This window comes from Ischnura elegans, chromosome 5, assembly GCF_921293095.1.
Source record: "Ischnura elegans chromosome 5, ioIscEleg1.1, whole genome shotgun sequence".
NCBI lineage: Eukaryota > Metazoa > Arthropoda > Insecta > Odonata > Coenagrionidae > Ischnura > Ischnura elegans.
Genome location: NC_060250.1, coordinates 48564475 through 48708653, shown reverse-complemented (window position 1 = coordinate 48708653; position 144179 = coordinate 48564475). Strand labels below are relative to the sequence as shown.

General features: G+C 38.9%; 1 protein-coding gene across 3 annotated transcripts; it reads left to right on the top strand.

The window, feature by feature from the left end:
- Positions 1 to 79183: 79183 nt before the first annotated feature.
- LOC124158852 (RING finger protein nhl-1) lies at positions 79184 to 141754 on the top strand. Of its 3 annotated transcripts, XM_046534227.1 has the most exons (9): positions 79184 to 79291; positions 83020 to 83183; positions 123067 to 123352; positions 123874 to 124287; positions 126283 to 127446; positions 127671 to 129709; positions 132852 to 132915; positions 137854 to 138083; positions 141387 to 141754. In XM_046534227.1, the coding sequence occupies exons 3-9, from the start codon at positions 123218 to 123220 to the stop codon at positions 141508 to 141510; spliced, it is 4170 nt and encodes a 1389-aa protein (XP_046390183.1). In that variant the 5' UTR covers positions 79184 to 79291; positions 83020 to 83183; positions 123067 to 123217; the 3' UTR covers positions 141511 to 141754. The 3 variants fall into 3 exon arrangements, with proteins under 3 accessions (XP_046390183.1, XP_046390185.1, XP_046390184.1); XM_046534229.1 differs by lacking the exon at positions 132852 to 132915 and having other exon boundaries at positions 141387 to 141521; XM_046534228.1 differs by lacking the exons at positions 79184 to 79291; positions 83020 to 83183 and adding an exon at positions 108541 to 108855.
- The last annotated feature ends 2425 nt before the right edge of the window (positions 141755 to 144179 follow it).

Sequence of the window (144179 nt, the reverse complement as noted above, 5' to 3'; positions counted from 1 at the left end):
ACTAAGTTATAATAAGATATCATATTAATAGATGGAACCATTTTCCATCCCATTGAAATATTCCAATAGCATCATCAGGTGCTTAGAATTGAAAATTTTCAAGTAAATTGAAAAACGCTGTTCCGTTGGATATTTTGTCTTGCTTGTATTCCTGCATTTATATAGCGACGAATTAACATAGCAATTGACATCCCGTTCTTTAATTGCCAGCCATTTTTTTATATTGCTGAATTATTTGAGATTCCTGCCTCGAAAACATTTTCATAATTGTGTCCCCTTTTTTCGATTTCTGCCCACTGTGTTACGATACAAAATCGACTGTCTGGTAAAAAAAATCCGTCCTTTTGCCTCGTTAAGATTACGATTGTCCGAACGAACTATTGTCAGGACATGCATTCACACAAGCAGTGAATATCATCTATTTAAGCTTAAATATCTTTGACTCTTACATCACATCTCATGGGGAGCGTGGATGATATTCCGACACCAGCGGATCGTAACTCCTTGCCGTTCCACGCACCTACTCATACCACAACGACTGCGACCTTCGACGGCGAAGTCACGAAATCAAATGAAAGGACCTGTAGTTCCCAAATTGGCCGATGGTTGCGACATCGGCTGCTTATGCACAAAGCGTGGGGTTATGAACGCGTAGATTCAACGTTCACGTGCGTCATCACTAACATTTTAGAGGTCTTGCCAAAGCTTTCCGCCGGAATGCATGCCAGTAATTTCTAAAAAGCTCTTCCTACATATAGCTAAGAATACCAGAATGAATATTTCTCGCAACTGCAAAATATTTTCATTTGTTTCCGGAAAAAAATATATGTTCATTAATTTTTAACTCCGACTTGAATGAAAATGATTGTCAAAACATGAAAAGAGATACACATATACATTATCAATTTTTAAGAATATTTTGAACGAATAAAATAAACTACTCTCATCTTACCAGCGTTTCGCACTTTTTCTAACAATTTTTTCACTCTATTGTTACCCATTATATGGTAACAGCTTTTTATTTATGTAAGTTTTAATATTCATTTAAGGTTAACTGTATTTTAAATTATTTAGCAGTTGTAGATATTTAAAAAAAAAATGAAAAATATTTTTACCGTTGATTAATTACTAAACACTAAAAAAATATTTACCAAGTGTCAATGAAATTGCCATCGTTATAAACATAAAATCTATTTATATATAGCGATATTTTTCATTCTCTGGTGCCAATTACGTATTATGCGGAAGGGAGTCTCTTCATCATCATCACTGGTCAACAGTCCTAACATTAATTTGACGCAGCTCTCCACTTAACTTAATTCTCCTATCAGCTAATCTTTTCACACCTACGCATTTCTTTCTTTCGTATTCCTCTTTACTTGTTTCATACGTTTCACACGATCGATCCATTCGATCCTCATCAATCTTCTGTAGCACCACATTTTGAAGGCCTCTACCCTTGATTTTCTGCTGCTTTCATTGCCCATGCATCACTTCTGTAGAGAAGCATACTCCAAATTTAGGTTCTGAGGAGAGTTTAAAATCTAAAAATGCATAATTTTATAGCCACCCCAACAGAATTTCCCAAATTTACGGTTCTTCTACTAAAAACCTGTGTGTACTTTGTCGTATCTGCGACCATTTAGCTAGTTTAGCGCATGGGCAAGGGTATCTACTTAGGTAACTTGAACACCGAGCGGCATCGCAGTACGGTTGGACAGGCAGTAAGGGAAAAACTATTAGAAATACCTATAATATTAAGCATGTATAGATGTTATGCTTAGTCTATCTCAGTTGTACATGTAAATCTTGCGTACTTTTTTTCATCAAATACGATAGAATAAGTGGTAATAACCTTTCACGTTCAGTTTCTTCTTCAGCATTATCGCTGCGAACACCAATACGAGTTCTATGATGGTTAATATTCCATTGTATTTTATGTAAATGTTACAGCCATCCACTTATTAATTGAACCGTCTTGTTAAAGAGCCGACAATGTTTTTTTTACTTTTTAGTACATTATGACTCCGCAATTTTAAATGCATCATAAAATGCGGAAACTAAAAAGCATTCCAAAAGCTTTAGACTGAGCACCAAATTATTCCTTCAGTGCACAAATCCCCAAATTACAGGATTAAGTAAACTTTTACTTTATTTTCCTAAAATGTGCTAATTGTTGTTAACAGGGTTTCTGAAATAAATTATTCAATTCTTTATCGATTTCCGGGTTTATAAAAATATATGCCTTTACATTTTAGACCATTAAAGTACCAATTTTCAATAATTCATTTTTTAAAGGGAGCACTTGATAACAAAGAATAATTATCCCTTTGGAATCTCAAATAAAACCATCTCGAAGTATTTTTATTGGGTAAACTATGGTTAGGTTTTCAAGAGTTCAAGGATAGAACGATTTCATAAATCACATAAAATAAATGTTAAAATATTGAATAACCATTTTTTACTCTATTATATTGATAAAATATTAAAAAATACATACGAAAATACATCTTAGAGATTAGTCGACGGATAGATGAGTTTTTTTCATATGGAATGAGACTCTAGGACAAGCCAAAATGAGCATTGCTTGTCATTACTTGAAATTGAAGGTATATTGCTTCCAACACGGCATAAAGATGGAATTTTCTTTTTAGTAAAAAATCTCAAAGGTTCAGAGGAACGACTTTCGAAGTGATTACAGGAAGCATTTCAAAATTTGCCATTGATGTTCAACACCATAATTAATCCAGACTCACGCTTTCATGAACTATGTGTTTTCCTTGAAAAGCTTCCTATTTCTTCGGCTTTTGGGCATTTTGCGAGCATCGCGTGTGTCCTTGAAGTTCTCCATATCATTTTTGATCCTGGGAAAGATAATTTGGTTTCGAAATGAGATTCCGTTTGTCATTAAAAAGGACGACCAAACAGAAATTGGCGCAATTTTTTGGAGGTGGATTCTGCTCAAAATTACGTTCGAAATAGGTTTGAGGAAGCTGCTGATAACACCTCTCGAAGAAACTAATTTACGTGATAACTCATGCGTATGAACTTTACATAGTTTTGGCCTTTGACATAATTTTTATTCGTGCTATTAACTGTCGACTTCCTTCTATTACTACTACTGCGAGTAATAACTGTAGAATACTACAGCTTAATCTGAAAAGGAAAAAAAATTAATTTCGTAATTTAAATGACTTCTTGATCAGTTGCTTCTTAAAAATTACTCAATCATAGCACATTAACACTGCAACTCAAATTCTCAATTGTGATATGCCAGAAATGTAATGGTAAAGGTAAATGAGTATTATCAAGAAAAGCATATAATTTTTATAAAGTCAGCATCTATCGCACCAGATATAACCACCACATATAACCAGATATAACCTCACCACATAGGTACACCAATATATTGACTATATACAGCTCCAGAAACTTTGATTTCAAAAAAATGAATATTGACTAATACACAGTACCAGAGGAATATAATAGATTGTTATGAAAAGTGATGCTATCCCCACTTGTTTTTACCCAACTATATAAAATAAATTATCTCCTTGATGTGCTACAAGACTGCAATTACATCGTAAGTTCAAATTCCTGCCAATTGATTCAAGGTTCATGAACTTTCCCATGTTATTGAAGAATGTCTATTGTTTTTTCTCCTTCAGTAAGGAAGTCATTTAAGCACTGGAAGCGCCCAACAACAGGAAAAAATATCAGGATTAACCAAAACCAAATGAAAAGAAGTTTGTCATAGTTTTACAAAATTTCTCGGTAAAACTGTTTAAAAAAAACATTTACTGTTAATTCAGAGTCTTGGAGTCTTACAGGTCATGATTCATTTTAAATGCAAATTTTTGTCAACGTTTTGGCATATTTATACACGTCCGTCAGGGCTTTCTTGGCAATGAATTGAAATATTTGATTTTAAACAAATCAAATTCATTGCTAAATAAACGCCCTGATTGAGGTGTATAAATATACCGAAATTTTGTCAAAAAATAGTATACAAAATACTTCAAGACCTATACTCCAAGTCACTGAATAAACATTAAGTACAGAGGTCAAGAGCAAGTAAAAGTACTCAAAAACATTTACCACTCTCTTCACGTTTGATATGTAAAATTTTCAAATCGCTAAAATAATTCTTCGGCTTACTGAATTACTGAACTAGGATATTTTAATTTCTAAATTGGGAAATTTATCGGGTAAAGGGTTTCAAGAAATACCCCTGAATAAACCTACCGGTTTATCGACCAGAAGTTTCGTGAGCATCGAAACATTGCAGAAAATGTACCAAATATACCGGTAAACAAATACATATACCGTACATTTATGGAATGTGGAAAAAAGCCCTTATGAAGTCTCATGAAAGAAAAATCCCTTCCTCATGAAAGGATTCATAAGGTCATCCTCATCCCTTGAAAGAAGGTACTCTTTGTATCGAAATATCGGGGAAAATATATCGAATATACTGGTAAGCAAACATATGACACATATTTCTCTAAGATGAAAGAAAAGGTACCCATGAGGCTCCTATCGCCCACTGGCGAAAAAAAATTAACACAACAACCTCAGAGAAAAACGTTCGGCGTGCATCGGAATATCGGAGATAATATACCGAATATGGGGTTAAACCGATATATACCGTATTTTTCTACGAGATGAAAGACAAGGTCTCCCATTACTTTCTCAGCAATCACTGACAAAAAATGCACACAAGTGCATAAAAGAAAAAGGTTGCGTGTGTTTCGGAATATCGGAGAAATGAGACGGAGACGTTCATAATCCTGGCGGTTTGCGAAGAAGGACACGAGTGTCAACCGATAATCAGGTCATTCAAGTAGACCGTCGCGTCGGTTCACAATCTCTGATTTGATGGCTTGACTCCCGCGTTTTTCGACTCTTTGCTCACACGAAATGCCGTCTATGGCAGCGAGCTGTAGTACAGCGTAGAAAACTGGCTGAGAGCACAGGTGGCCATCATCTATGACGAAATTATTGGAAACTTACCGCCATATTACGAAAAATGTATAAGTTGGCTCTGCGGTTTTGTAGAAAAAAATTGGAAAGTGTAGCAAAATCTTTCAAATAACATTTTTAATCCTCACTACAGCTTAAATATAATGACCTTCCGTACCGAATATATACAGGTAAATCGTTATATACGGTTAACGATTATCTGCTATCCCAACTATAAATATTTCGAAATAGTTGTTAAATTTTTCAAGAGAAATTTCACTGTAGTTTAAATTTTATGACTTTTCGGACCTTGAAAAAATAATAACCCTTGCATATCGAATATAGCCGTAAACCGATGTAAAGCTTACACGATCATCTACTCTCCCAACTTGAATATTTCTAACGTCGACACACACTTATATACAGACCATATTTAATGGCCTCAGATTTTTCCACCGAATAATGAGTGGCCGATTTAATCCCGATCATGTTCTTCCGATGTTCTTACTCCATATCCCTTCTCAGAAACTGTGGAACTCTTCCATCAAACTCACCAACGTTTATCCGTGACCGCAAAAATCCCTTATCTAACGGCTACCTCTTACATGCAATTCCCTCACCTTTTGCTTTTTAGCAATCCTTCAAAACTTAAATTTGAAGTTGGGAAAGCGGATACTCGTGTACCGTATATATCGATTTGAATGATGATAGGTATATTCGGTACGCAAGGGTTATTATTTTTTCAACGTACGAAATGTCATAAAATTTAAGCTACAGTGAGGATTAAAAATGTTTCATTTGAAAAATGTTGCTACACCTTCTAAAATTTTTTCTACAAGAATTTCGTTGACATAATTTCATGCATTTCACCATTCACATCCTCTATCAACAGACTTCCTCTCTAAACTTCGACCCTTCTTTTTTCCTTTTCCATCCATATTTTCCACTAAGGTTGAGGCTTTTATCTCAATTGTTAAATTGCATAGTTCCTCGTGTACAAGTTGTTTTGTGTGTGAGATGTTGTTTTGTTTAATTATTTTGTGCTAGTTTCAGTTATTTAAAAAATTCAATGCAATTCAATGTAAAATTCCATTCTTCTCGACTGTTTTTGAGTTCATGGCAAATAAATAAATTCCTATGAGATGAAAGAATAGGTTCGTATGAGACTCCCATCCCCCACGGGAAAAAAAAACAAAAGCATAATCTACCGGCTACCTCTTACCTAAAATTCCCTCAACACCTCCTTTCGTGGATATAACATCATCCATTTCAACATTGGCAATCGCTATAAGCAGACTTCCTCTCTGATCTCCCCCTTCTCTTTTCCTCTTTCCTCTTTACTTACCACTGCGGAAGAGTTGTGTTACTATGTGTGATATGCTTTTTTGTTTTTTATGTTGGTTTAAATTTTTCAAACCCAATGTAAATTATTATCTTCGGGACTGAAGTGGCCCTTCAATTCAAGCGGGCCTTCAAATTCAAGTGGATCTACTCTTCTGATGAACTTTCTCATTACTAACTTGGTCGATCCATGTATTCAACGGTGTTTGGCGAGACGTTGTGGAACATATTGCAGTTATAAATGAAAGTGAAAAAACTTTGTGAATGTCCACAGTATTTATTCAAGTACGACGCGTTTCAGCGACTCATTGCTATCATCAGATACAAATGCACTCGTGTGACGCAAAATATATAGGTCAAACAGGCCGCAATTTCAAAGTACGGGCAGCAGAACATAGAAGATGTCATGAAAAGAAAGACACTAAGTCCCAGGTAGCCGGTCATCTCATCAACGAGGGCCATTCGTGCAATTTCAACCCAAAAATATTGGCCTTCGAGAATAAAGGACGTCGGCTCGACGCACTTGAGCAGTGGGAGATCACCAGAAGGAAGAAACGCAAAGTAAATCTCATGAACGACATTGAGTTCCTTAGTCATTCCTCGCTGTTTGCCCTGGCCCCGCTAAAACCTTCTTCCGAACCACTCCATTCCCCAATCCTTTACCCCCCAACCCCTCTCCCACTTCCACCAACTCATAACCATACTTTCCGCAAGTAAATATATAAGACTTCTTGACGTAAACCATGCATTTGTACCTGATGATAGCGATGTTTCGCTGAAACACGTCGCACTTGAATAAATACTGTGGACATTCACAAAGTTTTTTCACTTTCATTTATTGGTCGATCCATTTGATTCTCAACATTCTTCTTTAGCGCCACATTTCGAAGGCCTCTACCCATGATTTCTCCGCTGCTGTCATTGCCAATGCAACACTTCCGTAGAGAAGTATACTATAAATATACATGAATTCATGACCATTAAAAAAATGAATAACGTTCTATAAAATTGCTCAAGCTATGGCCTATAAAGGTTTTCCGTCTTCTTATCAAGTTTTTAACGAGACTTCTCTTCTCTCCTACTCTTCTTGGGAATCCCTCAATACTTACTCCGTCGAACCATTTAATCCTTCACATTTCGAAGGCCTCTATCCTTGATTTCTCCTCTGCTATCATGGTCTATGCCTCAAATTGAAATAGAGAAACATATTCCAAATGTACGAGAGTAAGTAAATTATTATTCGCAATGTAGTTATAAAAATTTTCCATGCATAATACTACAATATTGCCCACGAATTTTACACAAAATTCGTATGCAGAATTGGGACTAATTTTCAGACCACTTCGTCAATAGTTTTCGTCTGTCTAAGAGAATCAGTTTACGTGAACTCTCAATGCTTTCTTACTTGTGGCGTTAAACGGTCATCCAGCTTCTCCATCGTACGTAACACTTGTGCGAGCACACAAAACGGATCACTCAACGTTGCTCTCCTTTGGTGCAAATATAAATAGGAGCAGCCACGATTAACAGCACGACAGCGATAACGAAACTAACCTAACAGCTTGAAACTTGCAAAGACACAACAACAAACAAACGAAGCATGCGCCATCAACGTAAAACGACAGCACTACCAAAATAAACAAAGATATAACTAAATTGCGTATTATGATTTACTTTCCGTCGTATGTTCTGCAACATTCATGGAAAATAAACAAAATAGATAACTTTATACAAGACGACAGAAAATATCCGTGTGAGACTCCCATCGCCCACTGGAGAAAAACATAAACATAAAAGTCTCTCTCTCTCTCTCCTTCCGTTTCTCTTTCTTTCTCTTGGTGGTGGCGCGCCGGCGAGTTCTCACACAACATCCATCTCCTCCAACAATCCATCCCCTCCACATCCTCCACTCCTTAACCCTCCTCCTCCGGTTTCTGTTCCCGTCGGCGGAACGTGGAAAAAAATTGTAGGAAGGAGTGAAATAGGGTGGGGTTGGAAATGAGAAGAAAAAAACACCACCAAAAGACGCGAACGAACGCACATTCTCATTTTCAAGTTGCGTTTCTTTTTTTTGCTCCAAATCAGAAGAGACGCCGCTACTCAATCATAAAAAAAGAAAGAATCTCAAGCCTTCATCTGGCGCCTTCATGGATAATCACGTCTGATCCCACGAGGTACAGGAATGTTCATAATTTAGCAGCTTCCCAACAGCAAGAGAGCTAGCATGTTAATATGATGAAAGCATGAACGAAGCATTTTTCAAACTGTAAATCGTCCATTTTTCAAATTTCCATGAACGCTAACGTGAGACGCGAGCCGTTAACGGGAATCGGTAAAAATATGGCGGAAGGGAAAGCTTATGGAAGGGACACAACCGCCGTTTACGGAGAGTACGTAAACGCGAGAGATGGGCAACTTTCATCTCTTCCCGCGTCCCGTGCACGGAAAGCCAATCACAGCGATACAGAATTGTTGGCGCCCATTGCTGAATATAGCAGTTGTTGTCGTGCAACGTGAGCTGAAGAGAAGTCAGTAAAGGGAAGCCATTATTTAATTTAATTTACGTGCATACTATCCTCGTCGATTTCGAACATTCTTCAAAACTCTTCCTACGCACAAACGAAAAGACTGAAGACCACAAACAAAACCACTGCGCGGGCGTTAGTCAATTTTCTTTCCGGCCACGGGAACGTCAATTGTGACCGCACGGTGACGTTCCCCGTCTCACGTTCTCCCGGATCCCGTATACCGTCTCACGTTAGCGTTGATTGTGTCCCAGCCTTTAGGACGCAGGCAAGCGCGACGGGCCGCAGTAGACGACACGCGATCACGCAGACCTCGAGGCGCTCTCTAACAGAGAATTTGAATTTTCTATAAACTGCATCAAATATTTTCAAAAACTTAGAATAAACTAGGAATAATACTTTTCAATTCAATAGAATTAATATGAGCCATTTTATTATTTTCTGTCTTCCATATTTTACGAAGGTATGACGTCTAACGCGAAGACGCTTTCCTTTAAATGGTACACCGTTGCAATATAAAGCGCGAGGTATTTTCGTTTTGTAATCAAATGAAGAAGATTCGCCAAATTTAGTCACAATCCGTCACCTCGAGGACCAACTTTGGCAACTATGGTCAAATTAGGGTAAAATGACCGAGCTATATTTCATTCCAATAATGAAACTGATTAATGAGAAAAGGTTGGTACATTTGAAGATGAACTGAGATAAAACAAAACAGATGGATATAGATTATAAAACCCGGATATAAAGGATCGATTACATTAAATCCGCACCAACTAGGCGAGCATGACAACAACGCAATGGCATGTATTATATATGACTTGTATGGCCGAGGGACTGTCCTGAGACTAAGGTTACGTAGGAATAATTGAACATTTTTACAATGGAGAAAAAAATTAGAACTGAAGGAAAGGAAGTGACAATAACTGTTAAAAGATCGCGTCACAGTGATTGAACAGACAAATTTGCAACTGCAAGAGTTACCGAAGGAGAATTGTTTGACGTATATCAGGAAAGATAAGCGAAGCGATTCTGACCAAATAAACACGTTCTTCACAAATCGGAAAGGCTAGTATGAATGTGCCACCATGATTTAACTTTGTTTGATAGATAATCAGGTTTAGCCCTGTCTTGATCTGAAACCAGAGAGAAGTCACGAATTGAGGTAAAAGAATTTTGGGGCGGACATTGGCTACGAATATTTAGTCTTTTTTTCAGAAAATGTAGAAATACTCGTTTACTGAAACGCTGACGTCAATCCTATTAGAAATTCACTCCAAATTTAGGATATCGGTTGCGAGGAAAAAGAAATAAACCACGCCATTCTCCAATCGTTTCCGGTTGCATATCCAAGAAACAAAAACGAAACTTTATTCGTCACAAAAGGAAACAAAACATAATCATAACTCGTACACAATAATGACACTGCATTAGCATGAATCCAAAAGCAATTGAGATCGCATATCCAACACCTCCCCTCGATCACAATTAATTTACAATACAAAAAAAGGAACACTTCACTGACATAAACAAAAAAAACAAATTAATCAGAATGCAATTCTCTTAATCCTAATTTGGGAATTACTTCCTTTATCCTTGGCCCAGTTAAAACTTTGGTTAGGATATCAGCTAAATTATCCCTAGATGAGCAATAAACAAATTCCACATCTCCCTGTTCCACAGCATCTTTCAAAAACATACAATCCTTATGTGCATGCTTGGTTCTTTCAGATACCATTTCACGTTTTGTCTGACTAATAGCACCAGTATTGTCAGCAAAAATCCTACATGGCTTAGGCAAAAACCTATCTTGTCCGATCTCTACAAGCAAACTAGTCAGCCAAATGATCTCCTTGGTTACCTCTATCATGGCCATTGACTCTGCTTCCACTGTGGACAAAGCTACTCTAGCTTGTTTCGAAGTTTTCCAACTTACAGCACCACCCGCCAGGATTACAACATAACCACTGAAAGATCTTCTATCGATTCTATTGTTGGCCCAATCAGCATCAACATATACTTCAATAGGTTTATTTTTCTGGGAATAGTGCAATGCCAAGCGCTCAGTATACTTCAAGTACCTAAACAAATGCTTAACATCACACCAGTTCTCATTTGTTGGGTTACTGTTATGCTGACTCAGTTTACAAACCGAAAACATGATGTCTGGTCTAGTGGAGTTTCCCAAATACAAAAGGCTACCAATTCCCTTTCTGTAAGTTGTTGGGTCAACCTGAATTTTCTTTTCATTTGGAAGGCCCAACTTATCATGGTCATTCACCACAAGGGGAGTTTTAAGCCCCTTTGCATCTGCCATTCCGAAATGTTCAAGAACACTCTTGGCATAAATTTCTTGATCTAGGTAAACATTCTTTCTGTCACAATAAGTTACTCTGAGAGACAAGAAATTACAAACCTTTCCCAAATCTCTAACTTCCAACATCTTTGACAATTTCTTGGCTAGCCATTCCACTTTCATTTTGGTGCCCCATATCCCAAGATCATCAACATAAACCACCAAATACAAATCCTTTTCACAATGATAATATAAACATGGATCATTTTCTGATCTTAGCATACCACAGGATTTTAATTTGTCATCCAAAAATTTGTACCAATTTCTAGCAGACTGGTGAAGCCCATACATGCTTTTGTTGAGCTTGTACACATAATCAGCTCTTTCAATATTCACAAAACCCTTTGGCTGCTCCACATAAACCATTTCCTTAATGTTACTGTTGAGAAATGCACACCTCACATCTATATGTTTAGAGTACCATTCATTTTCTACTCCTAAAGCAATTAACAATCTCACTAACTTACGTCTAACAACTGGACAGTGGGATTCAAAATAATCGGTACCATATTCTTGATGGTATCCTTGCGCAACCAATCTGGCTTTGTATCTTTCAATCTTCCCATTAGCATCTCTTTTAACCTTTAGTACCCATTTGGTTCCTATTACCTTTTGATCTACTGGGCGATCAACAAGTTCCCATACATTATTGCATGTTAAGTTTTTCATCTCCTCTGACATAGCTTCATGCCATTTAGATTTGTTCTCACCACTCTTCATAATCTAATGGATCATTAATTTCTGGGATATCAAAGGTATGACTATGAACTGCACGACAATATGAACATGGCCTAGTGGCCTTTGGTATTCTATCTGACCTTCGTGGCACAACCAACTGATCATCTCCCAGGTTTAGCATAGGATGAGGGGGCTCAACCTCTGCGATTGACTCTACTTCCGACATTTCATCAGAAGCTTGACTGTCACTTTCTCCTAGACTGCTATCAATTCCAAGTTGAAACCTGTTTTCAACAATTTCTGCCTCCTCCCCTGAATTCATATACCTCCCGACTAATTGATCATTACCAGACTGTTTCCTAGCTTTGCCCTCTGACCATTCACATGTCTTTGACAGCATAGGAAAAACATTTTCTTCAAACTCTACATCTCGCGATTCAATAACACATTGATCGTCCATTACCCATACTCTATAAGTTTTTGTATTACTTGAGTAACCTAAAAACACACCTAACTTAGCTCTGGGATAGAGTTTATTTTTACTTCTGCAATGTACAAATGATTTGCAGCCAAAAATTCTCATCCTTTGCAACTCATCAATGGGCAACTTCCTTCCAGTCCACAATTCATAAGGCACTTTCCCACCAATAGCTTTGGAAGTACACCGGTTTTTAATAAAACAGGCTGTACTGATTGCTTCAGCCCAAAATTCCATAGGTAAACCTGACCCTATTAACATACAGCGTGCTAAACAAAGCAATTGTTGATTTAACCGCTCTGATACACCATTTTGTTGAGGTGTAAATGGTTGAGTCAGCCTTCTCTTAATACCTTCCCTTTCAAGAAACAGTTCAAACTCTTTGCTAATATATTCACCACCATTATCTGATTGGAAAGCCTTCAACTTACAATTCAACTGTTTTTCAGCAAAATCCTTGAATCTTTGAAAACAACCCAATACTTCAAATTTATTCTTAATTATATTAACCACAGAATACCTACTGAAATCATCTGTAAAGGTTATAAAATACCTGCCTCCACCAATACTTTCTGGATTAACATAGCAAACATCAGAAAACACCAAATCGAGCGGATGCTCTGACATACCATCCCTTTTACAAAATGGCCTTCTTTTCATCTTTCCAATGACACATACATCACATTTTTCATCTTTACCTTTTGGGATAATCGCAGCATCTGGCAGTGACTTAGAATGCCCAAACCTCTTATGCCATGTCTCACGACACACAGCTACTCTAGATTTGGCTGCAACCAGCTCTTCCTCTGCATCACTTTCACTATTATCATTGGTACCACACCATGAACATTGGACTTCATACATACCACCATTTGCAATACCTTTCAGGAAAACATCTCCATTATGGATAACATTCAAACAACCCTTTTCCATCACAGCCTTACAACCTTTCTTGTCAAACTGCCTCAACGACATCAAATTGTCCTGCAAATCAGGTACATACAACACTCTCTCCAATTTCACACACCACCCTCCATTTTCATCACTCAATTTTAACTCAGCACTTCCCTTTCCACAAATTTTTAACCCATACCCATTGGCCACATCAACTATTCCCTTTGTATTACCATCAAAATTGGTGAGAACTTCCCTATGAGGGGTCATGTGCTCACTTGCACCGGAATCCAAAAACCACTTCATCACTTTCTTTTCATTCCCTCTATCTGTCACCATCAAGGCTTTTACTTTGACCAAACTAGTTTTTGCCAGTTCTATTTCACCATTTTCCTTCTCTTCTACTGACGCTTTAGCTTCCCTAATTTTCGGATTGGTCTTCGAACAGTTTGTGCCTTTCTTTTGAACGTGTGGGCAATAACTAGCAATATGCCCAATCTCTCGACACACAAAACACACCACAGTACCTTTGCCTTTAGCTTCTAGCGCACGAGGGCAAAATTTCGATATGTGACCTGGTTGCTTACAAATAAAGCAGATTTGAGATTCCGTCCGCGAACTGTCATGTTTCTTTGACCAAAACGTACCCTTTGGTGGCTCTCTCCTTAGCCCTTTCAATGCCTTCGGGTGAATATCATCGCACCGATCTTCTCTTTTCAGTCGTTTTTCCTCCGTTTCCATCTTGGATATCACTTCTTCCATGGTTAACACGGCATTGTTCGTGGTGATTGATCGCACGAATATTTCATATCTGTCCCTTGGGAGACCCCTTAACAAAAATATGGCCAAGGTATGATCATTAAACGTCACACCAGCCTTCCCTACCTTCCGACTCAAGTCTATCACTTTCGCCACATATTCCCTCATTGTCATATCATCTCCCTTTCTAATTGTAGCTAGTTCCTCCAAAAACTCGATCTGATTATACACGTCGAATTTTTCGTGCATATTCTGTAAAACTTTCCATGCCTTCTTAGCTGTCACGCACTCCCCAATATAATCAACGTATCTATCACTCACCGATAAAAGAATGTGAGCAAGGGCAGAATGGTTCTTCTTCCTCTGAGCACTATCGAGTCCGGCCTCGGAATCTTCCGTGGAGAAGCCAGGATCAACGGCATTCCAACAACCTTTGTGCATTAGAAATGCCTTGCTTTTTACCGACCAAGCGAAATAATTTTCGTCCGTCAGCATAACTCCTTTCTCTAAATACCTATTTTCCTCCATTTTTACTCAAAAAGGTATTCACTCCAAAAAATTTGCATCACTGGGCACCATAACCTATTAGAAATTCACTCCAAATTTAGGATATCGGTTGCGAGGAAAAAGAAATAAACCACGCCATTCTCCAATCGTTTCCGGTTGCATATCCAAGAAACAAAAACGAAACTTTATTCGTCACAAAAGGAAACAAAACATAATCATAACTCGTACACAATAATGACACTGCATTAGCATGAATCCAAAAGCAATTGAGATCGCATATCCAACAAATCCTAGTGTATAACTCATTTAATAACTCAATTATCATGAGATACTGAACATGATTACCAAAATATAAAAGTACGCCATATTATGCAACGAATTATCATTTTATCACTTTCTAAGTTTCTTACCAAGTTTCGTACTATTCCAATTTATGAATTCCTGATACCACTTACTTGGCTTTCCAATTTAAAATGTTAACTACCCTTGTGTATTTCTCCATACTGGCGCATATCAATGAGAAGAATATCTGTTTCAAGAGGGAAATAAACAATTCCTTAAATATAGCAATTTACTTTTTGCGAGGAGCGGAGTCTTTAGAAATTGCTAACTCATCCAAGATCGTGCATCTGTTGGTTTCTCAAGCGCTGGACAGCAAGGATACAACCAGCGTCCAGCTGAACCTCGCGGTAAAAATAATTTCGCCAACCGTTCACGTGCTTTCTGGTCTCTCTTCACGCATTGAAGGACACAGCTAAATACGATGCATCTTTTCCGCCCCGACATCTCGTGACGTATTTCTCGTATTAAAAATTTAGTTATCATCATTAAATTTTCATAGAAATTAGATTATAATAGCCTAAAAACGTATCTGTATCTTCAAATTGAGACATTCTCCTTTATAATAAATATAACAAATAACAATCGGTTTTGGAATCGCATTAATGACTGCTTTGGTCTTGAATCGGATTTGACTTTGTTCTTTTTTTGTTGTTCACTATGCTTCCACAAAAGTAGCTAACGACACTACGATTGAGGTATTTCCTCGATTGACTTCTCCTTCACCTCAACAGGTGATGTTTTGCATTTTTAGTAAGTACTTTATTATGTACTGCTTTAAAACTTAGGCATTCATCTTAAATTATTTACGGCATATTGACTTCACACTTAAATGAACCTTACTTATGAAACAGAAGCATAGAGGGCCTTCTCCAAAATGAGCAATATACTCAAAGCAGGGAATATAAGCGTTGAAGTAAGAAAGCAATTCATTAGGACTTACATTTGGAGCATATTTATTTACGGTTGTGAAGCATGAGTGATGACGGCATCAGAGAAATAAAGATTGCAAGTTTTCAAAAATGTTTCAATATGAGAATGAAGGAGATCAAATGGATCGATTGCGTAATTAATGTGGAATATTGTGAAATATGGGAGATAGGTTTCTTGAAATCTTGGAAAATGAGACGGAACAACTTAATCGGTCATTTCATGAGTTACATAGTCGAGAGACGAAAATAATCGTTGTTGAAAAACAGGTGGACGGGAAGAACGGGAGAGGAAGGCTTCGTGCGAGATACATATAGCAGGTTATGAACAATTAAATTTCAAGGAAGAATTATGCAAATAATGAATAACACGATCATTTTTTCCGTCCTTTTAGAGGGCCAGCTCCAGCGATCGCTCCAGTGATAGCGGAAAAATATGACCGTTTCATGCGATCATTTTCCGCGATGGGTCGCGGGATGGAAATCCAATCCAAACAATTCCAAAACTCAGCTCGTCCCTTTTTCCGTCATTGAAATCATCGCTGGCACCGTCCTTAGCCAATCATAACGCACGGCCTCTAACAGTTGTTATAACGCCACGCTTGGCTATTAATTGAATGACAGTTGTAATTACGTAAAGTGACGGAATAAGCGACGGTAGGAATGAACGTGTGATTCAGAAAATGATGAGTTTAGCGGTCAATCCTCTGGCTCCTGATAACCTATCACTGGAGCTATCATTCTGGGGGCCGGAAAAAAAAATGATCGTACGATTCAGGCTTAAGTGCTAAGAAGACAAGCTGATTGGCGGATTGAGTGGAGAGCTCCGTCAAACCAATCTTTTATTATTAATAATGATTTTCTCTCATGCAAATTTCTCATATTGGCGGTACTGGAAAATTTTAAGAATGGATCATAATAGTATCAATATATTCTGTAATTTTCAAGATGATAGGAAAACTTTAAGTAAGTGATAAACCAATAAAAATGCAAGCAATCAACTGTCGAGGGAAAGTCATGCGATCTCCTCTGTGAAAAATTTATTTTGTGCCGAATATATATTTAAAAATATGGTTTTGTTAGCCACTTTTGTGGAAATAAGCAAAGTGAATGTATTATATGAGATGAGAGACAATGCTTTGGCTCAGATTGAAAATCTGATTGAGAACGTTTTCGCTAGCGTTAAAATCAACATAACCCAACTTCGAGTGAGTTGATGACGTACGATAGTGATCTTTTACGATAAGCCGCGAACTAACTCCAACGGAAGAGACATCTAGCGGTCAGCACTGCGTTTATGACTTCGGTTCTATTGTTATTATTGGAAATTCACTCTAAAATTGGAAAGGGAACACTGGTCCATTACACTTGTTGTGTTATCTGTCGTCTTTGTGCGTTTCATACGGACAATCAACCACGCTGAGGAGGTAGTAAACAACACACCAGAAGCTGGTCTTATACCGGAAATATAAGGCGGGGAAAAAATTGGAGATCGTCGTATTATTGGAAATTCAATGATCATTTTTTTACTCCGGCAATAAGCTCTGCTGGAACGTCTCCTGGGTTGGAGGTGGTTACTAAATTTTTATATCACATCGTTTTCCCACAAAAACTTTAATTGACTTTTGGTAATTCCGAAAACGCACTGTTGACTCCAAAATAGAGGTGCTTTTGGGGAAATGAATTCTTAGGAGTGTATTTGATTCCGTTTGAGTGGCGCACCCTCTTAGCAACGGGCTGCGTCCTTCTGTTTCCTTCTTCAGGTAAGACGTTTCTGCAATGCGCATGCGCGAACTTTGATGGATGACCTCTCGGGGGCTGACTAGGCCGTTTCTTTCGCCCCCGCGGAAGGGGGCAAACCGCCCGCCCCCAAGGGCCGAACAAGGTGGCCCATTACTCGGCCTATTCCCAGGGGTGGATATTTCAGCTGCTTATGTGTTTCGCTTCTGCCCCTGATGGCATTTATAAGCCCCTGAGCCTCTTTGCTGGAATCATTAATCCCTTCCCTAAGTGGGAGACATCTGCAAAGCCTTACAGAGTGACCGCCCAGAGATGCTGCAAACGAAATCAACAAGCCTACTTTAATAATATAACCAAATTTTCCCACGCATTTTTTCCGATTAAGATTGGTATGATTATGCACGATCACGATACCACACGATTGTTACCGCGCAGATCTATTGAACCTAATTTTTCCCATTATTTGGTACGCCTAGTTTCTTGTCCAATCCGTCTATTCTGTAGCCAACGCCCACCACCAGCACCGAAATCCTAAACTTCATATTCTTTTCTCTAATCAGCTTCTCAAATGGTTCACTTGATATGTCGGTGGAAATGCTCAAGTCAGTTCTATTGCGCTTTTCTTCCACAGCTATCGAAAGCTATTAAAATGAAAATGAGATGGGTTTTTGGCACTACAAAATCGTCTTGAAGATGCATCATTTCACTGGAGACACCTAAATATTCGGTAAAAAATATTTTATTTAAGGGGTAAGGAATTTAAATCTTTTAAAAATTGCATAGCAACTAGTCACCATACTCAGTGATTCAGCCTGTAGGTTGATCATCAATATACTAACTCGCAAGCCACTTCAATAGGCCCGTTGCGTGAGGTGATAGGACACCAGCAGTTGATAAAAACAAGTAGAAAATAAGGTGCTGGATGGGGATATTTGCACACGCTTAACTTTATGTTTTTTCATCATTCTTTCTCAACATCTAAACCTTTACACCGCACACAGAGCTATTCCTCAAACATAACTCTTCATAGCTCTCTTCCTCGAATCTATACTCAAAGGCCAACATCGTGATTCGCTGAGAAGTAGGACTTAGTAGCCGTCAACCATTAAATAAACTATCTCTGTAATGTTTGCATTACGCTCTTTAGATGTTTATTTCTAAGAAATAAAACAACTTGATGAATAAAATTATCTGATAATAACCTTGGTTAGTTATAGTTATAATTTCATTAATTTTATAGCCGTTGTTTATTAATTTATAACCGTTGCTAATAGATTTATAACTTTTGGTTATTACTTTCTAAGAGTTCTATATTTTTAGCCATAAGGGCAGCATACTTTTAGCTCTCTATTCAAGTATATTGGTGTAATGATCTGTGTTTGCATAGAGCGCTTGGTGAGAGAAAACAGCAGCTGCATGAACGTATACATATTATATTTATTATTGTACATTCATTAATATCATATATAATTTGCATGCGAGGAACCTATGCTTAAATGATGTTGATTGGTCATCCCATGCCACACTCCCTGGAGGTACCTTTCAGGGTAATAAATTAATGTAGAAGAATCGTCACGCCGGCGCGCCTCTCCGAATTCCCATTGAGTCTGACACCATGATTCAGCGGACTTGAAAATGAATTTTTCCAGATGGTAGATATTATGTGGGCGGGTTGTTTCATGGGTCGACTGGTATAGAAGTGCTCTTGAGAGAGGTTTGCTTCCTCACTGAACGCGTGAACGCCATTCGTCTGCACGCGACTCAAAAGGGAGGGGGAGACGTTTTGTCGCATCGTCGGTTTCCCTTTCGACGGAGTTTTGACCTTTGAGACCTGGTGCTGGCGGCGGGTGCTGAATCTCAAATGGACGGGTAGAGTGAGAAACGAAGTGGTGTACTCAAGAATTCGAGAATCATATCACCGATGGCGGCGCTGAAGGCGCTGATGTAATTTTCCAATACATGAAAAAGAGGATGCATAAAGGTTTCTCGGGTTTTCCACCGATTGAACTTCTCCATGACTCCCTACGTTTCGAGCAGCGACTTGCTTTTCATCCTCTGAATGCCGTTCTTCAAAATTTGACACGTATGTATTCTAAACTTAAATATTTATCCTCTTGGCACGAACCCTTTTGCTGGGGTTTGCGTGTACATGACGTTTTTGGTCTACTCACGTACGGACAAACATAACGAACAACGTTGTGGATCGGGGTATCACCTAAAACCGTGCGCGGCAAAAAAAAAAATTCTGCACCTGATACGCCGGGAAAACCTAAGGTCATAAAAGATTATGTCTGTTTGTCTGACCGCTTTGTATTTCCATACTGCTGCACGGATTGCAAATCACAGTTAGTACGTAGGTGTATCTCAGGCTTCCAAAATCCATAGTGTTACTTCTGGTTGTGTCCGACGAGTCCTTTTCGTCGTTTTTGTTTGTTACGTCACGTCATACAACTGCTATGGCTGGACATCCTGCCTGGTTGACACACCTATTGATACGTTCAAAGGGAAACATAACTCATAGGATTCCAAACTTAATTATTTATCCTCTTGGTAAAAACCTTTTTGCTGGGGTTTCCCTCCACATGACGCGTTTGGTCTACGCATGTGCGAACACACATAACGATCAAAGTTGTGGAGCGGGGTATGAGCTGATACCGTGCGCGGCATACGGAAATTATTTTTTCCATTGTTTTCTGTAATACATGTATATCAGCATCATACCTGCTTTGATCCTTTACCTAAAAACCCTTCCATGTGACCATCAATTCCAAATTTCCCACTTTCCTGAGCACTATCCTTCCCGAGCAACGCCGGGTGGCCAGCTAGTTTAGGCTTAGTGGTGTAATGATAACATTGGTTAAATAAGGTGAATCGTCGAGCTACTGCGAAAAATAAGGTAGAAAATGTCTTAAAAAGGTTTTCTTGGTTTTGAGGAGGTATTTAGATACCTGGGGGCATCAAAAATATCAATAAAGAATTAGCAAGTAATTAATTATAGCTAAAATATCCGCTACTAGCTCACGGCGATTACTCGAAGGGTTCCTAATGAACATAAATGCGTGACTCCAAGAAAAGCACTATTCTGAACAGGGTAGAAAAGAAAAAGTGCAATACGTTGATTCCCTTAAACGCCTAAAACCTAAAAACCACCGTCACAGTAAATAACGAATTGTAGCAATTAATGGCAACTAAAAGGCATTATACATAAATATTAATGCATAAAATGTACATCTTAAGACGCTATAATAGCTTAATACCAACAAAATAGCAATAGAAATCAGAAAATATCCAACAATAGCAATGATTTGTCAACGTGGTTTCCAAGGGTAACTGTTTGGTATCCCCGGAACTCTACCTCCGTATTCGACCGATAGTTGGCGTCTCAATTGTCTGGATTCTCGAGACGAGAGGAGAGGTAACGAAAAGAAATGTGACTACGTAGGTTTCCGCGGTGTCGAGGTTCCAATGTCTCCATTCTTCCAGGGCTACCGCGTCGGTTCTTGATTTAAGATAACAGTTTCGAAGCAGGTCGAAGATGTCTTGATGATTCGTCTTCGACCTGAAGACGCTGGCAGCCTTGCCGGCGAAACTGTTGTCTTAAACCAACAAACGGCGCGGTACCACCGGAAGAATGGAGACGTTGGAACGAAAAGGAATTGTGGAAAACCATATACCAGAGAAGGACCTGGTGGATAAGCCACGTCACAAGACATAAAAAAGCTATAAATAGGCACAATAGAGGGACATATCGATGGCTAAGTTATAATAACACCTATCTCAAAAATAGCAACTTTTCAGAAGAGCAGAAAAACGATTATTTTTTCAAATTGTACGCTGAAATTAAAAAGCAAAAATTCATAAAACTGAAAAAGAAGCATAAATTTGCCAACAAAGAGTTGCTTTTTGCTTGAATTTTATTTTTTTAATGTTATTACACTTTGTTTGAGATACCTGAGTCAAACCAGCCGAATTTTGAGATACGTGTTGTTAGAACTTAGCCATCGACATACCTCACGGGTTTTAGGCAGGGGGTGACCAATAGGGTGCCTCGTTTTACCACTTTTTTTTAGGAGCGAATCGTAATACCCGGCAAAAGTTGCGTACCCGGGTGGGTATTACAGATATGATTTTTTTTCAAAATCGGTTAATATCTTCTGTTCGCCATTTTGTCTTGAAATTTCGAAATTTTCAACGAAAAACTTTAAAAATGTAAATAATTTAAATTTGGTTTCAGCATGCACTCATTTTTTCCAATGGTGTATAACATTGGCCTTTCCTTGATATTTTAGACCTAATACGTCAGCTCTATTCCTTTTAATTATCGAGAAAATGACATTTTATCGTGTCCCCGAAAGCAGTTTTTGTGGGTAGGCAACCCGCGACACGCATTGTCATTCTACGCTATGCATGCGATAAATGACGCAAAATAGGGATTTTTTCAGTCAAAAACGTGTAAATGATGTCTGAAGTTGTCAAGGGTAGTCACTAGGGTGAGTGTATGCTCTTTTATGCCATCTTCGACTATATTGACCATATTTTCGTGTAAGAAGATATCACTGAAGTTTCTGTCAAGGTATGTGCCGTTCAGAAAAAAGCGTCTATTTTAGTAGTTACGTAAACCAGAGTACTTCAACTTATCTCACGCTACATGATGAAAACAATATGGCAAATTAAATCCTATAGAGTAAAACGGTATTTCAGAAAACATAGGAAGACTTGTAAAAGTCTTTTACTAAGGAGGCGACGAAACTATTTGATATAGGTAGCCTTCTGCAAATGTGCCAACTTTCCCAATTGTGTCTGTCACAAGAAAAAAATGTTTCTATCCTAGAGTACCAGTTCCTAATGGAACAGCGAGGTCCAAGAATAATCCGAATTGGAACTATTGACATCCCTACGTCAAAAAATGCAAGAAAGGGCTGAACGTAATAATATAAATGAGCGGCTTAAACTCAAATCATCTGAATCAACGGCTGTCGTATTTGAATGGTTGTAAAATACTTTGAGGATACTCAAGTTGATGAGGAAAACCATGACGAGTGGTGCGCTAAGGATGTGTCATTTACCAAACCAAGAGAAAGAAAGTCCATAGTCGAATTAGACTTGACTAACAATAAGACTGCCATAATTCACCAGAGATATAGCGTAAGTGGGGGAGGGGGCTGCAGCACACATTACATCCACTGTACTTAACGCAGCTTTAAAAGCTGGAATTATAGTTCAAGACCAATATAGCGACATAACGTTAAGCAATATAGTTCTTGGGTATGACGGGACGAACACCAATGCGGGTTGGAAGGGTGGTTTCCTGCGAAAATTGGAAGAAATGTCGGGAAAACCTATGCACTGGGCTATTTCCCATCTGCTTTTCATTGAGTTGCCGTTTCAACCTCTCTCCGCCCACATTGACCGCGCTTTTTCCACCCCGCATTAATACACAGCTAACATACCTAGTTTCAAAACTGCCTGAATGTGAAAAGCTCCTAGTTGTGTCATTTCATCTCCTAAGTTGTGACTTGCCAAACGACAGCCCAGAAGAAATCTGAAACCTTAATAAGGAACTGAAGTACTTAGTCAAGATACCCCAAGCCATTGCGTCTGGAATATGTCCAGAAGGGCTAGTCACTATGATTCCTGGGAAACTAAATAGAGCCCGTTGGTTGACCACAGCTAACACAGTTCTTAGGCTATACATTTAGACTAAGAAACCTACCAATAAATTCTTCGAAATAGTAACATTTATATAAAAGGTCTACGTAGTGATGCAATGTAGGATCAGGACTCAATATTCGTTCACCGATGATGATCGTCACGTCTGTGAGACCATTCATAGATATAGATACTTGCCAAGGAAGTACCAAGCAGTAGTTTATTCATCCATCCAAACAAAAGTTTTTCCCGCTTTCCCAGAAAATATTCTTCTCGTAGTAATAAGTGATCGTCGACTGACTGTCCAACAGAAGGCACAAAATAAAATTCTTAGAGCTATAGATCACGAAGTAGGTAATTTAAACCATGGCATCAGATGCAAAAGTGTTCCCCATTTGAATTTTGAAGCCATGGATTATGGAGAAATGATTCATTGGGAAAGCACCGATGTTTCTACTATCGTGCTACCAGTTGTGAGGAATATATCAAATGAAGAAATCGTTGAAAAACTGTCACTTCCTGAAAACAATTCGCCAGAATAGTCATTCGCCGTATATCTCCACCACACAGTGGCAGTGGAACGGACAGTGAAGCTAGTGTCCGAAACTGCTTCCCATGCATGCGGCAATAACGCCAAGGATGACGTTATCAGATCCACTTTGATTTCACGGCAAGTTCTGCCAAAATTTCAATCGAAATCTCAATTTTTCATAATATTTCCGGACGGTGACGATTCAGAACAAACAAACTGGTCTGGATAACGTTGGTTGGTTGGGTAGAGGACGCGGAGGAGCCCAAGGTGCAGCCACCTCCACGTGATGGGCTCTGGGTCGCATGGCTAGATTCTCTGGATAGGTGAGCGAGGAGCTCTACATTTGCTAGATGATACTAAAATAAATCTCTTTTATCAATGCAGGGGAGGTGAATTTGACCCTTGAGGGACATAAAACCGTCACAGTGAATCCCGAATGATAATTTCCATCTTCAGTGATATCTTCTTACACGAAAATATGGTCAATATAGTCGGCGATGGCATAAAAGAGCATACATTCATCCCAGTGACTACCCTTGACAACTTCAGACATCATTTACACGTTTTTGACTGAAAAACATCCCTATTTCGCGTCATTTATCGCATACATAACGTAGAATGACAATGCGTGTTGCGGGTTGCCTACCCACAAAACTGCTTTCGGGGACACGATAAAATGTCATTTTCTCGATAATTAAAAGGAATAGAGCTGACGTATTTGGTCTAAAATATCAAGGAAAGGCCAATGTTATACACCATTGGAAAAAATGAGTGCTTGCTGAAACCAAATTTAAATTATTTACATTTTTAAAGTTTTTCGTTGAAAATTTCGAAATTTCAAGACAAAATGGCGAACAGAAGATATTAACCGATTTTGAAAAAAAATCATATCTGTAATACCCACCCGGGTACGCAACTTTTGCCGGGTATTACGATTCGCTCCTAAAAAAAAGTGGCAAAACGAGGCACCCTAGTGACCAATCACCAGCGTACATCATCAAATAGATTCCTCACCAGCACACTTTCTGGCCATTTTAATTGTATAATGTTAGAATTAGCCCTTACACACTCATGGCGGTAATGTGAGCTTCCACCAAGCGTACATCGCTCCATACGGCTCGAATTTAGTAGAAGTAGAATAAAATAAACTTACTTGAAAAACTTAAATTTTATAACTGTTATTAATGTTAGAATTAGCCCTTACACACTCATGGCGGTAATGTGAGCTTCCACCAAGCGTACATCGCTCCATATAGCTCGAATTTAGTAGAAGTAGAATAAAATAAACTTACTTGAAAAACTTAAATTTTATAACTGTTATTAATTCGTAAAAGTACATCCATTCTAGGGTAGGATCAAACCAAGGTCTGACCACGAAGAAGTTAAGGTTAAGCATTATTCAATTATGATAAGACGTAGGGAAAAAATACTAAGGAAATACTTACAATAAGAACAAAAATACAAATGGAATAAGACGTTGCCGGGACAAATTTTATGAACTGAGAAACTGTTGCTCTCCCAGAGAGTGCGAGGAAAGAGCGACATCTTAAATCTCTCTGTTCTTCAGTCTATTTCCTTTATCTCCTTCTCGGGATCCCTACTGGCGTAGTAAAAGTGGATTGCATCAAGCTTGCTCAGGGCTGGGAGATTTGTAAATAGCACCTCAGGACACTTGGCAAGAATATTTTAATTTTTATCGACGCTGGATACAGCGGATGCAAATGCAAAGACTGTGTCCGTGGGACGTCTAGGGATTGCACAACGCCAGGCACTCACGGGGGCGGATGGGGGCTAATTATTAATTATAGCGAAACGCAGCGTGCCCAAGGAAAACTTCTCGACAGTCGGAGCAAGGAGTACTCCACGCCTCTCACGAGGAACGTCATTACCAAGGCAACAGATGATGGGGCCGTCACACTAATAAGCAGGTCACCACATGACGCTCTAAAGGCGACACCACACCGGAAGTGCCCGAGAAGAAGATGAGGAAGGGAGGGAGAGCGGCAGAAGCACTGAACTCAAAACGATTGAATGTTATGCACCGCGCGCGGAAGCAGTTAGAGCCAGCACTTCGATCCTTTAAATTTCATAAGCCAGTCATTACTGTAAGTTACTGTCAATACACTGACGTGAGCACGGTAATAGTCCTGTGACCTTATACTGACTTAAATAACATATCTACCCCGTCAATTCTCTATCAGAGGGAGCCAGGGATAATTAAGTCGCGGCTATTCACCTAGTTGATAAATGATCAATTAGTGTCACCAATTCGTTAAAATCTTATTCATTACCTTCGATTCATAAATATTGTAAAGGAATGTAATTAAACGTAAATGTAATGCACCACAGACACATCATGATATTTCAAAGAGATGAATGATACCATACATTTGGCCCGCGGAGGCGAATTCCAAGGGAGGATGGCATACATAAACATACCCAACGAAACATACCATTTCTCATAGTAAATAGAATTAATTTTCCATTATTTTTGACGTTATCAGCAGAAAATAAATTGCGTGATATAATTAAATGGGGAGCCATTCATCTTATATAAGTTTGCATTTAGAGTATTTTATTTAATCTCAAAAATCTTCAAATACTATTTCTATGTGAACTACTAGACGCCTTATGAAAATTGGCAGACATACAAGCTGATTGCAGAGAGGTCATTTACGTAAAGCGAGTGTTAAAGTTTTCCTTTGGTTCTTCGTACACCCAAATGGCTGCCAACAGGAGAAAGAGAATGTTTCCTAATAATTTATAGTCCAGGTAGCAATCGCATCACTTTAAGAGTAGAGTTTTTTTTAATTCCGAAGTTACGTGATTTCCCATTTAATTTAATGGAGCGCTATTCCAGAGATCCTTATCAAGATGGCCAAATGCGCAATTTCTTGGCTTCACATCAGCATTAGATTGTTTAAAGTTCAGTGGACGGTGGGCATGCGCTCGGTCGATTAAATCGCAAATGACTCGCCTTTTGAGGCGATTACTAAAAATGAGGACATTTAGGGGTCCTCCCCACTTACTCGGCGGAAAACTTCGCTACGGACAATCACGATTCCCATTGGCCACGGTGTGATTAAATTTTCCAGTATATGGTAAGGGAAGGATATGTTTTTACCGTCATTACTATGCATTGTTCATTTTAGCGTTGAAATAGTGGAGTAATTGGATGAAAGCTAACGTGTCTCCTTAGTTTTTATAACATACTTTCTCATGCAGTTTGGATTAAAATATCCCGTAGTGGCTACAAAAATCTGTCCTTTATCGTCCGATGAAAACATTGTGCATTACTTCATACATGAATAAAAAGCTACTTTATTGCCTCGTACAATCCGGTATTATTTACGAATCTATATCTACATAGGACCCTAAGAGCTACCATTAGGGTGTTTGGCGAGGAGTGAATAATCACCAAAACGCAAGTTACCTACAATAGGCTGATGCAATCGTAACGTCACATATCAATAGTCATCTTAGATCATATATTTCGTGTATTGCCTATTATTTTAGATTTTCGCGTTTAAAATGTCGACTCTGGGGCTTGCAAATTTAAATTTATAACAGAAGATAACTTACGCGCTTGCTGCACCAAGTACGAAAAACTGACGAACTAAAAGGCTGTTGATATACCTTGCCTGTTCCTTGTACTTTTTGTTGGATGAAAGAGAATTTACTCAGCATATTCACTTAGAAGTAATCATGCATAACATAGTTCTTGTAGTTGAAGATACTCCGATGCTCCGATGCTCCGAAATACGTAGTTTTTTGAATGAAAACAAATCCGCCTCAAGAACATCACTGAGTTCGCATTGTATCACGTTAAAAACTTCTTGGCGTTCTGCATTTATGCTTGTAATCTCAATAATAATAATATATGCGGCTCCTATTTCCATTGATAAATCAGCTTGGGCCAATGTGGGTAATCATGAGACCGTGCAATAGCCTTGCCTATCAATGTCGTCTGCTCTGGTCGTAAAAATACATTTCATATCCCAACAGTTTACATCAGGCTCAGAATTGATTTTTAAGTTTATTCACTAGTATGATCCTGTTATCTATCGATTACTCAGCTTTTAAATGCGAAATTTCTCGGGAGATGTGGTTCTGTTCAGAGGCAAGCTTTTAAGTGGTTGAATTTTGACTTGATTCTACGGGTCTAATGGAAGTTTTGGATTTTTACAATTCAGAAAGTCCGTAGAGCTTCGGGACCACCGCGTTCATTGAAATTTCTATCAATTTTTCGTTCCCTTTTAAGATTGAGGTGCTAGAGTTTGTCAAAAAGTTCAAATAAAAAAAAACATGCAAAAAAACAAACACAGCTGGAAAATAAAAATTCGAAATCCTCCTTTGAAAACCATTTTTCCCACCTCTGACCTTCCCAAACTCATCTCGGAGGAAAATTTTATTCCGAATTCTCCTCTGGATGATTTTGCTAAACAACCAATACAACCCACAACAAACTACCAAAAGGCCTTCCCCCAACAGGAAGAGGAATGAGAAAACATGGGAAGATGCTAAACTCATCTTTCCACCGCGCGTTATCTCCCGCGTTTTCAAAGAGTGGTAGTGCTAATGCCGCGAGAGAAATGCATAGACTTGGAGATTGTTTGGTGCTTCACTGAATGCCGCCTTTTTCACGTTCTGTTTCCTCATCACCGCGCGCCTTCACAAACATACTTTCTCATTCGTCGACGACTCTTATCGTGGTGTTGGAGAATTTAAAATTGCTTACGATTTCGGAGCGAGCAGAGGTCCCTTCAACTGTTTGCCAGCAAACGGTTAGATAAATGCATCATTCACTTCGTATATTACACACAGCTTTACGCGGTACAATCTCGACAGGTTTCAACACTCATCATAATCACTGGTAAACAATCCTATTAGATTGGTTTGACACAACCTTCCACATCAAAACTCCTCTCTGGTAATCTTTTCACATCTACGCATTCCTCCTCCTTCACGTCGTTTTTACCAGTTCCATACATTTTGTCCGAGGTCTTCATTTTCCGTTCTTGCAATTCACGTGTCCCTCAACGATTATCTTCATCAAGCAATCATATCTCTAGATATGGCCTATATGGTTGGTTCCTCTTCTTATCAATTTTTTCATGAGGCTTCTCTTCTCTCCTACTCTTCTTAGGACTTCCTCATTACTAACTCGATAGATCCATTTTATCCTCATCATTCTTCTGTAGCACCTCCTTTCGTATGCATATACCTTTGATTTCTCCGCTTTTGCCGTTGTCCATTCATCACTTCTGTACAGAAGCATACTACAAATTTAAGTTCTGATAAAATTTGTCCTTACTTCTATATTTAAGTTTCCTGCTGTGAGTATATCTTTCTATTAGTGGAATGCTCCCTATGCCTGGGCTATTCTGCTGATACATTCTTTCTTTCTTTTCCGGTCGCTAGTTAACCTTCTTCCCAAATTACAGAATTCATCCACCTATACCAGATTTTTTTTCTACGCGTCACTATTAAGGGGATATACAATTTTTTGTCTCGTGGAGAGTCGTATGTTTAAGAAGGTAGGGAAAGGATGAGTGGAGAGAGAAGAGGGTTGTTGAGGAGGAGAAAGAGTACGGTATGGAAGTCAAAGGTGAGCTTACGGGTGGACGAGACCAAATATTTTCTGGGAGGGTAGAAGGGGACTTGGTATAGAGAAAAATGGTATTATCGAGTCGTTTGCCGAATAATGGTATTATCAAGTCATTAGCCAATTTTTTTTCACATACCTTTGCACCCATTCGGGTGACTGCGCACCACAAAGTCACTTGTTTCACGCAGTGCTTTTAAATTCGTCGTCGCTGAATATCAACCAATTAGGGTGAGTGACGTAATAGGCTACCACGTCTGAGCGGCAATCGGGAGATCTGTGTTCATATCCCGGCTAAGCCAAATATTTATTCATGGCGAGCATATTAGGTATTTAACATTTTACACATGTTTGTCTAGCAGATTGGCATACTTCATCATATAAATATTCCCAACAGAATCAAAGTTAGAACCTTTGTCAACAACATGTAAAAAATCCCCTTAAAAAAATCAGAAACACGATTAAAATTTAATTGACGGTTAAAAAATGCAGATATGTTGTTGGTATATATGCCATTGATAAAGTATTTTGAATGTTCTGCTATCCTAGCTTCTAGGTGATCATGCTTTGCGGAGTTAGTCACGGTTCAGTCCGGCGGTTACGCAGGCATTGGCGATGTGATTACGTTGAGGAGGGCATTTAAATCTGTTTTCAAAAATGCCTCCAGTGTGGTAATGAGTACAGAGCGATCCGATAATTCTCAATATTTGCAATCGAGTTATTCCACTGGCGAGGAATGATACTGAAAAGTCATGAGTTTGATAAATAATATCTTCAATTACATAAATTTCGGCATGAGTCCTAATTATACCTTACTTTCCCATGAAATCCGGATCGTTCTGCCATCGGCGACGCTAGAGACGACTTAAAGACCACCATTTAAATGCGCGGTGGTTGTCAGCAGATTTAGTATCCTAATTTAGATTACCCTATAGAAATATCCATAGACATAAGCGGGTTATGGGGGGGGGCACGGGGGTAAGTGCCCCCCTCCCCCCAGACGCTTACAAAATAGACAAGATTTTTAATGTTCGTTTTATTTTGTGTATCATGGAGTCTCAATCATTTAATTTAATTTTAATAACTTTCATATCAAAATAAAGAGAATATTTTCTGCAGTAACTGCTGTATTTTGTTTTTCATTTCAAATATCAAATGACCTGTCAGACCCTTGTTCCCCCCTCCCTAGAAAGTCCTGGATCCGCCCCTGTCCATAGATATGGTATAAATTACCATAGTAAAAGAATATATAAGAATAAAAAAATCTGGATAGCATAGTAGTCTCCGCAATGGTCCGGAAAGCCAGATGTTCCAAGTTCGATTATTACTCAAATGGATCATGTTTTCATACCAAATTATGTGAATTTTACGCGTTGAGGCCGGTATAAAGAAGAAATTAGCAAACTTTAACCGTAGGGAGCCCTTAGTATAAGATCCCAGCACCCAAACGTCAATGACGGCATTCATAGAAAAAAATGAGCGTGGAATCTGGTTGGATAAACACGAAAATTAACGTAAAAGTTTGAACCGCGCATTGTCGTAGTCATTTTTTTCCCAAACAGTTTTTATCATTTTTTTGCTTTGATAGCCCAAACTGCGTATCATGGGTGAAGAAATTTCGGAATTAAAAACAACACTTATTTAACATGGAATTTAGAGTTAATCTCCGGAAAAGTCTTCGGTGCGACTGGGAAACAACTCATTTTCAAGATCGTGTGTGCGGCAGATTAATATTAGTACAGCAGAAAAATGATAGATGGAGTTAAGTACCCTATTACATTCGATTTTCTCCCCCAAAGCTGTGAGGTTAATTTTTCGTTTAGTTCTTAATTTAAATTTATTGCTAATTATTTCCATAAGCTGGGCTTTAGGCTTTAAATAAACACACCGAGCACATATATTGTTGTCTCATGCCATTAATGTCCAATGGCACCATTTGGACCTTGCCTTGGGGAAAATATTATCTAACTTAAAAAATTTTGAAAACTGAGTCATTTCATTGTAATTTTGAGAAATTATCTTGTATTTGATAACAATACTATACGAATAAAACCAGCTCCTGAGGCGTCCATTTTAAGAATAAAACATCCATCAATCACATCACGTAGCAGCTATGACAACACTCTTTACTCTCTCTCTCGTAAGAGTAATCTCTCGCGGAAAAATCGTTAATTCGTGAAACGCTATCCCGCGAAAGACAACGGTAACATTTTATTCCAAGTGGCACAACAGAAGTACGAGTTGAAAAGAGTCATTTCGGAACCCTTTGGTCTTCAAGCCTTGCTCAGAGGGAGGGAAGTCGTATAGGTTAAAATATTATCATGGGAGAGTAGGGGGTGTATTTACGCAAGGGATAAACTTAAATGGAATCAAATATAAATCACAACTCCCATTAGCCGTCAGCGACAGGGTCTCAAGCAAGTTAATGGATCGCACAAAACCTTGTGTTTGATTATAACCTTGCTTGGATGTACTAATAGTCAGCTGTGAATCCAGGATAGGGACAATAGGGTGGCTAGCGGGCTCTCCTCTCATATAATTCATTCGACAACTGAATAAAATTACAAATTTATCTAGTGTAAATTGGATACCCAAGAGGGAGTTATAGCCCTCCCTAGACACTCCCTGGATCCACCATTGTTTATAGTTGTATGAATTTCTAAATGTTGGCAACTTTACCTATGTATGGAAATATATTCGTGTTTAAGTCTTAGGTGGCTTGGAGCAATGGATTCTGGATGGGAGCTCATATCGCCAACATGAATGTATTGATTATTAAAATATTCTATGAGTTAAGGCAAACTTTCATGGAGCATTATGATACTACCCCAACCGTCCCCACTTCCATCTTGGACTTGAATCTTCAAATCACACTACGGCCTCATTTTGTCTATAAGATCGTTGGCAGATCGTCTTACACGCAACAATCAGTGGAGTGATGGGGTGTATCTTGGGCGACCACCCAGATGCCCTGAGCCATTTTCATATTTCTTTTTAAAGTCATCGACCTTATGAATAAATTGCAGGTATAAATTTCCTATTTTCGATGCTGCCTAACTTAGTATTTATTCTTAATTTACAAAATATTTTTGCATCTTATTCTTTCTAATTGATCATCCAGTAGAACTTCAACATGGATAATGACATAAGTTGTCAACGCACATTAAAAAACACAATAATACAAATCTTATCAGTGTGAGATAGCGAAATTATCACGCTGCTTTCATTTTAAACTCATTTTCTAGAATATAGTCCACAATAGAAATGATAAATTAGCCGTGAGCTGATGCGAGTTTTTGCGTTCGAGATAACATATGGCAGTATCATACTGCTCTAGGATTACGGTGTCAGTAGCAAAGTGTTTTTTTTTACGGGGCAAATAATTAATTGGGCATACTATTTGATGCATGTGATACTAGATTAAGCCTTAACCAGCGAGAACAGGATTAAGTTTGCTTGCCACGGGAAAGTGTCGCCCATTAATTTCCGCGGAGCATTTACACTTGTCTCGGATTAAGGAGTGTTATGTAGCGTAAGGAGAAGAGGGTCTCATCCTGAAAGAGATGCTCTGGAGGGATTATTCGCATTGCGTATGAAAGCTAAAATATTTACGGCGCTGTCAGCGTTAAGCATAAGGCTGAAAAACTTTAAACTTTTCAGGAATCACACCAGCTTAGTTGATGACTGTTTATGGAGAAATAAACGTGTCACCATGAATTTGTTTCCTATGAGAGCTAAGGACCCTAATATTAGTGCATGAATTCATAGTTGGTTAAGCTATGTGATTAGTTACTTTCGGTCATTATCCCAAGTAGTAAATAGCATAAACAATTATAATAGATCCTGAAATTATTGGCAAGGGAAAGTACCGATAAAATTGTCACCAATAGATGGCGTTTGATTATATCAGAGTGAAATAAAATTACATTTTAATATGCGTTTTTAGTTAAGTATCCAATGGGCCTTAAATTTCGACATATTTTCGATAAAAGGTATTTGAATAACTCTTACAATAATGCTACCCGCGATACAATAACACCGCAATAAAGTTACAATGTAGTCCCACCCGCATTTACTTAGAGCCTTCTACTTCATTGCTAGGCTCGAGTATGGCTACATTGTAATTGTCGTGTCGTGCGTTTCATAAATCTAGGAGTTTTACCTGTTCTTTCTATCGATAATATCTCCTCAACTAAGACCTTTTGGACACTTTAGCAATTGCATTTTCTATCACACCACGAAGTTTGAACGCGATCTGCTGGTGACTCTAGGATACCTTCCCTTAGGAGTAGGTGATATTGTAGTGACTCAGTCCCATTTAAAATCAGTGATTATAATTAGAATAGTGAACATCCATTCCTGTTATTTAAAAAACTTTTAAATTTTTATCCACAGATTTTTTGAACGTTAACTTTTGTTACCCTTATTATTATTAAATTATTCTACCGATTAAGGTAGGTTTCCATGGAGTGTTTACGAAGAATTCCGGGAGCATCCCCTTAAATCTTGAACTTCCCTCTTCAGTGCACAATAAGACCTACTATTAATAGACCTACTAGTAATACCTACTAGTAATACCATTCTATCTAAAAATCCTATTCTTTTCCTTCCCCTCCCTCGTTTACCTAACATTCTTCCCTCTAACACTGTTTTCAACATCCCATCCCCGCTAAGTACTCGCTCCATCCATACCTTCTGCCTTCTCCGTATCTCATCTAAAAGCTGCCTATCCTCACCCACCATGTCCAGCACTTCGTCGTTCCTCCTCCTCTCTGTCCACTTCACCTTCTCCATTCTTCGCCACACCCACATCTCGAATGCCTCGAGTCTTCTCTCGTCCTCCTTCCTAAGAGTCCACGTTTCTGCACCGTAAAGCGCTACACTCCAGATCAGACTCTTTACTAACCTTTTCTTTAAATTCTTACATAGTGAACCTCCCAGAAGCTCCTTTCTGTTCATGAACGCCTCCTTTGCTAATGCAATTCTCTTCCTAACAACTGTATCCGTTTTCCTCTAATGTGCTGCCTAAATAGTTGAACTGCTCAACCTGCTCAAGTTTTTCACCACCCACCTTTATCGTAAGTCTGACATTCCTAGCTCGTGAGGCTGTACAAAACCGCATAACCTTGGTCTTCTTATGATTAATCCTCATCCCATATTCCTCGCAACGCTCGTGTAACGCATCCACTAGAGCCTGAAGCCCCCTCGCTGGCTGGTTAATCAACGCCTGATCATCAGCGAATCTCACTGATTTTAACATCATTCCTCCCACTTTTACTCCAGCATCTAACTCATCCCACGCTTCCCTTACCATCTCTTCAGCGTACACGTTAAAGAGCAGCGGCGATAGAGGACAGCCTTGCCTCACTCCGCGGCCCATTCTTGCCCACCCCGATTCACCGTCCGCTACCCTCACTTGCGCAGTCTGCGCTATATACTGATTACGTATCAGTCGCCTATCCCTCCAATCTACACCTATTTTCTTTAGAATATCCATTAACTTTACCCACTTCACTCTATCAAATTCTTTCTTAAGATCCACAAAGCAAGCATACACGTCCTGGTCATATTTTATGTTCCTCTCCACCAGAGACCTCATTATCGCTATTGCGTCACGAGTTGACTTCCCTTTTCTAAAACCAAACTGATCATCGCCCAAATACTCGTTTGCCCTCGCCTCCATTCGTCTGTTAAATATCCTCAGTACCACATTCGCCGCGTGAGATATTAGGCTAATAGTCCTATAGTCCCCGCATTTCAAAGCTTTCTTCTTTTTCGGTAGCGGAATTAGTACCGTCTTCACGAAATCTTCTCGCCAACACCCATCCTCATAGATCCTGCGAACTAGCTCGAAAAACCTTTTCTTACTATCCCTCCCTAGATTCTTCAGCAGCTCACAAGGGATATTTTCCACGCCTACTGCTCTCCTGGCCTTCATATCACGGAGTGCTTTCTCTATTTCCGAATCTAATATCCCCGGCCCAAGATTATTCTCCTCCACCTCACCTTCTTCCTCTAAAGTCAATCTCTCTGGTCTGTTCCTCCCTTCATAGAGATCCTCCACGTGTTCTTTCCATCTACCCTGTACCTCTTCTCGCTCGGTTATCATCCTTCCATCTTTAGCCTTAATTTTTGGCATGGTTTGCCTTCTTTTGCCGTCCGATAACGACTTAACTTTGGCATATAACGCGCCTACCTCTCCTTCCTTCTGAAACTTTTCCATTTCCTCACACTGTCTTTTCCACCAAGCCTCCCTTGCTGTCTTAGTTTCACGCCGTAATCGATTATTAATTTATCTATACATTCTTTTGCCCTGTTCTGTGTCCACGTTCTTCCACTTCCTCCTCTCCTCCATTTCCCTTATCATTTTCTCTGTCATCCACGGTTTCTTTATCCTTCTACTGTCCACGTAACCAATTGACTTCTCAGCCGCTTTGACTATTCCAGTTTTAATATTATCCCAACTTTCCTCAACATTTTTTGTACATTCAATCTCCCGGGTGCTCTTTTCAACAAGTTTCTGATACTCTCTCCTCATACTCCTCTTCAGATTTCTTCATTCCATTTTTTCGCCTTCCTAACTTTCATAAGTCTTTTGAATGTGACGTTGCATTTCATAAGTACTAAATTTGGTCTGAATCCTCATCCGCTGGAGGGAAGCTGCGCGAGTTTTTCACACTATTTCTAAACCTCTGCCTTACCATGATGTAGTCTATCTGATATCTCCCAATGTCCCCAGGACTTTTCCATGTGTACCTTCGCCCTTTGTGATGATTAAACCAAGTATTTGTAATGAATAACTTCTCCTACAAAATTCGGTTGCTTTCTCTCCCCTGTCGTTCCGAATTCCTAATCAAAATTCTCCTACTTCGTTTCCATCCCTCCCTTCCCCGACTGAATCGTTCCAGTCCCCCATTACTACCAGATTTTTCTTACCTGGTGTTTCTCTAATTATTTCTTCGAGCTGTTCGTACACCTCATCTACTTCTTCTTGCTCTATGCCTACCACACGCTAACCCATCTACCCGTTTAGTACTAAAGCTACCCCTCGTTGACTTTCCTCCCCACCACTATATATAACCCTGTACCCGTCACTCCAGTAGTCCCCACTGCCCTTCCACCTAACTTCGGATAGACCCAAGATATCTATCTTCCCTTTCTGCATTTCCCTTTTTATATTCTCTAGTTTACCCGCCCTCATCATTGTCCTCACATTCCACGTCCCTACATTCATCGATGTATTTTTCTTCTCCATCCTTTTGGTCTTCTTGTCCTGCTCCTCGGATGCTGCTGTTGATGCTGACAAAGATGATGATGATATGATGATATGCCTCTGCAAGGATTTCGCATGATACGGACCCCGAGGACCTTGCCGACCTCGTTGCCACCTACGGCACCCGCCCTTAAGAGCTGGGTCTCGCGATTACATCCGAGGCTAGTTTGATCTAACTCCATGTTTTCAGGGAAGAGATAGTTGGTAGGGTTTCCCACTTCCATTCCAACAGTGTTTTTTACGTGACACCATCACGTGGACTACCTTTCGTCTGGCTCCTACCCTTCGACCTATCTGGCATGGGTGGCCCTACCGGGAATAATAGCAATTAATGCCGCCAGCGCAGCTCTAGGGGTCATAGGAACGCGCAAGCCTTTCCACCGCGACAAGGTTGTAGCCCAAGGGAAAGGTTGTTACCCTTATTGGATGATAAAATGGATGATGGAAAATGAATGTATCGAATAACGAAAAGGAAGAAATTTGACTTATTAAACGAAAATTAATTTTTTAGCCACTCCCCTATCTTCGATGTAACCCCCTAACTGCTATGTAATCCCACTTTCTTCCCCAAAACTTTTTTTACCATGCGACATGACGCAAGTCCGGAACTTTTGGTCGTCTGAATGACGTAATGTACATAACTCTGTTTCAGTGCCTCCCCCTCCTCCCACCACATTATTTCTTCTGATCCTTCCCCCAACCACTACTTTTGTTGATATAATGATTTTTTTAATGATGACTGTGTAGCAATCGAAACACGTATTTTAAGCAGTTAAAATAAAATTAGAGACAAATAGATATATTTTTTTACCGTTGTCGATCCCGGATCTCTCAAATATATACCAGGCATTATGTACTGCTCCTCTGAGGCTATGGATGGTCCTTCCGTGGCTGGCGGTTGTAAAGGAAAACAACCTCGCCATCTGTAGGAGTGACAAAGGTAATGGAGTAGCGGTCACGAATTAGGGACACTGCATTCGTAGTTTTGAATACTTTCTATCCCAAACAAAGTGTTAAATTCCCTTGAAAGACCCTACCAGCCGCATTTAACACGTGAGTAAAGACAACTCTTCATAGATCGTTCCACAAAACCATCCAAGGAGAAATTGGAATAAAATTTTCCACCAAGTAGTAGTACCAGAAGCTGTGCATGGTGCAGTCATAATTATAATATCATAAAAGGAAATTTGCCGTGGAATAATAAAGTCAGTTGAAATATTTCAATGTCTTATTTAGTTAATATCAATAACTCCCGCCACACTATAGTATATGTATGTCATACGAGAGCAACCTGTAGGCTTTAAATTCAGCTGGAGGCTACTTTATTGACAGTGGAGCTCAGAATTTCCATCTGTATTTGTGGAGATGGTTGAGGAGAAATAGCTTCGATGAAGCTGCTTTCAAAGTGAAGCTTCATGATGCTAGTAAACGTTTCTCAATCTGGGTGCGCTGCGATTAAGCGGTTTTTGGGGACTTCAAAAGAGGCATTATTGAGTCATTTCACTCTCGGATGAGTCCTATTCAAACTTCCAATATCGCTTAAACGTTTTCCGTTGTCATGGAATGCATTTCTAACTACCAAATGAGGAACTCACTTAAAACTCGTGCTCCTGGGACTGGCAATCCCATAATGGAATGTTGCTATCTCTTCTTTCGAGTTCTACAACCGTTTTGAAAATTTTCCTCGGCCTAAAATGTTGACTGATTGCTCTCCTTCCGTATGTCTTTCGAGCATTAAGGATTTTTCCTGGTCGAGGTAGAACCATGAATATTTCAACTGAGGATTCTCCTATCTTCCATTAGATGCTAACAATTGACTTACCTTGTGGCCTTGGGACAAGAGGACACCCTTTATTTTCCTTAAAAGAGTTCAGCTCTTCAGCAATAGCTCTTTCCCATTCAAGAATTTGTATAAAAACAAAAAACCTTACCTTCCAGTAACATAAAAAGGATAACATTTACTAAAATACAAATAATTAATAAAATTCCTTCTAAATATCATACAATAAAATCATATAAAAGTAGTATTTGTGAATGCTAATAGATTTTATATCTACAGAATTTTTCAATATAATAGTCATTCCTAATCATTATGTCATGATATTCCTTCGCATTGTTAACATCATTCATAACTGCTAGATGCATAAGCATATTATGATAATCCTTCCTTATTCCTTCCCTTCTCGAATACATTTCTACAGCCTGAATATCATATAAAAAATAACCACAATTGAATCAACAGTTAACACCGATTTATGCTGTAGCTCTTTATACAGTTTGCTTATTTATTTGACTTTCTGATATCATGGCACAATAGTTAGTGAGAGTTATTTTGTAAAATAAATCAAAGAACCTTCAAACATATAGGTATTTCCTGTATGAAAGTTCTAACTAGTACTCTTCACTCTTAATTCGCTCAAAGCTTTCAATGAATCTAACTATGCATAATTTATGCGTAGTTAATGTATTTTGAATTATGATATTAAACAGCACGTTTTGCTGAAATTAACAATTGGTTTTCAAGACAAATAATATCTGTGAATTGAACAAAGCACTTCATTGTCAATAAAAACCTCTTAAAGGCGAAGAAAATTTGAACAAGTTTTACTGAATTCCAATGATAACCAAACGTACAAAAAATATTTGGTGACCTACATTCAAAACTAACAAGCTATATTGAAGCCTCTCCTCTTGCATAGCAGACAAGTGGTTGGACAATGTGTCTTTCGACATGAAAAAATTTTAAAGTGAGATAAACTGCAGTCCACTTCCTGAGCGTTGCGTTGGAATATGCAATATATTGCATGCAATGAGGTTGTCGTATTTTTACTCTATGGACAAATCCTTCCTCTATCTTAGCTAGCAGATTATAAGGCGCTGATAAACACGTTGTATGAGAAAGTGAGGTAAATTTAAAATATTGAAAATTAAAGGCCGTTCACTCAGACTTACAGAAACGAAATTAATGAAAATGATTCAGCCGATGGAAGGGAAAGATGAATTATGATAGGAAAACTATCTCCTCCGTCCAACCATTCACTCGTAATAATACAATAAGATAACGCAAGTTTTTCCAATCACTTTTCAAGGGTCGGTGACCTCATTAGAGTTTCGGTTCATGCACCTATTCGGGAAGTGCCTTTCATCGAGGCAAGTGAACGCTCACGTGGTGAAAACAATAATCAACCACTCGCGGTCCATATACGAGATCGAGGAGTAGATGAGAAGCGCCGAAACGCTCGTCATGATTCTGTGACGTCATCAACTTATCTGCGGAAAGGTTTAGGCAGTCGTATGTTTTCCTCTAGAATAAATCGATTTATCGAAAAATGGAAAAAATATGGTTCTGTTTATTTTTCAAACTTTGTCACAATCTACAGTAAAATGAAATTGGATAACGATCCCATTATTGCCATCAATGATATGTCTTCTGTGGGAAATATATAATACTAGATAGGGACGCAGCCAGCGAGAGCTTTGAGTGCTTCAGCTCCCCTACCCCCAGAAATGTTTTCCCCTCCTTGTGGTGACTACTCCTAATGCATCCCTTAAGGAGATAACCAGCCCAGGGATATTTATACTCTGACTTTTTCTTATTACCATACCTATCAAAAATTTTGGACCGAGATCAGGGTACGATGTGTTTCCAAAATCCTATATTTTTTACCACTGCTCCCAACGCCATGAACATTAATATTTTTCGAAAAATCAGAGGGATTTCGGAAACAAACGCCAACAGGAACTAACCCGTTTCGGAAAAAATATAATAAATATAACTAGAAGTTTTAGCACCATGCAAATGGAATTCTTGGCTAATTTACTCAAATTTATAATTTTGCGATTCGTGGGCATTGACAAAAAATGACCAGTACACGCAACCCGCATACCATTCAATCCCGGACGCAAATTTACGTGGCTAATACATGTAATATCAACATGCGTTGACAAGTTTTTCCGAGTATTTTCTATGCGCTTCAAGAAAATAGGGTGGCACCCAAGAGATCGTGAGATGAGAGCGCCTTTGAATGCATGCGGCGTCCTCTCGCAGTACTAGATGAAAAAGTGGCGCTGCCACCGGCCGCTCCCCGAAACGTTCCATGGCCTTGGCGCTCATTGATCCCGCTTTTGAATCGAGTCGGAGAGGTAAAGCAGTTAACTGATAGGCGAGGCGACTGAAGAACATAGACAACTTCGAATGCAATGAGCTTCATAGAAATTCCCTTCGCAATTCCCAGGGATAAATTAATGTACTGCTTCGTACTCTTTATTTCGCATTTTGGATTACAGCAAGCATGTGGGATCCGGCGCAGAAAGATTCAATCTGTGATATTAAAAGAATGCAAAGGAAAGCTACGCAATTCGACAGAAACTAATATCGAACAGAGAGCACACCCTTTGTTCGATAGTGGTATGATTGAAATTTTCATCATCTTAACCTTAATCGGCGATGTAACTGACGTAAAATTTTGACAGATTTTTGAAATGTTATAGATTTAATTTTCTCTCTTTTCCGTACAAAAAACTCATGAAATTGGCACTACAAATACAAGGTAGGCCATTCCAATGACCAATATGACCATGCGTAGGAAGGTTCATCCTACGCATGACGTCATTGGAGTACAGTTCACGAAGGGTAAATCTAATTACAGCTGTGTATACAAACATAGAAGTAAGACATAACTTTATCAAATGTTAGAAATGGAGCATATTCCTGATAATTGCAAGGCTTGGACTTAAACAGCTGCGGAAAAGTTAAGAGTGGCCCAGGGGAAGAGGGGGCCGGATTTTGGCCTCATCTGGGCGAGGTAAAATAAAACCAAAGTAAGTAAGTAGGTGGAAGCATTCGAAATGTGGTGCTACCGAAGAGCGATGAAGAAAAACATAATCGAGCGAGCTAGTAATGAGGAAGTGCTGTGAAGAGTAGGGGAAAGGAGAAAAAAATCTCTTTGAAGAAGTCAAGACAACTTGGTCGGCCACATCATTAGACGTGATGGCCTGAAGAAGACGATCGTCGAAGTATGGGAAGGGCAAAATACCACCCAGAATGATTTACATAGACCAGGTCCATTGCGCTCCATAGACATACTGCGGTCCATTTTTTTCTATTCAAATAGTCTGGTTCAAATTAAATTTTAGAAGAAAAGGAATAATTGACAGGACTCATTGGTGTTTTTAACAGCACCATTGGTGTTTCATTTTGCTGTTTAAACTATACTTCGACTGACTGCAATATTATGCTATAGGTTCAATTAGATTGTTTATTATTTAAAAGTTATCCATGTGTGGCATCTCTTGAAACGTTGCCCTTGCATAATCTCCTTATATAACCTAGTGATTTTAAGTTCAATATTGGCCTTGGATCTGATACTTGCACCAGGCCTGTTGAGCCAGCCTTGGCGTTGGAAAGCTAAGGGTTGAAGGATATAGAAGAGAATACATAACTAATAAATTTCTAGTGGACAGCAGAATGGAGACCTCAAATCAATCTCACGATTGTTTACTGATGCTATTGATGCAATATTTGCAGTTCTTGAGGACATGGTCAAGATTTTCAACTTAGGCAGAGAAGGTGCATACAAACTGGCTTATCCAGAGGTAGAAACATTAGACTCGGACAAAAGTTAGGTAATATTTGGCGTTCACTCATAGCATTTTAATAGTAACGCAATCATTCCTCAATGATTCTATAATTATAAATAAAATTCCTCAATAAATTACAATAATAACGCCAAAAGTGGGTTAAAAACAGTTTACTCACACGACTATAAGTGTACAGACTTTCAGCGAAAATATTGAAGAAATGCCACCTCTAAATCAAACAATAAATACACTTAAGCTATGCATTAAAAATTCAATATATCTAATAATTTAACAAGAATTTAAATATTAAGCAATGAAAGACTGTGGAACCACAAACCTCACAGTTAACAAATAAGAATTAGGACGATTCCGATATTCACTGTAAACGTATCATTTTACAATATTGTGTAATTTACGAAGAAAGTTCCGGATTTTTAGTACAAGGAGAAATCTCACAATGGAGAAATAAAGGGCTCTTGAGATAAAGTTTCATTTCTGCATTCATCTAACCCCGAATCGAGTCGAGGCTAACACGGTATGAACATGTTCATATTATACAAATATTGTGATTTTCTTCGCACACATTCTACGACTGTATTCAAAGTGGCTTTTACTATTAGATATCAATCTAAAATAATGTAGAATAACTTTGACTTCTCCACAAGTTCCATTACTAGTGTAGATCGAGGGAAATTAATATAAACCCTCTCTTTGCTTGTAAAAGCAAACAACACTCCTTGGCTACCAAATGCTTGGTTGATGCACACGTATAGATAAAAAATTGTAAATACACCCCAAACGATTGATTGAAGGCTTCACGGACGATTTATTACGAATAGACTCTTTTTTTTGTGTTTTCGCCGTATTTTTGTATCACTTCCCCTGGATTTTACCCTCCCACCCTGGAGGCTTTCTGAGAGTGAAACAGTTTTATGAGTGTACCCGTTGTAGCATCCAGTAATAGTAAGGGAAACGTCAGTGTAAGCCATACAAATAAAACCGGAAAACACCCAAAAAATGAAGTTTATACACACTCAAAAGATGTCATCACCGGAAGCGCAACGACCTACCAAGTATTATTAGTACTATACACATAGTACTATACACATAGATATTAAAAATAGTCCTGATAATATCATGAACATATTCAGATCATATTGAACGATTAAAGCCGAAGTACACGTTTAACCAAAAGGTGTAACATAAAAATGGCATACTTGAGCACTGCTGTCTAGAGTGAAATTTCTCTTTACCTAAAGCATAAACAAATACATAAAGGCACCATAACTCTTAAAGAACTAAAATAGCATTTCCTCAGCCTTAGCAATAATCTCACTAAATAGTAAATACCTACTAACTTACGTATTTTGTGTGGGCATTTGACATTATCCTTATCTTGAAATCAAAAGTATAGTCATAATATATATGTAGAAATATGACTTCTTGCTAGTGGCATTCCTCATAACATAAGACTACGATGAACGAAAAAAATTTAATTAAATTTATTGTACATTGAAAGGTTACTGTAATCTGGTTGCACATTAATGTGTAAATGGGCAAACGTGAATATATACTGATATTTTTTTAAAGAACATGAGGTTGCACCCAATATGGTTGAGTGTTAAATATTTTAGTGAACATTTTATTAGAGTTACGACAGTCTTTAGAATTTTCTGAGTTTTTCGTATTCAGCATGAAAAAGATATAAGTAAAAGGATATGAAGTAGTTGAATATGCGACCAAAAATACCGAAAGTAATATTTTTGTGGCAATACGGGAAACAAATTACCATGGATATCCAAAATTTATTAACATTGTCAATATTTGCCATCCCTCGGTTTATATCAAACAAAATTATCGCGAGAACCGTTTATTAATGCGGGAAAAATGCGGGAAGTAGTGACCTCTGTGGAGAACTGGCAAGAAAGAAATTGACGACAACAATAAATTAACCATTGGCTTTCACATTATGCAGGTCACAGGGTCCACAGAAATCAGCAATTGGATTTACTCGAAATATCGGATGCCGCATCAGAACCACAGCTCCCTAAATAAACCTTAAATTTTGGTAATTACGAAAGCAATCAAAACTTTAGTCGCTTTAATAACTAATTGAAATTTAATTACAAATGCGATCTCTCTCAATGAAATTTTATTTGATTAATGCTAACCGGGGCCATATGAGACCTTATCCCGCCAACCTAATTCTTTGTGATCCTAGAGTGGTAATTGGATTTTATTAAACTTAATTTTTTAAATATTCCATTGGAATCGATAGAGTTTTGAAAAACTCCGTCTGAAATTAAATGAGCGAACGGTTTTGTGACGTTTTGCAAATGTTTTGGAACCGAACAACGTCACTGCAGTTTTTATCAAGAAGAAAAGAAACATTAAGCAGTAGATAGAACAACTCAATCTATTCCCGTCCAGAAAACTTGCGATAGTGAAGATATTTAGGTACATTATTCCAATTGTCGTCTTTCGTAACCCAATGAAATATTTTGGGGATACACTAACTTATTTCTCCAGAATAACCCGTAGTCATTTAGTTACCATAACGAGTTCTGAATCTAACGTCGTTCAATTTCTATGAGTGACCTTCTACCTAGAAAAATTCTTCTAACCTAGAAAGGATGAATCTTCAGAGCAAGCATATTTTAGGATGTAGGAGAGTTTTAAAAAAATTATGCAATGCCAATTCCTGTGTACTTTTGCGATACTTGCATGTAATTTACTGACAGAGGGCGTCCATATTGAAAGTCTCTTTCCCACCCATATCTTTCCATCGGTAGGCATATTTATATCAGCTTCAAAAATATAGGAATGAGTGGATTCCGCTATTGCAAACTTCAACATGTTTGCGACAATTCGAAAGCAAAAAGAAGTTCGGATTTCCTTCTTGAGTCTCATAAGCTCAGAATTTAAGGATGTAGTCATATGGCTATTATTGAAGGAAATGAGTTGATTTGTCATACCTTGAGGACTATAGCCTAATGAAGTAAACGTTCTTGGGACGAGAGGATGGCAATTACGGAAAAAAGAAGACCTCGGATGATATAAACACATAAAGATGGATGCGAAAGAGAAAAAATACCTTGCTTTGGTGTGAAAAAGATCAAATGGTAAAAGAATTTAAGTGTACAGCTACGTCAAACCAATCTTAGGATTGTAGGCCTGTGAGACTTGCGATACAGTATCTGCAGCTGAAGGGGAAATCAGTACCCTGGCAATAGAGCGGGGTATTCACAAAATTCCATATACTTATACCATTTTAAATGGAAAGAATAAATTTTAATTAAGAGGAAATTTAATTAAGAAATGCGGAAAATTGAGTGAGCACAAATTCATTGCCGTCATCAAAACAGGGATATGAGTAATTGGAATTAATATTGATTATAACGATATGAAATAATAGTGTAAATTTAACTCAAATTTGATTAATTCTCGAAAATCAATTTCCGTTGTCAAATCAACATCAATTACCTGTCTATACTTTCCAAATTTAATAGAGTTGGGATAATCCTTATTGTTATGACTCTCTTCCTTGACAATCCATAATGAAATGATAATTTATGCATACCAATGTACATTTATTTGAATTTTTGACTTGATCAGAATTAAGAAAAACAGTGCCCGCAGAAAGTGTATATATTGGGAAATATGTTGAGATAACATAATACATGATAGATCTCTTCATTTGGAAGCCCAAACTAATATCTAGCTTAGCAATAATGGGATACATTTTTATTGTGACATGTATTCCTCCACAGAGTAATGAAATTTGGCTTTAAAAATTTTATCTGTTATGTTTTACTTACCGTTTCTTTTTTAATCTTTCTTTTGTGATTTTTTGGGGCTTAGTTTGATGATTAAAATACTTAGCCTAGCCTAGCCTACGTTTCATTTTATTTACAAAGCATCTTTAGCTGACATTACTATCATTACATGCAATGGTTGTTACCGAGCTCTTCAGGATATTTAATGTTGACCTGTAAAAATGAGAGAAGTTGTAAATTTTAAATAATCTATCGATAAATTGTGCCCATCGAGAGCATATGGTAGATGAGTTTTGATTGGGTACCATTTTAAAGTAATATTTCAAACTAATGTCGTGTTTAATATGCTACTTTAACGTGCTGTGTAGCTGAATTTGTTGTCTCTATAAATCATCCTTGAGGATGTTTTATAGAGACAGCAAACATTTTGGCCACGCAAATATTTGGTTATTATTTAAGCAAACAATCAAGATCTTCACAAAGGAGATGCAAAATATATATCGTAGATACTGCGAGCCAAATAATGAACATCAAAATCAATTATTTGCTTTTTTTCTACCCATTTGACGGAAGTAAAGCGGGAAAATCAACTGAGTCGTAAATATTCCACTTAATACTAAAATTCTTTCCCGGGAATCAGACTCCAAATTTGTTAACAACCCAATTCTTTTTGTTGGTTGAGGCTTGATGACATATTCAATTTACCACAGATTTTTACTTGATAAACCACGAACAACCCGTCCAGTTTTGGAGCATGACATATTCCGCTAACCCACCAACAGTTGAAATTCACACAGTGGTTAATTATTCACTTTGCCCTGGGTCGAACCAGCGAAATCTGGTCTGCTCATAGACTCAGCTGTTATATGGTGATAGGCGCAAGTTGGATTAAATTTAAAGCGGATTGGGACATTCGCGGCAAGACCGAGGCCAATGAGGGGTTTTTCGCTGCAAACATCCTATATTATATGCATTTCACTCTCTAAATCCATTTTTTTTTGTTCATGGAACAGCAATCCTAAGATTGGTGCATTGCAGCCATTCATTTCTCCCTTTCCCAAGACAGAAATTCCACTAGATTTATGAGTAGCACCCGTTGAAAATTTTTCAAATAATAATCGAAATAAGCATAAATTATAAATTTTATTTCATAAAACATGACTTATACGATACAATTTATTCATAAAAGGCTGCCAGTACTCTAAACGGCAGCAATGCATACGCTTGGTAAGTATCATTATATTTACGTCCAAAAAAAGCAAAAACAAGAAATATATCGTAAAAAATGGTAAGACGGTCCGCGGAGGAATAATAATTAGAAATGAGCTAGAGCTACATGAGGATATGATTAAATTTTCTAATGTTGGATACAGTCGTTAAGATAGAGAGTCTAAGTCTTAAACCAGTCAACGGTGTCGGAGATTTATCATGCATAAGAATTTATTTTTGCAAAATATTAAGAAAAGTTTGTTTATTTATGGTAATAATTAGAGACAGAAAAAATGAACAAATTATTGTGAACGTTTATCATTGTTTATAGCTCTCCAGTGTCGTGAATTTTCAACTTTCAATTTTTAACCTAATAGCTTTTTCTTACACCACTTATTTTAAATTAAGCGGCCATCAGTAAAAGCCATTAGTCTACAAACCCTAAATAAGCATACCACAAAGTGAAAGGAGAACTAATAAATTTTGATCGTGTATCTTATTGTTATATCACACACGTAATCAGATATGCTCCTATTCACATTTCACTATCGAGGCAGTTGTTCCTAATATCAACGTGGACTAATAGCGTCACACCGCCAATTTGTTTACCCCAGGAACACGTTTCAAACCCGCCAGCTCACACCTTGAATATACAGAGAGCAAATGGGATGCAACGTAGAATGACAATCTGTGAACTTGACACAATGCAAAGAAAACCGTCCCGATTCGTTTAAAACTGCTACGAGAGAGTAGAAAACATTGCACGGCTTTTAGACGAATTTAGGTGGAAGCCAAGAGATACTCGAAGGCAAGGCGCTAGGCTTATATTTATTTAGATCAATTAAGATCATCTTTCAGAGCGATTCGGAGAACATCGCCTTGTAAAGCTTTGAACGTAGGTTTTCGCAGCGAGGGGCATCGTTGATAATGGCTTCCGGGTGCAGCTGCGTGTTGCGCTTTGTCGTGCAAGCTTTCGCGACCGTTGCAGGACGCATCATCAGGCGATGAATGATGATGCGTCTTTCATCGCCTGATGATGCGTCCTGCAACGGTCGCGAAAGCTTGCACGACAAAGCGCAACACGCAGCTGCACCCGGAAGCCATTATCAACGATCGCCTTGTAAACCTCACTATTATTCTAGTTGCAACAGATATGATGTATGGAGAGATATGATGTATGGAGAGATATATCGCCGAATGGGTAGGTATTAGAATTCGTTTTTCCTTCGAACAATAAAGGGCATCAATAAACTCATGGTTGGACACGCTCATCTCTCTTACATTACTTATTTTGTTTTTTTCCATAAGTGGCATCTAATGAATCATACGAGTAAAGCGTGGGAACTGATTAGGTTTACAAGAAATGAGTTTGGAAGAGCCTGATAGATGAGTAAGGATTGACACGCAACATTAACATCTGAACCTAGTCAGCATCCACGCTTTATTCTCCGAGAGATAAAAAAGCTCAGTTTTTTACTTTTTTGGGGATTTTATAATGTTCTTGGAAAACGCACGTTTACAAAATCATTTTTATTTTATTTCTATTTCCTACTATTTAGAGGTGAATCATTTAATCGATTAAACCAGAGCTGTTCAACAAATTTCTGCCGAAAATTGTATAAAAAACGCATCTATTGAGAAAATCTAAAAATAATAATTTTTACACATGGAAATTTTGTTAATTAATTAGAGAACAATGAGACAAAATTTTAAAAGTCTGTTTATTTTTCATTTTTTCTGATTTTGCAGTAGGTTAGGAAAAAATTAGGTCTCTTAAACAACGAAAGATATATATTCAAAAACTTTAGGAAATCTTTATTACGTGTGGTTTCACCTTTTTAATGTATTGTTTGACGAATTTTTGGTAATATGAGCTAATTTTTATAATTTAAAGAAAATACTTTATGCTAAAATAAAATGAATATTGACTATTATATGCTTAGTGAATTATCAGCATCTAAGAGTGACACTGCAGGAGAAGCGCTATCGTGCTCCTGGCACTTTTTGCGAGAGATAGGAGGAGCGAGATAGAGCTTCCCGGCAATCTTAAGGGTTAAATACTGCATTGTCATAAAAAACAAGCCATTGTGATAATTTCAAGCCGACCTGACGATGGAAAGTGGGTTAAAAATCAATTACAAAATTCCATCGAAGAAAAAGACGGTTTTTTTTTTTTTTTTTTTTTTTTTTTTTTGCCGGCCGGGGGATTATATGGCTTCGAATAGAAACGAGGATGAATGTTCGGATAGATAGAATTTTGATGGGAAGATATTTCGACTATAACCTTCCCACCAATCACTGAGCTCGACAAAGCGACGCGGTTGCCTGGGAAGATATGCCTTGCCGGCTACAATCCCTTCTTCGTGGTGGCCCCAATGGGGCCAATTTCACGGCGGTCTCTCGCATTCCCACATCGAAACAAAAGCTAAACAGACGAGTATCGCTCCCTTTGTCCACTATAGACCGTTGATCGTGGCCTCCATCAGAGGCATTTGGCGGGCTAACTTTCCCTCAAGAGACGAATACATCGGTTATCTAGCCGATATGCTCGAATTCCCAAGTTTGCCCTGATGCCTAGCAACGGTTTCGGCTCCTTCTCCGTGGAATTGCGGTAGGTGACCGACAACCGTGACATGAGAGGGGGGTTATCTGTATTTCCGAATGAAAATGATCCAATTCCGCGAGCTACTGGGTCCTCAACAATGAATCATTGGGTGAGTCATTCTTTCTATAGGTAGTAAAAATAATGGGGCATCCATCCAGGTGATTTTGGCGATTTTCGGACCCTCATCTCCCCCTTTAGTGAGATTTGGCTTGACCACCACCCTCTAATCTCACGTGAGATTGTTCAAAATGCGTATTTTCAGAGTGAATACGTTAATCTATGCTTCACTGGGCTGGATTTCTAAAAAAAAACATTTTTTCATTATTTTAAATTAATATAGCAAAGAATAATATTTAAGATTACTAATATCACGTTTTTACTCTGTTTCTTGCGGATAAAAATTTCGTGATACTTGCCATAACTCCCCCACCCCGTCCATATCCCGCGTGAGATTGGGTGAGAATCGACTTGACCACCCCCCCACCTCCTAGTCACCTCACGTAATTGATGGATGCCCCGCTCACAAGATGGAAATGAACCATTCCCGGGGAAGTGAGCCGCCAACTCACGCGCGACAGACGGTCCCGTATCGAACGCAAAAAAATGCCTCTATTTGGAAAAATCTGTGGCGTCATCCGAATTTGAGCCTTAATACGGAATAGCCCCGGAGGAAAGCAACGTTTTGCGTAAGGAAGAAGCCCTCTTGGACGGACAGGGTTGTGACGTGCCCGTTAGTCCTTCCGAATGCAACTTATACATTTAATATTAAAATAGAGATTTCCCCAGTCGGCCACTAGATGTGGTGTCACACACCGCGCATTGGAATGAGTTTAAAAAATTCTTCATTCGCGTTACCGTTGGAATTCAAGGAGGAATAATCAATGATGATTCATATTCGCGATTATGATGCACCAAATCTTCTACATTATTTCTACTGTATAGATACCTTTTTCTCAACTTATACGCAGCCAAACTCCACAAATTAGGTACCAAAATGAACAGAATTTATCAAAGAACATGCGACGGCATATCTTACTTCCTAAATATTGCTATTGTTTCCTAAAATTTGTTTTTAAACGGCGGACAAACAGATGCATTTGTTCATTTGCAACAATATCTCGCATTCTTTAAATAACTTTTATCAAAATGCGGCTGATTCCACATTCAAGTCTCCTGTTGATACGTAACTATGCGTCATCATGTGCGTTTAACAGAGGATAGAGTAATTACTTCCAATGTAAAAGAGGTATTCTGACCTCAATTTGTACATGAACACTCCAATTAAATTTGTACATAAGACCCTGCCTTTTTTTCTACATTTTAAAATTAGAAACGCGCCTATCCCTCCGTGGATCTGCATTGAATAGAGTGGGGGAAGCCCGCTTGGAGCGGGTGCATCACGTTCGTTTCTATATATTCAATGCTACTCCTCCAGCTTTGGATGAGCCACGTATGGCAGAAAAAATGTGTAATTTAATTTCATTTTTACCAACATACTGTCGTACAACCAAGCTGTCTTAACATGCAAGATGCGGGAGGAAGGGTATTAGGACAACACCAAAAACAACGACAGAAAAGGTAGTGTTTGGGTACTGCGTCTTACCTAGTATTTATTGAAACACGAACATTGTCTGTAATATACTACTGATACTGAATATGGTATTTTAATGCCAGAAGATAAATTGGCCGGTAATAATTTTGAATTTCTTTTTTTTTATCTTCTTAGAATTTTGAATTTTTAATGTCGTTTTTCTCTGAATAACTACACTGTTTTCGAAAATATTTTGGAAAATATTTTAACAATGATGAATAACGATACTAAGCGCTACAAAATGGTTGACCGGGTTATTTCCGCACTTAATAGTACAAAATATGTAGTGTCGTAGTCAAAACCGGGTTTATATGAAAATAGGCCCTTTCACATCCCATTTTTAAGTTTATAAAATACATAAGATGTAATATAATACATCATTACTGTCATTCTTATCAATATATTAAATGAAGCGTGTTGTGATACCAACCTTTGTAAAAAAAATGTGGCACAGTGTTTTATTGTCCACTTCTTTTCGAATAGGGTAATTGTAGTTTTGCTAACACGTTGAATGTAATCCCCTTTTGATCTTGAGGCCCGAGGCTGAAGACTAGTTAGCCTATCCGTGAATCAAGACAAGTGTGACGCCAACTATCAACCGGATTCCGAAGTGGAGCTCCAAAGGTACCAACCAATCACCTTGGGAAGCCAAGTTGAGTAATTATAGGCATTGTTGGGTATTTTCTGATTTCTCTTGTTATTTTGTTGGTATTAAACTAATATAACGCTGCAAGTCAAAAAAGTATTTTATGCACTCATATTTATTTATTTCATACACCACCGAAAACAGCACTGCTCGGCCTTTACATCGGGGCTGATAACATTTAACAATCACAAACATCCATGCCCTGGATAAGGGTAACTTAACCAGGCAGGACTCGATCCCGCGACCTTCGGTTTGGCAGGCGAGGACTTTACCCCGCCGCCACCGAGGCCGGCAAATAATTACGAGTAATTTACGAGTAATGTCTTTTAGTTGCCATTAATTGCTACAGTGAATCATTTACTGTGACGGTGGTTTGTAGGTTTAAGGCGTTTAAGCCAACCAATCTATTACACTTTTATCTTTTCTAGCCTGATAAGAATAGTTTTTTATCAGAGTCACGCATTGTTGGTCATTAGGAACCTTTTGAATGATCACCATGAGCTGGTAGCGGATATTTCAGCTATAATATATAACCTTCTGAATCTTTATTTCAATTTGTTGTTGCCCCTATTAACCGAAATACCTCTTTGAAACCAACAAAAACATCCTTGAAATTTTCTATTTAATTTTTCGCAGTGGCTCAACGATTTATTACATTGGACCAACGTTATCATCATATCGCTACCCTCGATGCGTCGGCCACATTGAAGAATTACGTCAGCGCCTTTATTACCACCATCGGTGATTTCTCGAATAGTAAAATCGTAGTATGTAGTACATACAATATTAGAATGACCATTCACACGGCAACAATGGACTCGTCGTCTTCTGAAAAATATTTTCATCAATCGAGAGATGATCTCGTGCGAAGCAAACTGAAGGGATGCAGAAGGGGATGAGGGGTGTAAGTTTCTGAAGGGGAAAAATTTTTGGGGTAGAGGGTTGTGCATGTCATCTATCTCTTTTCCTGTCCTCAGTTGTTCCGTCGCACTCGTTGAGGCTAGGCCCTTATCGCTGCGCTACCAGCGACGGAAAAAGTTCAGCGATATTTTAAACGCCGGAGATATTTCGGAGCGCTTTGTTGTTCCGAGGGAACACTCAGGTGAAGGTCATTGGTGACTGCTGTGAGGGAGATGTACGGCCAAATATTTCACTTGAAATCCACGAATCCGATTTGCGCGAAAATTTGCACATCCGAGCAGCAAAGAATAGTGACTTTTATCTTCGCGGAGACGAACCGCGGATTTTGAAACGCCTATCACAAGGGAGAAAAGTTGTAACGATATATATTTCTCACAACAAGCCGTCCTAAGGGCGGTGTAAAAGTTACTTCTCATGCATGTATTTTACTGTTTTTATTCAAGTTATGCTTCAATTTTCCATACATTCCAAGAAGCAATGAGGCATTGTTACTATGCAATTTTATTTAGATCCATACACTACCCCATTGCTACCCCAAAGCATCACCAGAGGTCAAGTTGAGCCGCATTGTAAAAACCCACGTAATCGGATGATAATTAAATTCCGAGTATAATAGAGAGCACTTGTCCGTATCCTTTCGTAGTAGAAATAATATGAAACAAAGTTTTCAACCTTTTTGTGCATGCTTCGAGCACTAAATCTTTTTCTGAAAGACTACTTAGATGCTTCAGGATATTTTAAAATGCCCCAATTGAAACGAAGAAGAACCAAGGAACAAATGTGTGACAGTTGCAAATGTAGAATGTCATATATACCTGGTAGGGAGCGTCGACCTAGCAGGAAGTCATGACTTAGCTGTCAGAGCCTGACGGAGGGGTTACAACTATAAGAAGAAAGGAGGGATATAGTGGGGATGGATATAGCATGTGATTACGCACTAGAGGAGAGCGTGCGAGGGACCAAGGTATTCAATATTTTTCATCGAATCTAATAATATAGGAAAATCCGAAAGAATTGGGCTCATATCATGAGTTCACGACGTAAAAAATGTTATTTTTTACTGCACGCAACATTTTTAAGAATTTTCATTCATCAGTTTGGATATTTCTATTATCTCTTTTTAAAAATCTTACCTACAAAAAGAAAATATGTAGATTACAACAAAACTAAAAATTTCAATGAAAGCAGTGGCATATACATAATTTAAAGAATTAATTTATTTTCCTCTACGTTTACAGGCATGTTTGAGGGTGGAGCGAAACTCTTTTAATAAATTTCTCTTGAGGGTTCTCCATGAAAGAGTATATTAGTGCATAGCCAAAATTTCTGCATTTTTTTGTCGTCAACTTATTTTAACTAAACTAATCAACTAGGAACTTAATTATGAAACTTTAAGTTTTCATTTCGCATTTCTCCATTTGGAATTTAAAATCGGTGAAATTGTTGATTTTAGGATACCAGTTCCATCATTTAACTTCCAAGCCCTTAAGACAACGGTACAATTTTCGAACCGTTACACAGTGGGGTCAAACCCCACTCTAATTGTAAGTGGACCAAAGTCCAAAAATGAAAGTTTGAAATGGGGTTTTTTAGATATTAGGTTGGGTAATAGGATGTTTGAACTGCATAACAGTGCATTTCATGGGTTGGTATGTGTTCACCTTCGCGTAGAAATAAGTGTCAAAGTGAGACAAAAGCGAAGCACTGGTCCCGGAGTCGCAGACGCCTAAATGTACGGTCGATTTTAAACTATGATTACAGTACACTGGCCCTTTTGATTATATTTTTTTAACTTGCAATCAATTGGAATAAGTATTGAAAATATAAATTCGCTTTTGCTATTTATATTTTGGAGAGAAAATCCGTGGAGAAATTAATTATCATGAATGGAAAGTCGTTGATTTTTCACGATGAAAATTTTTTTTTAATTAGAGAAAAGTTATATAATCGAACGGAATCGTAACGTGATTTTTAGATCTATTAGTAATTGAAGAATGAGCTAAGTAATGTAAAATAAATCAACTGCCATCAAGTTGCAGACCAAGTTTTATGATAAAAGATTAGCTATGCATGACAAGCCGAAAGGGAATTCATCCGGCCGCTATGGCCGCATAGCAACGGGTAAACATTAATATAAACAGTGTCCATTAACATATTATTATTTTGTAATAAATCTAATTTGATTGCATTATATATTTTGTCTACTCATAGATACAAGTGGTGAAGTTTTCTACACAAGGGCTGAGATTTTTGAAATATGGAGAGGCCATTCCCGAGGCTCCCACCTTGTCGTGAATGAAGTGCTTGAAAAGGTTATTTCCGTTCAACTGAGGTGTACTTATTCGATTCGGGAATGCCAATTTAGTACTTTTTCACTCTCTACGCGCAATAAACCATATTCTAATGTATTTTATTTTTGAAAGTTGAAACTACCTCTTCAATGCAGCATTTTTCTTTCTTTGTGCATTGGAAAATGGTACATGAAAACTTAAGAGCAAATCTTTATTTTTCTATTAAGCATGAATGTTTTTTCAAAGAAATTGCTAAAATAATATTGCAAATTTTATATCAGACTTTTTATGACCACTAGGATTATTGACGTGAACTATTTTATTTTTATTATTACAAATTTTTATATATAATCTATTTTTTACAACTAGTCAAGTTACTTTTAAAATTCTAAAAGTAATTGAATTTAAAACAATAAAAAAATCGGAAATATTGAATACTTAATATTGGATTTCATTAAAGCGGTCTCTAAAACATGTATATGAATATTTTAGAGTAGTTAATAAAAGTTTTTGACTTTTGTCTGTCTAAAGTGGGGTTCGGCCCCCCTATGCGCTAGCTAGAAAATAAATACCAAATCTTTTATTGAATAACTATCAAGAGAAACTCTAGCATGCTTATTAAATGTTAGGGTCTTTTGATTTTTACGACAAAGTTTAGAGCACGAATATTAATGGAATTTTACGATGAAATTTTATACAGAGATCTCATAGCAATTTTACGATAAGATTCCACATTTGAATCTAATTGGAATTTTAAGACGAAACTATATGGAAAACATCTTTATAAATATTCGACTAGATACATTTTTGGGATTTAAACAATGATAACTTATGTCAAATGATTGCTTATATTCAATTAATACAACAAATACTGGCAATTATAGTGCAAATGATGCTCATCGTATTTTCTCAACAATTTTTTTACTGCATTTTACTTTCGAAACGATAGCAATGGTGAAAAACTATAATTCTAACAATGCTCTTTTATTAACCAATTTTTCGGAGAAATAAAAAAATAACCCTAAGCCAGGAGATTATATTCAAACCTATTTAATGTTGCGGCAATATTAGAAAAAAGAGCCATCCGGTAACTTAGTAAAAATGAATCCAGGAAACTCCAATTAAAATACTTTTCGCAACTGAGGTACAATTAATGCAATGAGATAATTTCCCGCTCAACAACAACGGTGGTTCGTTAAGACTTGTCCCGGGAATTCAGGCGGAGGAAGTAGGAGAGCGGAAATCTTAAAAATCGTTCTCAACGCATGGAAATGTTTTCCATGAAATGGATATCTTTTTTAAATTCAATTATCTTGTACTGTATGCTTCAGAAACAACTATTCAGTTGTTTCTTAAGTGAATTAAATTGCTTCAAGATACAAAATAATCACGCAGTTACGTTGATTCAATTAATATTACTTCCATTATTTAACTTAATACTGTTAATTGGGTTCTCGTGACGTTTAATAAGTTTCATTAGGCTTATTGCATGATGTACTGAAATTAAAGAACTTACCGAGAAAAAATATAAATACCAAGTCTTTTCTTTCAATGCCTTTAAAAATAGCACCAGGGATAATGATGATGATGCTATTGATAGCAAACATAAAACATATCCCATGCAAACGAGGCATTCAAAAAATATTGCAACTTAAATCATACAAATTATTTATAATATGTAACGAAAAACTTAATGCAACAGGATTTGTTCTCTTAAGATAAAAAGTTTCGCTGATTCGCCATCGCTCAACTTTGACTATGGCGAATTCTCAATTGAAATTCAGGAAAAAATGGCATTATCAATCAATGAAAATCATTTATCTTGTATACTGTCTCTCCCCTCGCTTCAAAACGCCTTCTCCTCTTTCAGTGATGAATTAAATTTTATCCGAATTCTCCTTTGGGCAGCTACTGTACTCTTCATCAGCGTTCTGTAAGGACTCAAGTATCATATGTGACTTCTCCAAGGTGGCTTCCACTAGAACTTTCACTTATACTAGACGGCTGAAGTTATTTATGACTCCGATGGCCGAATTCGAATGGTTTCTAACTATTTCAATTTATTTTCTGTTAAACTCTGCATTTCTCGGTAAATTGACTTTTTAGCAAAAGAATCTCACAATTTTCCCGGAAATCAAATGCAATGTATTTCCTTGACGACCATTAATAATAATAATTAAACGTTAATGTAGTCAGAGCGACTCGGTAAATGTATCAAAAATTTAAAGAAACTTTGGTCACATATTCTTTGAAAGACGCACTATTAATGTTTCAAAAAAAGAGGCATTACCATGGGCCTTTTTTGTGATATTTGACGGTAAAAATTAGGATAATTGAACATGGGCTCTTATGGAGAAATGCTGTTTTTTCGCGCTAACAAAGCTGTTTTTCCCAAGAAATTGTTGAGACGGCACTCTTTAGACACAAAATTTTGTGAAAAATCTAAATATGTTTGAGAAATTATAAGTCCATGATATATTTGCGAAAAACTGCCTGAAAATGGCTAGGCGACTGGGAATCACTTGACCCAACATCGCAAAACGAAAACCACTACGCCAACTTAACCTAATTTACGTAAATATATTTGGTTTTCCGGCTTTTACATACGTCTTACATATCTTTTGTAAATAAATATATATTTATTTATGATTTAGCACTTCGATTGTAAATGTGTAGTCAAAAGTGTCCTCAGCAGTTCAGGGCAAAGGTTGGAAGCAATGTTGAAACTAGTCAATTGACTACAGTAAATACCCTTTAAAAATAATTTTTTGCATTGTGCTGAGGTGCAAGATTCCACTCACATTTCATTCCTAATTATATTTTATTTTGTTTAATTTTTAGCGACTATTTTGCATAAATAATAGGAAGCCCGAGTACTTAGCTTGACTTCAGACGATGCTACTCTAACTACGTTAAAGTGACAAAACGTGTCATGCATAAATATATTTTCGGGATAAATTGTTTAATTTTTGTCATGGATAATTAATTGGAGAACTATTCTGAATTTTATCACCGTTCCCATTCGAAATATGATGAGTAGGCATTGGACGTCTACTCGAAATTAAATATTCCTCCTTTGTTTATGTGCAAAAATACAAATTTAATTTCTTGTATTGGACATAAAATAAACCTCATATACTTTCAAATATTAAGTACTGTAAAGAGGTAATTAACTATTGCCTCAGTTTGAAATATGAAATAGTTTGAATCGGCTTTTGTAGACTGGGATATTTTTTAGGTTTTCATTTTTAGCTGACCGATGAATCACATTATTTTTTATTTCATTTATAAGCCAAATGCCGTAAAATATTAAAACTACGTCGTCATCTGTATCCAAATATATTACTGGAGATTATTCTAAACCGCCAAAACAATTTTTCATTAGCAAGAGCTATAAATCATATAGTCAAAAGTTCATGATGTTATACACATAAAATATCATCTCACAAGTTTCCTTCATTTTCCAACATTTCTCTATCGCTATTTTGGCCTTTAGAATGTCTCAAGTATGCATGCATACAAATATGCTCTGAAGTAAAAGAATATACTTGGGTAAGGCATCGAAATTTTTATTTTTTTTCAGGAGCTCGTGCCGTAATGTGGTAATTTTAATCTTGAAGCCCAAAATCAGGTACACGAAATGCAAAAAAAGATCAAATATTTCGATTATTGGCGCTTAATAGTATTTTAATTCCCGAAAAACGCTGGATTAATTGAATTTCATCCAGAGTTCATGAGCCAACTCGGTTTATACAGGTTCAAAAGAGTCTAAGGATGCCTATAAAAAACCTCCGGATAATTAAAACCTCATCGCTTCCAATGGAATCTCTTAGTACTGAAATGAAAAAAAAACAACCTTCAAAGTAAATTCGGCTCTTATTGTGATTTTCAGGTCATGGTCGTTACACGAGCTTCATCCACTACTCTCCATGAAGTAATTTTCCTATAAACCAATAGCCATTCCTATGCATTCTTTTCTGTTTTCCTAACGAGCAAAACTCGATGAATTGTACGTAAAAGCCCCTGCTTTAGAAAATCAAGTCATACCTCTAATTTAAAATGCCCACGGGAATATGGGGGAGGATTTTTAAAAGAAACTCGGAGAAGAATTTTAACAAAAGTATCAGCCCGTTGCCGTTATACATACGTACATATATATATGTATAAATCGGATCCGGCGGATCGGAAGACGAAAGTTGATTAAGGGTAATTAATGAGCTTGCTCTCTGTCTTTTTTTTTGTCTCTCTCGTCTCAGATGGACTGACTACAAACCCCGATTCTTTCTTTCCGTGTTTCAAAAGAGCGAATATAATTACTGTGGCGAGATTCGGGAAAATGCTCAGCAAACAGAATGAGATCATCTCGTTTTCTCTAATTAGTCTCCAAACCATTCTTTTTCCCCCATCTCTGTGCTCTGAGAACTTACAGCAACGTATTGGTAAGTATTCTGAGAGTCATAGATGCCGAGTTTAAGCTCTCTTTTCCATCCAGAAGGTACCTACGCGTGCGTAGTCAAACAGCACAGTAATCGAAAAAGCAAAATGTCATTAAACAGGAAGACAACAATATTTCATTTAACTGTGCGTACGGAATTAATTTTTAAAAATTAATAATTTTAATATTTTATCATAAATGTTTATTCGTAATCAATAAATCCAAATTGATAGTAACCATATTGTTTTACTAACCTAGATAAAAGCTGTAAACAAAGTACAAATAAGGTATGTCAAAATTCTTGTCTCTTCTTCTTCATTTATGAACAATTGAATTCTTTTTATATTTTTTATTTTATTATCGTTAAAAAACATTTAAAAATTGCTCATGCCTTCGCGTATTATTTTCTGTAACCATTATTCATAGCCCTGAAGAAGATATATGAAACATATCGAAAACGTCGGGAAACATTTTTGCATTTTATTCCCAGACCTATACTTCAAGACGTTATTAATTATTATATAATTGAGGTCATGCAATATAAATCGATGTAATTAAGGCTTTTTTATGAAATAAATCTAATATATTTCATTTCCATGCAAGTGAATAAAAGGTCATTACTTCGCGGGCATCACTTAGTTTGAAAACAGTAGAGCTGGTGAAGAAAAATCGTTATAACTCTCATAAAATTTTAATTTAAATCGTACAATTAAGTCACCATTATGTCACATAATTTCATTAGTTCTCGATCAATGAACACCAGTCTAAATCTGAATGTGGCATTTCAGTATATTCATGACAAAAAATTACCAATGCAGTAATTTCATCGCATACAATTACTATCTAAAAAGTATAGAGGTTAATCGATATTTGCGATAACCAAAAAAGCGATGTAGCGATCGCAACATAGAGTGAATTTTCATGCAAAGAGATATGACTCAACGTGTCATCATCAGTAGAGCTTCACAAAAAAAATTCCATGAAACACGAATCGAACCATAGACACATACATTTGCGATAACCAAAAAAGCGATGTAGCGATCGCAACATAGAGTGAATTTTCATGCAAAGAGATATAACTCAACGTGTCATCAGTAGAGCTTCACAAAAAAAATTCCATGAAACACGAATCGAACCATAGACACATACATTTTTGGGGCCAATGCGCAAACACTACTCCATCTATGACCTTTAATTTACGAGGAAATTTTAGCTAGGTTTTAGGCGCTAAATGGCCTCACCATTCTAAGATATTCAAAGGATTCCAAGAAAACACTCTGGCAGTATAGAACCTGTGCTAAAAGCCGCGCACGGCGGGATCTTAAAACATTTTTTCAAAAATGCATGAGGAAATACATTTGTGTTTTTCAGACGCTTAGATAAGGCGGATCCTTCTGCAAAGTGGTTTCACTTCGGTCATGCGCACAGTAGGTTCGCTGCTTGGGCAAAATATAGGTCTCGCAAGGGACACACAAGCAGCAGGAGAAGGCCTATCATGGCGCCACCCGCGATACAACATTACCGAAACATTGTTGCAGTATATTCCGAGCTCTTCCGCGAACCTTGCGAGGGAATAAGAGTCTCTATAATTGTGAACGGACTGAAATGCCATTACACAGCAGTATGGCCGTTTTGTGAGTGTGATAGGATTTATAATTTTTACTCATACTTAATCGATAACATCTCGAAAAATCAGGCCTATCGCGCGCTTGATTGGAAACCAGTACCACATGTTACAGAGTATATTCGCAACTTAACAAGTTACTTGTATCTTTTGTTTCATACATCATTTTTTTATAACAAGAGTCCAGCGGAGCCAAAAATGCACAAATAATATGTTACAGACGTATAAAATCGTATCCGGCTCGATTTTGTGGAATTTCTTAATATCCATGATAAAAAGAAGAACACATTGGTAATTTCCACACTTTTAATATTACAACTCAGCACCGACCATGGTTTCAACACATAAGTGTCATTATCAAGGTTCATCATTACCTTGATAATGACACTTCGTCTAATCGTATAAGGCGATTCTGATTCAAATAGGTTGAGTTGTGGGTAATTTATTTTAACTATGGGACAGGTCGAGAATCAGGAATGACTTGGTGGCGTGCAGAGGGAAAGTGATGCGGGCAGGGGCGGTCTGGGCTGATTTGGGGCCCTCGGCTGGGACTCGTTAAGGGGCCTTCCTCCTCATCCCGCCCCCTCCCCCCCTTTGAAAATTTTAGGAAATTGCATGCCTCAAAATGCTCTTCAAAACCATATATAAATAATGAAAAATACTATTTCACAGTTTATAAACTGCAATAATGTATTATGGTTCTATTAACTATTTAGTGAATTTGTTCCATGTAATTGCACTGCCATCTAAAAAGTTTCAAAAATGACCTTTTTGAATAGACCTTTCAAATAAGCGCCAGGTTCTCTTTAACCTTCTAACACCTTTCTTTTATTTATTCTAAGTATATGATATTTTCTCACTTAATATGTTGTAAATGAAGCTACTAATGAAAACGTAAGTAGAACTTTATAATTGCAAAAAAAAAACTTTGGTTCTAGGAATCTTGTTCTTCTTTGTAACACCTTTCATATAGACACACTTCGCGATAGACGCAAGCGTTGTGGGGGCCCCCTAAGCTCGGGGCCCTCGGTGATCGCCCACCAGCCGACCTGGCCAGACTGGCCCTGAATGCGGGCTAGAAAAAGGCAAAAGAGCTGTGAAAAAGAATGTGACATTGAGTCAGAGACATAAAAGTTATTATTGCCATGGTTGGGTTTTGTGTTTTTCGAATTATTAAGTGGCTCAAAACAAAATAAAATGGGAAAATGTGTATGGAGCGTGTTAAGAGCGAGCCTGAAGATTATGGAAATATTTACTTGTACGGTTTATTGCTTACTGCTACGATTTATTTATTTATACTTGGTTAATTTTGAGTCATAGCACGGGAGGAAATTTTTATACATTATGCATATTTTCATTTAAAAATGTAATTTTAAATCTGCAATCCATATTAATGGTATAGTAGCAGTAAATTACGTGTATGTACAATAATTGTTGCCAATTTTATCAGACCAACCAATTTTACTACCACCAACTTTCTCCTCTTTCTTTCACTTAATTTTACTATCACCATAATTGAGTTGGAATTATTAAAATCGAGAACCTGCTTGCAAGCTAGTATAATAGCTTGGCAGGACTAATACTTGTAAGCAATATATCATACTGCATTATTATATTATAATACTGAATATATTATTGTTTCTCCTATGCACATGGAAATGTTACTGAAATGTTACTTTCATATTCTCTTCTGTAACTATTGCAGTTAAATAAAATGAATAAATAAATACTCTTTCCTAATTTGACTACACAACACGTCAAGTATTAGAATTAATTGAAATACGACACAATTTAAAATACATTTACCGAGACCTTTTTGTTCACACCGGCGATCCAAGACATTCTTAAAAGCTAGTAGGCCGTAGGTCTTTTTTCTGCTTGCTTGTATAAAAATATGTTAGGTCAAACGACAAAAATGGAAGTGTTCCTGTGTGAACTAACCAATATTATGATTAGTACTCAGAATATGAGCCGCCTTTATGCATTGGGAAGATTCGTATACGAAAGCTCTTTTTCAGAGACCGGAGCACGATACGACGCAACAATAGGAAATAGTCAAACCGGCAGCTTCCCTCTTAAGTGAATCTTCGGATTGAGGCCGTACCTACGAGAGTTTGAAAAGGAGTACTTTAAAGTGGGATTATCCGAGGAAGAATTTCACCCAACACAAACTTCCATTGAATGCGGAAAACTCCATGCCGACGCTTCTCCTCATCTAATAAAAGAAAAACATTTGCAAGCCGCACAAAAATAAGGGGTTTTGCCGATCCGATATCAAAGCCTTGTCCGCAAACTATCTCTTTTATATATCAACGGACGCGCAGTCTGAATCTGTTTTCGGCTTATCTCTTTTCTCGGATTTACTCCTCCCCACGTGAAACAGTCTTCTTCCTTTCTTCTTTCAAACGAGTTGAATCGGATTTCGCCACACGACGCTCTAATTTCCGCGTTCTTCAATCCAAAACACACCTCTCTCTCTTTATCCATCTTTTTCATCCGGCAATCAACCACGCGCGAAAGAGAGGCATTTGTTTTTTGTTTGATTAAAACAACCTCTACCAATGAATCAAAGGACACAGATAATCCTTAATTTTTCCCCGAATGAAAAACAGGTAACGTATTTTATGATAATAATATAGCAATCGCGTTGAATACGGTAATCCTGAACTTACAGCTTAAAGGATGGTGTTAAATAAAATAATATCATTTGGTATTGTAGCCGTATTGCGTGTATTTACATTATTTTTTTTCGATTTCATCAAACCGACTTATTTATTATTTGGCTAACCAGCACGTCAAGTTTAATAATTAATTAAACCTATAAGTTTTCTATACCTTGGTCAGAGTCACGTGGCAACTAAACATTCGTCATTTGACGACACTATGACTATATTTTTACATTCCAATGAGGTTATGTTTGTGCTTTAAACCAATTAAATTAAATTTTTATTATTTTTAATGTATATTTTAAAGTTTTATGTCTTTACTGAAAATATTTTTAATAATTCTTTTTACTCTGAGTTATAGCAATATTTTGGTATAAGGGTGGCGGGGAAAAATATTTAAAATATCATAAAATACATATTTTTTTACAAAAATGCTTTTTTCTAAACTTTGGAATTTTCATTCGGTGCGTCGTAAAAATTACGAAGGTTTAGTGATCCAGGGTTAAAATACGACATAAATTAAAGAGCAATTGGTGACACCATTTCTTCCACGCAGTGATTCAAGTCATTCTATTATTTTCCCTCACAATTGACACATACAAGGGTTGAACTATACAAGCAGGTGTTACCTGTAGAATTTTAACGGGGGTGAAAATGATGGAATTTGACATTACAAATTTTGATTAATGAAATTGAAATACTGCCAACATGAATATCATTTCAAATATATTAAATCTCGTTTTTTTAATATAGTGAATTCAAGTTTACGCCTGATTGCCACAGTTTATTTCAAATTGAAGAAAGATGGATGAATTTCAGTAAGAAAACACCATTCCCAGAAAGAAACGAAGAGCATAGCTAATTTGAACAAAGCTATTAAGTAAAATATTCCGGTTTTCACTATTAAAAAATTAATAAAAAAATTTAATAATATATATAGAGGGTGAGTAACTTTAAAAAAGCAAAAGAAAAAGGTCTAAGCTACAATTCAATTCGTTTCTAATGGTAGTCAAAAAATAAATATCAATGGGGTCAAAATACTGCTAAACGTGTTTCTCGTAAAAGTCCTTTCTAAGTGCGACAGCACGTGAGACATGGAATATAATTATATATCTTATCGTATATACATCTATAAATTTCTTGGCTGCATCTTCAAAATTGCGGGATGTTTTTACATATGGAATTACAAAATGAAAATTAAATACCGAGTGAAAAATGCCGACTCTTACAAAAGCGCTTTGTGGAAATAATATCTATTGAGAAATGATTTCAAGCTTTTTTTATTTCTTTACCTATGCCTCTGTTATCCATGGTCATCATTAGTGTGGCGATCATTACATATCATTATTATCATCATCATCATCATATCTAGCGATCATGGCGATGATCGCTATATGTCTCCTTTACTAGGCGTATGTCATATGAGATCCTTTTCCTACGTCATCAAGTGAAGTCGAAATCAAGTTGACTTGATTACTGGCGAAAATGGGACCGCTCAGAAGGGGCTCCATTACTTTCCATAGAAGGAAGATTTCTGTTGCCGCTTCGATTTTCGTTGTCGCATTTTAATCGGTTTTCAAAAATGTCCGCAGCGCGGTGATGAGTGCAATGCGATTCATGTTTTTCCAATATTTTTCAGTATAGTGTTCGTAATTGCGAGGAATAGTTTTGAAAAGTTTTTAACTTGATACATCACACCATATAGTATATAAGTTCCGGTTAAAACCCCTAATTCTCCTTATTTTCCGGTGAAATTCGGATCGCTTTGTCCGTCAGCGACGCGAGTGACGAATTTTGTAAACCCATTTAAATGCGTGTTGCGTTAAAACACATTCAGAGGAGGATGACTGAGGATCCCGTTGCGTAATATTGGTGATTGACGCTTTAACTTATCAATTTCCTAATTCTTTCCGCCAAGATATTTGAATTACTTATTAACCGCGTTGAAGTAGTTGGTTCTACCACCGTGGATGGCGCTGGAGTAGCGTCACTGTTCCATTAGGGAAGCACAGCGAGTCGACTGCTTCCACTCATTCTATTTTTACGTGGGGGGGGGGGGGGGAAGCGCGTGCTGTGGGTCCTCCATTTGAATCCGTCGACGAAGACACCCAGAATAGATTTGCGGTGGGATGGTCGGGGTTTGATTTCGTCACGGACACGAAGGATGGGGCCAGGAGGGCCTAGTAGACGTTCGGAAATCAAGTCGCCTCGTTGCAGCCCTTAAACTGCGATCGTCACTCGTTTGCATTAACCCATTTCCGCCCACCGTAGCCATATGGCTACATTCTACCATTCTGGCCATATATGAGGCTCTTGAAGAAATCCCGCACTCCTTTTTCCTATCGAACAGGGTAGTTTCCTTCATCAAAGAAAACGAAAGGCATTGATTGCGATTCGTTACCCACCATTAGTGTATTCATAATATACAAATTATTTCGTTTTTGAAATACCGGTTTAGACGAATGGCAAGGGTCAAATTTTATCCTCATTTGAAAAAGGCCAGATTCCACTCCAGGTGACGTCACAGGGACCTAGTTTCTACACGAGAGGATAGGAGTTATACATCGTCTGAGGTTACCAATGCATGCATGAGGCACAGACCTCAGGGAAACATGTCTTAATAAGCACCTATTAAAACTGGCTAAGGTCGAAAAGTTTTCTTCGTTTGATAAGGTATTAATAAACCTTTTTTAAGCCAAGCGCTACCAGTCAGCAAGGTACTCAGCTACCCGCTAGCATCCTGCGTCCTATCAGCGCTCAGAGCCTCGATCAAGGTCACCTCACAAGGCAGGAGGGGGAACCAGAAATGCGTCGCACGGACTTTTTCCCATCATTCCTACTTACGCGTCGCGTTTTCGCGCGCTTGAAAATTTTCACTTTTCATTTAATCGCGAAAAATAGATTTCGTCATTTAAAAATCTAAAAGCGTGAAATACTTACTCCAGGAGTAATAATCTTTCGATTTAGGCAATAAAAAAATAATAGGAAACCACCCTATTGTCACAAACATGTTGTTGAAGCTTCCAATAACTTAAAACTCGTGTTAGTTTATTTTTGAAGCCGGTCGATATAGGCTTCTTGACCGAAAGGGACGGGTTCGAAACGGAAATTCAAAATATAAATTCAAACTGTCTGTAAATTATATGCACGTGACAAAAAAGTAAACAATAAATGGCATTCTTTAAATTATTTTAATATTTCTTCACCAAAAATATGCTTGCTTTGAATATTCATCCTTTCTATTACGTTTACTCGTAGAAATTTATCAACATTAAATACTGATCTCGTTATCAGCTATTTTATCTATATAGCTACGGGTCATTCTCAAGAAGCAAGTTGATTTATCGCCAAAAAGATTCGCTGGTTTACCTTGGAGGACCATAGGAGCAACGTACCGAAATACTTTAATATCGCAAGGAGAAAGTTATCTGGGAGGAAATGGGTTTTAAAAAATAAATAAATATTTTTGGGACTTGACGCGTTTCCATTTAATTTCTGCATTATCTTGAGAGCATGGGCGGAGTTTTTTAGGGGGGGCAAAGGGAGTCTTAATAAATTTTAATATTAGATAGTACTTAAAATGCTGTTCTCAGAGGTTAATTTCAACGAATTTTCCCGGGGGCCCCCCTATATCACTGGAAGATATTACGTAGCCTCTAAACCCTCGTCATAAAACTCTAAACTTCGTACATGCTTGCGTCCATGCACGCATCAATTTTTTCCTCCGCTCCACGAAAACCAAGCTTTCCATGTTAAAATAGAATAAAATAACTTGAATATTCCATTTGAAGCAAAACTAATTAAAATTTACTCTGACTTTCTTGCATGCTTGAGTTTAGCAGAAAAACTAGTGACAGGTAAATCCAAATGAAATAGCCCACTGGAGACCCAAAACAGCAATTTATAGACAAAATTTTATAGCCGCCCACATTTCATGAGTTGGTGACATCATTTGACTTCTGGTTCTTTAAATTGTTCAGGGATAACCATTCATTGAGGTAAAGAAACGCTCATAAGAGTGAAAACGACTATTAACCACACGAGGCTCACGCATGAGGCCGAGGCTTAACTTAGAAGTGGAGATCCGCTAGGTAAGAGCTCGTGACGTCATAAACTTACTAGAGAAAAGGTTTAGGTTGTCAATATTCGGTCGTGAATTGCTCGAAAAGAAGGCGATGGATCAAAAAACGGACAAACGTAGCTTAGTTTTTCAATCCCTATCACAATTGACACTGAAACAAAATTGTTGAACGATCCCATTGACCTAATTCGTGTCATTACATCTACATCTACATAATACCCCGAAAGCCGCCTAAAAGGCGTGTAGCAGGGGGTGTTAGGACACCAGCCGTTTACAGCTAGAAAAAAAATGAAGTGCTCTAACGAGGTTGGGACTAGCGTTTATTAAAGTCCTTCATAGTTCGGGGGAAAAACGAATTCCCATATGTATCCGTTCGGCAAAACATCTCTCTTAATTTATCGCTTCCATCGGACCTGGAGATATAGTGTGGCTCTAATATTATGTTCTCTGTGTCGCTCTTAAAGATATCCATTCTCAATTGTTCAAACAATCTAAGCCTAGCGCGCAGCCTCCGAGTCTCCAATGGCTCCCAGCCTAATTCGCTTAACATCTGGGTTAACACTGTCTGTACGCCCGTATCCGTTTTTGACGAAACGCGCAGCCTTCCTTTGTATTTTATTCAGTTCGCGGATTCAAGGCTTTCTGTGCCGGATCCCATACGCTCGCTGCATATTCAAGGTGCGGTCGGACGAGAGCGAAATAGCACCTTTCTTTTACTTTCTCATGCGAAAATCTTCCCACAATACGCTTGACGAATCCTAATTTCTTCAGGGCTATGCCGCAAATATTCTTTATGTGTATTCCCCACGTGAGGTGCGAGGTTATCGTAATTCCCAGGTACTTCACTTCGTCTGTTGCCTTTATGTTCATACCATCCACAGCATTAACATGGTTAGAGTTGGACGAATTCCGCAAGAAATGTACCGCCATGCATTTGCTCAGATTAAGTTCGAGTCCTCACTCTTGGCTCCACAAGTGAACGTTTTTTTAAGTCAGATGATAGAATTTCATAGTCAGAGTGATCACTAATTTCGCGATAGATGACAGCGTCGTCAGCAAATAAACGTATTTTACTGCTAATGCGGGAGCAGAGATCATTAATGTATGTAATGAACAACAGGGGGCCGATTACGCTTCCTTGTGGAACACCTGATGTAACTTTTACAACAGCAGAGCTAATTCCGTCAAGAACTACTTTTTGTTTACGATCTCTGAGAAAGTCGCGTATCCAGTTTACAACTGTTTCGTTTAATCCGCATGACTTTAATTTCGATAAAAGTTTGTTTTGAGGTACAGTGTCGAAAGCTTTCTTAAAATCTAGAAATAGTGCGTCAATTTGTCTTTTCGATTCACCAGATTTGATAACGTCGTGAAGAAAGAGGGCGAGCTGTGTTTCGCATGATCTGTTTTTTCGGAATCCGTGCTGACAATCATGGAGGAAGTTACGTCTGTCTAAGAAATTCATGATATTGCTAACTATGATATGCTCAAGTATCTTGCCTATAATCGATGTTGAAGAAATCGGGCGGTAGTTGCCTGGGTCATGTCTGTTTCCCTTTTTGAATATGGGTGTAACGCTTGCAATTTTCCAGTCTAGCGGTAACTTCCCTTCGGAGAGTGACTTCTTGAATATGATCTCTAAGTGAGGTGCGATCTGTGGAGCTAACTCCTTGAGTACACGCGCGGGTATTCCCTCCGGACCCGGAGATTTACTAATCTTAATCGATTTTAGTTGTTTAGTTATCCCATCACGCTGTATAGATATTTCTTCCATCGATTTCTCAGTATATGGGATGTCTAAATTGAAATTAGTATCGTCAGTGGTGTATACACTCTCGAAGTGGGAATTTAAAGTGTTATCTTTGTCAATATGATATATTAATAAAAGAACACAACAGCTCAAAATCATTTGTCTCGAAAGTAGCGTACTTACCATTTAAACTTACCGGCCTCAGTTTGAGGGACCACGACATAACAAACAAACTACTTGACTTTGTATTAAGCTCCATAAAGCTTACCCAGTCAACACAACAATTATTGCCACACTGTGGCCGAATTGTGGTTTACCTGTGGCAATTATGGCTATGGCTAGCCACAGCTTGCCATATTATGGCCAGACTGTGGATCGTCTCAGGAATGCCACAGATTGGTAAACCAAACATTTGTAAACATAAGTATATTTCGGTTGCTATTGATACAGGTTAGTTGGCAAGTTATTAAAATGGAAGTTGATTTATTCAATTGATATAAAGAAAGTGTATTATCCATACTTAAGCCACATTATGGCGAGCCACAATTTGGCCACACTATGGCCGGGGGTCAAAACCACTATGGGGCCATAATGGCAACCCACTATGACCACAGTACGGCCACATTGTAGCCACAATTGTTGTGTTGACTGGGTAGTTATGTTTGGAAAATTAACTTGATGAGATGATTTCGGAGAATATACTTGACTTTGTATAAAATTAAAAAAAACTTAATAATATTGGTAAAATAACATCATGAAGTGATTGGAGTGTATAGATCCCCATTGCTGATTAAGGTATGGCTATATTAAATCAAGGAGATTACAATAAATAATAGCACTAAAAATATGGCATTCCAGAAGGTGATCCATGAGCAACAAATCAAGGCCTAGTTCTCGAAAGGATAACACCTGTTCTATTCCATGTTGATCATAACCTACTGCAATAGAAAAACCCGTTTTTGAGATATTTTTACTACCAACTTTAATTTCTCTTTGGATTTCCTATCTTTGAACTCACTCACTTTAGCGAAAGTAGTCGCTCAACTTAGGTAATTACAACAGTTATGATGAACACTATCGGCATTGCCTTTGCATTTTAAAACCACTACTTAAGTATAGTTCAAATGTGGTAAAGTTTTATCTGTTCACTCAACGAGAATTTCAATTGCCAGCATGATTCTAGCTGTTTCTTTATTGATAAATAAGCTTCAGTTTCATTAGATGAGGGCTAAGATGGGTTAAGTATGAAACATGAAAAAGAAGTTAGGCACACTAGCAATTGCTTCTTGTAATGTGAAATCAGTTACCGGCACGCCTTTTAAACGTATACGGCTTAACTTTGAGGAATAGCGACAAATGAAAAGAAAAATCACTAAATACTTTCCATACTGACGCGTATGGTTTCGACACTTATCCCATTATCAAGGTACAAATTCTTTGAACAAATCATTACTGATACCCTTGTAGGTGAAAAATTATTACGTACCTTTTAAAAATCCCGTGACTATTGGAAAACGTGCACGAGGTAAATAATTTCAAAAATATGGCGGTGACAAAAGCGGTGAATAAGTTTTGTTACAACATCTGTGACGCCAGATGCATTTTCTGTGTTGGAGAGAAGTTATCTAATAGATGTAAAATACATGCCAATTACTTCCGCACTGTTGATCAATCGCCTATATTTGCACACCATCCCTTTAAATTTAGTTATGCTGGTAATTTTGATTTGGAAATTTAATACATGGAACAGGAGTAAAAAAAATTGGATTTTCTGGATGAGTACAGAGTAATAATAAATAGGATGAACAGCCACATTAAAACAGGGAATGATATTTTTTTTTAATTCACCTCTAATGAATTTGTAGTGTATTTTCCTACTAGTAAAACGCTCATCGTATTGTGTTTGTTTATAAGTTCACCTTCCTTTTTCATGCCTTTTCTTCCCACCCGTCCAATCAACAACTACTCACTTCTCGTTGGCCTGCCCACTTATCTCCCATGATCCTCCAGATTTAAGATTATTCGTGGAATTGACTTTTATGAATTTGTACCTTGCATCGCAGCGATGGCCGGTAATACGAGATCGTAGATAATCGTAGATGGTGAATTTTCTCACTTACGGGAAACTGTCAAAAAATTCTGTTCCAGCCGAAGATACTGAATCTAAATTTTTACGTCCAAAGAAGATTACTTTATTTTATTAATTGAAGGGGTGAGAATCGAATGAACACAATAGATTTCATTTCTAAACAGAGTTAGGTGCAGGAATCGATAAAAGAAATGTACAAAAACTTCCTGGCCAAGGGATACGAGGGAAATAAATCTCAAAGTGTCTGTCCTGTGCTAACATCGAGTGGAAAATCAAATTCACCATTGGATATCAAGTTGATCTCGTTTGTTTTCTTAGCCTAATTTCTGTACCTAAATCTGTTTAGGAGAATAAATCACTTGTACACCTTACCTTCGCCCCCCCTCAATTATTATTAAAATCTAGGATATTTGTATTGCACTGTAACATGTGATCTCCATGTTTCTCGACAAGTAACGTCAGCTTGGACACAACGCGGATGTGCGAAATTCCACGGAGGAAAAATTATTACAATTTGGAATTTCGCACACTTGAGCATTGCGGGTGACTCCATAAAGTTCTCACTGTGGCTACTCCCGGTATACTAGAATTACACAACACGGAGTTTGCTCTATGGAATTTGTTTGTTTTGTTGTTAAGTAAGTAGTGGTTCTCAGTTCTCTCAGGAATTCTTTAGAATCATTAATATAGACTATTCGATTAAACTTTCCTGTATTAAAGGATTAGTTAGTTCTAAAATACTTTATGATGGAGGAAAGCACTTCATCAAAGGAAATTCCACGCAAGAACACATGGAGATAGTATTTTTTTTTTTCACTGCGTTAAGGCCGGGTCTAGACATTTTTCTAGTGCAAGGGAACAACATTTCGGTATGGATTACATCTGGACTCTTTTTAAAATAATTACAAATACTTTAGGAATAAGGATCGAGACTTAAATATTAGTGTGCACTTATAAAGTGATTGCTCTTATTATTTCAGAGCTTAAAACCCGATTATATATTTTTTTAATAAGAGTTTTGTTACGAATGAGTCAGTAGGTGACGGAGCGACGGACGAATTGACGAGTCCATTTGTGAAGAACAGTGACCCGAGAATTGGGGTATGGGTATCTACTTTATGATATGTGCTTACTTCTACAATAATGTTGTGGAGTAAATCAACCCTCAACGTTAAACATTGGACTGTTCGCTCAGGCGCCCTACGCAGCCTCGCACTTTGCTTTGCACCGGCCCTGCGCCATGTACTAATACGAGTATTTCTGCGCAGGAAAATTTTTTCGTGGGCGTGCCAATCCCCTATTAAAGAAAGTAGATGATTACCGTTCGAAATAATTTGAAGACGATGCCATCGCCATTATCTCATTTTCGCAGCTGTGATGATCGTTTCAACTTCAGAGTAGTATTTTCGCAGTACGAAGAGAACTCTTCTGAAAATCTTGAGGATAAGGTGGGACAATAGGGTGGTTTCCTTCATCAAAGAAAATGAAATGCATTGATGCGATTCCTTACCCACCATTAGTGTATTCATAATATACAAATTATTTGGTTTTAGTAATCCCAGTTTAGACGAATGGCAACGGTCAATTTTAACCTCATGTGAATAAGGCCAGATTGGCGCCCATGCGATTCCACTCCAGGTGACGTCGCATGGACCTAGTTTCTATACGAGTAGATGGGAGTTTTACATTGTCTGAGATTACTAATGCATGTATGAGGCACAGAGCTTAGGGAAACATCTCTTAATAATCACTTATTAAAATTCTCTAAGGTCGGAAAGTTTCCTTCGTTTGATAAGGTAGTAATAATCCATATTTAAGCCAAGCGCTACCTTTTAATCGCGAAAAATAGATATCGTCATTCGAAAATCTAAGAGCGTGAAATGCGCACTCCAGAAGTAATAATCTTTCGATTTAGGCAATAAAAAATAATAGGAAACCACCCTATTCAGTTGGCCTCATTATAATGAGACATGACGGCCTGATGAAAACAATCATAGAAGGACAGGTGGAAGGGAAGAAGGGCAAGGGACGGCCCCGAATGAGTTACATAGGACAGGTTATAAAGGATGTATGTAAAAAAGAAAATATAATTTTTCTAAGAAAAGGGTAGCGGACAGGAGAAAGGAATGGGGAGCAGCGTCAAAGCGATATTTCGGATTGTTGACCAATGATGATGGTTATGATGAACCTATCATTAAAGTATTGTGTCATTTGACGGCACAATGCGAAGACCAATTGCTGTGCGTTCTAATTGCTTGGGGTGCGAAAACAATGAACATTTAATTCTAAAATAAAGTTAACTTAGATAAAGGTGATTTTGATATTTTCGTGGAGACCATAAAAACGACATTCCAACCATAGCGATACCTTCCATAGAAATACCTCGCACACACAAATGCTCTTTTGTCAGTGTGGAACTCATGAAGGGAATTTCCTTCTCCTCTAACCTGGATACCATAAGAACCTTGTTGAACAAATGCAGCTACTTGTCGCAAGCAGCGCCGCTACCGCCGCCGTGGTGAAATAATGAAGCTCCTTTGGCCAACACACGCTGATCAGTCAATCCTCGCCTTCATCCGTCCGCACTTATGTCCCTCTCTCGGAATGCGTCCAAAGTCATTGGCCAGACTTGAACTCGGGACCTTTAGGCCGGCGGCCAAACGGACTCCCCCGTCTGCGTGCCTTACATTCGTCTCTTTCAAACACTCAGCCCTTCATCTCAACCACACGACCTTGCACAAGTCAGAAGTTGACAGCGAGGACAGGGCTTCCAGTAGCAAACTTAGAAAGCTCGAATCACTCGACAGTTGAGCTCGCACGAACGAGGTTTGTTTGGATATGCTGCTATGACATCATTGGAAGCTTAGTTTTCCGATAAACAAAATATATTTCTAGAATTTATCGAAAAAATAGTAAAAACTCCAGTGCAGGACTTCCAGAAAAAAAACTTATAATACACGAATCACGCGACAGTTGGGCTCGCACGAGTTTGTTTGCTCGTCTTGATATGACATTATAGGTAGCTTTGTTTTTCGATAAACAAAGTATATGCATTGAAGTTATTGGAAATACTGTGAAACCTATCTTAATGACCACTTCTTCTCTCACCCCTCTCAAAGGCCAGAAGTTTTCCATGGGACAAAGTGCAATGCCCCTAAGTTTACGTTATTTAACTCACCCACCCAAAGACTTAAATGAAAATTTCTTTGTGTTCAGCGAATGATTACGCTGTAGTAAAAATTATTCACAGGAATATTTCGGTTATAAATCGGTTAAAATATACGAACAAACTTCGTTCTTCCAACTTTGAACGATTTAAAATTATAAATTTGAATATTGACGGAGAATAGGTAAAATTATGTGAACAAACTTGGTTCTAACTAATATTGATGATTTGTAAGAACATTAGTTATTCGTTTTTTTTGCATCTAGCCATCCAGTCCAAGGAAATCGCAAGAATTAAAAAATAAAGCATATACAGATCTCTCCATCCCTATGAAACGACCAACAATAATAACGACAATTTTTCAGTGGAACTGTCGCGTTCGCTGAAAACAGGTTTCTCTATAGTTAAATATCACTATTAATTTTTTTAATAAACTAATTCTCATTCCAATACATCGAAAATTCTATTTTTTACATCTTCAGGGCTTGACACTCTATATAAACCAACACATAAATGATGACGTTCTAATCCTCCACCAAAGTTGAAATAATAGAAGTTTGGTCGAGGAATAGAACTTCCTCGGTGTTGCATCGGTTCACAAAATGCCTGATAGTGAAAAATAAAATTTACGATACGTTGGACAGATAATTTATTGCTCTAAAATATATTGATATTGACCTACAAATGCCACTAACTTCAACACATGTATTAACAATAAAAAAGTCAATACATGCCCATTGTTGTAAAAATTGGAAACCATCCATTGTAAAATACATAGCAAAACTTATATATCGATGGCTATGCTCTAACAACACGTACCTCAAAAATAGCAACTTTTCAGAGGAGCAGGAAAACAAATTTATTTTTTTAATTGTATATCATTTCAATTTCAATTAAAACCCAAAAATGCATCAAACTGGAAAAGAAGCATACATTTCCAAACAAAGAGTTGTTTTTTGCTTGAATTTCATTTTCTATTAACGGTATTAGCAGTATTAACTCAAACCGGCCAAAAAATGACATACGTATTGTTAGAACTTAGCCATCGATATGTCAATTGATCATTGAGAAACGAAATTAAAATACACATTATATTAACTTCATTTTATTTCCTAGAAATGATGAAATGGTGATCGAAATTCAAAAGTATCAGACAGCAATGGTCGACGAGTAGTATACCCTACTGGAAGCGAGAATTAAATTTGGACTGTGTCATTGATGAGAATAAGCTTACCAGCTAGGATGCTGGCAGTGATACAGAATATCCAGAAAGCTATATCTGATTCAAGAGATGCTTGACCTTGAACATGCCCATGGATAAACGCGAAGATGGGACGTCACGATGGAAAATGTCATCCAAATCGTATTTTATATACGAAACAGAATTGTACATCCAATTCAAATTTACAATGGGATCGTTGAAATTAAATCGTAATTCATAGAAAAATTCGGTAGATGGGAAAGAAAAATAAGTAATGGCGAAAAAAATCTTCCTCATTTAGTCATTATCTATGAAGTTTTAAATATTAAAAAAAAACAAGTCCTTGCCCACTTTTCATGAGTTGGTGACGTCATTAGAGTTTAACCTAATTTACGTCTTTGGAGAGAATAATCAAACGATAAGAAGGAAAAACTGAAAACGCTGCTGGCAACAACGAATCACACGAGGCCCATGCACTAGGCAAAGCAGTGACCAGGGAGCAGCTGAAACTCGGTAACCCGCTGACCAAGAGTCCGTGACGACATCAACTTATCTACGAAAGTGTCTATTTTTCGTCTGGAAAACTCGTAAAATGGAAAAATAGGGGTCTCTTAATTTTTATAACTCTATCACTAGCGGTAATGAAATAAAAATATGATCTTAAATCACTTTCTAAAGTAAGAAATACCTGCTATCTTTCGTTGATCGAGGAAGTTCTTATTTTAAATACTTACTACAAAATTAACATCTATTACCATTCGATTCGTTCGAAATTTGGAGATGCAAAATTTCTCTACTAGCACATGCAACTATAGGCTACACCTTACTGTTATGATAACCTTGCTGAGCCACAGAATGGAATCCCAGAATTAAATCCAATAGCTCCTAACTTGCTCAACCTTCCCTCTTCAACCAGTCAAGGGATTTTTGAGCTCCCATTGGCTGAGTAAAAATCAGCAATAATCAAGACACGAAGTGCACGTACCTAGCCGATAACAATAGCGTCAATTATCCTAACATGAAAGAGATTCTCGGAAAGTCATGTATTTTTTAGCCTATCGGCGAGACGGTTGCAGTCTATATAGGATGAATTATAAAAGCAGTGCGAAGGTCATCGCAAGGATAAAAATCGCAAGAAGAGTAAAGCTATGGGATTGTGTCACTAAAACACGAGCAAATAAAATGATGGCCCAGAATAATATTTTAAAAGCAGATGGTCACAAACTATAGCAGGTGGAGCAGTTCAAACGATTGGGAAGCATATTAGAGGAAAATGGACACGCCAATAAGGTTATCAGGAAGAGAATTACGTTACCAAAGATGGAATTCACGAATAAAACAGAGCTAATGAGAGGATAGTTTTTTTGTGAGAGTTTAAAAAAAAGCTAGTGCAGAGTCTGATCTGAACTGAACAGCTTTACAGTTCGGATACGTGGAGACACAGGAAAGAGGACGAGAAAAGACTGGAGGAGTTCGAGATGTGGGTATGGAGGAGAATTTGAAGACGATAGAAAAGAGGAAGACAAACGAAGTGCTAGATATGGTGGGTGAGGAGAGGAGACTTCTAGAGGAGAGGCGGATGAGACAGAGTAATGATTGGAGGGGAGGTGATGCTATAAACCAATTTAGGGGAGTATGTTAGGTAAGCGAGGAAAGAGATGGAAGATAATAGAATTTATAAGTGGGATTAAAACCAGGCTTAACTAGGAATTAAAGATAAACCAAGCACAACTCAGGTTTGAGGGAAATTCCGGGTGATACGGGGTCCGAGGAAAATTCCGGAAGAATACCATAATAATAATAACCAATAGATATGTTAAAAAGTCGATGCGTTACTATCGTTCTTGCCAAGGGTGCCGACTTATAAAAAATATTGGGGGACACATACTGTGGGTCTTGCCCCGAGAAATTTTATAAATAGTGAGTTTTAAAGTTCTTTTTAGCATTTTATAAGAGTCATATGAACAACGGTAGAACCCAGAAAACTCGACTCTCGATAACTTGACACTCCAGGAGGAAAATCGACAAACCTGACATATTTTTATCTCCCCCGCATATCGAATTTGGAGGAGGCTCGGGCCCCCTCATGGAGTCAGCGCCACTGATTCTTGCATGGCCTAACTTTATCATAAATGTCCGTCTATGCTAAAGGAGAATCGTATGCAGCGGAAAAATGGTGAATTCTGGGGGCAACTAAGCCATACCACGTATTTTCGCGCACAATGGTGGTAGCAACTATGATCCTTTCTAAATATCTTTGCGACTGGCTCAGTCGTGCAACCTCGGAATATTTCGAGCGGCGTCGCGGCAGGAGGTGGGACCTGCGACACCACGGATGTGGTATGGGGAGGGAGAGACGACGGATTTTCCATGCTTCCTGAAAACAGTTTGCTATTGCATGAAAACGAACGATTGCGTCAAAAACCCTCTATCCATGTGGCAACACTGCCAACTTATTCGCGAGGCGTACACCACGTAGGTCCGAAAGCGAGTGACTTTCCCGGAGTCTAAGCTCCACCTATCGCATTTTGGTTGGTTCTCAAGAAGTCACGTGCCCTCCGTCCTCGCTACTCCCCAAAAAAGACTTGGGCCCATTTCTCAGTCGCATGGCTATTTGAAATGAACTCCAGCATGTAGCTTAGCGCATACGGAGGAAATAATATTCACTCCCTGAGACGCAAACTAGAGGTATCTCGAAGGGCATGGTGTACACGTATACTTAAACGAGAGCTTGACCCGGTAGAAAGCCAGAAAACAATTCAAGTACGTCACGCGAAACTGCCCTGCGCGTGCGTAGTCATACGCAGCAGGCGCGGCTGCCGCAAACACCGCATTTCCGCAAGCACCGCACCATCGGAAGGATGCGGTGATGCCGAGAATACCGCGCTGAGTCAGAGAGTGGAGGGAGCGGCACGAGCGGCTAATTTTGGAACTAAACGTGAACTTCCCGGTGGGGCAGGAGGGGAGGTTCCCAAATTCGCCCGAGCCGTTGCCCTCCCCGAAGCGCAGTCGACATTCCAACCGAGTCGCCGAGTCTCACACACCCAGGTGCGGAGACGGCAAGGAGCGGTCGCCGGGAGCAGAGGACATGAGGTAGGCAGCAGGGTCCTCCGGGACCTCTGGGTCCAGCGGTGTTATCGTGTGAGCAAACCGGTGCCACTTACTGGCGCTCGCCTGAAACATCGACTGGGAATCTCATACGGGGGCCCCGATCGAGTGCCGGTTGGGGCCCAATACTCTGCCCAAGGGCCCGTAAGCGCTGCTGCCTTCTAGCACGTGGAAGCCGAGCGCTGAAGCGGCGGCGTGAACGTGGTCCAAAATCGCCGGTGGGCCAGTCTTCGGACCATTTCTGCGTGGTTTCGTTAATTTCACGAGTGTGGTTGAAAGAGCTTGGCTTCCGACCCGAAGGTCCCTGGTTCAAAACGTGTGTGAAACGCAAAACTATCATCATAGTGAGAGGTGGTCTAGGGAAAGGAACTGGTACATTTATGCCCCGAAACTGTGATATTCACACTCACGCCCGTGACTTAGTCCGGAATGACCTTTATCCTCACCTCTCCAGACCTACTTCAGTCAAAATTCGAGTAGATGCACTGTTAACAATTGAATTGTGGTGCGTGACAGATATCCACGTAAAAACAGCGTCTCTTGTGCTCATTCATCTATTGTGTTCACACTCATTTGTGGCTGACGGCGTAATGAGCATTCTCCTTCGCATCATTATCAAATTGTGCGAAGAAGACTGCGAAAATTGTGCATTATTCAATGAAACGCAGTTCTATACAGTTAAACATTTTGGTGTTCTCGCCTCGAAGCAACTGTTCTGCTGAAACGGAGTATGTGCAAGGGTCAAGGTTGAGCGATGTGTAATTTATCATCGAAACTTCCCATCTAAAGAGAGTTAATCCCGACATACAACTTCCTTTTGCTGCATATTGTAAATAAGATGAGCCATATATAATTAATTGCTATTTATTCGAATCGCTGATGATGGAGATAAAACATGCACTGACGTCACAGGTCCTGTTTCCATGGGTTATAGTTAGAGTCGTTATCGAAAGTATGAAAACGACAGTAGCAAAAGCATTTCATGGTAATTTGCAAAATGGCACTGTTCCTATTAGCCCTTTTTACTCCTCCTTGTTCCGAATCGTGTTCAGCAATGAAATGCCACACTTCTTAATTTTCAAGACTTTACGTTAACTGTTTTGTTTTGACACCAAATATCGCAACTAATCCACAAAACGGATGTAAATGAGATTTTATTTGATGGCAGTGAATGCCGGCAAGGTTTTCATGAATTCACTCAACTTGGAAGATGGCGACCGTTCGTTTCAGCGCAAGAACTTAAAGACGACACTTAAACAGCGATTGCTGAATGAGTGTGAAACTTCGGCATCTAAAAATTTTAAATTGGTGTTCTCATGTTTCCTTTATTTTCTGGTGTTGTTTCCAAATTTGTACAAATACTCCATTGAGTTTGTGGGTTGCCTGTGCGGTATCTCCAAACAAGGCGCATCGTTCAAAACCGACCGTCCATCAGATATGCAACCATAGGTTAATGAGGTTTTTGCAGTTTTTAATGGACATTTCCATAAAATTCCCGTCCAAAATTTTGCTTTGATGGTTTTGGTTTGATATCCAATAGAATAAATGATTTTCGGTAATTTATAGAGATGCAGTTGAATTCTTAACAAACAATGGATCATGAAACAAATTCATTCATCTATCCATATGAAATTCAGAATCTTCCGAACAATGCAATGGAGTCCTCGCAAGTTCTTATTAAAATAATATATTTTTTAAACTCTAAATATAATTCTCGTATGCCTATAGCCATACGTGCTCCTCTTTTTCCAGCCCGCAATGCCTTCTGAATTAAATGCCTAGTACCATATCCAACCCTAAAGCTGGGTTTACACATTGACTGCTTCATCAGTTGACAAGTAGCAGCTATTGCGATCAATTCACGACGACGCGGGAACAGTGACTTCTAAGAGAGAGCGAATTGAACGAGGACGTGGTCGATCTTGATTCGGTACCTATTAGTGAAGAGGAAGTAGTCCAACTTTGAACGCATTAAGAATATCTATGGCTGTGAACAAACATTGAACTCCAAACAATGGAATAGTAACACCCCGTCCTCAAGCGAATCCGACAAATTGCGCATCTGGCCATCTTGAAAATGACTTTTTGAATGGCGCTCGTTTTAAATACACGAGAAATTACGGAACTTGGAAATTCTTTTTTTTTCCCTCAGATCATTAATTCGGATGCAATTAAGATTTGGTTGATAGATTTTGACAGTTTTTTCCTCAAATTTCGCTATGCTCACGTCATAAATTCGCGCATTTTCCTATTTAAGATAATACTTGGGAGTGGGCCATGCTTGGAGCGCTCGGTCTGACTTCATCCAGGCTTCAACTTCTTCCGTGCATAGCAACAAGCATTCAATAATTTTGAGTTCAGCAGCAAGCTGCAGCACTGACCTAACTTACGCAGGCAGAATCCTCGTTCGCAACAACATCACTAGTTTAGTTAGATTTATTACAATCCAGGCCAACATGTGAGATATTTTTTCAATCATAAATTAATCAACGTATAACGAGTAATAAATTTATAGAATTTACGATATTACAAACTTCACTCGATAAAAGTAACGATCTTTCTTACTCTTGATTAGTTTCAAGAGATATTGTAGCTATTCCGTATTCATAAATATTTACAATTTTCATGAACCAAGAGACTATCTTCTTGAGGTCTGAACCTCTTAGCTACGCTTCTAAGCAAAGTTTAGTCGAGATAAGTTCTTGTGAACAAGGCAAAAGAATTATGCTTCAGCTAGCTTTATAAGCTATGAGGAAAGATTTACTAGTTAGCCAATATTGAGAATATTTAGTAATATATCACCTAAGAGAAAAATACTCGTTATAGTTCGTAAATCATTTTTTGATATCATCACGGAGGCTTCTGATACTCCTCAGACTCATCTGAACAGATACAATTGGCGAAATATCGCTTCTGATGTTCTATCATTGCAGTCAATCCACCTTAAACGGCTGTCTGTGTTGATAGGAAATCGAATTCCACTGCACTATTGCCGGCATTTGGTCCTAACGGAAACAATGGTCAGAGATAAAACGTAACGGCTACCACGATCCCTATCTGTATACATGAATTTGATTACAATAGAAATATTGAATGAGCCGGCAATATAAATTCTAACCGTGTTTTAATTTATGACCTTTTCAATTCTAATAACCACTTTCCTGGATAAAAGGGAAGAATCACAGATAAATGATTCTTAACATACATTGCTAAATAAAACCAGAGTGATATTTATGATATTGCATATGCATTTGATTAATTTTTTATAACGGATATTAAGCTCTTTTATTTTGATGACATATACCGATTATCAAGCTCTTCAATTGGATTTCATGAATAAAGTATCATTTGTAATTATCAATCAATTATAGCGTTCCAGCATCAAAACTTTCAATTAATGTTTACTGTGAATGCAGTTAAAAATCTAGAAAATAGTAATGATCAAATGATTTTTTTAAACATTGATAATGAAAATAAATTGTAAAATATGCTAGTATGTACACCAAAAATGTAGATGCTTAAATGTCTATTTTATTTTATTTTTATGTGTGACTACCCATAATCCTCCTTTGGAGGAGTGAGTATTTGCTAATGGAAGCTATCATTAAAATTCTACTTTTCGGATGTGTTTTCAGTATATTGGATGACATGATTCTAAATTCACCTCACTGGGTAATAGAATTTTATTAAGGGATCAAATTTGCCTGTTTCAGAAAAGGAACTTGAGAAGTGTAGTGCTGCGTTGGGGAAGAAGACCCTTTGAAGAGAGGCGGGGGTCCATTTGGGGCCCTGGGGCCCATCGGCAAGCGGACGAAACCTCGGCGACTCGTCTTCCATTCACACCAAGTCGTCAACAAACCGCACAGATAGTGGAAAGGTAATTAAAATAATCCATTTTTATAATACATATAATAATAATAGTATAATTAATAATGAGACGGTGGAGCATACTATGTGAAGTTGCACGATCCTAAATGCTAAGGAATACAGAGAAATAAAATCGACACTTCTTCGTCTCCTGAGCCACATTGTGGACTTGAGACGTCAACACCATGTTCGGTTAAAAAAATTTAATTTTAAGCATTCATTTTTTTAATTGTTGAAGAGGAGTTATTTCTCAGTAGTATTGATGTAGAAGTAGTATATCAAAGTATTCATGGTAAACACAAAAAAATGCATTCCGTCAGAGAAAAGCCATATTAAATACCCTCAGCGTTGAAAGGATTAAACGATCTGAGATTCACATGTGAAGAAGATAGCTAAGCAGTGTAACTGGTAGCATACCTGACCCACAATCGGAAAATCCGGGTTCGATTCCCGGCCATCAAGGTTGATTTTTTTCATGGCTAATTTCATCCTTGGTGTACATAAATACAATCGGCTTTGAACTTTCCACGTTGAATATTTGTTTACGCCCACCACGGTCTCGGTATTATATCATTATCAAGGTATTCAAAACAGTATCGCAACCATGATCAGCTTGAACATATAGTCAGTGTGGAACGTACGAAGCTTTATTTCCATGTATCTTGGGTCCACAAAGGGTAGCCACGAACCTTAAATATTTTAAGAACTACAATAATAAACATAACAAAGAGGCAAAAATCACGACATAAATGAGCAAGATAAAATAAAAAAGCCAGTCAGCATATGGGCCATAGCTTATGTACTCATCATCATTAGTAAACAAACCTAAGATTGGTTTGACGCAGCTCTCCATTCCTCTCTGCCTCTTCATAGCGACATATTTCTTCACTTTTACATCCTTTATAACCTGTCTTAAGTAACTTGACATCCCTTGGCCTTCTTCCCGTCCACCTGTCCTACTACAATTGTTATCATCAGGCCATCATGCCTCATAATATGGCCAGCTAAGTGGTCCCGTCATCTGCTTAATGTTTTTAGAAGATTTCTTCTTTCCCCCACTCTTCTAAACACTTCCTCGTTGCTTACTCGGTCGATCCATTTTATCTTTATCATTTTTCCTTAGCACCACTCTTCGAATGTTTCCACTCTTATTATTTACAAATTTTATGTACCAAAGATCAATCAAAAGTTCTCTGCAATGCAATTCTAATAATGTGACAGGTTGCGGCGCGTCGCAACGACTCCTTTCTATAGAATAACACAATGAAAACATAAAATTGAACTTGAAATAGTCGTTTAGCTATCAAAAAGCTTTGGAGATAAAAGGAAGATAAAATTGTGCAGATTTTGATCCCACTAGAAAACAAAACATTCAGTAAATAGGAACAACCTAAGGGCAAATGTGGGTACTTCAGCAAAGAATAGCCTGTATCCAGGTTGCCATCAGCTAGTATTGCATTGTAGCAGTTATGGGTAAACGTATAATCATTTTTACCTTGTTGATAAGCATTAAATTTTCATTTTCAAGCATCCGGTCTTCTGAAGAAATCGGGGGAGAATGAAATTCTAAAGTTTACATTTACAAGGAGGCATTACAATCGAAATACAGAATAAATTCACTATGAGATATCAACGAAGTTAAACCCTGTTTCGAGACTTCTTTTTAGTTCTGTTATCATATTTAGCAACGCAATGTATAGATTACCTTCGTGATTACTCAATCGCCTAGTTTTACACTAACAATATGGACTCTCTGAAAAGAGGCGAAAATAGTAATTTCCTCTCGATATTTTTCGCGCATTTTCCAAGGAAGCGCTCCAAAACATTGAAACTGACAAACAATGCCAACGTTAAAAATACCGCGATCCATGATTTTAAGCTAGCAATCGGGGAAGTAAGTGTTGAACAATTTTTTACTATTTGAAAAGAAAATCCAATCACTTGTATTTGTGTGGGTGCGGTGCAAGTGACTTGATATTATTTTCACAATGGATTATCAAGACCTTTTGGCGAGAGGAATTTAGTATATGGAGTCTAAAGTGTTTTGAGTAATATAAGGTCTTAAATACCTTGCGTGAAACCGGTCTATGATAGCGTGGGTATCCTTGCTGGAGAAGTGAAACTTTGCGCAACACCGCCACGTTGAGTCACCTTCTCACTTCGAATCCGGATTGCAACAATCCACTCCCACCTACATGTGCTTCTAATCATAGCATCGCGGCCATGAAACACGCACTCTCACGGTTACACTGCAAAATATTCCCATTCAAAATACTGTTCAAGACATCTCAAGGGAATGCCATCCAGTCATCATCTTCAAGTTCACCATACGAAGGTTGATTTGACGCAGCTGGGCTATCTGCAAACCTTTCGTCCCTTTAACACCCTAAATGACATCCTATGCAACTCATAAAGGGTTTTCAACTCTTTTTAGGATTTCACGGAAAGCTTCTCCTGTTTATCGTCCTCCTAAGGATTTTCTTAATGCTCACTCGGTCTATCAATTTAACTTTGATCATTCTCCTGTAGCACCACATCAAATTCTTCCACCCTTACCTTCTCAGCTGCTTTCAAGGTCAATCCCTCGCTACCAAAAAGAAACATACTCCATATTGCAAACACCTTTGCATCTTTTGCACCTCATTGATATTCCATGACTTCATACCGCCATTTAACACCAGAATGACATGAGGCCCGTATTGCACCCAGTAGGAAGAATTAAAATCCCTATAAACAGTTCATTTTTTCCAATAATTATTAGTACTACTGCCATATTATGTATGAAAGGTCTCATCATCATCGGTTAGCAATCCTAAGACTGATTTATAACAGCTTTCCCCTTATTTCTCCATACAGCAAATTTTTTAGCACTTAAATAATGCTCCTATCTTACATCTTCATTTGAACCATTACCGTTCTTCCCTCCCACCTGCCCTTGAAATATAATTTTAATTAGACCATCGTGTCACATGATGTCACCGATAAAGTTTTCTCGTCTCCTTCACTCTTACTCTTCTTCATTTCTTCAAAATTACCCGAGCTATACATTTGGCTACATCATTTTTCCGTAACACCATATTTAGAATGCTTCCATACTTTACTTCTCTCCTGCTGTCATTTTCCATGTCTCATTACCATTTGGTATACTTATCAAACTTAAAGTCCGAATGAATTACTTCTTCACTAGGGAATTAAGCATCTCCCTTGTTATGATACTCCATGAGGAATGTCCATCAATGGTAAAAAAAAGTATTATTAGACAAAAGAAACATATTTTGACATGCAAGGACATCTTTGGCCCATCTTTTCACAGTAAATTTTTCCTCGATCATTTTGTCTCCTTGAAAAAGAATTTTTATCCGTTTGGAGGGCATTAAAATTTGTAATAATGCTTTATTTATTCCCCGTAATTTTTTCACGAAGATTTGCTTCGTGCCATGCATTTTCCGTTACTCATCTTTGTTTAATTTTAAATGCTCTTGACATATGAATGTCTTTCATAAACTCCACAACTCTTAAGCTTAAAAATGCTTCTTTTGCTTGTTGGTATTCCATTTTCACTGTTTAATCGGAAAATACTTTTAAAATGGCTCAATTTGTCTTAAAAACACACACGATACAAGTTTCAACAAGTAATTGACATCATCAGGTGCCCTTTTGAATCACCGTTTAGAAGATAAATCACCCCTCCTCGACCAATGGCATTTTTTAAATATTTATGATGTATTACTAGTTTTAAATTTACACTATTATAATATAATTTTTATAATACAATGAGTGGACCGCATTAAACATTTACCGGTAGGTATCGGAAATATTGAAATTTTATATTATAGAAAAAATTGAGGTAGAAGTTTCCAATTGTATTAAAACTTATACAAAAGGCGTAGCCAAATAAGAGGGTGAAAAGTCCCCAGGGATTTTTTCCGAACTTAGGACATGCGATTTGGGATCAAATAGGACTAACCTCCCCACACGCACATGTTAGATATTAAATAGATTGGAAAATTAATCTCACACAATATGTATTATTAATATCATATACCATAATCGTGATATTAGCTTAATGTTCTTGGCAATAAAACGCCTTGGCAAAGTCTTGTGCACATACTAGAATTACGGCCGACCTAAAAAGACATGCCTTGCATATTGGAGTGCGATATAAAAAGAAACTGTCTCATGGACGACAGACGACGCCAGCACCTCGTCACCATCTGCGTCAATGATGAAGAAACAATTGAAGGAGACCATGAATCAGGCTACACGCGCTAAGATACCTCGCCCGTCGTCCGCTAGGGGCGTTGCTAACGTACGCGAATAAAACCATTCAGGCAATCAAGTCATGAATATTAAAATAGAGGATTCTCCAGCCGCTCGCTAAATGTGCTGCCGCTCACCGTGACTTTTAAATTGGTTTACAAAAGTCGTCACTCAAGACGATACCTGTAGAGCGATTCGGATTTCGTTGAGAAATGAACTATAATTAATGTATAATTGGGCTGTTAATCAAAATTTATATCCAAGATGATATTACCTATCGAATTCAAAACTGTTAAATGCTATTCCTCGCGATTTCAAATATTCATGGTAAATGGATCGCTCTGACATCAACGCCTCATTACGGATATTTTTGAAAATACAATTAAAAAGCGAGCTAAGTGACAGCATGAATCAAGCTTTTACTGGACGGAATGTGGCCTCATGTATGTAGTAATCTCGTTTTTAGTTCTCCAAGTGAAAGCGAGATATTCCAAAAATTAATGGACTTAGTTACATCGAAATATCTATTAAAAATTCGTATAAGGAGACTAACACAAAAGAGAGAAATAATCTGGCCACTATTGACATTAATGTTTTCCGGTTTCTTGGGTAATTTATGTTCACCCAGTTTTTTTTTTCATTTATTGGACAATTTGGATATTTTTTCGTATTTCAGTTCCTTGTCACCGAATGGTGTGGAAAAACTATGAAATTATTCTTTCTTGTTATGTCTTTCAAAAGACTACTTGAGCGAATAAAATACAGCATCCGAAAATCACGCATATAAATTCTTTGCCAAAGCAGAAGAGTTGATTTTCCTCGATCCATTTATTAGAACCGGCTCGGGTTTATAAATACAGATGCCTGGGCGGCCTCACAGAAAAGATACGAGTCCAGCTAGCGGCGAATTCGACGTTCCGAAGGTTATGCGAGTTTCACTAATTTTTTTATTGACGGCCCAGGTTTTGGCAATTTAAATCACAAATATTTTAAAGAACCAATCAGTAACTTTTGGCATTGGAAGACCAGCACTATTAAAGAATAATCAATTAAGTTTTCACAATATCTAAAAAATAGAACTATGGATCAGCAACCCAGCCTCGCACCCAGGAGGCCTCACACGGCGGCAGCTGGAACCAAAATGACGTCACACTGGCTTTGCCCAGCATTCATACTTAGCTGTCGCATTTTCGCGCGATAGACAATTTTCACTTTTCATTTGATCTCGAAAAATAGAAATCGTCAATTAAATATCTAAAAGCGTGAAATATGTACTACCAGAGTAACAATCTTTCGATTTAGGCAATACTTGTGTATATAAATTTTGGTTGAAATACCCAAACCGTCAATGATATATTACCAGTTGAACTTTTCAGAATGGGAAGATTTCCCGTAATTAGCCGAAATTCAACGCAACTAAACGAAACAAAAACTCTTGTCGCCTTGCCGAAAACTGACCTTACTTTTATTTTAATGGCTGCGTTAGTATGTAAGTCAAATAGTTATCTTTATTGCCCACTCCTTATGTTATCTCCAATACCAATCGTAATACAATATTGAACAATATACATCCTGACTATAAACTCAAGATAATAAAAGAGGATACCTTGATATGAGATTATCTAGATATTTCTACTTAAGAATTGATCAATTTATTTAGATTTTGTAACTATTCCCATGTTTAATTATGTTAAGGAACGCATTAACACTCATAAAATGACGTTAGTCCAGGTATATACAACACAAGTCTTCCATCTTTGACACCTTAAGTTACTCATGTCGGAATTTTATTTTTGAATGTTGAATTCTGTAGCTGTCCAGTATTGTATTCAACGGTGTTCGGCGAGATGTTGTGGAACATAATGATACAATGGTAAATGAAGAGCAAACTTAGTGCATGTCCACAGTAATTTTATTTGGTACGACGCGTTTCAGCGACCTTACTTCGCTATCATCAGGTACAAAATGGCATTTTGTACCTGATGATAGCGAAGTAAGGTCGCTGAAACGCGTCGTACCAAATAAAATTACTGTGGACATGCACTAAGTTTGCTCTTCATTTACCACTGTCCAGTATTAATGGACATTGTTTTTAATTAATTAACTCCGAAACCGTCCGTTTTGTTTCATGAGTTCAGTGTTGTCGGCGAATATTCTTTGAGACGTACATAAACTGCTGATGCATGCCCAAGCAGAACCGCCTTTGAAGAGGAGTGCGCTTCCCGCTCGTCGCATCCGGAAATAGCCGCGCCCCTCCCCTCGCACCAAGCAGAGAAAAGAGGAGGAGCCGCACTACGCACGCCGCATGCCGCACCTCGCTTATCCCCCTTGCGTCGCTGCGATACGGAGAATAGGGTAGTTTCCTTGATAAAAGAAAACGAAAAGGATTGATTGCCATTCGTTACCCAACATTAGTTTATTCATAATATAAAAATTATTTTGTTTTAGAAATCCCAGTTTAGACGAATGTTAATGGTCAATTTTAACCTCATTTGAAAAAGCCCATGCGATGTCACTCCACGTGACTTCACAGGTACCTAGATGCTATACGAGTAGTCAGGATTTTTACATCGTCTGAGATTACCAACGTATGCATGAGGCACAGAGCTCAGGGAAACATCTCTTAATAATAACCTGTTAAAACTGCCCATGGTCGGAAAGTTTCCTTCGTTTGATAGAGTATTAATAATCCAGAGTAAATTTCGGACATCGATGCGGCAGAAAAAAATCAATTCAATTTCAATACCTTGCATGCGGAATTTTGCCGTTAGTTCTTCAGAAAATTGTAAGATGGCGTTCGGTTCACGCCGATTTATTTTTCTAAATGCCCCAAAGCAGTGAAGCTAACTTCTCGTTGAGTGCTGTATTTAACATAATAGCTAAATACTCGCTTTCCCTTAAATTGCATCGCCTGTTTTTCTGCTTCCTCGATGGAATGATGTAATTCATTTTATCCCACTTCCCACTGTCGGATCGGCTTGAAAATTTGCACATTTTCTTGCTTCTGATGACAGTAAAAATTCGACAATCAGACATTTGAATTTTTTCCATTGCGCTCCATTTTTTCTCAATTAATTGGCATTATATTTGTGCCGCCATCATCTGTCTGCGAGAAATTCTTTTCACTTTTTGATGGTAATTTAAGTCCGGCTTATAGACAAAATAGTGTATAATTTAAATTAAGCATTTTAAAAAATATTAGCTCATTGGTTCTTGGTAGATTGTAAAAAAATGAATGCTTACTCGACGCCATCCGTCATCCTTCTGCAGAACTAACGGCCAAAAGCCGTGCACCCAGTAATGAATTTACTTGAGTTCTTTCTTAGCCTCATCGACGGTTTTCCTGAGTATACTTCTCAATTTCATTTATATACGTGTCATTTTTCATTCCGGGTGATCTTCTCCCGTCATTTTTATATTTATTTATTTCCAACGTCCCCTTAAACCGCACATGAAGGCCTAAACAACGAAGTATTAAAAATGGACGTCACAAAAATCCATGCAATGAATAGGGACCACCTACCCAGGCGGGATTCGAACCCACGAACTTCGCTTTGGCAGGCGAGGACTTTACCCCACCGAGGCCGGCAGTATTTTAGGTTAGAACAAACAAAACAAGGATATATGGCGTGTGGTAAAATATTGCTACGGCACTGCGCGATCTAAAATTTCACCCTTTTTTCCAGTTGATTCAAAATTTACCAAATAACGCGCCAATTTTACCGTTATTTTAGCCAGATTCAACGCTATTTTTCTATGAACGCTGGCATTGGCGCATAGTCACTATATGCTCACTAAGCGATCCCTTTATATAATTTATAGCCATTTTTCTAAAAAAAATGTTTTGAGCCTTTTTATCATAATGTCCATAAAATTCATATGACCTTTACGGGATTCTTACTCCCTCATTATTACATCTGTCCATAATAACGAACATAGACTACAAACATTTCGGTATATAAGATAACGAAACGTTTTGGACTAAGTCTTCGTAAGACCAATTATTTATTTAAGTAGCAAAAATATAATTTATACCAACGGGGAGAAAAAATGTATCACTGAAAGGGTGCAGCTAAAATGGAGGAATGGATGGATAGGCATTCATTCCTCTTTCTTCTCACTCACGAAAGCATCCCGAGTATTTGTGAGTGGGTGGGAATGCGCCCAAAATATTTGCCAAAAGTGTGAGAAATGGAAAAAATGCGAAAACGGCGACGCGAGTGTCGACGGATGGAACCGTTAAGTAAGTATCCGTTGGTTGTCATAATTCAAAGGGACTAATTGGGGTTGGTCCGACCTGCGGAAACTTGGTTTATATTGCCACTTAGGTCGTTCATCGGTTTTCAAAAATATGTTTCAAAAAGTCAATGTCTCAAAAATGTATGCCCCAAAAATGTATTATTTTAAAAAATGTTGGTCGCTTAACCTTTTCGCTGATTAATTTATGTCAGAATCTTCTACGTAGCATTTCGCTGCGTCTCAGGTACTCCGATGCCTTGTTCACGGACCTCGCGGTGTTTGCTACTGCTTACACTACAACTCGTTTCCACCAAATGGAATAGATATTCAGCACCCAATACCAATGTCTCAAATACTTTCTCCATTCTTTTCTGCATAGCATTCCTAATATTCCACGTTTCTGATCCGTGAAATGTCTCTGCCCACGCTAATGTTTTCACATACTGTTTCATTGCCTCCAGTCTAATTCTTTTTGAGCAGAATAGCGTCCTATTTACCATGAATGCTGAATTACCTCGAGCGATATGACGCCTGTTGTGCTTCTCCACATCTCAGCTAATGGTGCTCTCAAGATAGGTAAATGATGATAGTTTTGAAAAATCGTAGCCGTGGGACATGAGCCAATTTTGAAAGTAGTTTTGGCGGCCAGCCGTGGAATGGAACGCATGTTCCCTTTGGCTTTCTTCTTGATCGAACAACGAAAGTGTGAGGATATTTTTGACTCTTGCACCTTGACAGCTGGATGTATAAATTTTACTGACATCTTGAATGGACTCTCATTAAATTTTTTGCTTTGCTATTCGGTAACTGTATGCGCGTTTTGCGAATGCCAAAATCAGCGAGAATTATTGCGGATGGCTCACATAAATTATCAAGATTTGCTACGCCTCATAAAAAATCGCGCCGCGTAAATTTACGCCTCCAGTTTACGTGGCGAGAAAGGTCAGCGTTTACTAAAGTTTCGTGGTGTTAACATAAACCGGCTATGTAACGTATTGGGATATGTGCCTCATATTTTCTTTGTTCAGCAAAATGTTGCGAAGGAGATTTCAATTTCATTGGATGTATAGTTGTTTAAATAGTGCTATGATGTTATTCATGTATTACGCATAGCACTGAATAGAAAATATAGAATGAAATCTCCCATAGTATTCCTGCAGTACCGTCTTATCCATCAATTTTACAAAGACAACGAAAAATAGCACCCTTTAAAATCATTTTACTCCCAAAATCCTAGCATTAATCCAATTTTTAGGTTATGGGCCTTAAGTGCACCTCTATATACTTTATATGTACCTCTATACATAACTTTAGTGTACATACAAGTACCATACTGGCACTATTTTTTCTCAAAATTGTATGAAAATCCAAGTTAATTTCCAAAAAAAAATCCTTCCATACGGCTTTAAATGGCGGGAAACCAAATAATAAAGTACTACATACTTTGAATGTGTCGTCAAAAAAGCGAAGACGGGTGAATATTCCAGCAGGGACTACATAAAGAAGGCTCCATTCCGTCCCTTATAACCTTGATTTATTGATATTTTTGGCCACTTCGGGCGCTTTCAATGTTTTCAAAAAATCCCCGATGGCGCCACGATGATTACTGATCGATCTATTTATTCTCAATATTTACAGTGGAGCGTTTCCAATCGCGACGAATCGCACTGAAAAGTTATGAAAACGATAGTTTTTGCCAACATTTTGGTTTGGATTCCTAATTATAGCTTATTCCCTCAAGATATTCGGATCGCTAATCCATCAGAAACGCGGATGGAGACTTCTGTAAACCCAATTGAATGCGATGAGAATATCTTCAAGAAGTGATGTTTGTTATCTATAATTTCATGAAATAAATACTCATACTTTCTGTAAGGGTTTATAATTTAAAAAGAAATCTTAGTGAAGAGTTTAAACTGAAGTGTGGCGCTTTACGGAGTAGAAATGAGGACACTCGGTCAGGAGGACAATGCAAGACTCGGAGGCCTTCGAAATGTGGGTGTAGAGAAGATATAAGAAGGTGAAGTGGACCGAAAGGGAGAGGAAGGACGAAATGCTGGACATGGTGGGTGAGGAGAGGAAGCTCCTTGATGAAATACGCAGGAGACAGAAGTTTGGAGGGGACGAGGAGAGAGGGATGGTAAAAATTCAGGTTAGAAGGAAGAAAAAGGTAGCTGATGCAGGCGAGACGTAGTTGAATGATATCCTGATTTAATGAAAAAGATGCATGGAATTTTTTCCATAAATATTTAATATACTGTACGAATATTTTCGACCTTCAGGTCATTTTTAAGTACAAAGTGAAATAGGTAGTTGAAATCAACAGCTGTATTCATCCGAATTCATCATTCGAACTGTATAAATACAGCTCCTGATTTCAAAAATTTCACATTGGAAAGACCTAACGGTAGAAACTCGTACATTATTTTAAAAATTGTAGAAAATTTTCTATCTCTCTTTTCCATTTATTTAAATAGAGGGAAGAATGCTCGGAGGGTGGTGGAGATGAAGGAAGAAAAAAAATAGTTTACCGATAGAATGAAAGGGAGTATGCCTCACTATGAATTGGAGAGGAAGATGCAACCTGTCAGGAGAAAGAGGCGGAGATGACTCGAAAAACGCTCCACATAAACCTACCTTAATCGGTGGAATACTTTAATAATTATGTATTCATGTTGATCAAAGCTTAAAAAATCACTTTCGGCGGAATCGGAGGCCTCGGAAATCGTTCATGGGTTTGTGCCAGGCCGAAGCGCACTTTTAGAACTATGTCTAGATCGGAATTCGTTTGAAGAGTTGGCAACGTCTGACTAGACTGAGAACCAAGTTTTAGCTGGTGAGATGGTTTGCCCGTGAGTCGCATATAAGTGAATTGGGTTGGGGTCGAGAGGCTGGCTTTGATACAGGTAACCTCGATTGGATCCAAGAGTGATCAGGCCTATTCATCGGAGACAAATTAGTGCTGCAAGTAGTGAAATGTATCGTCAAAATAAATAAATTATAAGGCAGGGTGAGCCCTGTTAATCACGGAAGTACGCCATATTCTATATATGGACATATTTATATGGGAATGGGATATGGGAATTCGTTTTTCCCCCGAACCATAAAGGACTTTAATAAACGCTAGTCCCAACCTCGTTAGAGCACTTCATTTTTTTTTGCTGTAAACGGCTGGTGTCCTAACACCCCCTGCCACACACCTTTTAGGCGGCTTACGGGGTATTATGTAGATGTAGATAAATGTTTCATTTTTTCCTTGATGCGATTTGGCGACTGTATGTAGGACCTATTTTTACGAGGAGAAGTTTTATGTGCCATTTACTTTGTTGTAACTAGCCCTCAGATTCCCCAAGGGCTCTTCCCTTGGTGTTCCAAAAGCCATAAATTGGTTTCTGTCATTTTTTGCCATTTAAATTAGTTTCATCTAATGTAGAGGACATTATATTTTTTAACAATTGGATTAACACATAGAATTCAAAATTCTTCAGATTAATTTTATCTTTCGATTCACAGTTTCCAGAATATCACGGTTTGAGCAAAAAAATCTTCCATTTTTTGTTTGAAATCATGGATAATAAATTTACTTGACTGTAGGTTGTAATAAATACCGACGTTATTAGTAAATTAGAGTGTGAGTTTGAAATTGAATACCATTTGCAGTGGGATTGCTTTGAGAGTCTTGGAGAACATTCATACAAAATTTTCAATTTATCTTCTATAAATATATACTTAAGGTTAAGATATATAGACAAAAAATACGACGGATGCCGGGCTTAAGAATTGAAACAAGTTAAGAGTTCACGATAACCATGTACATTCGCCCTTGTCTTTAAATGTTTATCACCAAACTTAAGAGTGCCATGTTCTTTGATTGGTCATGCCACGAGCAGACGGCCAGGAGGGGTAAATAACGCCAAAATTGCCTCTAGTAAATTATGAACACCCCTTTTAACAAATTTTTATATATCTTTCGTAAGATTTCAAGTAAAAACTGTGGTACAATTTTCGATGCAGAACAGTAGAGAAAAATCACTGAACTCAGGAGAGAAAACTGATTTTTATACGAGGCTGAATTAATTACACCTTGAACGAAATATGTCGAGCAGGTGATGTAGAATGTTAAGAGGTAGAAATAGGGTGAAAGAGGAGAGGGGCTAAGTGTCCGTTGCGTTTTTTGAAGCTGAGTCAAACCAATATTAATATTGATGACTTTTCATGATGACTATGGAACATCAAAAATGGCTCAAACATAAGCTCTTTCATATAAGCACAAAACCTCCCATTCCATTCATAGATCATCTAATTTGAAACAACCGTTTGAATGGCGGTAAAATTCACAGTAAATTGCATGAAAAATATCATCGGAATGCGAATCACAGAACATAGGCTCTATGAGCATAATATGCTACGCATTGCGATAGTAGTCTCAACTCATTGTTTATGACTAAATGAAACTAATAAATGCTTACAAATATGTATTCATGCGTTTTGTAAAACCCCAGGTAAAATTACTTAATGTAGATCCTCAGTTTTGAGGGAAAATTATTGAAAGCACACGACACTCATATGCATATGAGTTAAATAGAGATGATCGGGATGTACGAGGCATATTCATAAAGTAAGGGCCGTTTCGTCACAGGAAAAAATATATTCACATGAAACACATTTTATTGGCACTTTTAGGTGGCCACAGACCTACCTGTATCTCACTTCTCTATATAATCGCCGTTCACTTCTAAGTATTATTCGTACCACTTCATCAACTTCTTTAACCCCTCTGCATAGAAGCTCGCCGCCTGAGAGCTGAACCAATTGACAACGCCATTGCGTTCGTCTTCGGTTTCGAAATTTTGTCCACCGAGTCACTGTTTCAAGTGCAAGATGAGGAAGTAGTCGCTATGTGCAAGGTATGGACTGTACGGTGGGTGGTCAAAGAGTTCCCAACGACAATATTGAATTTGCTTATTGGTTTTGAAAGCAGTGAGAGCTTGTGGATTCATCCAATTGGTTCAACTCTCAGGCGGCGAGTCTCAATGCAGAGGGGTTAAAGAAGCTGGTGCAGTGGTAGGAAAAATGCTTAGAAGTGAACGGCGATTATGTAAGTAAAGAAGTGAAGTAGGTTTGTAGCCAACTAAAACTGCCAGTAAAATGTATTTTACATGAGTATATTTTTTCCTGTTACCAAACGGCCCTTACCTTAAGGATATGCCTCGTATATGTGACACAATTATCAAAATACTTCCAGTGTTGTCCACGGAAAATAGCCCCCTCGACTATTTTCAAAACTGAAACGAGGAGTGCGTCATGTTGTGAGGGTTACAGTAACGATCAGCTAACCGTGACTGCGCTCCGCGAGTATGACGCGTGTTGATTAAAGCAGAGCGTGAACGTAATCCGCAATTAAAGTAAAATAAAATTCCTCAATAATTTCGCAATTACACGGATACATCTGGTTATTACCAGTAATATCTGGATTACATTTTCTCATACGTAAAAATTTTGGATGTTAAGAAGACGCATACCTCCTCAACGGGTCTTTTTTACTGACGTATTACTCGTAATGATGCATGCAAAGCATATAAATTTGTAATTAATTGATTGCCAAAATCACTTATATGTATTTATTTAGTTATTCATTTTTATTATATTTAAATTTCGTTTATTATCATCTGTTGTTTTTTAATTTTCATGGTGATGAAAAAATAAATAAGGGATTGTTTGAGAGGGGATGTTAAAGGAAGATGAAGATATTATACTGAAACTCTAACATTACTGATTAATAAATTGATTGCAGAAGAACAGAAAAGTCCTAAAAAGGGAAAAGGGGTGCAATAAGTAATAGCTTTGGCACGATAGCGTGAAACTCTTGTAGTCAACCTGAAATTTGCAGGGCAAGTAGAGTTGACCCTGTTCAACATTTGTCTTTTTTCAATTATAAAAATATATCTGAGAAAATAATGTAAAGATATAGGAAAAATTTTCAAATCCGAGAAAAATTCGAATTCTAAAAACGGTGTACGTGCTGTCGCAAGTTTTAAGCGAGTAATCCGTCAACAAAAACGACCGATCGAGCGGGAGGTAGGTCCATAGAGGGCTATAGTTTTTTTTTTAGATTATACCGTCTTATCGACTTGAAGCATATTAATTGTTATTGAGCTAAGCGCTCTTGAGTGACCTCTGCATGCAAAATGATCAAACCATTTTTTTATCGCATCGATGGCATTTTAAGGGGATGAAATCAAAAATCCGAGAAAAATTAATGATCCTTACCATTATGTATTGGTTTATAACCGCCTCCCAGGGGCGTAGATTATATCTGAAGTCCCTCGAAATAAGAAAAACTTTTATCCCCTCGGTTGTGAATCACGCGCCTCTATTCGTCCACAATCGCCATCGTATATCCTTAATTTTTTGATTTCACGCTCATTCTTAATATAATACATCATAGGGTGTCCTTTTTTGAAGGTACTTGATCTAACATTACGCTGATCTTGCCCCCATCCCTAGAGAGATATTTTACACATTCCACCTCCCTGGGGCACCGACATCATAATATTTTATGAGCATCAGTATTTTAACAAAAACCGTTTCGATGCAACAGAAAATCGCAATGCAAACTTCTGAGAAATCGGCGATAACCTGCATCTGGAGAGTGGCGCGCTCTGTCGACAAGTAGATGGAACTACTCGCGTCTTTTGCGCTGCCAAATATAGACGGCGGAGACGAGTAAAAATGCAAGGGGACCACGTGATCAAATGGACCTCTTCCCACGCGCTCACCCCCCCCCCCCCCCCCCCCCACTCACGCATCCCCCCAAGAAGTCCTCCCTCCCTCCCCTTACATTTAAATAGCCTCCTCTTCCTCCAATCCTGCGAAGCCACTAGCGCAGATACGGGTGCATTGCAATCGCGGCAAGTCTCTCCTGTCGATCCGTCCCACGATTCGATATATTGCTCCTGGAGACCGTCGAGTCGAAAGTCGGATTTACACGTCGAAACAAACCGCATTAACTGTGGCTCAAGAACGGCATCTCGCTGCATCTCGTGCACAGGAGAGCGCCAATGCGCTTCGTGATGGCATAAGTATAAAAACAAAAGAAGTGGCAAGTGCAATGGAGAAATTGTTTCATCTCCCCGATTATGTTACAAAATTAAATTAAAACTTGGCTTACACTTGATTCCACATAAGTAATAACTTGAAAAAAGCAATCTGTAATTATATTATTTCCTTGCGTAATTAAATCAACAATTTCCGCTTGCAGTAGCGCATACTTCGACCAAAGTTTAACTGCTTTCACTACGTTATTAGATCTAATCAAGTCCTCATTCGATTCGTGCTCTCTTCATAATACTTCACAGACACTGCCGTCACGTGCGAGTCGAGCTAAACGGTCGACAGATATGGAAGTCAGCTTGGACATGTAAATTTAGCCTAAGACTGTAAAGTATTTGAAGAAGGCGTCTTCATATGTCTGATGCGCCAATTCCTTTAAGTGTTCCTTAAAATATTTCCGCAAACTTATGCACAAAGTCATAAGATTTGCGGTGTATCTTGCGCACGGGAAGTGTTAAGGCAATATGTCACAGTCACTTCAGATGCATTGCCCGGTGCATCGCTCGATTGGTATATTTGTTGCACCCCTGCACTTCCCCCTACACAGATGCATTTACAAGGGCTAGGTCACCCACTTCCTTCCCCTTGATCTGTGGTCTAGTGTATTTATAGACTCCTCTCTCTATCGCGTATCGGGTGTCCTTCAACTTCATTTGGCGCGCAGTCTGATAGGGCGTTTTTTTTATTTTACGCCAGCTATTCTATCCGAGCGGACCGAATAACCCAGTAAAACATGCATAACTTTGATGATATTGTAGACGTAATTTTTTCCTCATTTCAATAAATAAATTCCCTCAAACTTAAAAAATAGAGACAAAAATTGAAAAAATATCAAGTGTATAGTTTTCGGTGGTAAAATTTGCATAATATAAGTATAGGTGAATAGTTATCATTTGTAATGTATTATATCTATACATCTCGATTCGAATACTTCCACACTCGACTTTTATACTGGTGTCAATGTCCATTTCTGTAAAGAAATATACGCCATGAAGAGCTTACGATGAATTTTTTTCCTCGATGGTTTTCATAAATAAATGCAATCGCAACATTTACGTTAAATTATTTTATCGTCCAATGAAAGCAAAAATGTTAGTAACAGTAACTGGCGGGGTCATTAGCAGAGAAGACCGAATACAACAAAAAATTGATTGCATCAGAATAGGAGGAGGTTCCCTAAAACGCAAAAATACCATCCGGATCGGAAAGCGGCTGTTCACGATAATTCGCAGATATAGCGTAAGATTAAAATAGATCCAAAGACAGCTTAAATTCGCCAGATCCCGTGCTTTGCAGCAATGCGGACACTTGAGTTAGTTCCACGTGCCTGTTAGTCTTCATGATTTCGAGGGAAATGTATTAATGGTTTCACCCCAGATCTCCGTCTATCAATCATTTCAAGCTGGGTTTCATCAAGATTTTCGTAAGAAGGTTATCGGATGAAAAAATGAAAGTGCTCTCTTGTCTGACAGCACCTCGAATACACGTTTTGTATTATTAAGGCTTGACTTATATTACCGAGTTTAAACGTATCTCTTCACCCTTAATGCCGTTCATAGCTTTCATAAGAAATTAATTTTGTCAGTACATGTCAAAACAAAAATATCTCGCTCAGACTGCCTCAACGCCTAAAAGCAAGGATCACGAGAAGACGAGGCGCCAAAGCATATTTGAACTTGGTCAAGGGTGAATTTTTTGGTATCTTCAAACACATTCGTTGTTCACTTGAAAATCAAAGAAGACCGGTATGGCAGAATATATAACTCAAGAAAAGTTGTACAAGATTCTCCTTCTAATTCAAGAATGTATAATTGGCTCGTCTGTCGTACTACGGGCAAGGCTCTACCCTCATCTATGCAAACCAGCTAGGATCCATATAGCGGTAACAAAAAAGGGTTTGCACCTAATTCAACGCTTTCCTTACAACGTATGAAACCTAAAACTAATGAGAGGATAACTACCCAAAATATTTTTATCAAATTTAAGGATTCATGCATCACATTTTAGCATTTGAATTAATTACAGATAAAAAGGGTTTAATTTCACGGCAAAATGTGTTCACAGATGTGTAGAGGGAAGTGTGTAAAGGAGAAGACCTTTTTTATTGTTTAAACAACGAAAACTTGACATTTCCATCTAAATACTGCAAATCATTTTAATTTACATAGTGAACATGTAGCTTAGAGGTTATTTTCTCAAATTAAGAGAATCATCCAACAGAACTCATTTGCTGTCGTACTTACTGCTAAATGCTAGTCGTGTTCGTCTTGATAGGCCACCGTTTAGACATAAATGCATGGCTTGTTGCGGCGATTCACGGCGAAGCGTTTTGACTGACTCGTCACTACGGCTGATCCTTTGTTGAAAGCAACAGGAAATCACCAACTAGATGCTTAATAAAGGTTATTCATTTATTAGCACCGGAATAAAATATTGGATAACAAACCTGGCAAAATAAACAGCAAGTATTTCCACACGGTCGAAAACTTACTGAAGCACACATCAATTGACATAAATCATTGAATTTTGGGAAATTTCCCCCGCCAGACTGCTTACATCAGTACTTTGAATACACGTGACAAGTCATTAACGTGGATAATTTCCACTCGCGGTCTATCGCAAATCTTCGGACAATTTCCCACGCCGGACTGTTTACATCAGTACACCTAATCCTTTGAATACACTTGAAAAGTCATTAACGTGACGTCATTATTCAACCGCCGAATGCGGGAATGGAACCCTAAACATAGCCCTCTGCGGGTTAATACCTTCTCTCCTCCCCGCTGATGATTGCCTAAGGCAATCAAAAAACCTGTGTAGGAGATATTTTTCCTCTGAAGTGTAATCGTAATTATTATGTCATGTCTTCAGCCATATTCATTTCACGGAGTTATGCTTCTGGCACATGAACCGATTTTGGACGGCGGGTAAAAAACCGGCCAATATTTATTGGTTGAGCGCCGCTTGCATGAGTGCCCGATTTTTACCGGTCACTCGTTTGTTCATCGTGATAAACCGATTTTTTATCGGCACCGGGTCGTGGTTGGTCAGTATGCAAGCTTCTATGCCCTCCAATGGTCCACACTTTAGGAATGTGGACGGCCGGTTTTTCACCGGTCGTCCAAAATCGTTGTGCGTGCACGGAGCCTTAGAGAGAGGTGTCAAAACAAAACGGCGCCACTTTCACGCATTTCCTCAGTAATACGTGTACGCACCCCGACCGCAAACCTGCCGAGAAAGTTTTGCTGTTATTATTTACAGTGTTAATTTATTTATTTATAGTGTAAGGTACTCGATGAAATTCAGCGGGTTGTGACGACTAATTTATGGCTACATAATTATGAAAGCGGTCGTTTATTATTTACAGCAAGAGCTAGGAAAACAGTTTCAATTGTGAAAAATATTTGAATGCACATTTACCTCTGGTAGGTATGCTAAATTTTTATAGTTCAAATAGGAGAAAATTTGTTTGATTTAGAGCTAAAAACACAATCGCCCGATGAAAACAAAGCCCAGATGAGCTTTGAAAAATATTTCACTTCAGATTTCTTTCCCCGCCAAATGATAAAATGTTTTGCACAATATTTTGAGTGAGAGTAATTTTTAAATGAAAAAGAAAAGATATTTGCGCGGAATCCGTGCCTTTTTTATGGAAGACAAAGTATTTATATATGATAAAAACAAAGTTTTTCTGAGTCTCCACGAAACACAGGAAACGTCATTCAAAAATTGTTACTCCATATAAGAGAAGGGCAAAGGTTGCAAAGTCGAGTTGGCCAAGAAATAAAAGTCTCTCTCTCCGACTGTTGCATTGTCTCATTATACCAAGCTAACGTTGTGCCGCAGCTAGTACGTTTGAAACAGAAATAAATAATCTCCCCTCTATTTCTGTGCCGAGCATCCGATGCTCATTCATCCCTATTCCGATATCCAATGCAATGCCCATCGTGCACTTTCCTATTGATACATCTCCTAGATTTTACATTTCACGTCAAGTCCGCCGTCACAGATTTCAATGAAATTTTCAACTAACAATTACACCTGTCTCATTTGATGATAGGTAAAATATTACGTTCAATCATGCAATACTTCTGAGATACAGGCATTTGTATGACCCTAAGACGCGGCCTTCCACAGCGTGAGTCAGCATTCCTGGCAACTTTGAGGCGTTGCATCTCCGCAAATATTTGATTTATAAAACAGAAATACCACTCTGACGTAAACTTATTGCCTTTGCTGTTCTAATTATCAAAATAAAAATGTTTTACTATAGTATACCATCCTATAAGGTTGTTTAGATAAATTCCTCCAAAAATAGCTACATAAATGAACACCTCGAAAAAAAGATATGGTTTGGATACATATATCTGGAAATAAAACTTTGATAATAGTTATATTTTTACATGGCACGAACCTTACTTAAACTTTTTTAGAATTAAATAAATGTTTAGCGTTTAATTGCTTTACAAATTAAATTTAAAGTTTCCATTATTTGCAAAATCACCGAAAATTGAAATTTTTATGTCCCTTTTTACAAACTAAAGACTCTCTAGAATTTGTTTTTTTATAACAACTAACCGGACCACTTTTTTGGATATTTAAAAAACTTTATCTTGTTTTTCATCGCCGGTACATTAGGCCGCTTGAATTAAAAAAAAATTGATGCCAAACTGAATCACATTGCGTAAAACCTCCCCGGAATTCCAACGGTTTTATGCATTTTTTAACTCGTCGATTATGATAGTATATATTAATTGAATGTTCATCACCAATGGTAACGTCGCACACTATCTTTTCGAGTAATAATCCAAGATAAATTTTCTGACGAAATCCGAGTTTTTCTGCATTAAATCAAAATTATATAGCTTTTCAGATTTTTAGAGGAGCAATGACGCCAGCGAGTGTTGTTCTCGAATGACGACGATGTAGGAAGCGAAGGGATTCCGTCCAAGTTAATAACAACAGAACGACGCGTCGTTTCCCCAGTTTAAGCACGCGATATAAGTCCATTCTCCACGGAATGCACTCAAAGAAAGAAACCTTTCAGTGCACCTCTTGCAGTGCCCAGCGATTGCATAATGAGAGTCATTCGTAGCAATATTTATAAATTTTACTTTCTGGTGATTATTTTCTGTCACTAATATATCTGTTATCCACACATAAAAGTGAATGAGACCGTATTGCATCCACCCGCTTGCCGCGGCGCCGTACTCTCCGCCGCCGCCGGCCAGAACCGGAGTCGGCCGTGCGTTCGAAAAAACGATTTAAAATTCGGGGTTGCAAATTGGTGCAAGGTTTGACTTTAGATTCACAATGTAGAAGCTTCAAAGAACGACATGATATAAGTTACTTAGTGTAAGCCGGTGACAATGTCTACTTTTTTTCTACGTTTATGTAAATAAATGGGTTGAAAACAGGCTCCGCCATTTTGTTATGTATCTATGGTTATTGATGAAACAAAATCTTTAAAAACCTTTCAAATGAAAGAACAAGCAGTGTCAATTAAGATGGTATAACAGTTTTGTCGATAAAACTATTTATAAAACCACTGCACGAGGATAAAGTCGGCAATTTTCAGAAAAAATCGAGGGTGGTCGTTTTTCGCTAAATTTGCTCAACTTTGTCCTCACATATATTGTTAAAGTGAAAACACAGGACCAAAATAATCGGTGTAGTTATGCACAATTTATTTTAAAATGTGTATGCGAAGTTTCAACTTCCTAGCTCAAAAAAATCGATTTTGAGGTTTTGGCCAGCTTTTTTCGATTCTAGGCCACTGTGCGACGTGGCGACAGTTTTCAAATGCACTCATATTTCGAAGAAGCAGGCTTTCGATTGACGCCCGTGTCGTATCTTAAAGTGATTGTTTTTTTTACTGACATTTGAGCTTTAAAACTTTCAAAACGAAAATTCATCGCAGTCATATTTAATTCCAATGTGGAATAGAAAGGAATTTTTATGGGCTTAGAAGTGCTGATTAATCACAGCGATCCAGTGTCCTCCGCGGTAATACAACGAACAGTCTTACCAGCTCGATATTGCTCCGTCAGTTGAACTCATATTTCTATCTAAGGCCCTGGAGTAACGTCTCTTTATCTTATGCTATCTTACGAGAAAAACAGCCTTTGGAGATCCTCCGCGACTCGGCAAAAGAAAGGAAACTGATGTTAAAAAGGCGTTGATAACCACCTAAGTGGGTCAAAAGCAGAATAGAAAATTTGAAAGTCGAATGACATTCAAGAGATATTTTGGCAACAGATGGAGTTTTTCTTTTTTTGTTCCAAGGCCCAAAGAATGGGATTTCGGCCTAAAAACAAAGTGTATTGGCCCCTTTAGGACCCCCTTGAATGACTTTCTGATAGGTGGTATGCATATATCCGAGGGCAAGTTTACGAAACAAATACGTTCATTATCCATGGTATCCGTAATAATAGGAAAATCTAGGTTGGACGGAAAAATCATCATCACATTGGCCAAATTATATTTTTGTGCCCCAAACCCAATATTTGGCTTAGCAACAAGAAAGTTCGGAGTCATTGTGGTCGAATTACCCTAAAAAAGAGTTTTTTCAATAAGTCTCGATTAATTCCGTTCCGTTAAGACACGCCTGCCTTATACGGCGCCTGGACTACAAACTTCCACAATGATATGGAATTGAAAATAAATTCCAGACTTACCTAAGGCAAAAATTCTTCCCACTTCAAAATGGAGCATAAGCTTATGTTATTCTTATAGATTAATCATAACTAATACATATCAGTGCCGCAAAAGTGAGGAGATTGGGTCAAATATTGAAGAAGCCGGGTAACCAGCGGTGATGGATGATGCAAGACAGAACCATTCGAAAGGCATATACAAAGAGGGCATTCTGCATGAGGAATAATCAACTTACATCCTAGAATTCAAACAAATAGAAATAAGAAAATAATTCATTGTATGCTACATGTGGAACATATTTCCTTATACCAGAGAATTATGACGTTGACTGCAGCATATAAGTCAAGAAATACGATTAGGTTCATTCATATGTATTTGGTCAGTCGATTGTTAATATTCGTGAATTTTTGAAGGTCTTTTCCCGCGTGGCGGCTCTAGGGTCGCCCGCCAACATCTCCACTGCCAAACCCAACTGGGCCATATTATTTCCGCATGCGTCCCCCTGACCTCTTTCTTTCTTTCAATTAGAATTCGCCCACGCACTGTCGCGTCGCCACTGACGCAGGAGGAGGACCCAAATTTGTGCGGAAGCCCAGCAGAGATCCCGAATCGGAAAAACTCGCCAAAAAGCATTTTCCATTTTTTAACAATACACGCAGTATGCTAATTTTAATCATATTAACATAGTACAAATTTTTGAATGATATTTCATTGCTATCGAATAAATTTAAAAATATTCTGAGGTAGAAAATGTTCTCTTGGTTCATTTATAAATTACTGTTAAAGAATATTTCTATCTAAAACAACAGTGATCATAAGATAGAAGCTTGAAAATATCTAATTCAATTTTATCGGATCGGATATGATTCAAATCGTCTATTGCGGAGAGAACTGTAGATTCCATTTAGATTTTTGGAATATTTTTTTAACAAACGCTGAAATAATTCAATTATTTCAAATATATTTTTTTAAACTTTAAAATCGGTCTTACTGGATGAAAACTTCGGAAACCAATCTAAAACTGAAAGATGCATGCTATACTATGAGCGATATTAACCTATGTCAGCTTTTTTTACTTTTCGCACCACTCTGTGGGGCAGCTCACCTTCAACGTCCTTAAGACACCAGACACCCTTTAAATTTTCATTCAGTTTCCTCACGGGGATTTAGGCCGAACGATAATGAACAGAATGGGAAAAGAACTCATCCGACTCTAATCACCCCACAGCATACATGCATACAAATGCACGATGACTGAACTAATCAGGCACAAATATTTTATCTAAAGTGTACGGACACTTGTGGTCGTCTTAAATAAATTACTTTAAAAGTGGAATAATACAACTCATTCCACAGTGCATGATTTGCCAAGAAGTTTTTTTTAGCGCGGAGGGTATTTTTCCAACGAAGAATCATCGTTAAACCACTCATCAGGGTAGCATTTAAATGTTTCTCGTGTCACGAGACTCACATTCTATTTCCATCCTTAATATCATATCCAGTGGCGTGTCGTTATTTTTAGGAAATTCATCATTGCACTAAATTTAGGGGATTACCATTTTTCTCTAGAATATTCTTTCTTTCTGCCTTCTTCTCTATTGAATCCATTCTATGTACAAATGGACACCGTTCAAACTAGCAAAACTCTGTATACGTTGTCCTGCTTGCCAATATTTCGTTATCTCAGCGTATACATATAAATCACTAATGGAAAGAGAAACAGTAGTCCAAATTTTCTCACGAACTCTAAATGCATTCCGACTGGAAATGGTGTTAGATGCCATACTAACACATTATTTACAATGAAAGTCGCAATCTCTATTTATTTTTATTTCGATTGCTACAAACGGTTTCCTAGAGAATATTTTTCTGTGGGTTTCAAAAAACGTTTAGAGGTTTTACCTAAAAACGTAATTTTCATCAAAATATGAATCGTAAAAGAAAATTGATTGAAAGAATGACAAAGTTAACATGTTATGCTAATCGTTTAAAAAACGCAACCTGTTGGCTTAATGGGAAGTAGGTACATTTATTATAAAAGTTTAAGTTGCTTCATTGAAACCAACACTTAAATTTGGACCACATAAAGCCGTTTGGAATAGACATCTCGCGATGAAAATAAAATCTCGCGACATATAGTAGTTATTATAATAATAATCGTTTGATAAATCATTGAGAAAGATAAGGCAAAAAGTAATCTCAATTTTAATCCTGTAACATCCAAAGTCCGCAGTTACATGTCGATGAGGGATAAATGACTTCTGGTACGAATTATTTTTTTCAAGTGGTGCTTACTCATATTTTAAAGATATACTAAATGAGTAACTGAAAATAGGACTTAATTAAGATGGAAAACAAAGGACCTGGTAATCAACAAATAATATATTTGACCCAATTATGTCATAAATACATATGAGGAATTGGTCAAACTCTCTCATATTGAAACTAAAGTGGTTCTATTATGTATCATGTCAAAACAATGAAAGGAAATACTAGAACGATTCTACTCTATACGATCCAGAGTCGCTAAGCTAATTAAGGTTCGGTTCAGTTTGGTGTTTAAAAAGCTGGTTTCCCATTCCGGAGGTTCGATTTTAAAAACCGGCGAAGATTACCCATACCGGACTTTTCATACGACCGCACGATCTATGATCGAGTGCTTTACTGAGGGTCATTCAAGGATAGTAGTCCGTCCATTGGATGGGGAATTAAGCCGTCTTATTCGCATTTTCAAGCCGTTATTTTGACGCCTTTTGTTCATAACATGTTAATACCTCCGCCGCGTTTCTCTCCAACCTTCCTGACCTCAGCTATCGCTCACCTTCTACAAATTCTATACCTTTCCGGCCAGCCAGCTAATTCCCGTTACGTATGTAATTTCAATTTTTTGCTATTTTTTTCCTTCGATAAACTGGGCCATTAAGGAATGATGCGAATACCATCCAAACAAACAGTTTTCCCCTCCAACCAAACTTCCCCTTCCTCCTCCAAGAGAGAGAGGGGGGGCCGTGGGGTTTTCTACTTCGCCCCCTCTCCCCTCCGGCTCCGCCCCCCCTTCGTCCCAATTTACTCCGTCTGAGTCTGGAGCAGAAGAAGAGAGCTTCTCGAGATTCGGTGCGAGAATCCTCGTTCCACCGCGAACCGGTGGCCACCGCCGCCTCAGAGACTGACGGGAAAGATCCGCGTTGTGCATCACGGTGCGTCGTGCAGCGAAAGGAGCAGACGAAGAAGGGTGCTAAAAGTGTGCAGACACAAGGAGGAGGGAGAAACAGGATCCTCGGAGGGCGTAAAGTACATAGATCGAAGGACCTTTCGGAGGGCACGGAGAAGACGAGGTGGGAGAAAAAGGGTCCTTAAAGAGAGCAGAGGAGGGAGAAATAGGACCCTCGGAGGACACTTCAAAGGGCGATCAGGTGAGGAGGACCCACATGAACGATGTGTCGTTCACGTAAAGTTTACGCTGAAATTGAAAAATCTTGCCAAACTACAAAATCGGTTTTGTTACACTTCTATGTTAAATCTCCACACAACCATTCACGAATTATGGACATTTATGGATAAACGTTTGGGCTAAAATATGATATCATTTTACAAAATACTTTTCCCCATCCAAATTACGGTTCACATTATGGTATTTCATAGATTTTATGTTGTTTTCAGCGACATAATATGAATCAAATATTAAGCATACGATAAACCATTTACTTACGCAGTCGTAGATGTAACGCATTTGATGCAGCCTGGTGAGGTATAGTGGTTTTACAGATTTACTCGTAAGTGCACATTATTGCGAACATCCCACAGAGGAGAATTTATTGCCTTGACCAGAATACCAAGCCGGAGGAGGATCAGGTCGGTGTAGTGGCTAGAGTGATGACTTCCCACCCGGTGGGTCCAAGTTTAAACCTGGACAATGCCAGAGATTTGAACGTGGTATGGTAACGGGCAAACTTTCTTTTCTCCAAACTAAAGTGGTTCCGGTGTGAACATTTTCAAACCAATTTAAGGAAATTCTGAAAAATTGTAACGGCTCAGAGTCGTTTATCTAATCGGGAATGAGGTTGCTGCGGTTGGCAGTGTTGGCTTCCTATCCCGTGCGTCCCATTCCGAAATCCGGGGAAGGAGAAGATTTTTCATACGACTGCCCAATCTCTGCATGAGTGCTTCACAAAGAACGCATCAAATACAGTACTCCGTCCGTCGCATGGGACGTTAAACCGCGTCCCCTTGGCGCCTTTCGGTAAGAGCAGGCAAATTCCGTAGCCGGCTTACTCTGCACCCGTCCCTCCCTGCCCTTTCCTCATAGCGAAAATGACCTCAGCTGTCGATCGTCTCCACCAGTTACAATACAATTCCATAAAAATCCGGATCCCAGGATTTTGAGCCAAGTAATCGATCGTTTCAGCTATGCATCTTTCTCCTCAATGAAGTTTTGTTGGCTTTAAGGGAAAGGGTAATTTAAGAGTCTGAAAATGTATGCTGCCGGCTAGCCCGTGGTTATCTCCTTGAGTGACATTTGTGGTAAAAGACCAATTCGCGGCTTCAATCCCGGTTCTGTGGCACAAGTTTTACCTCCTGTGACATTGTATGTCTGGTTGTATAAGAAATGTTGTCCTCTAAAGCTAAAAAAACTCCATTAAAAGGAGTTGCCCCCATAGCTCAAATAACTGAACACCTGGCTGTACATTCAGAAGGTCCTGGATCTAATTCAGGTCAGGGAAAATGATTTTTCCTCTGTGTAATTTTTGCTCATAAGAGGTTGCGCAGGAGACGATTTTGGGTAGTGGTGTAGTCTTGAATTCTCTACAAGCCGGTTGTGAAAGGGCATAATCGGCGGGAAAGCGATTACAATTTTCGGCGTTAACTTTAGAAGTTTTCATAGTGACTCAAGGCCATGGGTCGCCCATGCAATCTTTGGATACCTCCCCAGCAAAATACCTGTATTATATGTAATTCGGACAGATTAACATCATTCGTCAGTTCCATAATAAAATATAAAACACCAGTAGTGATTTCCAAACTTTAATAGACGATTGCACAACCGATCATGATTTCATGAGAATAACCTAAAATAACCTTGAGAATCAAGTAAAAGTGTCAAAACCATGGTCTGTATTGGAGCTGTGTATTAAAATGTAGCAATTAATATCGGTGTTTAATATTTCATCGTGGACAGATCGTACTTACACCACGCCAAGCCTGAAGCGATATCATTATTTCTTCAGAGATAAAAGAGTTAAATTCCTCGTTCCTTTTTTTAAATATATTCACCGCTTGGCTGAGTGAAGTATCGTTATTGTAACTAGTTCATTGCATCCTAACAAATGACAGCTTCATACAGGAGCATGAGTCGCTGAAATTGCTAATGGTGTATGTTAACATTAAATTAACCAGAAATAGATATGCCCCAAGACTGAGAAAATTAAGAGAGAACTTTATCCAGTAGTGCACTCATTGGTTAAGTTATCCTCTCGAAATGTTCCATCAATACTTTGAATTGGACCCTTAATTGTCGAAGTCGAAGAAGTTTTAGCATCGCCGGAAGTAACTCTCTTGGGCGGCCCGTTTTTGTAGGGGGCAGCAGTACGGGTGCAGTTTCCTCTCCTTTCCTCTCTCCATCTCTCTCGGAGGTAGGGAATTCCCCGTCGTTACGAGAAATGCTCGCCGTGGCCACCCTCTCGGGTTTCCTGGCAACAGTCCACCCTTCGCGCGTTTAAATGTGGACAGCTTCGCATGATGAACCCAGGGTGCGCGTTGCAAAGGTGGCTTGACCACGACATACACTCGGTAAATTCCGCTCAAAAATACATTCCAGCTTTTCATTTGGTCCGCCCACTAGAAACCAAGAAAGCAATCGAATAATCAAGTCAAGCTTTTGCTTAGCTTAAGTGGATAAATCAAGATAAAACAAGAAATCAAAATTCCAAAGAAATTATCAAGGAAAATATCATCGAGCTGGTTTTACGATTGTCTTAGGCAATCATCACCGGGGAGAAGAGCAGGTTTTAACCCGCCAAAGACTAGGCTAAGGCACTCTTGATTTCCTTGACCTGGCCCTGACACTTTATTGAAAATTGATCCTCATAATTACCTAAGACTATAAAAAAAATCGATTTCGCAGATATTTTTCCTCCCAATTTTAATTGATATTTGGGCATCTTCGGATACATTCACATAAGGCAATTAGTCGCACAATTTAATAATTCCAAACATGGCCATCCAATAAAACGAACATAATACGTTAGACGCGATTAAATTCAATACGCAATGACTTACAGATATACATGATTTTAAAAAGAACCTTCCCACCTGATTCCTGACGTCAGCACACCAAAACCTTCGAAATCGCGTGACTCCACTGTGACGTGACGTCATTATACAACCGCTGGACGGCAAGCCTAACCGTCGGAGGAATAACATCTGATCTCCCACCAGTTTATAACCGCTCATACAAATTAAAAACCGGTTTCGGACATATTTCTCCATCAAACTTTATTGGCATTTGGATTTTCTACCTTCAGAAATCAATCATTTACTTTTACTGCTCAGTGGAAAAGTAAATTCCTATAACTTCCGCTAAAATTTCTCGGTCTAATTTTATCGTTTCTGACGGAGCTTAAAATAGTAAGGGTCTCATATGGCGTTTCCGCGTTGCTTTGACATATATCGGTTATTAATTGCTCAAGTATTCTAAGTCTAGTGCGTTGCCCCCAGGCTGTAGCGGCATGCCAAACTAATTCGAGCAAAAGCTGCGGTACGCTCTCTGTTCATTCTGTTTCACTGTGTTTACGTATCAGTTTAAAATGGCTTGTGCTACACTTCGCTGCATTTAATTTAATTTATCGATCAAATCGACTTGCGCCTGATCCCATGTGCCTGCTAATTTAGGGAGGGGGTGGCGGCACGGGGGCACGTGCCTAACCCAGACGATTAAAAAATAGACAATATTTTTACTACGGTGATAATTCATTTCGTTTTATTTTGTGTATTACGGAGCCTCAATCGTTTAATTTAATATTCATAACTTTAATATCAAAATAAAGTGAATATTTTCTACAGTAATTGTTGCATTTTGCGTTTAATTTCAAATATGACCTGTCAGACGCTTGTGTCACCCCCAGAAAAAAGTCTTGGATGCGACCCTGCCTGCATACGTATTCGAGGTACGGCTTAACCGTTAGGAATAGTAGCTCTCTTTCAAATTTTCCGCCGATAAATTCCTCAAAATACGCGTAATAAATGAATCCATGCAGGCACAATTTTAACATCTCATAAATGACTTGAGTGTACACAATTTTTTAAAAAGATAACAGCAATTTTCCTACAATGATGACGAAAATTCGCCACTACCACTTGAGAGGATGCATTCCTTTCTCTTGACCAGCAGTCTTTTTGGTGACACATTAATATGCCTTTAAATCTTATGCTATCATCTTTAAAGTTTCAGGATAAGCTGAATAGGCCTATAAAAAAACAGCGAGGCTCTAAGATGACGTTCTCCGTGTTGCTGTGAAAGATAATGAGGCATTGTCAAAATTTACCGGTACCTCAAATATGAAAAAAAATCATCTAAGAAAATGCTACGAGAATCTAAAGAGATACAGGAATATCTACGATACACGGGAATATGATATATAATGCGCAAGAAATTTGCCAGACGAAATAATAAGTTTGATGCGAGCAATATGCCACCAAAAGGAACCAGTCTAATGTAAGGGATGCGTTCCCTCAATTATGGATAATAGTGATAACTACATTTCCGCTCACTTTCAAAATATAAATTTTTCAGTTTACTTCGAATACGATGCTTTCCTTCTCTCCTGTGTTCTTACTTCAGTGTGATTTTCGAACGTCATAGTTTTTCCACAAATTTTTGAGGTACTGTAAACTTTTCTTTGTCATTGGCTTTGAAATGTTAAATAAAAATAAATTTATCTCCATATGTATGTCTTTTAATGTCAATACTATCAACAGGAGCACTAATTTAATTACATCAAGATCATAGTTTATAATATGAATTGTATTAAAAATCAGTCAATGATAGTTTATGCCATTCATAAATAGCAAAAACATTCGCCTTGAAAATGAAGCTTCTATACAGTATTTCAATTTGAAAATATAAACTCAATAGCCCTGTGAAATTTTCAATGGTTTTATAATTTTTTAATTTCGCTAAATAGTAAATGTTTTATGTCTCTTTTTATGCTAATTTCATTAAACTCTGAAAAAAGTTTTCCATTGATTCGGGGTGCAGTAATTTTTAATTACAGGAGGGAATAATAATTTACATTTTCATGTATGTAGGGAGATTTTTTTTCTAAAGTCTTGTTGGCAATCGCACGAAAGTGAAGCAAGTATCTCGTTTTGAGATGATGAAACCACGGAGCAAACGGGAATTCCTCCTATCCATTTTATTTCCGTTCGTGAACAGGATTCATTCATTCGTGTGCAGACGGAAGTGGACGTCCATTGGCCAATAAGATGCGAAACAAAACAATGACGTACAGCGCCATGACGTACGCGTCACGTGACAATCATCCCTAGCGGAGGAATTCCCTCTAGGCTTATAGCCGCCTCAGCCAACATGTACTCAAATAGGCGGATGTTATGTTTACTTGACGCGACGGACGTCATCTTCTAAGATGACCGTCCGTCCCTGTGTGCGTCTTACGAGATCCGGCTATTGACGCGCGGAACTGATATTTTTCCATCACTCCCTGGTCTGTGACTGCAACTTGTTAGTATTCGTGTTCCTGTATTGGTATTGTGTTTGGAGGAGGCGACCGACAGCTTAAATCAAAGTGATTACGAAAGGGAAGAGAAGGAAGGTTGGCGAGAAACCCGGCGTGGGAATTAGCAATTTCTTAAGGAAGTGTTTTTGCTAAAGCAATATACCTTAGCTTTCGAGATACATTATCGATAGAAAGGACTAGATAGTTATTTAACCCCCATTAAATCCAGTAACACAACATAATGATAATATAGCCCCATTCAACTTTATGCAGACTCCTCTACCCCGTTGCTAGGCTCAAGAAAGATCGCGGATAAGGCTATATTGCATTTACATTGCTGTAATTCTCCACCGCGTGTTGCATAGTTAAAGGCATTTCAAAGTAAATTCGATTGGTACAATACTCCCCACACCCAAGAAGTGGGAGCCCATACGTGCAAGCTCATTCATAGGTGGTGATGGCTATTCTATTGTACAAAGTTTCTCAACCTTCTCGTGCTGCCATAAATACTTGAAATTCCTAATTATTTGGATATTTATTTGCGCCCATAGCATGCATTCTCTCACAAATGAAAACTCCATTGTGAGCTCCATCAACTTCCTGTGTTGAATTGAATATTTTATATTCACGGGATAGCATATTGATATTTTCGTAATCATTTGAATCAGAACTATGTCAAATATAAACTCGATTGTTTCTGGCTTTACCTTGTGAAAATCCATTCTGAACAATAAAAAGTTATTTGAGAAACGGGGAGATAAACAAATCGCATTTCGCGAAACACTTATGGGAGAGTGACCACAGGAGCGATTTTGTTCCGGAAATTCTCCACCTTGAGAAAAAGGGAAGAAGTATGGACTGCTTGGAGGAGTTGGAGATTAGGAAGCACATCAAGAACGGAATTTTAGCGAATGAAAATATTTTTAACAACTATTCCCCCCTCTTGGAAATTCCCCTGAAGCTGAGTAACGCTCCAACCCCAACGCAACCCTCCCCTACCAACGCGTATTAGCAACCGGATAAACAACAACAAAATAACTGTTAATATAACGATTTCTGTACGTCTGATGATGTCGCCTCTGCGACGAAATTGGTCGTATTGAATAAATCGTGTGAAAATGTACCATAACTTTTTATTGTTTTATGTCAAATATGTTTGCTTAGGAGATACATAATCTAAAACTTATGTCGATCGCCTCACTCGCCGTATATTCACATCCCTTGGATACGCCAAACAGCATAAAATGCTTTTTGATTTTTTTAGGCAGCCAAAATTACAGCGAGTGTACTAACAAGCAGCCTGCCCTCCGTAGGACTACAAAAGCATACTTGAAGCGGCAGGTGCTATTTTATACGATTAGGGCCTCCTCCAATGCAGTCCCCCAAAACTGAAATATAAAAGAGTGAAACCTGCTTCATAGTTTACCCAAGCGGACTGAACTTGGAAAGAGAGGGCTAATGCACCCATGGTTATTACAAAAGAGACGAAGTCGCAGCCTCCGAGATACACAGGCTGGGACACTACCCAACCACCACTTTTATTTCGACGGCCTACGCGTAGCGCCGTAAATGTACTTCCAAAGATATTTTAATGGCATAGTTCAATAAAAAAATCAAGTTGTAAATCTTGCCGGGGGCTTATTTAATGTGCCAATACAATTTCATTTAAAATTTTTATTCACTAGGAAAAGCATTAGTATTGTTCAAGATGGAATTTTAAGCAAATTACCAGAAATTGATAAAAGGTTTTGTTGCTTCCTTCAGTATTCTTATAGCAAAGGTCGAAAAACAAAAACAAATATACATGTTCGCACGGCTTATATTCTGGGCCGCTTCTCTTTCATTTAAAACATCATTGCATTATTGTATTCAAGGGAAAAATATAACCAGACATGAAGAAAATCAATATATTATGAACGACATGCTACTTTGAACGATGGGCTTATATATGCGATAAAACTACATAGAAGGCTTCATTAGCCATTAGTAGCGATAACTTTATGACTATGATAGTTTACACAGAAAATTTACGGTACGATACTGTTAACAGGTATGATATGGTATTTGGAGGAGGCGACAGACAGTTTCGGTCATTCGCGCCGTGAGGGAAGGGTAGACAGAATCTCGGAGTCATTAACCTACACTTAACGAAAGGCGCCACGGTTTGACATCCCATCCGACGACGGAGTGTGAGGCTTGAAATGTTTTCCACACAACATTCAAGCAGGGATCGGGGGCAGTCTCTGAAAATTCACTGCCACCGCCTGGATTTCAACCCGGACCGACTGGGTGGGAAGCCAGCACTCTAGCCACCACACCAACCCGATCCTATCAATTACTTACCTCCTAAATAATGTTATATGAGCGGGTGAGAAGCAAAGGGGTACAAGTGATTTCTTTTTTCTAAACAGAGTTAGGTACAGAAATTAGGTGTAGAAAACAAACGAGATCAATTAAATATTTGATAGTGCATTTGATTTTCAACTAGATATTAGCACAGGACAGAGACTCACTCGTATCCCATGGCAACCAAGTTTTTGTGTACTTCTTCTAACAATTAACTTTACCTAACTCTGTAGAGAAAATGATCACTTGTACCCCTTGGCTTCTCACCCCCTCATATAAGAACATTTTCACAGTAAGCATTCAACGACAAAGCAGGCCTATTAATTTCGAACATATGACAATCGAAATTCGGCATCTACATCTCGCAAGCTGCGGGCAGGTAGGCGAAGAGGCACCTCTCTTCAAATGTTGAGGCGGCAACGCGAGCGGCGAGACTGTAGGATTGAATCGGGGCCAAGGACTCCGGATTTGGAGGCGACCGGCCGCCGAGGGAGACATCTGGCGGGAAATGCGGGCGCCCGGCGGTATTTCTAGAGACGACAGGGAAGGGGAAGGGTGGAGTGTGGAGGGAGGGAGAAAAGGGGAATTGGAGGCACTGAGAGACGAGGAAATTCGATCCTTCGACTGTCGATTGTCAAACGATAGTCTGTCACACGAATATCACAAGAGAGGATCCTCAAGTCTGCCTCTAAATGTGTTGACACCCACCGCGCATTTAAATTGGTTTACAAAAGTCGCCACTCGCGTCGCTGATGGGCACACTGATCCGACTTTCACGGGGAAATTAGATTAAATTAGAGGTGTTGACAGAAATTTATAAACAGGATGATGTGATCTATCAAATTCATAACTTTTCAATGCTATTCCTCGAAACTACGAAAATATCGAAAAAAAAAAAGTGGATCGCATTGCACTCATCACCGCGCCGCGGACATTTTTGAAAACAAAAATGCGACAGAAGAGGTAACAGAAATGAGCCTTCTATGGGATGGAATTGAGACTCCTCTATGCAGTCCCTTTGGTCTCTCAAGTATCACCGAATAAGCGTAAAATGAATCGTGTCCCGCAGTGGCGTAACAAGGAACATGCTTTGGGGGGAATGGAATGGGCTGGGGTGGCGACCTCCCACCCCCAACTTTTTCGGAAATTTTTTTAAAAGAGACATGCCTGGATATGCATTTTACATCATTTCGGCATTAAAAATTTAACTTTAAGCAGTTGCAGCTATTAACGGTCATAACTAGACAATAGTTTTAAATAACTTTTTTGTTTCTCAGAGGCTTTAGGGGTGGGGGTATATCCCCTCACCCCTACCCATAGTTACGCCATTGGTGCCCTGGGTACGATTTAATGGAGGAGGCCACAGTTCGTGCCGTAGAAACGCAGTTTGTGTTGCCTCTTTGAGCGAATTCTAATCTTCTTTCTCTTTCTCTGCTACATTTACCAATATTCCTTTAAGGTCCATAAGGTTTTCAGTCATTAGATTGCATTACAAAATACGCTTTTGAGCTAATATTTATGCGTACATTCCAAAACCATTTATATGTAATACATTATATATAATTGACCTTTTCATTGACTTATTATAAACAATCAAATTTCCACATCGTAAACAGCATTTCAAGTCAAAGTCCTTATCACTGTGGAAGCAACGACATATAAAGGATAACAATAGAATAATTTAAAACTAGAAGCCGATGGCCTATTCTTCGATAGAACCGATTCTTACAATCATGCACCGTCTCATTTAATTTTCAGAGAATTTCAAAATTTTGGGAACATATATGACCCGAAAGGGTCAGGGGTCGCTCTTCTTAAGTCCAAGTCACTGTATCTAGAGGCATCCCTTTCAGTCAAACCCTTCTCCCTCAAATCATTCTCCACACAGTCGAGTACAGTTTAGTATCGGAAATTTACGAATTTGAAATATATCATATTGATGGACGTATAAAATCGTTTCAGGAATTTTCATACCTTGAAAGTGACACCAAGTGTCGAAACCATGGCCGGTCGTTGAGTGTTTAATTCAAAAGTGTGGAAATTACCATTTGTGTTCTTATCATGGATATAGCAATGTTCCACAAAATCAAGGCTGAAACGTTTTTTCCGCCTTGAAAATCATATCAATGTAATTATAAATACCTAATTATGCCTCACTCTCTCGTGAAATTTGTACTTTGAGAGTAGAACGAAAATTTCAACACTGTCTTCTGAACTTAATAGGGTAGTTTCCTTCATCAAAGAAAACAAAAGGCATTGATGGCGATTCGTTACCCACCATTAGTGTATTCATAATACACAAATTATTTGGTTTTTGAAATACCGGTTTAGACGAATGGCAAGGGTCAAATTTTATCCTCATTTGAAAAAGGCCAGATTGGCGCCCATGCGATTCCACTCCACGTGACGTCACAGGGACCTAGTTTCTACACGAGAGGATAGGAGTTATGCATCGTCAGAGGCTACCAATGCATGCATGAGTCACAGAGCTCAGGGAAACATGTCTTAATAATCACCTATTAAAACTGGCTAAGGTCGGAAAGTTTTCTTCGCTTGATAAGGTATTAATAAACCTTTTTTAAGCCATGCGCTACCAGACAGGAAGGTACTCAGCTACCCGTTAGCATCCTGCGTCCTATCAGCGCTCAGAGCCTCGATCAAGGTCACCTACCAGGCGGGAGGGGGAACCAGAAATGCGTCGTACGGACTTTTTCCCTTCATTCCTACTTACGCGTCGCGTTTTCGCGCGCTTGAAATTTTTCACTTTTCATTTGATCGCGAAAAATAGATATCGTCATTTAAAAATCTAAAAGCGTGAAATACGTACTCCAGGAGTAATAATCTTTCGATTTAGGCAATAAAAAAATAATAGGAAACCACCCTATTGGAACTTATTGTAAAAATTAACAATAACGACTGCTGGTAAAGGGAGAAAGGGGCCTCGTGTGATAGTGGAAATATCATACTTGCAAAAATTGGTCATTATCTCGGTCTTGCACTAAGTTCTTCAATATTAACTGTAAACGAGTATCCCTCTATTGGAATTCATTTGTTTTTTGGCTCTAAGCAACGAGAAAACTTTAAAAAGTATTCCCATATAGCCGTTTCGCACCAATACTTCAAGTGCTCGTATAAAAGCGTATATCATCAATGCAGATCAATGAATGAATAATAATATATGGTTTTATGGGAAGTCTTCATATGCATCATGAGTGATTTGCACCGCGCCCTTCTATAGGTCTACGGTTTTAATGGGTCATTCGTTATGTTGCCATGATGAGATTTTTAATTTATTGTAGATCAACCCCTCTGTACACGATAGCATGCCCGCCAATGTATTATGACTTTTGTAAGATCAAGAATCGTTAGCACTAGACTCACTTAAGTTTTTCCATCTTCAGCTCCTGCTTTTCCCTCGATATACCAACATTCTCACGTTTCATGTCCCTATCGTGATTAAAAAGTATTCATTTGAAAAGTTACACGCTGATTTCATGTGGATTACCAACCGTATTTTCATCTATTGATCACCATATTGAAGGAAAAAAATGGTTCATAGTCAGTACAACTTTAATAAACATTTAGGAAGAAACTAACCAAGCTATTTCAGTTACCACTCTTAACGAAAGCGTGGGTTCAGAATATATTTTCGCGGTAGGAGTATTTTGTGCGATTCAGAACAGATATCTTACAAAGTGACATCTTTCAGAGGACATTATGTTAAAAGCGCACCAATGTTCTGGGTCCGACATAAACGATAAAATAAGTTTAATGTGAGGTTGAGTGATTTAATTTTTCACAAGCACATCCCGATTTTGAAATTACAAAATTAAAAGGCACACGGTAATAGTATCAGATAGATAGGTGGCACTAGTAGCATTAAGCGGCGTTGGGCGGTTGACATGTTAAATATTGCAACTTTTCCTCATTTCAGGGGGAAGTAGGGCCCCCTCAAACCTCCTTTATGCGCGCTCCAGCGTACGTTTTAAGAAAAAGCTCTTCCACGTATATTTTTCAAAGCCCTTCTAGCGTTCAAAAGGCCCTCAAATCATCCCTCCCATCTCAAAGGTCTTCCATATTTCCATTGATCGCCCCAGAGATAACCCTCTGCCATATCATTATAAAGACCCCAGAGCAACTATTTTAGAACCGACAATGGGTCCAAAATGGTCGTCCACTCCATCGCAACAGCTCCCTAGGGACACAACATATACCCACCCATAGAAACTGGCTTCTTCCTCAAAACTTTCAAAAGAAGTAACGGGCGCTATTTTGAAGGCGAGGAAAAAATATTTTTATTAATGGAAGCTTTATTTCTGCTTTAATCTACCTTCTGACTATGTCCATTCTTTATTTAAAGGTTGCCTACACTCTATCTTACGCTAATGCGCGCCATCAAAACGCAAATGAATCGGTGAAATTTTCATCATCAAGATATTCATCCAAACATTTCCGGTATTGAAAGACTAAACTGTCAAAATACCTATGCATCTATTACATAATAAATTTACCTTAGTATTTTCTCGGCGATAAAACATTTTCCGTTTGAGAATTCCACTCTGGAAAAAATAAGTTGCCTTGACTGGGATTCGAACCCGGATCTCCCAAATTAACACCATGTAATCGGCCACTTGAAATAACAAGGTTCCAGGAAATTTTCCAAAAATATCCACAAATCGGCAATAAATGCATAGGGATAATTTTATTTATAATAATTGCAATGGAGTAAATACACTCCAAGGGAATAACAATAAAAACTTATGAATGCAATGGATTGTATCTTCAGCTATATAAATTTCAATTTACAGCCCTAATATTCACTTATTTTCCCGTGCCGACAGCGACGCGAATGGTGACTATCGCAAATCCACTTGAAGGAGTGGACGGTGGCAGAACATGTGTGAAGAATACTCTATTGTAATATTCGTGAAAATAAGTATCATGTGGCATTCTGAGATCTGGGCACGCTAAGGATTCATGCATGTGCACATGGAGTCTGAATATTTAAAAATTTCACGGAAAATTTGAAGATCGTCAGTTTCCTTCACCTCGTTTCACCACCTTCTCCCACGCACGGGTTGGCAATATCGGCGATATCTCGGCGAGAATAAGAAGACGAAGAGGAGAGCTACGAGCGAAAATAGTTTCCAGAGCGGAAGATTAAGTGGGACGGGGCCTCTGACGTCACTTCCACCTTCCACAAAGAGTCCTCCACGAGCAGCTATTCCTTCACGCATCTCAAGAAATAGTGTTCTCTTAATCACTGCGCAGTCATGCCTCTCTTAAAAACTCCACTATTTTGTAGCGGCGGTTTCTCCACTGAATTGAGTTATTAAGTTTTCGATCGAGGAATCGATTTTTAATCGAAATTAAAATCTCGCCTTTTCAAAAAAATCTAAAATTGAACCAAATCATCTACTAATCGAAAAGAAATTGATGGTTCTTTTCAAAAACAGCTTGTACAAAAATATATTTACTACTCCTTCAAAAACCACTTCAAATAAACATTTTAGTCGTAGAATAAATCTATTCACAAACCATGCTTAAACTATTGTAGGTAAAAATGCACGCATATTAAAGTTTTGGAATCACTGCTTGCAACCATTCGGATTCACAAAAATGTTTAAGAAAGATCAATTGATCGAGATCCTTTCTTGATGACCGAGGGGGTGTCTATCCAACTTTACCGGCCTTGGAGAAATGGCTTTCACATGGGGCGAATGACGCTTCACGTGACGCCGCTGAGATCAAACGAAATGGTCAAGATCGAAGTTGAAAAATCGACATTGGATCTTAACTCGAAAATCATACCTCAATCTCGATTTCCTCGACCTTTGAATATCAAAAACTAAATTTTCAATTTAAATATATACATCGATTTTTTCATCACTATATTTACCACACACGGGAGCAATTGAAGCAAGCCAGGTCAACTCTCCCATGCATTTTAAATTTAATAATGCCCAAAATGCGACTTTAAAGAAAATCCATTTTTGAGGTGCGATATGAGATCAAAGTGACTCAGATTCCTAGCTGTAATCTCATCCAAATTATATGAGCTGAGAAAAAAATGTCTTCGTGATTTAAGATGTATTTAATTGCGTGCGATTCTCGAGATCCTTCTGTGGGCGTTTTCAAAAGTACCAATAATTAAGCTACCGTGGCGTCGAGGTTGATTGCTGACGTAGAAAAACGATCACCAATGACAATTTACTAATTATCTCCAGTGGGAGAGATATCCAGTGGTCATCACCTCGCCAATGACTGCGGTACCATGAGTCCTAATGGATAAGCTCTTTCATTTTAACTCGCCGATGACCGCTGCATTTCAGCTCCGCTGGACATAATTAAGTGCCGTTTGAGATCGCTGCCAAGTGAACTCGTCATCCTGTTAACTAGATTACTGGCCATTTTGAAAATACCCTCAAGATGGCCAAGTGCGCAATTTCTTAGATGGGGCATTTCATTGTATATTGTTCATTGTTGCTGTGGTCACACCTGTAGTCGTGAATACACACTAATTGGATACATTTCCATTTTTTGCAGTTTCTACCCTTCGCTCGTCATCCCCTCCCCCTCCCCCTAACCCTCACCCTTTCCTAATACACCCCTTCCACTGCGCTGCTGAGAGCGGCTACTTTGTACCTACGGAAGGTAGAAGTAAGAAGAGCAGTTTGGTTCATTAGCAGCCAGCGCCATGGAGCAATTTGAGCAACTACTCACATGCGCCATCTGCCTCGACAGATACCGCAACCCCAAGCTGTTGCCATGCCAACACTCTTTCTGCATGGAACCCTGCATGGATGGCCTTGTCGACTACGTTCGCAGACAGGTAAGAGAGAGACCTGCTCCAACTCGAACTAATGCTCACGAACCATCAAAGGGCTGCTTTAAAAATGACCTTCTATCGTTGATTAAGATGGAGAAAAAAGTTATGAGATCCGTGTTTTTTTATCAGAGGAATATGAGGCAACGGCATCTACTCATTGAACAGTTTGACGTGTGTCATTGTATCAATTTTCACTATAAAATCAAATAAAGCTCCTTTAATACAGCTCCTCTGTACATCTCTATGAGTCGTTGTTTCGGGCGTGACTTCGTGAAATCGACTTGAGATAATGTAATGCCATAAAACGTTTTATTTCCACGTAAAAAAATGTTCGACCTAGGTTTTAGGTGGCACGTCGAAATAAAGGCCCAGATGAATACGAGCCAGATGAGTACGTATACGTGCCAAACCTAGGTTGTGCAGTACTTAATTTATGTGGAATTATAAGTTCTTTTTGGCATGCCATTATGACACACCTCTAATTTCAGCATGAATAAAATTCCGTTATTCCTCTCGCACCTCAGGTCAAGTGTCCAGAATGCCGCGCGGAGCATCGAATCCCGTACCAGGGCGTGCAGGGCTACCCGACCAACGTGACCCTGCAGCGCTTCCTCGAGCTGCACATCGAGATCACGGGCGAACTGCCGGATCCGACGAGTGGACAGGTGATGGAGAGGTGCAACGTCTGCTCCGAGAAGTCATACTGTTCCCTCTGCGTGCACTGCGAGAAGAAGATCTGCGGAGAGTGCAAGGAGGCCCACATGGAGATACTGAGGCGGGAGATATCGCGAATCAACAACCAGATACGTAGGGCGCTGCACCGGCTGCAGGACGCACTCGCGGCGGTCGATCGCAACGCCATCGGACTGCAGGGGAACTGCGCCGCCGTGGCCGAAGAGGTTGATGAAGTGCACCGAAGACTCACCAAAGCCGTTAAGGTGAGACATCCTCAGATTTTCTCAATAGAGTCTTTTTTTATTCGACCTCTTAACTTACCTAAAAATTCTTTCAGTATTTCGAGTATCGGTCAATATAATGAAAACAATTCTTCCAAGGCATGCTTATGCAACGTACCCGAACGTAATATTTTCCATCAACACGGCTACAATCAAAGAATATATAATAATTATTCTCTTTATTTGAATAAATGCAGGGAAAAACTACTTTCATAAAAAATTCCAAACACGGAGAAAAAAATAAATGTTGTTGTAAATGTTTGTGTTGCTATGATTTTTGTCTTAAAAGTCAGAGCAATAAACGATATATTTGTCAGCAAATGAAAGTTTGTGCTAAAAAGTATAAATAAATAAACATCTAAGGACATGACTTATATTTAAACAGTAGCCTATTAATTAATTAATGACTAATAAACTCTAAATACCATAAACAGTTACTTCACTATTGCTTTGGAATTTGTGATGAGGTACTTAATCCATAATTAGCGACGATGAATAATATGGAATAAAGATGCAATCAATATTATTTCTGAAATAAATAGAATTATAAACTTTCAAATCACTATGATCACTACTGTGAGATCAGCACGAGGATGACAAAAGATGTTTTCATTTTACTGGAGAACTTTGAGATTGTGAAATAATTTCCTAATGTATACACTTTTTCAAAATAAGCATCTAGGCTTTTTGGTAATTACAACAACCAGGGGCGGATCCAGGATTTCTTTCTGGGAGGGGCACAAGCAAGGCCGTATCCAGAATTTTGTTCAGGGGGGGGCACAAGGATACCTTGTTATGCAAAACGAACGAAATGATAATGGGACCGTATTAAAAATGTAGCATATTTTAAAGGGTCTGGGGGGGGGCACGTGCCCCCGTGCCCCCCCTGGATCCGCCTATGACAACAACACTGACTTGCAAATTTTTCGTGGCAGCTATTCTGAACATTAAGAATTCTTAGATAACATTTTTATGCAGATTCGGGATCTGATGTCACTCCAACCACATCTCATTTTTTTAATGTCAATAATTTAGTTTTCGATCATTTCCGTTAATTACTACGACTAAAATATCACTCATGTGAATTAAGTTGTGTTAATGTGAAAACATTGAATACAGAATGTTGAATGAATAATAGTGATTTATGGTCCACGTAAGACATCCTATAGCTTCAGTTGATGATTTCATCATGATCATTGAAATTTTAATCGGGAAGTTTCGACGGTTGAATCCTCCCTTGATTTTAATCGAATTTTTACGTTTTTACAACAATCAACCTTCCACGGACCTTAGTATAGGAACTGTAAAACCGATTTCGCCGCATGGCAACATCATCATGTATTGATTTTTTTTCTTCGTTTTCCCAGTTACCGAGCTTATGATTGTTAAAATATTAATGAAGATTTTTTTTAACTGAAAAGAAAATTTACATTCAGCATAAAAATTGAGCAAAAAAATCAATTTAACAATAGATGAAAAATATAAATCATCCAATGGAGAAGGTTATGTTGGCAAACTAGATTATAATTTTGATTTAATTTTAATTTTATTTAAATGAATGGTATTTTGGAATTTTGGTACTCAGAATACAGTTAAAATAGCCGATGGTGAAGTTGCTCGTTACAGAAATAAATAACTGGTATATGTCTGGTATTACTGGCGGTACAAGTGATTTCTCTTTATTGCTGAAAAAGCGGCAGCCTAAACAGATTCCGTGAATGCATTTTTTTGTTGCCATATTATATCTATGTAATATTGGAATTCACGAAAATAAGCTTTGTTGAATTGTAATGCTCACAAATTAATGCCTAACATCATGGATTCTCCTCTGTGAAAAGTAGAAGTCTCGTGGAGAACCCTTCCTTAGCATTTAATTTCAAAATGACATGAAAAAGATATTTCTAGACAACGAACTAACATCAAGGAGTATAATTTCTAATTTCTTGTCATTTGCTTTCTCCACATGGCGTCATCCAGGATCGCACCGATTTTCTGCGCGCCGAACTTGAACGCTACTTGACGACCGAGCAGCGCAATCTGGCAACACTGCGCGACCACCTTGAGCTCGAAGTCGCCAACATCCAGAGCAATTGCGACCTTGCCGACAAGCACATGGGAGACGACGGAGTGGACTGGGACGACGCGGAGCTGGTCGACGCCAAAGAGATCTTCCTGCGCACCGTTGAGTTCATCCGCAACTTCGACTACGAGCCTGGCGATTATGCCCGCCGAGTTCGCTTCGTCATGGCCATGGACCCGAACCAGCTCGTCCTGCAAGTCGGTTCCTATGGCGAGCTTTCCATCCACATGCCCACACCCTTCTCGGGAGTGAGCGGCACCACGCAGGGAGGCACGGCGCCTTCGGGCCTGCTACAGGCGCCGGCGCCATCCGGACCCGGCCTCATGCGCAGCAAGAGCGACCACCGCTTGGCTTTCCGTCAGGAAGAGCGCTGGAAGGATGAGGAGGACGAAAAGCCGTCGGGCCGCAGGCTGTCACCGCTCGCGGGCCGCAAGTTTGGAGAACGCTACGGTGCCAACAGGGACCGCTACGAAACTCCACGTTACGGGCGGAGCGGAGGAGGCGGCGGTAGCGGTGGAGGATGTGGAGGAGACTACGGCGACATGGAGTACGGCGATGAGGGCGGCGGTGGAGGGCGTCGGTCGCGGTTCCGGTCGCGGTTCGCCCGCCACCAGGATAACAACGACTCGGACGGAGAGCACGCGGGGAGCGGGCGTGCGGTGCGGTTCTCGGAAGCGGAACGGCGCGAGAGGGAACGGGAGCGGGTGTTCGACACGGAGGACGCAACCAAGGGACCGCTGAGCGGCATCACTCGACTGAGCGACTCGCCGCGCGTCATGAAGCGACTGCAGGAGAGCGAACTGAAGGAGAAGAGGAAAGGAAGGGAGCCACCGCCACAGCCGAAAGCACCAGCGCCAACTCCGTTCGGGCAGGCCAAAAAGGCGCAGCGACAGATGAGCGAGGAGGACGAGATCTCGAGAATCAAGAAGCAGAACAAGGCGGCACCTGGAGAGGCGCCTAAGGCGGCACCCGGAGTGAGGCGGTCGGTGCCAGAGGAGCCGGCGCCAGTAGAGACGCCACCCCCGGCAGCGGCGCCAGGGCGGAGATCCCCAGCGAGCGAGGTGTGTTCCGAAGTCCCCACCCCTCGGGAGGGCGCCAGTCCCGAGGGTGACTGATATTAAACAGTGATATTCATCCCTTGCACGCTTGCCTATCCCTCATGTCTAATGTCTAGTAGTTGCAAAGAAAGAAAGCTATCGCAAGAGTTGCCTTTTTTTATCATGTACCTGTAATGAATGCTTCCCAAGCGAGTAGCCAGCTTTTCCCTCAAGCAATCGTGTTGCAGGTGGCTTCCAGCAGCGAGGAGTCGGACGAGGAGACTGTCCCGTCGATGCAGAACCGCAAACCGGAAGGCCCTAAAACCACATCTGCTACATCCAGGCGATCCTCCGCATCATCTGACCATGCTGCACCCACTCCCGCAGCCGACGCAACGCGGACGCAGCCGCCACGCGCCGGAAGCTCCGACAGCAGCGCATCCGAGTCATCGGCGTCGTCCACCGCGGCAAAGTCATCAACGCCAGCCACGGACGAGGCCAGCAAACGAAAGGGCAGCGTGGGCAGCGGGTCAGCGAGCAGGGCGGCCGAGACCAGGACCAGAGGGCCCGAGAAGAAGGAGACCGGGGGTCGATTCCAGAGCAGGTTCCTACCGAGGGCGTCGACGCCAGCGGCGACCGTTGAGCCGACGCCAACCCCTGCGACGACCAAGGAAGAGTCGGAGAGCAGTTCGGAGTCGGAGGAGAGCGACTCAGACGAGGAGTCTGAGGAAGAATCAAAGACGACCAAGGCGAAGGAGGAGGAGACTGCTGCCATGGAGAAGAGCGACATTGGCCCTTTGCTGGCCAGGAGTGCAAACGCCAGGGAATCCCCAAATGCAGCCACCACAACAAGCAGCAGCAGTGCCTACGGGAAGCCCAAGACAGGGACCAACAGCACTACTAGTAGCAGCCCTTATGCCAGCAGGTATGGCAATAGGGATGACAGTAGCACGACCAGCAAGTACTTATCAGGCAGAACGCGGGAAGAGGAGACGCCGGCCTCTCGCTACGGCTCCAGCGGCTACACCAGTCGATTCCTCAACAAGAGCAAGAGCTCCGCGGCACTCTCCCCAGAGGAGGACGAAGGCGGGCGATATGAGGACAAGTACCCGAGCGGACGGTCGCGCCTCGCCGCAATCAAGGATCGCAGATCCCGCCTCGCCCGCAGCAAGAGCTCGCATAACTTCGGCGCAGACGAGGACGAGGACGACGGCAGGACCACGGCATCCTCTACGTCGGCCGTCACCCCGTCCTCTTACCTGTCCCGCTACGGCAGCGGGGCGGGCAGCGGCGGTGGCTCGGATCTGTCGCGCAGCCGCTCCACGCACGCACTCAAGTCGCGCGAGAATTCGCCGGAGCGCAGCGTCAGCGGCGCGGCGACATCGTCGGGCGGCGGTGAGAAGGACGGCGCCGCGCTCAGCTCGTGGGCGCGGTACCTCAAGAATAAGTATGGCAGCCGAGCCAAGGACAAGGACGCGTCGCTGGGCGCGTCTTCGGGAACGGCGGCTTCCTCGGCGGCGAGGCGCCTCTCCCTCGGCCTGCCACTCCGCAACTCCAGCATCGAAAGCTCAGATGACGACCAAAAAAACACGCCTACCTCCCCCACTTCCCCTACAGCAGCCGGTTTCGGAAATATCCCTAGGAACCAGTACTTGCAGAAGCGAAGGCAGCTGTTTAAGATCGGAAGCCGGGGGAGCGAGCCCGGATGTTTTACGTGGCCTCGCGGCATCGCCGTGGGGCCCGACAACTCGATCGTGGTCGCAGATTCGAGCAACCACCGAGTTCAAGTTTTCGATGCCAATGGCATCTTCGTCAAGGAGTTTGGCGGCTACGGCAGCGCGGAGGGCGAATTCGACTGCCTGGCCGGAGTGGCCGTCAACAGGATCGGCCAGTTCATCATCGCGGATCGCTACAACCACCGCATCCAGGTGCTGGACCCGTCGGGTCGGTTCCTGAGGGCCTTCGGGTCGCAGGGCGCCGCGGACGGACGCTTCAATTACCCGTGGGGCGTGACCACGGACGCGCTCGGCTTCATCTACGTGTGCGACAAAGAGAACCACCGCGTTCAAGTGTTCCAGTCGGACGGAACGTTCGTGGGCAAGTTCGGCAGTATGGGCAACCGCCCGGGTCAACTGGAGCACCCGCACTACGTGGCCGTGAGCAGCACGAATCGCGTGATCGTGTCCGACTCGAACAACCACCGCGTGCAGATCTTCGACGTCAACGGACGCGTGCTGACGACGTTCGGCAGCGAAGGGTCCGAGGAAGGACAGTTCAAGTTCCCCAGGTGAGTTATCCTCATGACACGAACCAAACACATAATCATTGCCATCTGGAATGTCTGAAGACAGAGAATCCAAATGAAAATACCAGATGTAAGGAAAGATATCGCTGAAACCGATGTTTCGATTACCTTAGGCCATCTTAAACGGGGAGGCAAATAAGTGTTTACATACCGTTAGCTAGGCTAATAGTGTCTCTTAGAATTTAGTGGCCTTTAGCCCAGATCTTAGCGAGTTTCAACATTTTCTTTTCCACGTTCCGAAGTCAATTGAAAAATCTGTTTCTGAGATATTTATCCTTCCAACTGTATTTATAATTTGTATTTTCTGTCTTATCAACTAAGCTCATTAGTAGCTCATTTAATAATTCAATTGCTATCTTGGTTTAAGTGGAGGGAAAAGATAGAATAATTGTAATCGGTTTTTTTGCGAATACCCGCGTACTTATCTACACACAAAACATCAAACGAGGACATGGCTCGGACGCGCTCCTACGAGTCAAATGTCCGACAATGAAGAGTTTCAGACGCATTGTTGTGGCCAATCAGGTTGCGCATTTTTCGCGTACACAATGATTGAATATGTTAAAAACAAAGAACAATTTTCCACTTATTTTACTTTTGCATTGTAGGTTAGATATTTCCATATCATCAATAATATTTTGGGGCAATTCTAGTTTGGAATATTTGAAAAAAGTTCATTTGCAATATCCAAGTAATAATCTACGAAAATGGGATGGGAAAATATTAAGGAGATACGTAATTTATGTAATTTTTTGTGAAAATTTTAAGGCCCTATAAGTACCGAAATATTATATATTTTCAGGAACTGCTACTTTAGTGTTTACATATAGATGAATATAAACACGCCCACAAACATTGTGATCAAAATATGAGGTTCTAAGGGTCAACCGTTAGTTGAACATACACATATAAGATATTTAGTATACTGAAGGCTTCGTTGGACAGCGGACTGTTCTAAATATTGTTTATATTTTGGTTACAGCAAGTTTTTGACAGGTTTCCAATTTCTTTTGAACTTAAAAACAAATGAGAGAAAAAATCTCATTTTCGATTAAGGTCAGTGCATTGGCATACGTATTTTCAAAATTGCATCAAATTATACATCTCCGGAAACCTGGGATAGCAAAATAACAAACACCACCTACATTTTCTGACGAATAATGAGGAACATTTAAGACTATATTATACTTCGCGGGTATTCATCGAAAAACTTATTCAAATCATTTCCCTCCAGACTTGTAGTACACACCATCGAAACCAATTCAATTAACTTTCACATTTTAAATTTAAACTATGAATCACTTTATCGTAATATGGCTTTCCATGTACTATATATTTTGCCATTTTAGCATTAAAATGCAGCATTTTTTCCTAAAAGTAGCTATCCTCTGTATAAACAACTTTCTTTTGCAACAATAGTAAAATATTTAGATAGTTGCTCTATGATTTAATTTGCAGAGGGGTGCAAAAGTTAAAGTCTAACAAGATTTTAATAAACAGTGAATGTATTTTTCTACTGAGGTAACAAGCATTGCATTAGTAGAACGTAACCCAATAAAAAATATCAGGAGTCCACCATCTAATACTTCGGAACACCATATGAAATCCTAGTGGTGCATTGGAATTGATTTCTTTTCAGATGCATGATAACGTACTTATTCGCAGCAATATCTTAACAATCATCAATCACAAGCATAAATTCATCATATAGTTCGTAGCTGTCGTTTCCTCGAAGCCAAGTGAGCATTTCATCATCATTCATATCATTCACAATCAATATTCTGCCTCAATCAGTATCATTCTTTAGAGAGATTAAAACTTTCTTAGAGAACATAATGTATAGCATAATAACAATTTGCACGAACTCACTCACCAAGAGCATGAAATGGAATAAAAAGACGTGATTTTAGTGAATTCACGATACTGTTTCATCAACGAATAACTGTAATACAAAATATTTCGGATTCAGATAGCAATTTCCATATTTTAGAAATAACTATGTGAATAAAAACTGTTCATGGTACTTAATCAATTACTAACGAAATGATTTTCTATCGTAGAAACCATTCACGTCAGTATCGCAAGAGAAATTATCGCAGAACGCGGCATGTAAATCGCTCTTCAACCGCTTTTACCAGCAACATGAAGGCCTCGCGGATACTATTTCCAAATGGCCTGTGTGTTCGTAGGTTACGCACAAGAACGCCGCCAAGGGCAACACTAGGCAGGAAAAGAGCGTCGCAACAATACTTCTAGCTTCTTTTGTCGATAAAAGGAGTCAGGCATAGGGCTAAATGGTGCTGTAGAAATTATGCATTGGAAGTATTCCGGTTGGCACGACATGATCCGATTTCGCATGATCCGGATTCCTCCCTGACGGCTGGGTTACTCGGGTGCCCGTGAAGTAAGTGCAGTCTGAGCGAGCCTTGGGTCTCGAGAGAGTATTTGTAAAATATCAACGTGGAAACCGAGACAAGTTTGATTCAGGTTAAAGTCTTGAGAAATGTTACGGAATACGGCTCTTAAGGCCTGTTACACGGTATATTAGCTTGTAAAAGTTAATGTCTAGATGCATGAACGCGAGAATAAACACCAAAATGCAACGTGTAGCCGCCCACCTTGCGCGAATGAAGGAACCGAAAAGAAAGACTGTTCTGATTTGATTCATGCATTCGTTCAAGTCCACCAAAATCGTTCATGGAATCGGGCATTAACTCGTAATGTATCGTGTAAACAGGCCTTCAGGCTCGAAAATGATAGGGCGAATTTTGGAGTCCACGACTCAAAAATGACTAGGTGTATCGAAACATAAAACAGAAGAAAACAGCAGTGCATGATGGAGCACTTCCAAAAGATCCGCTATTGTACCTCAACTTATATCCACTGTGGCAGTTCGCCGTGTTAGAGGGTAGCGGTCGCTGAAGACGGAGATATCCGTCGAAGGGAAAGCGCTGTCGTTAGCCGCCGTCACGCGCCTTAGGCTTCTGCCAGAAACTGAGTTAGGTTTAGGCCGATATCTCGGCAACGAAAGCGATCAAATCAAGTTGAACAGGTACTTAACCCAGTTGGCGATGAGAGACCGTGTTTTGCGTCCGCTTGAAGTGGCCGTGCTCTGTTCTTACAGCAGACGACCAAGAACGAGGACTGAGGCCTTGTCGATGATGATGAGTCACTTGGACCAAGCAGAGGTAAGGAAGGCCGTGTGACCCCCGCCTCTGACCTCAGACCCACGCTGCCAAATGTTGTTTCCCCTTTGCTGCCAACCCCTGCATTCAAACTTGCGAAATGTCGACCTCTGGAAGTTGGTGCTATTGCGTGAAGCCGGGGTATTTTGATCGCGAAAATTACGACGAAGGAATTTCCAGTCGACCACTAACTGTGTTTTCACCCTCCCCTCGCCGGTACGCTTCTGAACTTTCCCACACCCGCTATGTTAAACCTTTTCCGCCTTATTTTCACCTCGGCAATGATCGGAAGCAGTGGCGCCGACTCCATGGGGCCTGAGGGGGCCCGAGCCCCCTCAAAAATTCGTTATGGGTGTGAGGGAAAAATGTGTCAGGCTTGTCTATTTTCCCTTGAGTGTCCTGATATCGAGATTCAAGTTATCAGGGTGCTAATTGTGATCATATGACTCCCCTAAAATGCTTAAAAAACTTAAAACTCACTACTAATAAAATTTCCCGGGGCAAGATCACCGGTTTGGGCCCCCCCAATATTTTTTGTAAGTCGGCACCCCTGATCGGAAGCCACGTGGCAGCATACAAGGCATTGAACGCGTACGGATTTCGACCGGAAAATGCGTCTTTTTTTTTTTAAGAAAATTCTACTTTTCATCGACGAAACGAATGCCACATTTCTAATATAATTACTAATTCTAGCAGGTGTTATTGTTAAATGATCGTGTCATTGATAAACAACTGAATTTTACTGCAATATTTACGTACTAACATTAGAACACAGAAGTGAACTACTGGAATAGTCTTTCACATTTATCTGAGTCTAGACAACTTGCAAACTCTCCCGCAAAAAATTATTTGACAGTGTTATTAATATTAAATACATTGTCGACATTCACTGTCGATAAATGATGTGGTTTTCATATATTACAGCCCAGACGTCTTTGTCTATGAGCAAAGTAGCACTCAGCACCTTATTTGTGAACTTTTCAATTATCACGGTAAAAAAAATATTGCCTAGTAATGATGCACACTTTTATTGAAACATATCAACAAAGGTTTCGATGAATAACCGACATTTTCATGGTTTTTAATACCAGCAATACACTGGTAGATGCCTATACACATGTCTAATTGGATTGGGGGAAAGAAACTTCCGCGGCAGGGAGAAAGGATGGTGAAGGATCTGCATATGACTCAAACCAAGCTGACCAGGCACCAATAAGTTAAAATAAAACAGGAATAAAATAATGGTACATCGCAAACAAGATCAGAATACAGTTGTGCGGAGATATGTTGGGTCAACCACAACTTAAACTTATTACTAAAAAATGGTAACATTCAGTGGCGGTGAAAAATTCTTTAAAAGGGCATGAACATTTGATAAAAATTAATTGATTGGGCAAGAACAATTTCAAACGTTACCACGATATACAATTTTTCTCCATTATTTTCTCGATGAAGAATTGACGTCTTAATATTAATGCAAAGACCACTTTCGAGCAGATATTTTTGCGAAATTGGAAGCGCAATCTCTTTTTTCGCTCGCTCTCAATATTAACAAAAAATAATGACAAGGAAAAAAGAGAAAAACATGCAATAAGTTGTGGTAGCGAATGTTATCGCGGGGTGCCCAAATACTGCTAGGAAATATTGCCATCTAATGGAATGATATCAATGCAAAAAAGTGCACCTACAATAATTTAAGTGATAAAATCGACACCGAGGGAAGGTTGTACACGTTTTCGGGTGATCTAATTCCCAAATTTAATAGCCGCAATCATTAAGATGTTCACCTGTCCCGGCACTTTAAGTTGGCGATAAAACGTGGAGACTATAGCCAAAAAGGCATTCAAAACTTTGCATTGTGAAATGAGAAATATGAGTCAAGGATTATAGATAGGATGTTGACACGCTGACTAAACGATCCAAAGGACCAATGCTTTTTGCCCTCATACACGCTTGTGTGCAACGACCATAGATTAGTGAGTTGATCCTGGTTTAGCATGAAGGTTTTATCATGCACTAACTCACCGCTACATTTTCACCTGCATCTCTAAAAGGAACCTGCCAATATCGTGAAGCCATCTTAAAGTTCTTCCTCCCAAACCGTGCTACCATCTCATTCCCGAACCCACTCTTAATTTACAAATTCCGCTTTGAATTTCGTTTTATTGCTTCTCACCCTTAGGAATGTCATTGGATGTTACCTAATTATTCCCGGTAGTCACATTTATGCATAAATGTCTACAGTGCACAATCTTTCGAAGAATTCAAGGACACCAATGTTCAAAGCAACATAATTTACTCAAGACACTTTCCCGATGCCCTTTTTTGTAATAAAAATCACAGCATTAATGGTCCAATACACAGTTATTCATTTGAGAACAATGGAATTACCACATAACTTCAACAATAGAATCGAATGTCGCGAATTATTTAACAATTTATGTCACAAGGCACACGGAAACGTTGTATTGGCAACCTTCGCAGCCGGATTTTCATCGGGCTTTAGCTCAAATATTGCGTCTGATGTTTCAGCGGACACAGAGAACTAAACCTGCTACATGCCTTTGACATATTTAATTTTTAATGCAATGAGCCAAAAATAATAATTTTTGAATCGATTAGCTGATTATGTTGTGTGTATTGGTGTACTTCGTAAGGCCGCCGATGGAAGAGGAATCGTTGAGATTATCGTCTGCTGCACCGCTACAATCCGTATGCTAGTGGGGAGCACTTACCTCAAAATTTAAAAAATAAGGGTACGCTCGCGCTGGTCGCTATGCACCACGCACGGGAGCAGCCGAAGCCAGGCTGCTCGTGCCTGCAAACATGACTGGCTCACGTGTATTCCTATACGTAAAATGTGCAATATTGGAATGTGAGGACAGTGCTTTTAGAGCTGCAAAAATTGTATTTAGGATCCGAGCTGAGAAATTAAATTTTAAAGTTATATGATTCCCCTTCTATTTTAAAGGAGATAAATCATCTAGATCTTTCTCAAGATGGCCAGGATCGCAATGTTTTGGCTTCACGTGGGGTGAGGGTTTCAGCATTCCATTGTTTATGAGTTCATTAGCGGAGTGAAACATTATAGCAATTCTTTAAATCTTCATCATTCTTAAAAAAATTGACTAATGTGGCTCTAATGAAGACAACATTGCTGATTATAATGGACGGATAAGGAAACCTTTAGAATATTTAAATACATAACGAACACATATGTTCATCCGCTTTGAGCCCATTTCTTATATAAATCGTTCCAAATTACAGAATATTCACCCTCCATCGCCGCTCATGCAAAGTACACCTATGCACATCATCTAAGTAAAAAATACTGAAGTGATGGGGAAACTTTTTTTATATTTTTCACCATCTGCATTCAAAATTAGATGAGTGACAGGCATAAAAGACGATCATCACGCTGTTTTCGCTTAAATATAAGTCCAGTAATATTTGAGGCGCATTAAGCCTGATTGAATTCCGAGAGCGGAAGATTCCCTTCCCGCTCTGACGTGATTTGTTGACATAATTCCCGAAATACGATCGGGAAATTGAATCCGAAAGTCACATGGTGAGGCTGCTGGATTTCATCGCATAGCTTCACCACCTCAATTCGTCCTTGTAATCCAGAGTCGCGAATTAATGACTAGTCAATGGAATATTTAAAATGGTAATTTTATACAGGTAACAACCGCACGAAGAGGACAAGTCGCACAAAGTCAAGCCAGAATCTTGTTGAGCTGAATGGTCCGGTGATGTCTGGCGCCGCCAAGGCCTTTTGATGACTATCTTTCCTCCAAACAAATCCGAGTTTTACTATTTTCTTCCATGCACGATGTTTCATTTTTATTCCTCTTGTCTAAGGTGCCTTTCAACCGTCTCATTGCCACAGAAAATTGTTGTTATTTTCTTTATTTATTCTATGAGTAAAGTTACAATATCTACTGGGTATTCACCTATTTTTTATTTTGTACTTGTAAACTGTAAACTCACAAATCGTATTTTTTCCATGCTCTAATTATTACTTGCATTCGCTGAAATGAACTTGGGCAATGAAAATGTGGGCTGCATATATCGTCATCATGCCTTTGGGAATAAATATGGAACATCCACAGCCTTTTGAAATTACATGAAGCATTCCTTCGCTAATTCTTACTATATTTTAGAGTAAGTACGATGGAAATGAGGCGACACCGAAAGTTGCTCAAATACAATGATTCTATTCAAAGATACAAATCAAGAGTACATTAATGGAATTAATTTAGTTTTGTCCTTTTTCGCCTTAAACATAGGCGTAGTGCAGCATGGGCTTTCGATAGACTTAGTTTTTGATCGTTAGGCCTCGCACATGGCGCGGCAAGCCCCTTATTTCACTTCTGACGTAACAAAAATCAACCAGCTCCAAAATCGTTATGCTTAGCATGAAAATTTCAGTTATATTTATGAAGTAAATTTATACTTTCACATTAAGTTACTTACAATAAGTAACAACCTCATATCAGCCAATCCACTCGAATCCAAAGTTCTAGATTACATATCTACGGCAGAAACACTGAAAAGGCGAATTATCTACAAACCAATCACTCGTAGAATAAATGGCCGCCCTGTACAATGCTCATAAATTGATTATTAATTTCTAAGTTAGTTTTAGTGAATTTTAGTTCAATATTTCCCGATAATCCAAAAATTGTATAGCATTAATTCATTCATACGCCTAAGAAAACTAATTCCGCCAACTAATATACTAAGGATTTCTCATGCTATACAAGAAAACTGACTCACTTTTATGATATGCCAAAACGGTTCGTTTGAAAAAAGAGATGGCAATAGCGATTTGTGACGTCACAACTTCACCAGTCCACTCAGATTCATCAGTCATGTGATGCCTTCCGACACAGCGGCGGTGACTAATTATTCCTCTCTCTTCCTGCCTGTTGAGAACAGAGGCGTTGCCGTGGACGACCAGGGCTACATCTTCGTCGGGGACTCTGGCAACAACCGCATCCAGATCTTCCACCCGGATGGGGCCTTCCTGAGGGCCTTCGGCTGTTGGGGCTCTGGGGACGGGGAGTTCAAGGGCCTCGAAGGAGTCGCAGTCATGGCCAACGGGAACATCCTTGTCTGCGACCGCGAGAACCATCGCGTCCAAGTCTTCTAATGCGCCCGTCACTCAGGTACGCTCCAATGCCATTCGACTCCTGGTATTCTAATATGCCCGCCACTCATATCCGCTCAAAGCCTTCTAATGGGCCCACCACTCACGTACGCCCTAATACCATTAGATTCTGAGTCTTCTAATGCCAGTGTTACGGCAAGCGGATCTGGGAGGGCACGCGAGTAATCGAGCGAATATATTTTTACCACATTAACCTTTACACTTAATCGAGAAAAACTTTTCCTCCCTAGGCATAGCAAATCACTCAGCATTAATAATGAAAATAGTAGTCAGATGAACATGGACTTTTCAAGTGTCAATATCGTAATGAAGCCGTTCGTTCCAAATGCCAGAGTAAAACACTAAACTAATAAAGGAAACAAATGCAGCATCAATGGGATATGGAGGAAGAGAAGCATATTCATACATCGAAGGAGAATTTCAACGAGAACGCCAGCAAATATAATTGGACTATCTGCACTTTGTTGTTAGCTCCACTGAGGCTAACAATGACTGGTATGCTAACTCGGGTCCTTCAGCACGTATGACTTTACCCAAGGATTGGATAAACTCCTACGTGAAAGAAAGATGCAATAAGGAAATTGCGATTGCGAACAATGATAACGACTTTATTGCAAAAGTCGAAGTTCATTCTTATTATATATCTTAAGAATAGTGACACAGCGAGCGTAACTTATTCACCGCTAACTCATTGATTCATCCCAAAAGTTAGTTTGAATAGGTGAGGGCAGAGTTCATCCCAGACTAAGCCACTAAGCGTGTAAATTTCAGAATTCCAGTACTTCCCGAGTCCACCTAGCACTTAGAAGATTTTATTTGATGGTAACCAAAGACTTCACACGGTATTTAAACCCAGGACCCTTAGGTCAGCGGCCAAGCGCTCTGGAGCGGCAGAACAACACAACGCAATAGTTGTAGAAACACCAATGCAGAAGGACGCTGATATAACTGAAAGAGGGGCACAGATGAGAGGCAGCCAATACTGCAGTTTCCCAAACAAAATAGATCTCCCACCAAAGTAGTTACATTTGTTACTCCAGAAAAGTAGTTTAACAAAGGAATGAAGTTTTAAAGAAAAACAGAGAGAAAATTATAAAAACTTAAAAATTTAAAGTCAAGTAATATGAGAAAAATCTGATATGCTAATTCCAGTGGAAGAAGAAAGCACAGTATCAAATTTTTATGGTCAATGTGCAATCCCTCCGGAAAACAATCCAATTTCTCACGAAAAATAACGGAAATCTCCAAAAGTTATTTCTAACGAGAGTGAAGACAAACATTCAGTGTAATCTTCTGCTGAAGATGGAAACGAGGGATGCAGGGAGAGGGGGCAGAAGAGGAAGCCAATGCAGAATAAAAATACAGCTACAACTACAGTCAACAAAAAATATGGGAAATGATGCTGATAAAAAAATAATAAAAGGAAAATCAATAAACAAAAGCGGTAGGACGGTCACGAAACAAGTTTTGAAATTATGTTGTGTGAAAGGGAAGATACTATTTATAAATAAGTAATCACAATAAAAGAGTGAAACACAGCGATTCAGGGGCGGTCTGGCCAGGTCGGCTGGTCGGCAATCGCCGAGGGCCCCGAGCTTAGGGGGCCCCACACAACGCTCGCGTCTATCGTGAAGCATATATGAAAGGTGTAATAAAAAGAATATTCAGATTATTTTAAGCGATTTTTTTTCAATTATACAATTATATGTTTTCATTAATTGCTTTATTTACAACATACTCAGTGTAAAAATATTATTTAAAAAATAACTAAAGTACAGTCGTCAGAGGAGAAAGCTTTTTTGAATGGGTTATTAGAAAAGTTGTAGAGAGGATTTTTGATTTCAGTGCAGTTTCAAGGCGCAAATTCACTAAATAGATTATAGATCCATCATACATACATAAATTTTATAAACTGAAATTCTCACTTTTCATAATTTTATTTTAAGAAATTGCTATTTTTTCATTAACTTTTATCTAGTTTTTAATAGCCTGAATAGTATCTAAATCCATTTCCGGGCATGTAATTTCCTAAAATTTTCCGGGGGAGGACCCTCGAATCCCCTGGTAAGGAGGGTCCCATCATGAGCCCTAGCCGAGGGCCCCCAATCATCCCAGACCGCCCCTGCAGCAATTGATGAGGAATTGAAATCATTAAAGAAAAAGCAATACATACACCGAAGTAAATAGGCCAGGTGATGCAGATGTGATTGACTGTAAATGGGCCTTTCGATTGAAAAAAACTGAAGATGACTATGTATAATATGAAGCACACCTGACGTGGAAGAGGCTTTCAGCTAAAGAAGGCTTTAAAACTAGACTAATCAGAGGTTCCGGTTGCCAAACTAGCTACACTGACCATTGTTCTACCTGCGGAAAGTCTCGTTGGGATGATAACATATCAACTGGGTGTTTGTAATGCCTTCTTGTACGCTGAGATTCAAGATTATATCTTCACTGAAATACGAGCTGCAATTGGAAAAGTGGGAAATAAAAGCTCAATAGTGCCGTTCAAGTATTATTACAACACAAAAAAATTTGAAGCACTTATTTAACGCAAATAAAATTTTCGTAGCTGTTTTAAAAACTGACCGTCTCAGTCATATCTCTGTACCCAAGCGTTTTTGCTTCTTTGTTAAACTTGTGTCACCGCTATTATTTCCCTTTATTTATGATTTTTACTATAAAAAACACTTTAAAAATTAATCAATCGACAATCGCCTATAGTATATTTACATAAATGTGGAAAATTTAATACCAATCAATTTTTTTTCTTGATTTCTTGATTGTACAAAAAGCAGAATTAATGCATTCTGAGCTGTTTACATGCGGCTTCATACTGACAATGAGTGAATTTCAATCGGCAGTGTTGAAAAAAATGAGTTAATTGCAATACTTTCATGTAAAATTTTCCTGGGGACCTAACGAGTAATTATTTTTAAATTAATATCACATAATAACATAAAACCATAATCATTACGCTTATAACGGCGACAGTAAATGGCGCCATCAGCAACTACAATATAGTTGCCGAGGAGTATTTGCTTGTTTCTCTTTTTAACCATGATCAATATTGAGATTGTAATGGTCGTTTAAAAAAGGCTCAAATGAAAAATTGTGATAGACCGGGAGATTTATTCCTGGAACCATCCCTCGTATATTCCAGTTTTTATTTACATGTGTACCCTTTTGTGCTAACGTGTAAGGAAATCCTTTAGCACACACAAGGGTTAATGGAGAGTCTTGTGTAACCATGGCAACATAAACTAATTCTCCATGTTTTCCTCTTTGTTGTCCGAAGCAGCCTGCCACTGATTACCGTCCACGCCGAAGAGAAGCAACCAAAATGGATGAGGCGAGCGGTGAGGCGCGGCCGGCAGATGGCGCCGCGCGTCGTCAACAGGGCGCGGTGTCTCTACACCCCGTAGCCACGCACCGCTCGAGAGATGGCATTTATAATCCGTGGGTTCGTTGGTTTGACTCGAGGTCAAATGCGATCCAACCCACCGACTGCTATCGGAATTCAAAGGGCTGTGTCGATCCTTTTGTGAGATGCATGAAGCAGATGCTATTGTGTACGTTCAAACAAACTGTGAACTAATTGATGAAGATAACAAAAGTGTTCTGTCTCTTTTGTAACGATTTTTAATTCATTAAAAATATTATTTCATATTTTTTCGTGTTCAGTGGGTGAAAGTTTTGACTCCATCGTGGTTTTCGTTATGATGCGCCCTGTCCAGGAAAAATTCCCATCCAAATGGATCAGCACGATCTTCGTCTTGCAAATTACTACTTTGCTTGATACTAATTTGCAAGACGCGTAATTAGGGGTGTGGCGGGGGGTGTTAGGACATCGGTCGTTTTTAAAAGACTGAAGAAGTGCACGATGAAGGCTACTGCCTAAATAACCACAAGTATGCATAATTTTTAGAAATGGAATAATTTTGAATACTTCTGAATAATTTTGAATATTAGTTTCTATTCATGATCCATCGGGGGTTGAAGAAAACTGCCCTCGAACATGTGGAAGGTGAGATTTGATATCCAATTTATCTTCTGTTGGACATTGGTATTATTAGTAATATTAGTTTCTTCACAATGGACTATTGGTTACCTATAATAGAAATCTGGCAGTAATACATTATATTTTTGGATAATCAATTGCATTGAGCATCCTTGCAAGATTTGAACTGCGTAACAGCATGCAATAGTTCTACAATCAATCCGGATAGTTAGGTGATTCGACCAATCCCGTAATAGGTATTTAGTGGTTAATGTCGCAAGTATGTCAAGAGATATTCGAGCAATACCTAAGCTTCCATTACGGGAAAAATGGCTAGCATAAGCGTCGTGGGCGATGGTGTTTGTCCGTAAGAAATCAGTTCCAACAACCGTGAGACCGCAACGGTCCTGTCCGTACGCAATAGAAACTAACAGTTCCATTTAATGACTCGAATAACTTCCATGCCTTGCCCGCAATACCCACCTGACGGAGCGGACCTTGCCCCGTGTTCTAACTTCCGAATTTACCGTGACCACTTCTTCTTCCCAACCCTACCCAACAGAGGCGCTGCTACGAATCAAGGCTAGGCGGGGGTTTAGGTGCAACTAATACCGGGGTGTTTTGGGGTATGGAATACCCTCGAGGATAAGCGGTAGGTGCGAGATTAATAAATTGCGGATTTGGTTCAAAATGTTGAGTTTTACGGCTTTCTGAGAGATATTATAATTAATCCTTACACTATGCTATTAATAATATCAATCCAATTAAGTAAAATGGATTAAACTATAAAATTTCTCTGAGCTCTGGGGGGGTTTTATCCCCCAAACCCCCTCCCCCCCCTTTCGCTGCGCCACTGCTACCTAATGCTCCTCATGCCGCTTCTGCTTTCAAAAGCGTTACCAACTGAATGAATATAAGGGCATAAGGGCTTTTAACTCGTTGCGTACCAGGGTATTTAAATGCAGAGGAACTACGTCCCTGGGTAGAGGTCAGTGGCGGCGCGTGCGTATACGCATGTTAGCAAGTGCACACCCAAAGATGAATAAATTATAAAAGAAAACTATTCCTTTGCAACGCGAAGGATAAAAGTACTGTCTGCATATGCAAGAAACATGAGCCTCCGAACGCTACAGCTATCTCCTTTTCGAATTCACCGCTCTACGAGTGTGCGATCCCGTGGCATCATGCCGGGCGCATTTTCGGTTTGTGCGATTGCTTGAGGGAGCTCTGGCGGGACGAGGTAAGCGGGGGGGTATGTGCTGATCTAAGGGGCGAGGGGAGCAGACTCAAAACCATGCGAATGCGCACGCGCATGTTTTTGGTGACTGACTAGCAGGTAGTGTAGTGGTGTAGCCGCCACCTACACTACCTGCGCCCAGGATCCTAGTCCGTCTACAGAGCCATCTGTATAGCCGTTTTCTACACTACTTCCTCATAGGGTGTAAGGAAAAGAGAATGTATTTCAACTACCGTCAGTTGTAAAGGTGTGTTGAGAATAATTATTTTCATGCATGCTAATATTATTTCTGTTCATGCAATTTTAAAGGTAGAGTGTACCAGTGATATGTTTTGCTTGCTATGTATTCTATTACGACGAAATATGACGCTCATGGATTAGGATTAACATAATATAATTAAATCATCCTATATCTGCTCTAATGCACACCCTAGATAAATTACCACCAGCCGCCACTGGTAGAGGTGTTGGGATTGAAAATATGTGCAAGTTTGGGCCAACCGCCTTCGGTTTAAACGTATTTAAAAAGCTAATGTTTAAAATATAACTTGACCTAATAAAACGTTACGAAGCGCCCATTCACAATAAGTTGAGAATTACCACTGAAAACTTACTACCAAATATCCATAGTAGGTATGCTTCAAAATTTTTTAAGTTGATGCGCCTAAATGACGAGAATCTTCGTCATCCTTCCGGAACGTTCAGGAAAGAAATAACGAGAATTCACGCCATCCATAGGCAGGCGTGAATTGCTCTAGCTCAGCTGAGCTCTCACTCTAGAGTGGTGGCTCGCCTAAGGTGCGCTTTTACTTTCGTGGCCCACAATACATAGGTCGAAGCTAATGGGCTCTACTATG

Coding starts and splice junctions, on each gene's coding strand:
- LOC124158852 (XM_046534227.1), top strand. CDS start 123,218: ATGGAGCAATTTGAGCAACTACTCACATGCGCCATCTGCCTCGACAGA. Junction 132,916..137,853: donor GTCACTTGGACCAAGCAGAG/GTAAGGAAGGCC, acceptor TGTTGAGAACAG/AGGCGTTGCCGTGGACGACC. Junction 138,084..141,386: donor CTAATGCGCCCGTCACTCAG/GTACGCTCCAAT, acceptor TGTCCGAAGCAG/CCTGCCACTGATTACCGTCC.